At 33.3% G+C, this 119,861-nt stretch overlaps 5 protein-coding genes across 8 annotated transcripts; 2 read left to right on the forward strand and 3 right to left on the reverse strand.

Moving 5' to 3' along the window:
• The first annotated feature begins 4,146 nt into the window (after window positions 1–4,146).
• On the forward strand, window positions 4,147–24,910 carry LOC125075042 (sphingolipid delta(4)-desaturase DES1). The gene is made up of 7 exons (XM_047686597.1): window positions 4,147–4,416; window positions 15,338–15,514; window positions 19,685–19,824; window positions 20,223–20,436; window positions 21,233–21,298; window positions 22,151–22,296; window positions 24,619–24,910. Exons 1-7 carry the CDS (start codon window positions 4,335–4,337, stop codon window positions 24,757–24,759), a joined length of 966 nt encoding a protein of 321 aa, XP_047542553.1. The 5' UTR covers window positions 4,147–4,334; the 3' UTR covers window positions 24,760–24,910.
• A 4,181-nt stretch (window positions 24,911–29,091) lies between these two features.
• On the reverse strand, window positions 29,092–35,594 carry LOC125075048. Its single transcript, XM_047686602.1, has 6 exons — window positions 35,320–35,594; window positions 35,111–35,243; window positions 34,682–34,811; window positions 33,887–33,981; window positions 31,671–31,907; window positions 29,092–31,334 (listed from the first exon to the last, which is right to left on the reverse strand). The coding sequence occupies exons 1-6, from the start codon at window positions 35,385–35,387 to the stop codon at window positions 31,239–31,241; spliced, it is 759 nt and encodes a 252-aa protein (XP_047542558.1). The 5' UTR covers window positions 35,388–35,594; the 3' UTR covers window positions 29,092–31,238.
• A 939-nt stretch (window positions 35,595–36,533) lies between these two features.
• LOC125075013 lies at window positions 36,534–40,303 on the reverse strand. Its single transcript, XM_047686554.1, has 5 exons — window positions 40,114–40,303; window positions 39,310–39,495; window positions 38,542–38,673; window positions 37,596–37,892; window positions 36,534–36,925 (listed from the first exon to the last, which is right to left on the reverse strand). Exons 1-5 carry the CDS (start codon window positions 40,229–40,231, stop codon window positions 36,588–36,590), a joined length of 1,071 nt encoding a protein of 356 aa, XP_047542510.1. The 5' UTR covers window positions 40,232–40,303; the 3' UTR covers window positions 36,534–36,587.
• A 398-nt stretch (window positions 40,304–40,701) lies between these two features.
• Window positions 40,702–83,900, forward strand: LOC125074991 (protein diaphanous). 4 transcript variants are annotated; one of them, XM_047686509.1, is made up of 27 exons: window positions 40,702–40,823; window positions 43,834–43,897; window positions 65,921–66,094; window positions 67,021–67,122; window positions 68,258–68,454; window positions 68,670–68,835; window positions 69,201–69,341; window positions 69,704–69,812; window positions 70,230–70,344; window positions 71,050–71,178; window positions 71,681–71,811; window positions 71,972–72,141; window positions 72,309–72,363; window positions 73,488–73,526; window positions 74,221–74,378; window positions 74,628–74,756; window positions 75,502–75,602; window positions 76,030–76,207; window positions 76,868–77,044; window positions 77,522–77,674; window positions 78,198–78,316; window positions 79,098–79,233; window positions 79,606–79,770; window positions 79,911–80,068; window positions 80,233–80,312; window positions 83,182–83,260; window positions 83,638–83,900. In XM_047686509.1, exons 2-27 carry the CDS (start codon window positions 43,835–43,837, stop codon window positions 83,657–83,659), a joined length of 3,246 nt encoding a protein of 1,081 aa, XP_047542465.1. In that variant the 5' UTR covers window positions 40,702–40,823; window position 43,834; the 3' UTR covers window positions 83,660–83,900. The 4 variants fall into 4 exon arrangements, with proteins under 4 accessions (XP_047542465.1, XP_047542466.1, XP_047542468.1 ...); XM_047686510.1 differs by lacking the exons at window positions 40,702–40,823; window positions 43,834–43,897 and adding an exon at window positions 49,679–49,846; XM_047686512.1 differs by lacking the exons at window positions 40,702–40,823; window positions 43,834–43,897 and adding an exon at window positions 55,682–55,818.
• A 14,142-nt stretch (window positions 83,901–98,042) lies between these two features.
• LOC125075025 (transcription factor SUM-1) lies at window positions 98,043–118,209 on the reverse strand. Its single transcript, XM_047686572.1, has 4 exons — window positions 117,919–118,209; window positions 104,924–105,052; window positions 98,678–98,777; window positions 98,043–98,168 (listed from the first exon to the last, which is right to left on the reverse strand). Exons 1-4 carry the CDS (start codon window positions 118,159–118,161, stop codon window positions 98,092–98,094), a joined length of 549 nt encoding a protein of 182 aa, XP_047542528.1. The 5' UTR covers window positions 118,162–118,209; the 3' UTR covers window positions 98,043–98,091.
• Between the last annotated feature and the right edge of the window lie 1,652 nt (window positions 118,210–119,861).

Consider the following 119,861-nt stretch of genomic DNA (forward strand, 5'->3'; position numbering starts at 1 on the left):
CCAACCTCCCTCATCCCCTTACCACTTTTCCATCTAATCCTCTTTTTTCCACTCTTAAAGCTCTTATTTATAATCCCCCTATATAACAAACCTTGGTCTTATAAAAGGTTCCCCTGATACTAGTGTCCAATTTCGAAGAATGTTTCATCAAAATTGGCCAAATCACCTCCCTATATATACTGATGCCTCTAAACTCTCACTGACCGGCTACGTTGGCGCAGCTTGTTGGATACCTAAATATAAAGTAGCCCTTTTATTTAAATGCCCCCCTGAAACCTCTATATTTCCGGTGAGGCCATTGCTTTACTGGAAGCTATTATGTATGCCCAGTCACACAACATACAACAATCACTTATCTTATGTGACTCATTAAGCTGTCTGTTGGCCATTAAAGAAAATCCTTTTAGTAGCCAATTCAGACTTTCTATCGTTTTTAAGATCAGAGAGGCCCTGTTGTCCTGTCACCAACAAGGTCTTCAAGTTTTGCTGGTCTGGATTCCAAGTCACTCGGGTATTATTGGAAATGAGACGGCTGACTCGTATGCTAAGATTGCTATCCAATCTGGTTCATCTGAGCATTTTGTCAATTCCTCTCGAAACTTGCTCACTCTTGCGAAAGCACAAATGGATAAATGCTGGAATACTTTTTGGATTTCATCAAAATCTGACAACCTGAAATTCCGAGGCGACCTTGGTTTTCATTTCACAGGCACGCTGACCGTTGGGTCACTTCCACTATCCGTCGGTTACGCCTCGGCCATTCATGCACACCTACCCACCTAGCAAAGTTGTCTTTGCTTTAGTTCGAGATCACTCGCTGTGTGAATGTGGCCTAGACGAAGATTCCGCTACCCATATACTGTTTCTTTGTCCTGAGCTTCTTAATCCCATTTACGACATTCTCCCTCCTAAAGTCCCACGTCCTATAAATGTTGAATGTGTAAATGTAATAAAATTAAGTTGTGAATAGTCCAATTGAGTGATATATCTTATTACTTATATCTAGTTTAGAGTACTAACAATTATTTTTAATTTACCTTATTATTAAACCTTAATGTTTGTGTTGTTCTAGGTTAAGAATTAATAAGCAAATTGTTACTACTAAGCTAGTCTCCAAAATTTAATTGAGTTTGTTATCGCGACCATAACGATCAATCTCTTTCGTGTCTTCTCCATCCTACGTGACATTGGCGAAATAATCTGTGCCCTGTCGGCACAACTATATAAGAATTAAATTTAAAGTTGTATTAAATAACCATTAACCTAATAGTTATGATTAGATTAGATTAAGATTTTATATTAAAGGCTAATACGGTACAAATTCTTTAAATTTAACTTGGTAACTGTTTTACTTGCCTTTAATGTAAGTTGTCATTTGTTTGTATTAATTTTAAGTGGAAACTTGATTGATTTATGTTTTTCGTATATATATTTTTACTGTTAAGTGTAATTATAATTGTTTACCAAATATATATATATATATTACATTAAAGTTCGGCACTTCGCTATATGTATATGGTAGAAAGGCGTGTGGGGCTAGTATCGAAATTCGATCTTAACTAAAAGACGCATATCCCAACTGTCTATTACTTAGACACTGGAGTCCGATACCGAACTCAATAAAACAAAATTTGCTTCAAAAACTAGTATAATATATTCTTGTAATCTAGTACAGTTTGTATCGTTGCTAATAAGATGGCTTATAAGTAAGTGAAAAAAAACAAGAGAAGGAAAACAACACACTTGCTTTGACACATTCTTTTTTTATAAAAATGTTGTAAAAAAAGGTTGATTATATAGAAACTAATGCTATTTAAAATTAAATCAATGATCTGTATTATATATACATCTAAATTAGTAGTCGTAGGCGCGAGCACCAACTAATACCTTAACTAATATTCATTGATAAATATAATTTATTGATAAAATTTTAGTTTTTATAGGTTGATAATCTATTTGCCTATAATTGTTAAGCCATTAAGTAGTCACTATCAAAAAAAAAGCCACACCGCTGAAACGAATTTGAAGAAATTTTGGTATGAAGCGAGATTGAACCCCAAGCCCTAAAACGCGAACGAAGACGCGGGCGACAGGACGTCACGAGTGAATAATATCAAACATTATATTGGTTACATTTTTTTATTCAAAGAGACTTATGAAACAATATACTGCATACTGTTAAAGCTTTTCATAATTATATTGTATTACACAACGACTACTTTTATGTTGTGTCTTTTAATTGTTACTTGTGTCCAGCCCCGGCTTCGTGTGCGTGCAAGTTACTGATGAAGAAAATGAGAACAGCACAAGAAAATATAAATAAGTCATAAGTGAGAAAAATGAATTACTCCTATCTTAAATTATTTGATTCGTAATTTTATTGTACTCATAGTCTAAGGAATAAAGAATCAAATATTCGTTATGGTAAACGTCAAGGTCAAATTTTGTTGGGTGCTCGTAATTCAGAATCGGTATTATCTTTTGAATTATATTGTGTAAAAGATAAATTAATCTATATCAAAAGTTCAAGATTACTAACATATTTATCTGAATAAGGATTAATAGTGGATTATTATTTTATAGTTTTTTTTTACTAAATTGTAACAGATAAGTAAGTTATAAGTGTACTTTAAGAGATAGACACATGCTATCACGGACTTTTACCCACATCGTTTTCTGATTCATCGTTGTTGATCTCCTAAGATTTAGTAAGCGTTAGCAATAGTCGCAAGTTAAAACAACGATATTCATCCAGATTCATTTATTAACACTATTTTCAAATTTATTTTACCCACTAATCCGTGTTTAACAATACGGGATGTATTACCCTAATCTGGCCTATAATTCTAATTATTTTAAAAATAATTAGTATTATAACAAAACACTGCCGCCGCGTTCGATTTCTTGACATTCTTTTTCTTACCGGCCCGTATCAGACATTCGACCAGTGTTAATCGTGAAAAATTAAAATATTACATTACAATATTATAAAAATAGTCAATCGACGTATTATTAATTAAACTATTCTAATAAATTATAGTTATATAATGTATAAAAATATAAATCTAACAGTATACGATAGCAGTTTTAGACAACAATCTCATTTCGGGAATTTTGAAAGCCGTATCCATAATTCGTCGAATTGTATAAAAAAAGAAAGTGATGATACAGAGATCATAGATAGATTTTACAGGAAGTCACACTCTTTTTAAGATATAATCTGATTCATTTATCGCCAAGTTTTACGTTTTATAGGGCAACTATAATTTTACATTGTTTTCCATCAGTTGACCTAATAACATTTTCCCAATGTGGCAATAGATGATTGCTTTACAGCATTTGGGACGTTAAACATTTTTGTATCAGATAGATAGGGCCAAATCTACCATATGGCTTTTTGGGTTTCAACCCAGGGCTCCGGGGATCAAGGAGCCCCGAGCTAAGTCAAGTCAAAGTCAAAAATAGACGATAATACGAAAGAATTACCTTATTTTCTTAAATTAAACAGATCGTACGGTTTGCAGCCCTGCGAATCGTCCAATTAATCAAACCCATTAAATTCATTTAATTCAAGTCTACGTTCAGATATGTCTTAGGTGGGTTTGGGCTAATGCCCAGGTCCCCTAAGTAGGTAAGGCTGTTGGCCCTAATGGCCTCTACAGCATCACCGGACGGGATAGGCGAGTTAAAATACTCAAACCTGGATATTGAGTTTTACAGATTATTTTTGCCATAAGATTACATATCCTTGCCGATTAGAAAACAATGCTTAGGGCGGAAACTGCAACGGTAAATATTAAATCGTTGAAGCTGATCAAATCGCCGTTTCTAATTTTAAAAACATTTGTAAAAGAAACAAAATAAAAGTAACCGCTTGTCTACTATTTTCACTGACAAAAGGAAGACTGTTTTATATTTCGCCTCGATATATTATACTGCTCGCATTCTTGCCAAAATTCCACGTACTCATAGTTTATTCAGTAGCTATTTTCGTTTTTTATATATTTATACAATTCTCGATGTAAATAATTATTTGGCGTAAAATTTATAATGATTTAAAAGTTCTGAACGATATCCGTCACGCTGACAATGTCACATGTTGATTATGACAATATCTGATAACGCTTTAATACTGTCTACTTTTCGGGCTACTGTATCGTGTTTGTCACAATTGAAAATTTGAACCGGTCGGTCGTGAATATATATTGCTCTTCGTAATTGAAAAGGGCGTATCGCTATATTTTGTTTAGACGCGGTAATTTCATCTAACAAATTGACCGTGCAGTGATTTATTGCAACAAGCTATACATATAGTGAACAGTTTTGTGCTAAAAATGGGTGCAAAGGTGTCCAGAACTGATTTTGAGTGGGTTCACACCGAAGAACCACATGCCACTCGCCGGAAGATCATCCTAGGTATAGCATTACGTCATTTATAAATATTTAAATTAGTTGTGTGATCACATTTTGAGGTAACTAGTGGCAAAATATAATCATTTCACATTCGATGTACCAAGATATAATTTAGTCTTTAGACTAACTGTTTCTTCTATCCATGGACGATTTCTATCTAAGTAACGGATTTTAGGCATACAAAATATTATATTTGCCGGTTTTTTTAATACACATAATATATAGAAAACTGTTAGCTATGTTTTGTGACTTTGATGGCGTCAATATTGTTTTGTGAAATAGGGTTTAAAAAAATGGTTGTTTTCTTTGCATTATTTTAAATAAAGTATATTACTTTGGTTAGTTTTAATTGAATTATGATTAAGTCAAAAAGTAACTTTGTCTTTATTTATTTTTTTCTATATTTACGAAAGTTGTGTTTTTGACTTCTGTATGGATATTGGATAAACTACACTTTTTTTTTTCATTAGCTATCTGTTAGCTTAAGATATAATTCAATTTTTCAAAACCTAATAATAATAATCTAATAATTTTATAAATCTAAACAATTCAAATTTATGTTTTTTTACCTTTTAAATATATATTTCAATTACATATAGAGTAAATTTATAACAATTTTTTCCTAATTTATGCTTACATGTAAAACTTTTAGTCTTAATTACTGTTTAACCTCTTGGGTTTTTAATGGAATATTCTACTAGCCATTAGGTATATAGAAATCATTAGTGATTTGAATCTATTAAAAGTACTTTTATTATAAGCAGGAGAATTTATAAAACGCCCCAACCCTAAAATCTTATTTATATATTTTCATGTCATATACATCATTGTAAACATTGTATTACATTGTATTTTTCAAAGAAAAAAAAACAGAGATATGCCTTTGCCTATATAGTGATAAATATAAAAAAAAAACAACATTTCACTCAATTCATTAAATGTGTCACTCTTATCAAACACCTGAAAGATAATAATATTAAATAACTTATTCAAACATGGAATGTTGTGATTAGAAATTATTACTTATACTAAAATTTTAACAACATGTATTTTTCAGTTTTATTGAATGTTTTATCAGGTCTTTTGTAAGCTTACCATTCGGCAAGCTGAAAGATAACTGAAAAGGAAACTAAATGAAGTCATAGATAATTTTGTTATACCTCATTTATTAACACTTTATGCACCATTAGTAAATACTATACATAATGCAAAAAAACATTTAAAAATATAGATACTGAGTATACATGGCACTAATAGACAACCATAAAAAGAACAAACTAATAGTTAACTTAATATAGGAATTACTTATACATTACATATTTTATATAAACAAAAAATTGTGTTAGAACAATAATCATAACTCTAAGAAATGTCTTCCAACCAAGAGTGTAAATAAAACGAATACTAAATAATACGAAGCTGTTTAACACAGTATATAAATACATAGATAACTATATGAAACACCAGTTCAGTGTTCAGTTGTTTAGCTGTGAAAGAGCAACAGATAGACAGTAAGACAGAGTTACTTTAGCATTAAAGTAAGTCACTTGTTCTGATGGCATAATGATGATTTGAAATGTGTCAGTCATAGTATATTATGACTAAACCATATTACCATTATATAGGAAATATATTCTTCTTACTTTATCTCTGATACATTCTCAGACCTTCTTCTCTTTCACACACAATCTATCTCTTACTATTAAAAATATTTGTTTTTCCCTGGCTGTATACAGCAAGCTATAGCCATCATAACTAACTTGTCTTTTAAAATAATATCAAATTCATCTCATAATATAGATAATTAATTATAATATATTATTTATCTGACTATAAATTATAATTGTTATGAATTATTTATTAATCATTATTTATTTATTTAAATATTAGTTAGAAACATAATGGACTGTAGAATCTTCATGATAACTTTTTTTTGAAGTTTTTATAATAGATTTTCTTGAAGGAAGGATGTAAAGCCTTTGGTCTTTGGTGATATATTTATTGTGCAGTTAGCTATTTTATCATCCTTTAAGATTGACAGCTGTGATCCGAATCACTCGGACCAAAATATCACAATTTTCATAGTGAAGAAATCCCCTAGAGAATTTCCATACAATATGTATTGTACTAAAATGTCTCCTATTGGGATAATTAATAATTCAATAAGATTAATCATCCAACTGTCCTCATCTGGCTTTACTTGAAACACAGTTTCAAATTAACTTGGTGGTTCGTATAAGCCTGTCTTGGTAGGTACTACCTTCTAATATTCTACCGCCAAACAGCAATGCTTAGTATTGTTGTGTTCGGGTTTGAAGGGTGAATGATGTGTAACTATAGGTACGGGGGACATAACATCTTAGCTCCCAAGGTTGGTGGTGTAACACATATCAGCAATGTCAAGTTGAATATCAAAATCATCATGTAGCTTTCAATTTAACCATTTGTTTACATATATATAAATGTTGGTATTTGGCAGGTATGTTCTGGTCTTGTTCAGAATTTTTTCTCTTTAAGGTTTGCTATTTGTGCACTATTTCGTGAATAATCTCCCTATCTTCACTGTTGTCGCTGTAAAATACGAAGTTTTTCGAATGACCATATTGCAACTAACCAACAATTTTCTTGCGGTAATATTTATATTTGTATGTTTATATTCAAAATAAACTTTTAATGTAAAGCCTTTTCTACCCATGGGGAGCCGGGAGTCGGGACGGATAGCTTGTCTTGTTAGATTAATAATGATTTACTCAACATAATAAAGCCCACTATGATATAACACCTATCTACATGTGATGGTTTCCTCGTGTTTTTCCCCATTGATTAGGTATGAGATAGAATACATAAGGTGAGATGGTCCAGTGGTTAAAACGCGTGCATCTTAACCGATGATAGCGGTCTCGAACCCAAGCAAGGTCCACTGAATTTATTACTTTACAATACTGCTTCACTGACAGACGATATTTTTTTGTATGACAAATGTAGGTGGATGTCCAAATGAGCCACTGTTTGGCGGTAGAGTATCTGTTTAATGGGTGGTACCTACCCAGATGGGTTTGCACAAAGCCCTACCACTATGAAAATATAAGATTCGATTTTGTGCATTCGCATGTAAACGAGTTTGTTGTTTTTATACTGTAATGTAAAAACTTCTCTCTCACTGATTTAATGTTACAAATAGTATCATTACAAGTCACGTACTGTAATGCTGAGTTTTCTCACACACTTATTGTAATGTTCGATTCTGAACTGTTATAATATAGGCAAATGTAACCAGAGGTACCGCTCTTAAATGTAAATTGAAAACCGAATTATTAAAAAAAAAACAACAATATACTGCGTTCTGTTTTACGATATACAGCCAAGATTACTTAATAATCGAATCTAAATAAAATTTGAATTAAGATTAACAACATTATTTTATAAGGCAACTCTAGGTATCGATCGCTAGAAAATAATAATTTGTGTATGTATATCTGTACGCTAAATAGTTTTATGACATAATTTATTATGCCTTTTTTCCTCATGACGCGTATGTTTATGTAGTTTCAAGAGAAAACTTTCCGGAGAGATTACCGCAAAGTCAAGGACGATTATAACTTCAGAAGTCTCTGTATGTTTGTTCATCTGTTCTCGCATATATCTTAAATTATTTATCATTATTTGACATAAATAAATAAATAAATATATCATTCGAAGCATCTTCATAGCCAATTAAAATTAATATTAAATTAAATATGGCGTAAGGGCAAAATAATTGTTCCGTGTTTGGGATTTCAAATGAAAAGGCTTAATCGCTATAGTTATAAAGTTTATAAACGGTATAAATGAATAACTATGAATAACACTATTAGTAAGCGAATGAATCGTCGTTTCTAAACGCAATTTACACGCACACGCACGGATTGAATTTCTTGAATATACTGATTGAAACGAAAACGACTGTTGAAATTCATAATTTGTTATTTAAAATTCGGCGCGTGTTCGCATAGTAACACTAGCATTTATTTCTTCAGTCACTAACTGAGTCATAATGTAATTGATGACTGAGTACGTAGTTGTGTATCGTTGGTCTAGATATAAGGCCTTAGATCGCGAGTCCGTGAGATTCTTGTCTCAGAAGAAGCCACAGATACTCTGTGACTACCATTCACTGACTGGTTTATTTAGACTGACATTTTACAGAAGGCATGTGAAATCGTTGGTACATCTCTTGAACTCGTCTGAACTTGTCGGATTTGCGTCTCATCGTATCGTGAGAGTGAAGGTAGCCCTATCATTTTGTACTAAAATACATCCCGCGCAGATAGTTAGTCTTTTGAACGACCGGCGCGGCGTTGACACTATCGTCAGAAGGACGTATACTTCGTACAATCTCAATTGAATGAAGGGGCTAATTCTACTGATAGATTGTCAGTTATCGCAACGGAATAAAACGCAATCGTTTCCGTTTAGACGTTTTTCTAATCTATTGACACAACAATGTAGTCGCGGTTCGATTGATGTTTATACGGAATAGGATCAGGAACGTATCGTAGCCTTTATTGATTAGTAGAATTTAACCCCAGTATTTTACATATGTTTGTTAATTAAAGCGTCAATTGTGTCAATAGTGTAATGGTAAGGGCCGCCTAGAGATGTAAAAATTCGCCGGTTCGATCCTGACCCTTGGCTCGTCCCCGGTTACCCTTCCAATTAGGCATTAAGCTAAATAAAAATATTAATAATTAAAATGGGGAATTGCTACTATCTTTTTTTATTATTTTCCAAGCAGTTTTCAACCATAATTTTCCTAGGTTGTTATATTATATTTTAATGGTAAGAGGAGTCAAAATAAACAAACCTATACATGTTCCATGAGATTTGCTAATAGCTCAGCTATATTGTGCACAACAAACAGTCCATGTTTGATATATATCTTTGTTTAGAATACAACACTATTCCACAGTTAAAAATACTTATTTTTGCGAATACCAAGTTATTTAAATGTCAAGGTTAAAGTTTTTTATACATTCAAACGACTTTAGATTAAACAGATTAATTATTGAATGAATACAAGAACAGATAACATAGTAAATTTTTCTTAAACTATCAGGATCAGGTATGATGTCTTGAAGATTTACTTCTGCAAGACATTATAAACAGTCTAAATTTAATTTTAATTTTTGCTACAACATATTATATTTATACATTTTATATTTTGGTTATTCAACATATTATTGTGGTCTAAATTTGCTGCCCCTTTATAACTATATATATATATTTGGTTAATAAGGCAATGTAACGAATCCAAATATTCGTCTCTAACTGCAAATAACATCTTTGTTCATTTGTAGTTGAACGCTTGGACCTTGGAGTAGTTGCAAGAACCTTCATTAAAAGTATAACACCACCCCTTATTTCCTCCATTGGTGACAGAACTGGATCATTATAGGTCCACAGGATCTTGTCACCATTCCACGCGGTCATGATTTGTTCAAATCTATTTTTAAATTAAGACCTTAATGTTTATAACGCGTTTATATTGAGTTCAGATTTTGACTGTGACTTTCGAAAGCCTATTGATGGCGAAACCACAGTGACTCATTTGATATACGAATTTTGAATTTGTTTAAAACAAAGATTGAGTTCGATTAATCGATAAACTATCGGATCACTAACATTAAGCAGCTGACTCATATATCTAAGTTGATATAAATTTAAGGTTGTTTGTAAACTGAACACTTGAGTTCCAGTCGATTTTCCACATCATAAATATAGATACGTTACACTGCCTTATTAATTATCAAAAATCTACTACCGTTTCGGAAATGATCACCACGGACGTGAGAAGAACCGGCAAAAGAATTTAACTATTATTGGTTTCTCTACTATAAAAAAATAATTCATCAAACTGTATAAATAAACACGTACAACTAATTGTTTAGAGCGGTTTTGCTTGCGTTTTAGGATTTGGTCGTGAGGTATTAGTCATAAAAAGTAACCTGTGTCCCTCCTATGGAGTTCATACCTAATTTGGTCAAATTCGGCTTAGTGATTTCGTCGTGAGAAGCAACAGACAGATAGACTAGCAGTTCGTTTCGCATTTAAAATATTAGTATAGATTTTCACACTGACAATTCACTTATGACGGGTAGTCATATAGGAGTAGTACGAAATAAAATAAAAAAATAAAAAAAACAAAAAAACTAATGGCCGATGAATATTTATCACGACAGATTAAAAATATTTTACAATTGTAATAAAACGTTTACGCAAGAAGTCTCTACCAACGATAAATGAAAATCCGTGATGTTTTAATAAGAACCTTCTTGTATACTATATAAGTCATATTTTGGTTTGTACCTGCTACTATGTTTTTTTTCTTTTAACTTCTGTTATTTGTGAAATTCTTTGCTTTACAGTATGAAATAAGAAACTGTACTGTGTTTAACCATCAAGTATTTGGTTTTTGATAAGAGTTACTTAGATAACGCATACGGGTTGAAAGAAAATACTCATTTGAATCATACATTATACAGATTGCATTATATTTGAAAATAGTAAACTTATCTTAAGATTTTTTTAATATGCAAAGGAAACCTAAATGTCCTTTAATCCTAAGGAAACGTCCGGGTTATGTGAGAATTTTACCCACTAAAATCCGCCCCTTGCGAAGGTCGTTGGCAACGGATTGCATTACCTCCAGTGAGGCTGCTCCGCGCGAGTAGGGCTGATCCTTCATATAGAAGAGCAAATACTGGCATCCCGTAAGCATTCGCAGAAGCTTGCCACAGGGGAGACATTGATCTCGACTCTCCTACACTAGATCATCAGTGGAAGCACGGGGCTATCACGGCTGCCGGCTTCTTTAACTCCACTCGGTCGTCTCTTTCTAAACTACGAAGTTTCAGCCGAGCAAAGAGGCTAGATTCCGCTTACTTTTTGGAGGCAGATTATGGCATGGGGTCGCACGGTCTAGTCCGTTATCCTAGTAGAAGCAGGAGCCGCCCTATGGCATTTGCATTTTGCACCATGAGGAATTGACTGCAATCCACCCCAGACTTCGTAACTAAAGTGAATAAATACATACGTCCAAATTTCAAGTGATACATGCTGATTCCTTGATTGTTCCTTCATCACCTAGTATCATTCAATTTATAGTTTTAATTCATAATTATTTGTGCAATACGAACTCAGTGACGCTTGCCCAAATTTCAACCTGCGACCTTCGTTTAAAACCTCCGTTTTCTATTTATTTTGTCATCTCGAGAACCGATATGGCACAACAATTAGACAGGTGTTCCAATCTTATCGTTGATTGTGCGTTCAAATCCGAGCAAGCACTACTGGTTTCATATGCTTGTTTTGAGTTTTTAATTCATCTCATGCTTGACCGAATCATCTAGCAATTATGATGAAAAAACATCACGCGACACATGGGATGAAAATCTACTACGCGTATCCGCCAACTTTCGTTGGAGCAGCGCGTTGGAATAATTCCAAATCATCTCTTCAAAAGACTAGATTCAGGCAATTTTGACATTTATCTGTTTAAGCTATCACCTATAAATGTTGGTCAGGGACTGATTAGTTTATTAATCCTCTGTCTTCTTCTCTCGAACGTGAAATCAATGATGGCAGAAAGAGAGCAATAATTGTTTACCTAAGCACCAGCCCAACAACGTTATTAAGACCGTACTACGAATGTAACGATCTATGGTTAACTAAATGACTTAAATTAACGCCAGTACTCGAATGAGTGGCGCAAATGGAAACGATTAGCAAGTTTGAGACGCGTGGGAATGCCGAATTAATTGCAAATGTATTATTCTCTTTAAATAGAAGTTTCCTTGGTAATAGGGCTGGTTACACTGGTTTACTCACCCTTAAACCAGAACACAACAGGGCTTGGCTCATTACATGTGCTTGTTCAAAGAACTACCACCAAGTAATTTATTGCTATTTAATTTAAGTGAATTTTAATATATCTATATAATATTATAAATCCAAAAGTATATCTGTCTGTTTGTTACGCTTTCACGGCTAAACCCCTGAACCGAATTTGGTGAAATTTTGATTGAAGTAAGCTTGAACCCCAAATTATATGGGATACTTAAAATCTACGACCCAGTCTTAACGCAAGGGCTTAGCTACGGGCGAAATATTATCATGGCACATTTATTTATTTAAAACCTACCCAATCAAATACTAAATGATAAAAAATGTTAGTATTCGTTGCCTTTCTAGCAGATTAAATAACTAATATATAAAAGCGAAATAAACAACATTTTATATCGAATAGACGCGATATCATCGAATAATCTGGAATAATCAACGATTTTTAATATTTAGGTTTCGTGAAAAAATGGCGTTTCGAATGTTGACGAAGCTGTAATGGAATCTGAAATTGTTGAGGATCATGAATGATGATCGATGAACGATTAAGAAGACTAATGATATTTCTTAATCCTGATACGTTTTATTATTAATTTATATTATTATCCAGAGTTTATACTTTTATGTTGAGCTTGTAAAGCCTTACCACAAAGTAAGAACGTCGACGAAACTGTTATCGGAATTTTGGAAGTAAAATTAAAGTGGATATAAGTAGTTAAATGGAGTATTGTATTATAAATAAAATATTATTTAAGAACTGTTAGTTGTGTACAATATAGGTGAGCTATTAGTATATTGCATGGAATACGTAAATCTAAGGATTTTTTATCTATATTCCTTCTTCTATTGGAATAGGCTATATGTAAATTAGTAGAAAAGAGTAACTATTGACTGGTAGGTGGCAGCGTTACATTTAAAGCCATATCAGGCATATTGAGACGATTCAAAAGGGCTTTTATGAGTACTACTCGAATAAAGAATATATTGATTTTGACCAGAATTCATGCCCTCTGATCGTGCCTATTCCAATGGAAGTAGGAAAAAAGATAAACAAACCTTAGATTTACGTATTTCATGCGATTGGTAATAACTCAGCTATGTTGTGTACTACTAAGAGTTTGTGATTAATATATCTTTATTTTTAATACAAAACTATTATGTTTAACTACTTATTTCGACGTTAATTTTACTTGCAAAATACCGATAACAGTTTCGTCGACGTTCAAAATGCTTTTTTGCGCGGATCCATAGTGAATATCATAGATTAATCAAGCTCTCGACCAATGATATCGCGTCAAATTGCTGTCAAATGTTGCTTAATTGGCTTTTCTCCTCTTATGGTTGGTATAGAGTATACGTGACTTTTAATTGATAATGATATAGCAACACTAAATCCTTGAACTCGTTCATACTTTCACCGTTTGATAAAGGTATTAGTGTCTTCCGCACCGATTAACTTATCCCTTTATCAAATAATATTTTTTTTTTCGATATGATATCGAAAACGTGAGTATATTACGTGACCGATATATGAATATGTGCCCGTAAACACACAGCTTATCTTTAGTTAAAAACTATGACTAACACATAAAAACTACATGATCGAACAAAAAAGAAACGGATGTTGGAATTATATGTTTTTCTCTGATAAACCCCCCGTTCCCCATTTACTTGGTAATAGGGCTTTGTGCTAGCTTGTCAGGGTACGTACCACCCACTCAGCAGATATTCTACAACAGCATTACTCAGTATTTTTGTGTTCCGGTTTGAAGGACGAGTCAGCCAGTGTAACTACAGCCAGAAGGGACATAACATCTTAGTTCCCAAAGTTGATGGTGCATTGGTGATGTAATCAAGGTTAATATTTCTTACAGCGCCATTGTCTATGGGCGGTGGTGACCACTTATATAACACACAAATCGTTACCCCTATTTTACCCCTCAAAAGGATAAACGAATAAAAGTAGCCTATGTTTTACTCCGGGACTCGTTTGAGTCCCAATAGCAAATTTCATCTAAATTGAATTAGCGGCTTAAGCGTGAAGCGTAAGGTAACAGACAGAACTACTTTCCCATTTATAATATTAGTATAGTTACTTATCGGTTCTTCTCGATAGAATCTACTCTCCGAACCGGTGGTTTCTTTAAATTTAATTCAACAGTGTAACATGACGATTCAAAAGTCCTTTTTGATTTTGATTGTTGACGTATTCATAAATTACCAAGAATTTGCAATCTGAGGTCACTGCATACGTATCGGTCTTATACCTAAGGCGGTCTAATAGTTTCACATCAAGATATTGAAGACAATGGTCCAAAGTCTATTTAACAAATTTAAACAAAACACATTTAGCTTTCATTAATATCAATTTATAATGAAATGTATGTATGATGTTCTTGTGTTTAAATTATATGTGTACGTGTGTGTTTCCTCGTTGTGTAATGAATCGGAATACGTAATGTGATTACGATTTCGTTTTGCTAAACCTTTTTTCTAATCGCATTTACGATTTTTTCTCCCATCTGAAGCTTATGTTGGACTCATTGACGTCGAGTGCGAAAGAGTACCTACTAAAACACCAATAGTAATTACTCCAAATGTTCACGGGCCTTGGTAGGAGATTTCCAGTGTGCAGATACCCTCACTAGAATGTTGCTTATCCCGTTATTTGTTAACTACATGGCCGTAACAAAATTTTGTTCATCCAACACATTAAATTATATCATTTATCTAAACCGTTGGCTGTATGATATGGAGGTCAGATTCATATCCTGGATAGAGTCAGTGCCAGTAAAGCTTATCAACTTTTATTGGTTTCTTTGTCACGAAACTTCTAGTTTAGGAGGAGTAAGGACAGTTGGTCCGTTCGTTTGCCTTGCCCGATGTCTGATGTCTGCTGGTTGTCCGGATTGCCGTCCTGTCGGACTACAAGTGTGAGAGAATAGAAAATGTATCTCTTTTTTTCCGTCCAAACTTGTGCACAATACTTCTTGTGCAATCAATTTTAACCCAGCTCTTACTTTATTGTACCATTTTCTTTTTACAGAAAAATACCCGGAAATCAAGAAGCTCTACGGCTACGACCCCATGTTTAAATGGGTGGTCACTGGCATGGTGCTGACCCAGTTCGCCATGATGCCGATTGTCCAGTACATGAACTGGCCGATGCTGCTGATCGTCGCGTACTGCTTTGGGGGTGTTATTAACCACTCCCTCATGTTAGGTAAGATTTGTTTTACATATATTTACTAGTTTTTCGTCCGGACTTCTCACGGGTCAAATTCATTCAAAGTCATTCCTATCAACAAAGGTATGTAAAGTTTTTGAGATCTCGTTATGTGTCAGTGGTCAACCAAGTAGCACCATGCTACAGTAATGTTTAAAATGTCAAGAAAAAATGACGTGATTAGTAATATGCTCCTCTAATGTGGTTTGGTTACGTGTAGGGGATTTTCATCAGACACCTATACAGGTTCACTCACGATATATTTCTTTATTTTGCTATTTATGACTGCGTGTCGATAGATCGCCAATGCCTCTGAAATTCTGTATTTTTGAAATGAAATTCCCTTTTGTGGCAAATTAAAAGAAATGTTATTGCAAATATCATCTATACTGATATTATAAAGTTAAAGATTTTGGTCTGACGGATAAATCTCTAAATGTTGTAAAGCAGTTCGATTTGAAAAGTATTTTCTGTTCGATAGTCTGTTTATTGAAAAAGGTATAGACTATAATATCACGCTGCGACGGGGGCTTAGAGCAGCTAGGATATCTATCAGATTATAAAACAAAAGGCAGAAGGACCGTAAGACGCATTAAAAGCAAAAAAAAAAAAACAAATCAAACCGAATGCAAATTCACGGTCATGTGTATAATAAAGTAATTATAAAAAGCCGCATCGTTTCGCACTACCGGGAAATTGTATTCGCTTTTGTTATTTAATGTTCAGTACGCTCCATCTGCCTTTTCTTCTATAAAATCTGAGGTACGTTATAATTATACCAGAAGATTTTAATAAATAGTATCATTATTGAGCTGAGCTCATGCTGAGCAGAGATTTACCCGCTTTACTATTTAGGCGACAAGCGTCAAATTCATCTTGAATGTTCTTTTTTTAAATGTGCCTTTTATTTGATCGAATAGGGCACAGATTATTTCACCAATGTCACGTGGGATGGAGAGGATACGAAGGAGTTTGAACGGTACGGTCGAGATCACAGGCTTAATTTAATTTTGAAGGCATAACATACTCCTTGTTAACACAAAGCATCCTGTATATTTCTCGTGTGTGTAATTAATTAATTAAAAGTTTGACATTTAAAGACATTGGACGATTCGACAAAAAAGTCAAATCGTACCGATATTAATACCAATCCTGATGTGGAGGGTGACTTGTTCCTTAAGTTCTGATTTCCGCAATTGTTTGTTATCGGAGTAATTTATTTACTTAATTACAGTTTTATTTTTGTGTCCAACAATTAATATACTTTTAACTTTATTTATATCGATCTTGTTTTTTAAAAAAAAAAGGGTTTCCTGATCTTTTTACTCTAAATATTATATTTACACAGACGTGTTGACCTCGGCTTCACAAGGGTACAATTATTGGTCTATATACAACTTTCATAAATACTTTCATAAACAAACATAAAATGAAAAATTCTTGTTTTTATACCATCTAGGAAATATTTATATGTCGCTCTGTTTATTGATGAAAGCCGCATTAAAATCCGTTGCGTAGTTTACGGGCTCGTCTCAGTGTGAACCTCCGAAAAATCACTGACTTTCGCGATTTTTTTTTATATTTTGTTATAAACTAATGAATGTATAGGAAAGTCGCTATCGGCTATATATGGAGCGTTTTTTTAAATTTGGCAAAATGGTTTGACGCGGCGTGGTTTAAACAAAAAGTATCGAATTTGGTCCATATATTTTGGAGTTTTTCGTAAAAAAAATAGGAACATTTAAAAATAAAAAGCTTCCAAAGCGCGATAAAGAATGAAATTAAAAAAAATCTCTCCAAATTGTAACTAGATATCTTCGAAACTCCTTCGAGAATAGAAACCGTTTTGAGAAACACAATTCTGAGAAAAACGCGTTTAGAGATTGAAGTTGGAAAATTTTAGATAAATCGTTTACTTACGATCAATCGGCGATGCCAGGACCATACAATAACCTTTCTGCTTCCTCGAACTGCTCATTTTCGGCTAAAATTTCGATTCGACGGGCTGTCCTGGCTTCTTTGATGTCCAGAGAGCTTCGGCGTTCTGCAATTTCGATGCACTCCTTTTTCTATTTTGCAGCGAAGTCTGCGGCTATCGGCCCTTTGGTGCATTTCATTGTCTCTAGGATTATTAAAATTGGATCGAACGTTTCGTTGAACTTACAGGCTGCACAATAAGTCGCGTTTGCTTCCTACAGAATATGTTTGGGAGCGAGTTGCCACACGCAATGGTTGAAACTCTTATTGTTATTTTGAGTGTTTGCGCCCGTAAATTTCTTACAAATCGCTGGTGATCAAATATTCGTACACTGGCTTCAAAACCGATCAAAAGTCATCGAGCGCTGGTGGATGATATTTTTTTCTGAAATCCATTAGCGCCGGCTTTGTGCTATTCGTACCACAAATCTCTTCCCGAAGGACAATAGTGATGCTGGGGATTCTCATCAGTTGAGCTTTTGTGGTGAAACGTCGCCCATTCGATCGATCTCTTTAAAGATCTAAGCGTACAGAGGGCGGGAAGCGACTTTATTTTATATAGATATAGATAAGCGAGAAAATGTGCCAATAACGAAACGAGATATCGTAGAATATATTTTCGGGACAGTATAATACTAACTGCTAGTACAGCAGTCAGTATCACATCAGTAAAGGAGAGCGGCTAAAAAACTTGTATGTGTTGTTTTTACAAAATCCTTTTGTAAGCCCGTCTGGTTAGGTACCACTCATCATAAATTCTAACGCCAAGCAGCAATTTATTGTTGTGTTTTGGTTTGATGTGTGAACCAGTGTATATACAGTGTATAAGGATCGTAACATTTTAGTTCCCAAGGTTGCTGGCGCATTGGTTATGTAAAATTTCATACAGCACTAATATCAATGCTCAGTGGTGACCATTTATCATCAGGTGACCAATTTGCCAGTCCGCCCATTGGTACCATAAAAAAACAATTTTATTTTTATTATACATGCGTTTATTTAAGTAAAACATCACGAAATAAAATCGAATTAATAAAATGTTACCTAGGATTATTAATAGTTGTGATAAAGCTCTTAATCCTTTTAAACGTGGGCAAAGTGTCCTCTGCAGTATGGAAAATTTTCTTGATCTTATCATCTCCTTAAACTAAACTCAAAGCTGAAGGGGATATCGATTATTTACACATTACAAATCGTATATCTGATAATAATAGTTCTCAAGTGGACGATACAAGTGTATTATTTGAAGTGCACCATATCAGATAAAGCGAAACGTGCGTTAATGATTCTATCACTTCATCGAGTGATTATTGACGATCAATGGATTTCATAGAATAATTTTATTTATATTATAGGATCTGATGTTTGTTGATTCATGTGAAATAAATAAACAAACGCCACATAAATAAGTTAGTTGTAGTAAGATCTGGTAGGAATCTTAGAGCGGTTCCACACCGCGAGCATTTGCTTATATTGTGACAGCTTAGATCCTAGCATCTACATAACTGAGTGAGACTCAAATTACACGTTTCCCCAAAAGAATTGTGGAGTGTGTAGGACTGTCCACTAAAAACAGCGGTACTATATCCGTCTCTCTGAGGAGTGGCATAGTATCGCTTGTGCATATTATGCCATTGTTGGCAATCCACTTCTAGTGCTGTCTCTGGAGTACAAAGACCCGTTGACGCTTACGGCGGGGGAAAACTTTATAATATGGCAGTGACAAAAAAGCACCGTTAGACAACTTGCACGTGCAAGATAAAATTCTGCCACATGTGAATCCACCAACTCGTATTGAAACGGCGTAGCAGACTAAGCTTCAAGACTTGTTCTTAAGTGGAGAGATTTCGAAGACCTTTTCTCTTTGACCATTTAGGATACACCGTGCGTAACGTTCTCCGTTCCTCGCAGAAAATTGACGATTTGAAGCAATATGAATATTAATTGTTTATATTTATTAAACATTTATGACAAACAAACCTACGATCGACTTCATACAATATTCTATAATAGATATATATGTGTGTATTTTAGACGTTCTAGTATTTTGTTTTGTGTTTAAATGAAAATTATTCTCTATTATTTGTGAATAACTAGATATATATGACAATTATTAAATCACAATATTATAATAATGTTAACAATTGTATTATGATGCGTAAATTCTTAATTTCATTTATTTTCTTTCAGCTATTCACGAAATAGCCCACAATCTAGCCTTCGGGCACAATCGTCCACTCCACAACCGGCTATTTGGGTTCTTCGCTAATTTGCCAATCGGTATACCAATTTCAATTAGCTTCAGGAAGTACCACTTGGAACATCATAAGGTAAGTTTGATAATAATTGTATTATTTGCGACTTTATTTATAATTTTCTAAGAGTTGCATTGAAAATACGATTCACGGCTTACCTCGTTTATATATGAATTAAAAAGTCATTAATGGTACACGTATAATTAAGTATACTGTCATAAAAATTAGACGGTTTTGCCTCTTAAAGTCACATTGCAATGTAAGAAACAATAAAGGAGCTAAAACTTGAACCTTGCAGTACCCCTTGTAGAGTATGCGATGAGTGTGTTAAAGACTTGCACTAACTAACCAGACGTTAGCGCAAATAATAGCCATTAGATGCTCACGTTCGCACCTACTTTTTACTGCCTTATAACTGTAGATTAAAAACATAAAACGAAAATGCCATTAAAATATTTTATAACTTTTTCAAGTACCAAGGCGATGAAGTTATAGATGTTGATCTACCAACATTGGTGGAAGCGAAGTTATTTTGTACAACGGGTGGAAAACTTTTGTGGATAATAATGCAGCCATTTTTCTACACAATCCGTCCGTTGGTGGTGAGACCCAAACCGCCACACCCACTGGAGCTCGTTAATCTCATTATACAGTTGTTCTTCGATGCGATCGTTGTCACAATGTTTGGTGAGTTTTTTTGCTATTTTTGCCTGTTAATGATGATTTTGTCCTTTTGGCTGATTCGGTCAGAGCGGGTCCTTGAGTCAATCCATAAGGGAGACCAGCCAGCCAATATTTTAGTGAACAAATGTATACACAATCACTGGTACCTCAGCCGCATTGTTCGATAGGAGGGCAAATCCGACGTGAATTGTGATCGTCCCCACGTGGGGTAAGATTCATAGACTTCGGCACCCTATCTAGACCAAAGAGCCTGTTAATATTTAGATATATATGCCACTGTGAAATTTTAAGTACCGTTAGATTATAATCTATCTCGCGAGATTGTTAACTATCGAAATATTGTATACCGTACCACACTACTTACAATTTAGCGAATTATTTTACGGTAGTTTATAATCTATCGAAGTAAAGTTCAGTTAAATTATATAAACTCTAACCTAACCAAAATATATATAATAATAATAACTATCTAAATTATATATGTTTCATTGTAAGTTGAATAACCGTTCACAATCTTTCGACAGTTTACAATTTCCTAAAACCCGTCCTTCTAAAAAATTCCTTTTGATTTAAAAACGAAATTATAATTTGAAAATCGAACAAAAGGTATTAAAGTAACGTTTAAAATTGTCGATTAAACATTATTTCCTTTAAAAATTATCGATACAGTATTTGCAATGTACTTAAAAAATAAAAGTTATATATACATATATCAAAAACTACTTGATTTAATATAACACATCTGTCACCTGTCACCTGTCACACAGATAAAAAATATATGTATATTTATTTTTTCCAGGTTGGAAAGTACTTGGATACCTGATAATTGGCTCATTGATGTCAATGGGAGTCCACCCTGTTGCAGGTAAATCATAAAAAAATTTTACTCGTAATTTATTTGTCTGAGGGAATATTATAATACCTAACTTTATATTAAATATTATAAATCAAAATATACTCTATTCTAGTAGGCTTTTACAAGCAGTTTTGAATCATCATTTAACAAACTATTTAAAGTAAAGCTACCACCGATTCGGAATGTAGATTCTACCGAGAAGAACCGGCAAGAAACTCAGTAGTTACTCTTTTTCAACATCTAAGCTCATAATTTATAATAATAGACTATATATATATATAGAATAGCCTAAAGTAATCTGTCTCGGTTTTCCTTAATTTAGATTTATCGAGACGTTTTTTGTTTTGTGTTTTCTAAATTCAAAATCTACTAAACAAACATACATTCAACTTGTATCAGAAGGTACAGCACGTTTCAGAGATTTTTTTTATTAATTTTTGGCAGATAACGTTTGTCGATGGTTTAGCTTGCAGTCAAGTAACTCAGGATAACATAACTCTTATAAATATTACAAGTTGCAATTTATTAACACCTCTGAGAAATTTGTATTCACATTATGTACTCACACTTACATTAAATACGCGTTATATACCACACTAATAGTGTGAGACTAAAACACGCTTGCTTACACTTTTTTTTAATTATTAAACATCAATATTTATTAATACTACAAGTTCGAATAATTATATCTTATTACTAACATTGAAAATTAAAATAAAGTTAGTCGAATTACTATTTTAAGTCATTATCGCTAAACACAAAAACATTGTGACGTCACACGTGCTTAAATTATAAGTATAAGCTTATTTTTGATTTGATCTTAAATTCCTTGTAATGTATATTTTAACCATCATCCAACAGGTCACTTCATATCAGAACACTACATGTTCCGTAAGGGTTTTGAAACGTATTCATATTACGGACCCCTAAATTGGATAACCTTCAACGTTGGCTACCACAACGAGCACCATGACTTCCCAGCGGTCCCCGGTAGTAGGCTACCTGAGGTATGTATCATATCAAAATTTAAAAATCAACAGCGTATCCGTTTACATGACCCCTAGCGTTGTCAAAGTCATGGGTTCAATAGCCCCCAGTAGTTTCAGGGTTAATCGATTCGTTTGAAGTCCATTCCACGAAACGAGCTCCCAAAGGTAATACGTGCGCTCATTGGTTAATCCGCGTGACCTTCACTTGTCAAATCATTTCTTAGGATGGTGTTACACGATTCGTCCGCTAATCTTTAGCCGCGAGCTTGGACCAATTAAGTTCGAGTATTTTGTTCCCTAGAAGTTCGCCTGGAGAATAATAATATCGACAAAATTTAATTTCTGGTTATATACGAAAACGCTAACAGCTTGTCATTTTTTTTTATGGCATTGGTTGGCGGACGAGCATATGGGCCACCTGATGGCAAGTGGTCACCACCGCCCATAGACAAAGGCGCTGTAAGAAACATGTCTCTTGTGCCTGTGATTACACTGGCTCACTCACCCTTCAAACCGGAACACAACAATACAGAGTACTGCTGTTTGGCGGTAGAATATCTGATGAATAATGAATAGTGGGTGGTACTTACCCAGACGGGCTTGCACAGAGCCCTACCATCTACATATTGATCAACTTATGATTCTCGCGTGCTTTCCGTTATCACAGACCACTCACCCTTATCACTATTAAAACGTATTTATTATAGATGATTATTTCCAACGACCTTGTATGACGCGTATTTATATCTATTGATATAAATACGCGTTGTTAAACACCTGGTCTTCGTAGAACGGTTTAATTTTATTATTGCATATGTATGATATTTAAATCTACTATCTAGATAATCTGTTCTCGCAGTACCTTATAAGTTTTTAAGACTTTAAATTGACGGTTTCTGAAATTATTTTTAATTAAAACTATAGTAAACTAATAGTTATGAAATACAATAATTAATATAGCTATTTGTGAGTGTTATGATTTTTTCTTTTTATTATTATTGTATATGGCAATGATGTATGTACTATTCGCCCCACGCACACATAAGGGACAGAAAGCGACGACGAGGAAGGGCAATGACGGCATAAAAAATATTATGATTTTTTCTATTAGGAAGTTTGTGGTGTTACAAACTGAGCTCGGAATGTATTTTGTCAGAGGTGTAACTGGCAAATAGAAAAACGTTTCGTTACAATGTGTCTTAGTGTGCGTGAGACCATAAGGGTAAACATTTCAAAAAATTAAATTATATTACATGATTAACCTTATTCTTAAGTTTGACGTGGAGTGACAATCCTTCGAGAATGAAAAGACTAGGCATTGGTGAATTTTGCATTTGGTGTGGTTCCAATGTGTAAACGGAGTTTTATCAGTATAACTGTCATTGCCTATGTCATACGAATCTTATCTGTCAAATAATATAATTAAGATCGTAAAATATTTGTCACGTGACATTGGCGAAATAATATGTACCATCTTGGCACAAATAAAAGTCAAAATAAAAAATAAAATCTCGATTGATTTGCTTTACTTAGCATTTCCTCAATTGAATTGTTGGTTTTTTTCATTAAGTGACGGGTTATTCTTGAAAATAAAAAAACAGTCGTAGAACGTAGAGTAGATGTGATATTTTATTTTTAAGGTTGGCATGTCGCATGTTCATTTCGTTTAGTTTTAAATCACAGCGATTAATAGATTTTACTTAATTAAATCGTTCATTTTTCAATGTTGCCAACCTAAAAATATATGAAAAAATATATCTTGTCTGAAATTGAGTTTGATTATTTGTTACCTTTTGTGTATTAACAACTTAACCGATTAGGGTTACATTCAAGGACATATGTAGGTATCTACCACCTACCTTCCAAATGGGTGCCGCGAACGGTAACTAATAACACATATATTGCACTCTTTGTAAAACATCGAAAGAACTCAAAATTTTGATGAAACGTCTCAATTCTAAAGCGTTAAATTAAATAATAATAATAAACGCGAATACCTTTATTTTCTTTACTAGAACTTAAAGGTTATATGTTTGAGACAATACGTGTGATTTCAATTATGTCTTACGGTGTTTAGTTACAATTTAAAAAACATGGTATTTACACTAAAAAAATATAATATCAATAACCAAAAGTTAGTGATTTTGATTCCAGTCAGTATTTAACTAAGAGTATGATATATAGTTATCAGTAAATTTTAAGTAATAACCCAAGTACTTACCCCGTTGCTGGGACAAATAACTATCTAGACCAGACCTGTCTCCAGTTACTCAAACCAGTCAAGAGAACATACAACAGTTCTGATATTTATTGTAACTAAAAAATTGTTATTCTTTCAAGGTAAAAAGAATTGCTTCCGAGTTTTACGATGATCTACCGCAACATCACAGCTGGTCCTCAGTCATATACGATTTTATAATGGATCCAGACATCGGTCCATACGCTAGAATCAAACGCAAGCACTATGGCCTTAAAAGTTAAATTTAATACATGAAATGTCACTCAGAATGGCAGCGGATTTATTATTTATTTATCATTTCAACAAGTTTATTATAATTATAAGATTTGTTAGTTACAGATTTAGTTTTAATATAAATGGACATCGGCTTTTATTCTTATATAGTTATATCATAAACAAAAATAAAAAAAAATGTGGCTGTATACAAAATGATTCTGAGTCTATTCTATTTTTTTTTTATTTCATTCATTTTTAAATAAATTTAAATAGCTAGTTTTAATAACTAGCAAGTTATTTTGTTTAAAATTGTACATAATTATAGTGAATATCTATCATAAAATTTCTCATCAATATATTTCTGTAACATTATTTTTTTTATTAAATAAATATACAATGACATTTTATCTTTGAATAATTAACAGTCTGTGACGTGTTCAGAGACATACTTATTAGAATTTATATAATTATAGGAAGGTATTCCTTTTATCTATATAAGCATAACAGTGAATTTCACTGGCATTACATACATTGACAGACAGAAATGTAGACTTTAATCCATAGATAAAGTAAAGTATTTTTTAATAAATAAATTACACATGAAATGAAGCATAGAGATCTTTGATCTATGTTTTTAACAAATTGTTGGAAAATGTGACATATATTTCTTAATATTCCTTATTGTGGTGGTGACCACTGACCTCAGAATCAGCTTGCTGATTGGCCAGTCTACCTTTCTGGTATAAATAAATATACAAGATAAAATGTCATTGTTAATTAAAGTGAAATTATCGAATAAAGATATTTAGTTTTATTTTATTATAGATTATGCATTTAATGCAGGAGTGATACTTGAGATATTATTAAAAACTGAATAAATATTATTAAATATAATACTGACCATGCATGTTTGTACATGCATACATGTACATGTAACAGCACTCGGGTTATGTTAACTTTTAGTTAATGCCTTTAGTTAATAATATAATATTAAAAGTATCAGGAAAATGTAGGAAAAAAACTATATTTTATACTTGTATATTTTTATAAAAAAATATTAGTCTTAACATGTTTATGCTTTTTAAATTTCGCTTCTGCATTTATAATAAATAGTCAGTCATGCGTTATAATGCTTGTAAGTTTTTTTTTTTTTGTAAACAATTGTCAAGTGTGACTCTCGATGTACCTAGTGTGCGTTGATGTTAGAAATCTGAAGTGTAATTATGAACTGTACAGGGATTTAATGCGATCAGATTAAGGGCTAAGGAACGCATAATTCACAAGTAAAAATAATATGTTTATATATGATTAAATTGTTTAACTATGTCATGTATGTTGGGGTAGGATATTTTTATCTAACGATATCTTATAAAGAGTCAAATTATAGCTGATATTATTTTTACCTGTAAATATTTGTACTGTCGAGGTGACGTATCTGATACAGAAGATACGATAATTTGACAGTTTGGCATTGAATTTTGGCATACTTCAAAATGGCGTCGCAGATTATGTCCAGAATTTAATTATATCAATTTTAATGTGTATAATTAATCATCCCCTAAAAAGGTTCTACCCCAACATATATAATCTCTAGGGGTTACTTGTATTTTTTTTTTATATTGTCACTGGTTTGGTTTGTCTTGTGTTGATATTTATTACTCTATACAATATTTTTGAGTTTCGCGCGATTTTAACTAAGCGCTATCTTTAAAAAAAAATATACTATTTAATTAAAAAAAAAACCGTAAAGTACAGATTATTATTTTTATATATATTAATGCTTTAATTATTTAAAAAAAATTTAAATATATGTGTATATTAAAAACTACTTCTACTGTATGTAAAATAAAGTGTACTCATTCATTCATTTTCAACCTATCAGTTTAATTTTTTTTTAAAAAGTGAAAAAGTATTATTATATATCGACGATTAAATTAGTATTGTTTTTAAGTTTTAATCGTCTGTAATTTAAAGAGATCTGATTTTGTATAATCTGTACTGTATGGTGTTTACACAAGGCAAGGTAAATACAGGATGTATTATAGTAATGTACAAAGCTGTTTTTATGTGTATAAATCTATAATATTGTATTAAACGTTCATTGAATATATTTTGTTTTTTTTTTTCAACAACGAATTTTCTCCTTGCAACTCCTTCCAAATCAGTATGATACGGTAGATATTTATTTTTATAAAACATTAAAACTTTGTTACTATTAATGCAATCAGGAATTAAAAAACGATTTAAAAATACAATTTGAATCAGGTATTATTTTAATTCTCTCATTTTCTTTTATTAGGCAACCGTTCTTTGCCATTATCAGCGGCTTCATTCTGAAAAAGACTGAGACGCAGTTATTGTAAAGACTGCTTCGATGCGGGAACAATACGTTTATTTAAATTTTATTTTCTTTCTATGAATGTAATAATTTTACTTTATTTGATATATGTATGTTTATAACTATAGGTTTGGTTATTTAAGAGTAATAAAAGTTATTATTATTATAGCCCTTTTTTCTCGTAGAAGAACCCTCAGAAAGGTAAAAGGCCTCTGGGGAGGCTGTGCTCCGCTCTGTGGAGCTCGCCTCGGGAGCGAAAGATCACGCTCCCTCGCACACCTTGCTAGTGCTCATGTCACACGAGACTATACCATTTTCCTCTCTTCTCAAATTATAATTATAAACCTATATCCATAATACCTACTCTTAACAAAATCCTTGAAAAAATCTTTTGTATTAAAGTTTAGTCTATTTTGACACAAAAATATTTCTACGTGAAAGAATTTAATTTCGGAATACTATATATAATATTTTTTAAGTTTGATTGGAGGTGCATTTGAACCTCGATATGTGCATCATTAGACCTGATCAGGTAGCTTTCTCACTACGGTATTAAAGACACGCATTTCTCTCGTGGCTGACCAATCGAATTCAAATCTAAGTATTGGAGTCTCACAAGGATCTATTCTTGGGCAAATTGTTTCCTCATTTATATAAATGATCTATTTTGGATGATACGCATAAGAAAACGCTATTTGACTGATTCTATGAATTTTAAATTAAATCAAAATTTTTATTCAAGTAGTCTCATAAAAGCACTTATGAATCGTCATGTTGAATTAAACGTAAACCACCGGTTCACAGTAAATTCTACCAAGAAGAACCAGCAACAATCTCAGTAGGTACTGCATTTGACCATTTTAATTATAGAGTATGTCAAAATATACATTTAAATGCCTTATAGAAATTAATAAAAACTAAGTCTACACTTTTTTTTACAATTAATTATTGTGTTGAGTAATAATAATAATAATTTATTGCTTCAGATAGGTCGTACATTACAGAGTAACTCTTAAGAAAACATACATATTTTTATGAGATACAAATTATTCATACTGGACACATTTTTTCTAATTTACCACTCTTTTTCATTGACGACCGTATCGCAATTGGTTGCAAGCTCAGCTATGTGCTGTGCTATGCCTAGCGCTGATTTTCAGCTTGCCTCTTCTATATTATGTTGATTTAGTTAAAAGCGCCGCACCGTTTCGTAGCATATTAAAGTATAACGAAAATGATAAAACAAAAGATACAAAAAAACAAAAACTGATATAAAAGCAAGTAAAAGAGAAACCGGTGACATAATTATAGAACACAAAAAGAAGTAAATAAGCAATTTCTCCAGATCAATAACTACATTTTAAAGCTGAACATTAATAGAACGATATAGTAATATGCCTTACTTATCAATGTTTTTATGACATAAGCTATATTTTAAACAAAATTGATGTCAATCATATTCTTTTTCCTTACTGCACGACTATCAGTCAAAAAATATTAGATTCAATATATAAACATTAATCTAATTAAGGGTCAAATAAAACAATCAAAGAGAGTGTATAAAATTTATTACTATGGACGGTTTATTCTAAGTCATGCTTACGAGTTAAGTTTCAGATCTGTGGCCTGGTACTAAAAGGGCCTAAGTAAATATTATTTTAAAAATCATTTAAAAATCAATTAATTTATTTGTGCTGAAACAACATCACAATACTAACAATATTACTCAAAAAGACTTATATTTATTTATTAGAAAACAACAAACATCTGTTTATATTCTCATTACCAAAAGGGTAATTTATATTGGACCTTTTAGCACAGACACGGGGAGATCTTTATTAATAAGGTCATATATTTTGTACAAATGATTTGTAAAAAGACACTATTAGTTATAGTTAAAACATTTTATACAATATAACTTATATTTAAAATACTATGTGAAACATCATTTATTTAATTGCAAAAACTTAATTTAAATCTATAAAAATTATATCTTTATAGTTATTATATATTTAAATGTGACAAAAGTAATTTTTTTAATACACACAATAAATCAATACATTGTTAAATGTGGTGTGTTTCGTTCTATTTACAGTCAAATATATTTAAAATAACAAAAACTCAAAATTTTACCTTTACGAAAATACTTTACAAATATATTTTTTTTTAAGTATATAAATCAAATTTTAACTTTTGATATACGAGGTTGCATTGCGATTTCCGCGTATCGATTTCGTAAACATTTAAAAAAAAAAAATTTATTAAGATATATAAAAATCAGCCAAAGGCTTAGTCAATACTGTTATTTAGTATTCTGATGTAAATAAAATAAAAAGTATACCAATACATCTAACTGTTAAAAAAAAAACAATTAACAAATAGGGAATTCAATAAAATCTTGGTTGACTTATATTTTATTCAAAGATTTTTGACATTCTCTAATTTTGCCCACTCTTTAGTTCGACTTCTACACTGTGTTATATTTAAATGGGTCTGCACGTATATATATATATATCTGCTATGGTTTAAAACCTTAACTCAATTTATCATGAAAACATATACTTAGAAAAATACATAAATAAAAAGTACAGATTTTTGATATGGCAACATTCATACAATTAAAATGTCATCAAAGAACACAGTTAATACATTTCAAATATTCGATATAAATGCTATAAGGCACTATAAATTAGGTTTAATCCTAAAAAAATCTTAAAAAAAGTGCAGAGATTTCATTTAGAACTTTGTTAAATTCACATACTTATATAATTACAATATAATCAGTACGAGAAACAATTATGACAGGACTGTAAGCTGAGAACAATTTATTATAACTAAAATCTAGAATTTATATAGCTGTTAAATGTGCTACAATCGATAGAAAACATTTTTTTTTAATTAATATCTCAGTGAAGAATGATGAAACAAAGGTATGTATCACCCAGAGCATATTATGTACGCAAATTCGACATTACAATTGGTGGAAATATCAGTTTACTTCATGCCATCATCAAGTACAATTTTCATTCATCATTCAGTGCAACATAATATACTTATGATATAAACTTCTATTACAATAGCATCGATCACAATATATGGACGGACAAGTAACATTAAATATTCGTTTAGTAGACAAACTAATTAAAACAATATATATATTTATTAAAAATACTCTATGAAAGATATAAAATTTCGCGACATATTACTATTAAAGTCAAAATCAAAATATAAGCTTATTAATAAACAGAGCCTATAACGATGGGGAAAAATATTTTCGAAATTTAAGTGTATTGACACTTTTAAGTCGTAACAAATGTCAATAAGGTGTCATTAGCTTTCAAAACAAATCCAAACCATTCATGAATCAAACTGTTTAGGAGGACGTATACACATTTAGAAAATGTATACGTATAATATACATATGATATAAGCAAATAAAAATGTCATTTTATATTTAAGGCTATTGTGTGTTGTGAAAATATTTTAATTTAAAATATACGACTTAAAATGCTAATTCTGGAGTACAGAATTCCCTAACCTAAAGTAATTTAAGACAGGACTTAGGACGGGAACACATAAATGCCACGATGCACTAAAATCACTTAGAATAAACAATAGTCCATTCCAACGGCAGGAGGGGTAAAGATAAAATAACTTTGACCTTGAATTGACGTGTCATCATTGGTCGAGATCTAAATAATCTATGGTACTCAATATCGTGAAAAAATGGCGTTTAGAATGTCAGCAAAGTTATTGAAACTTTGGAATCAAATTAAAGTGGATATAAGTAATTAAGGCATTGATGTACATTTTTTTTTGTCAGTACCTAACGCTATACTGGCAATGATTGTAATACAGAAAAATGTTTATTAAATACCTACCTACAAAAATTTAACAAAGGTGGATGAATTCAATTGTTTAATCGTTAACCAATTAAAATATTTCAATTGCATAGTATTGAGCTCTTTAAACTATTAAAGCATTAACTTACATTTCGTTATTGAAGATGATCACCAACAGTTGTTGCTCGCAGGTGGTAGGTGGTAGTTGGTAGGTGGTCATATTTATAATTAGCACTGATCACTGCACTATTTAAAACTGAATGTTTATTCACACGGGTGTCTCGAGGCTTGTGTCAGCGAGAGGTACCACCTCGTCACTGACGGGTCATATCTGTGACGCCGGCATGGTGGAGACAGTGGAGTGCGGCGTGGTGGGACGAGATCCAGCGAGCGAGGCGTTCAGTGATGCCATTGTACCCATCTATAAATTAATGAAAATTTGGTCATATAGAATTTTTAATATTTTAACGATAATTTAAAAGTACATTTTAATCTGTTGATGTTTGTATAATAAATTGTTTAATGATTTTACTAAATTCCAATGGAAAAGGACCCTCTGAAAACTAATGCTGTGTCGACTCAGCTATACTGAGCTGGCTCCTTTCTAACAAAATTAAATATAAAACTCTCTTTTTATACAACATTTTGCTACAACAAGTTTACCTTTAATCTAACCTATCCAGACGGGCTTGTAATAAGCTCTAGCACAAAGTAGTACAACAATTAAATTCAAAGAAAACTTCTATTAATAACATACCCTTAAATGTGCCAAGTCCTCCAATTTTGTCAAATCGGCCAACTCCAAGTACAAACTGTACACCAACAGCCAACCATAGACGCCGACCACAGAGAACACAATCCAGAACAGGCACATCATTATATTATAAGCGAATATCATATCGTTGACTATTGAAGCGAATATGAATGCCACGGTGCGGAAAAGTATGAAAACGCCGAATGTGTAGAGCCATGGAACAATACGCTTTTCGTATTCCTGAAAAAAAAAAAGAACCAGTATGTTATGACATTTATTATTTATATATAAAAATTTAAACACAGACCATATTGGCGTTACTTATAAACTAGGTTTAACTTTAAATGAGACTTATATATTTCCCTCCTTCAGTGATAATTTTATTAAGACTTAAGCCATATATGTTGCCTAAGTTTATGCTTGTTTAGTTTCTTTTATTATTATTATTATTAATTTAAGAGTGTATTACTTTTTATTGTAATTCAATAGTGCTGTAAATACCTGTAGTGGTGTATCACACTGCATTTGTCCGTGTACTTTTGATTGAATTGTTTTTGTGATATGCCGATGGTGTTTCAAATAAATAAATTAATAATAGATTTTACATTCATAAGAATAAGACAGCAATGTCCAACTAATGTCTTCTTTAACAACATTCATAGATACATGGATATAAAATTTGAATGTCACCTCCATACCTATATTGACTTTGTAAGAGATATACCTAATTCTCAATAATGATGACACTAATATATAAAATCAAAAATACCATTTTACTGGGAACTATTTAGTGTTTTACAAATATTACGCCAGAATGGCTAAACAGATCTGAATTAAATTTGGCACAGTGATAGATTATAGCCTGGAATAATATAAGTTACGACCATTAACTTTATAGATATTATTTAATATTCTATCTGGTAAATATAATAACTACTATAGTAGTAAGTTTATGACTTCAATTATTCAAGATATTTTTATAAATGGAATAGAAACGCTCCACATCTACTTAGCTAAGTATAGTGACAATATGTAACAGCCCTTAATCTTGAATGATGACCGCTGTGGAACTGGATATGCAAATGTGAGTGATTATAAATGTCCAACTGAGCAATGTGATGAGCTACAAACAAAAATATAAGCTATATAACCTACCTTGTTCTTGGCTGTTCGAACTAACTACAGGATGACAGCATTAACAAAATAAGAATAATGAATAGTGTTAAATTTAAAATATCAATTTAATCAATTACTTCAGTTCCAAATAACTGCTAAATCGTAACATTGGCAGGGTCGTTAGTGTTAGCAATAGCGTTTTTAATAAAAGTGTAGCAAAGCATTATGAGTCGAAACAAATTGCAATCAAAATAAAAGATGTTTTTCATTAATACATATTCAAAACAAAAAATGAACTAAAATTGATCCTTGAGGAACACCCATTCGTAATATCGGATAATGTTAATAGTTAATTGTTGTTTAATTTCACAATGGACATATATCTGGACAAGACTTACAATAAATTATTATATAATATTAATGATTTAAGACTAAAAAAGTATTTGAAAAAAAATTTGAATCATAATAAGTCAAAAATCAATAAAACTTAAAATATCTATTAAAGTATGCACCTGGTAACATTTAACAAATAGAAGAGAAACTCAGTAATTACTCTTTTCTGACAATTAAAAACTATTTATTAACACATATTCTTATTTTTTTTTATAGATGTGATTTAAATTTATGAATTGACAAAGGTATAATAAAATCTGAATATAGAATATACAAACATGTTATAAACATATAATAAGTGATATAATACCTTGGATTAGCAAACTCAAAACTACATTTAAATATTTCTTAATAAAGGTATTTAATGAAATTCTTAAGTTACTTGTGTAACAAGTGCAGTGTAGTGTAAAAGACATTTTGGGGTATTGCCAACTATGTAATTGCAGACCGACTTCCCACTGTTTTCACCCACAGACGACCCAACATAGGTAATAACTATTGAACACCATAACAATGTTAAATACGACTAGTGATCTGATTGAGACATTAAATAAGTACATTTTCCTTTAGCCTTCTGATACTCCGACTAATAATACCAGTATAAAAGTCAATTTACTGAGATTAACTAAATTTCAAGAAAAAACAAGCTCTAAATTAAATAAAGTGTGTAATGTAAGTTGTATTAGTATAAATATTGAATAAAGTTTTACCTTTCTCAATGCTACTATCAATATGATGCTCGTTACTAGAACTGCTATAGATCCAATCCAAGAAAAGAGCGAGAAGACAATGAGGACATTACGAACTGTAAAAGAAATAAAAAAAATCTATGGTATGTAACTTTATCTACATATATGTATATGAAGGTACAGTAGAACACCGATTAATCGAATCAGTCCAAAGCGTAACATAAAAAATTAAAACCAAGTATTATTTTAACCAAGTTGTAACAAGTTGGAACTCACTGGAGTCCAGATATATTTCAATTGTTATGGTTGTGGAACCGTGTTTGTTAAGCTTGCTAGTCTATGCCCGATTATCCGAATTTTCGACTATCCAAGTCCACCTCGGTCCCAATTAATTCGGATTATCGGTATTCTACTGCACTAATGTATTTGCTATATACAATTGGAGTTAGGACTTTGAGCAAGCTCATTTGTTAGGTACTACCCACTCATCTTATATTTAACACTAAAGAGCATTACTTAGTACTTTTGTTTTGGTTTAATGTATGATAGAGCTACAGGCACAAGGGACATAACATCTTAGTTCCCGAGGATGTAGGCACATTAGCAAAGTAAAGGATGCTTAATGTTTATTACTGATGCAATGTCTATAGGTGGTGATGACCACTGTAAGGTAACCTAATTACCACTCTATCTCACCTGAAATTGCTTACCAGAACCCAAATTAGCTTAAGTTATATATATATATATATGTTAAAACATTTGCTATGAGATATGAAAGGCCATATGAGAACTTCTACATAGTATAAAACTATTTACCTGGTGCACTGCCAACATAGACAAATTGAAAGCTCATCACATAGTGACCAGAATGAGATGACCCAGGGGTTGCCAGCATCATACAGTACAGATCAAAGATACTCTGGGTGAATGTGAAGATGGCTATAAACTGGAAAAAGACATTGTTTTACATTATTGATTATAAATTCACAAGTGTTATATATAATTTACAATTTTTTGGATGATAGAAATATGCTGAACTTGGCAGTATTGCTTTATAAATATTTATTATTTATAAAATTAATTAATTAAAGAAAAAAGTTCAAATTTTCCTATTTTATTTAACAGGCAGACAAGTTAATATCTTTGCCCATTTAAATAAGTAGACACATTTTTAATACTAAAAAAAATTACAAAACTAGCTAAAGTTCCTATTTGTTACATACTAAGAATTAAGATACAACTTACTACGGAAATACTGGCTGTTAGCAATGATCCCCTCTGCAGGTCCAGTACAAACGCATCATGTAGTATTGGTTTTTGATACCACGGTACTCTTAATGATCTAACTGATTTTGACGACCGTAAGTTCGTTGACGATCTAAAAATACATGCAGTTTAAGATTGGTATAGTGTTTGTTGACAAATAATCTCGTATAAACTTTTAGATAACTTACTTTCCAGTGTAATGAGAATACACTGAAGGGGTAGAACGATATGTTGAAGGCGTTTTTCGTCCGTACATGTTTGTTTCAATACTCAAAACGGTTGACGCCCAAAAGTAACTACAACTTTCAACTTCGAATAAGAAATTTAAAATATGTTTTGATTACATCACAGCATTTCACTAATGATATCGTGATATTGTTGTTAGTTACATATATTGATTCATTTATAAATGTAGTTTATATTTAAAATTCCATCCTTTTTAAATATTACTAGCCACACCTGCGGATTGTTTAGTATTTATGATTTGTCAAAATTACAACACAGATTACAAATGACGATACAAAGAGTGACGGTTAAAAATATTTATAATCGATTTTGTTTTTCATATTTCGTTACAAAATTAAATGTTTTCTACTCATAAAAAATATTTCTATAAATTATATGTATATAAATATAACATTTTTACGTAATTCGCTGTATTTATAAAAATATATATCGTATTGTATATTTTTGATTTACTTTATTGAATACAAGTAACACATTTAAACAAAATAAATTCTTATACAACAACCTTAATTTTATAAAAATAAATATAACATTAACTATCATATGAATATTTTTGTCACCACCACCCATAGCCATTGGCGCTGTTAAAAATATTAACCATCCTTTACTTCGCCAATGCGCCACCAACGTTGGGAACTAAGATGTTATGTCCCTTGTGGTTACACTGGCCCGCTCACCCTTCAAGCTAGTACACAACAATCCCAAGTATTGCTGCTTGACGACATAATATCTGATAAGTGGGTGGTACCTACCTGGTGGTACGGGTTTGCTCAAAGCTCTACCATCAAGTGCCATATACGCCAAGAACGCAGGACATATTATAGTGCACAATTGTGTGCGCAAACACAGGTACACGATCGGGAAGAGTTCAGGCGCAGGACCAACATTAGACAAAACATCAAAGAGCAAACTTAAAACTTTCGCTTACTAATTGTATGAGTAAGAGACCTGGAGAAGTTCTTCTCCCCCCAAATGCATGTAAAAGGGAATGAATTGGTTTCCACTTCTTTACTGAGAAAAAATCAAGTAATGCTTTCTTCTACTTTGGAATAGCAAATTCCTCATCAATCAAATCAAATCAAATCGAATGGAAAATCTTAAAGAAATTCTGCGTCTGACCAACAAAAATCTTATTGTAAAAAATAAAACTAGCAAATCATGACAATACACTTTATTCTAAATTATCTCTATCGGCAAACAATTTTTATGTTCAAATATTATTAGTAACGTAAATAGAGCCACACTGCCACAAACATTTGGGACATTTCAACGAACTAAGCTTCTCATCTTGCAAATCCTTCCAACCATCAAACGACTGGCTCTTTTTATTTCGATCTAGTAATTTCCATGCGTTATCAATATCCTCTTTTTTTCCATGTCTATTGTGAATGTATTTCGTTAGTTTTTCAATTTTTTCAGCTGCTTCGATGTTCGAATTATCTTGATTTGCTGATTCGTTAACGGATACTGAATTTCCAATTTCATTTCCGTTTCCAAACGAACATTCCAAAGAGTCTGCCTCGAAAGATGGTGTAAAGTTGGTCGCAGCTGTAAATATTTTCTGTTTATCAACTCTTATGCACCTAAAATGCAATAAAATGCTTATATTTGTGAATAATAATTCGAACAATTTCTTGTCGAATCTGTAGAATCTGTAATTTGTGTAAATTGTACGAACTGATTTCAGCGATCAACTATGGTTCTATTTTTTGGAGTTTCAAAATATCATCACTTCAGAGGAAAGTTAATAAAACATTTGTATCAAAGCAATTAGGCGTAAATGCTGTACTGAGGTATATTACGTAGTTATTATGCTAATCCTTAAAGGGACAAGTTTACATTGATAATTGTTCATGTTGAGAAATACCCCATTTATTGTATATCGTCGTTTGACATTCAGAAGCGCGAATGAGAAAATATTGCATTTTTTTTCTTCTTTTATCGCGATAGTATTTATCTAAATAATAAATAAGAAAAAAAATGCAATATTTTCACATTCGCGCTTCTGAATGCCACACGACGATATGATTAATTGTTTGGTAACTCACTTCGTGCTTTAGTACGGATTCGTTGCATCCTACAACAGAACTTTCTACGGGACGACGTTATGAAAAAAAGCTTTTATCTGTATTTTTGACATTGAGTGGACCAGTAGTTTAAGATGATAATCATATTTTGTACTCGTATCTTTTTATCGAAAATATAGAAAGCAACTTACATTTCCGAGGCTCATTGGGTTGACACCATTCTTGAGGTCCTGTTCCACATCTACAAAACGGTGGCTGCTGGCCTTGTGTCATGAAAATGAAAGGTGCCGACTCTTTATTCCCAGCCATGAAATCCCTCATGTTTTCGGCGAACTGGGTATTATTCTGCCATTGTTCAAAGCAGGTCTTAAAGAACTCCGATGGATTATCTTGATTACGGTTAAGAACGTTGCGATGGAAGCATTCCTCGCAAAACACCTGTCCGTAGTAAATCTTCAAGTTGGATGTCGGAACTTTGTGGCAAAAATCTAGATAAAATTAAGAGCGATCATAAAATAAACTTTATTATTAGTAATGACAGATATATGGAACCTATGAATCTGATTACATTAGCAGCCTGTAAATTTCCCAATGTTGGGCTAAGGCCTCCTCTCCTTTGAGAAGGTTCAGAGCAAATTCCACCACGCTGCACCAATGCGGGTTGGCGGAATACACATGTGGCAGAATTTCGTTAAAATTAGACACATGCATGTTTCCTCACGATGTTTTCCTTCACCGCCGAGCACGAGATGAATTATAAACACAAATTATAAGCACATAAAAATTCAGTGGTGCCTGCCTTGCCTGGGTTTGAACCCGAAATTTTAACCAAACAAACGAATTTTGTCAAACACTTTTTACAAAGTTCAAACACCCGTCGCTTAAGAATTTCCCGATTAACACGAAAATAATTAAAAATAAAACTTAATCATGTGAAAACTTATTGATCTTGCCCAAACTAAAACCCGCTATATTTGACTGCGGTCTTATTCGAAAAAATATACTATAAAAATGGTATGGTATGGTAAAAGGTTGGCGGAGAATTTCAATTTCGAATTTTATCTAACAATTTCACGCAGAAACATGTATACTTTGGTCAAAGTCAACTATTAAAGTGCTTTCCCCGATTAAACTTACAGCATTTGGCGCATTGACTGTGGAAACTGTCGTTACCGATGGTAACTTTTTCACTTTCGTCCACAGATTGCAAACAACGAGCGCAAATAAAACGCTTCGGGGGGTTCTCTGATGGTTTTTCAGGAACGTCATCTAAAAGCATGGAAATTACTGCATTTTTTGTATACTTCATTTCTTAGTATTAATCTATCTACTAATATCTTGTAAACCAGTGCGAACCAACTAAGTTGCAATTTTATACACATTTTTTTATGTCATTGGTTGGCGGACAAGCATATGGGCCACCTGATGGTAAGAGGTCACCACCGCCCATAGACAAGGGCGCTGTAAGAAATATTAACCATTCCTTACATCACCTATGCGCCACCAGCCCACCAACCTTGGGAACTAAGATATGTTATGTCCCTTGTGCCTGTTACACTGGCTCACTCGCCCTTCTAACCGGAACAACAATAAAGAATACTGTTATTTGGCGGTAGAATATCTTTGGTACAAACACCCATATTGTATTGTAGTGTAGTGCATTGTCATTTGTAGTACAGTTTTCGAATAAAAAAAGTTATTTTTTACTTTATCTCAAGATTCTTACAAGTTGATACGAGTATTTATTAGGTCAAGATAAGTACGTAGACATGTTACAACATTCGAGAACAGATTTCAATGTTTCATCTTATTAAATACGCCTATTGTGAAGTTTTTTTTATATACCTTTTTTAATAATAACTAAAACTATAACACATTATTTCAGATACTTAGGCCCTGGTTTACCTTCATTCCCTTTGTTTTCACTTCCTGAAGTTCGAGATCCCATCGTCGAGTGCATCCACCAGCTGTTTGAAGACACACGAGAACTGTCGCCTTTAAATCGCGACATCACGTGACTTTTAAAACAGTCGTTACAGAACACGTGACCGTAGAACATTTTCAAGGACGATGGAATGGTACGACAAACACCTATAAAGTTTTGTTTTCAAATAAATACTAAATAAAAAATATTAGAAATAAGTTTTAATGTGTTTCTTTTAAAAAGGTTTGTAATATGGTATTTCAACTGAATTTAGCAAAATTTTAAACAGCTTCAGTCTATAAATACGGAAGAAAAATTTATCTCCTCGTATATTATTACAAAACTAATCTACTTTATTGTCTTTACAATCAACATTAATTATATTTAGGCTACAATTGAGTCGTACTTTAAATTTTAAAATGTTAAAAGTTCCCAAAATGTTGTTCGAAAACATAGCACACAGACAATCAGGTGAGGGTAACGGAGAATTTTCCTTTTTTTTTTTGAGTCGGTTTATGATTATCTCAAGATAAGCTTATTTAAATATTTGACGAATTGGTTTAAAACTAGTATAATATTTAGATAAGCTTTTACAACTTAGCGTAATTAATACGAAATAATAGATAATAATGTATAATTCAATTGATTTTAAAACTTCGTGTTTACAGATAAAAACTCAATTTTTTTAAAATGACTTAATATCTAGATTTTAAAATCATAAATATTTTTATTTTTTATTACGGATTTTTTAAAACTATTTTTTTTTAAAGTAAAATGTAACTTACAGCACATGCTACAGATTCTATGAAAATTTTGACCATCAACATCAACTTTATCTTCTGAATTTATAGGTAGAAAACATCTTGCACAAAAACATTTTTTGGTTTCCTGATTGTTATCCATTTTAAAAATTTATAATAAAAAAATTATACTTATAATATGTGAATCAGCAAATGGTTTCCATTGTTGGTTTAAGTCAAATGAAAAAGAACATAAAAAGAATTTGAAAAATAACAAAAGAATGCTCATTGCTTGTTTTTCGAATAAAGAATATTTAATACAGTAAAGAGTTTTCACTTCTTTATATTAGTAGAATTAAATAACAGAAATCAAGAAAATTATACGTTATTTTAGTATTTTTTTAAATATTATTTTATGTCAATGAAAATATATTTTGATATTAAAATGTATTTTAACTTGTGTTAACTATGGGTCTACTAATGTCTGATATTAAATATTATTATAATAAATACAATAGCTACCCTCACAAACATAATATTTTGTCAGTTTGACGTCAATACTAACAAATAACATCACTATAAAATACGAATACGATGTATGACGCTTGACGAATCGTGTCGTAGGGAACAATGTATGACATCACTAGTTCATGCTTATGTGTGTTATCCGACCGTTGTTTGTGTTATCTATCATGTTTTTATCAAAAAGTGATGTTTGTGAAGTTGTTTGAAATTAAATCAGCCTCTATTTAGTGGTAAAGTACATAAATTATCTAGTCTTTATCTGCTGATATGATAAAATCTTCGTATCAGAAAGTTTGTTTAGGTTATAACAGAGATTGTACTAAGGCGACTATGAAGTCGTGTTTTTAGGTTTTTATGATAGAAAACACAGCGTTACTACACGGGCGAGGCCGTTAGATGATAATAGACCCGCATATTTTTCAACACAGCTACTTTTTTTTGCTAAAACATAGTACATTTTACGATATATAACTTATAGTTCTGACATTATTATATATAAAGTTTTAACTGTTCGTTTTGGGTTCGACCTCGATAAATGTGTACATTTGGCGGGACATAGCCTTCGGTTGCGTCAATTGAACATTATTGCAACGTTTTATTACAAAACTTTATTTATTGATGCTATATAAATTTAATAAATAAACATTTCAAAATTAAAACTATTCATGTTATCATAATTTATTGTTATAAGGTATTATTTGTAATCGAACTACTTATCTGTAAATTTATTATAATTAAAATTACAGATCTGAATTTATAAAACTGACAAAATATTTTCATAGATACTTAATTTTTATTATAAATTAATAGAAAAACTTAGTGAGCTAACAATACAACTAAATTAAATTCTTATAATTCAAGAGCTTAAATAAACAATACATATTACGAATAAAACTACCTATATATAATAAATCCTTAACTAAAACTGTAGCAAACTTTAAAGAGATTAATTAGTATGAAAATCGTTGAGATACGTTGAAAACTGATTATTGACTAATCACGTCTTAAACTTCAACTTCACGAACATAGTGTATCGTATATATAATATGATGTCGGCTGTAATGATTTCAGTAGAAAGTAAAGATATATTTGTGATTTTGCATAAAGTTAATGTTCCATACTTATAGGGATTATGAAATGGATACATGTGTTATTCACATGGTAGTATTAAGCCTATTTTCCTCTAAATGAGGATAAATTAATTAAACAAATTTATAATTCTAATGTTTTAATCTTTAATCTATCTATAGTATGTAACTACTGTATACATGCAGCTTTTTTTAATATATTAATTAAGTTAATTAAATAATTAAATTTAATTTTAATAGCTTAAGTTCGTGATCCGGTTTGTAGGTTGAGTGTGCCAGTGTAACTACAGGCTCAAGAGACTGAACATCTTAGGTTCTAAAGTTACTGGTGTGTGATAAGGGATGTCATTTTTATAGTGCCAATGTCTGTGGGTGGTGCTGATGAATTACCAGATAGCTCATTTGCTTAATATAGCTGCTAATAAACTCACTAGTAAAAAAAAAATATGGATGGATTCAATTTTAATTCTTAATCACCTATCAATGCAGAAAGACATCCACTATCAAAAGTTATGTATTATATATGTACATTTTCAGGGATTCATTTACATTAGATATAACCGTAAAGGTGAATTAAAAGTAAAAAATAGCATGTAAAAGTTTCTTGCTATACATTGTTATACATTGTTTTTCATCAGCTTTCCTGCTGAAGAGAAACTTTGGAGTTTATCCATAATTAGAGAAGTTTAATTCAACACATACAGCTCCCCTACAATACACCTAAACTGTTAAGCTCACAATGTATATACTAACACAAATTAAACACTGGAGAATGATTGTGAAATAGATTTTTGTTCTATGAGAAAGTCGACATATTTCGATTTATAGACCAAAATCGAGTATGCTTGTATGATTCAGTTATTTATTTATTTTAGAAGGACAACTGACAATAGACAGAATATCATAAAAAAATTACATTTCGAAATTATCTTGGCAAATGCTATATACACAGCTATGCAACCATGCACTTATGACATTACACAATAAATTAACGAAATAATAGACTTTTATTAATCACATATATGAACATATTGGAAATTGTAAAATGATTTGGTAACAACATTGAGTATTATGTATATAAATTAGACATATTAAACAATCACAAATGAAAATTCATATATAATATATATTTAAACTATTGTATAATAAATATTAATTAATAAAAACAAACAGGTACATCAATAAATTTGTTCAATATAATATAAAATGGATAAATCCTTTACAGTGTTTTGATTTGGCTTTACCTTAAAAGAAGTGTATAGTTTTATGTTATATATACTTCTCTTTTATCAGAAAGCTATTTATTTATTTATTTATTTGGGAAACAAACATTTATAATTACACTTAATAGTGAAAAACATAAATCAATCAAGTTTACACTTTAAATAAATTCAAACAAATGACAACTTACATTAAAAATAAAACAGAAAGTACAAAAAGCAAGTAAAACAGTTACAGTTTAGTAATATGACGTAAACTAAATTTAAATTCACTAATTTTTGAGTTAAATATATCTAATTATTTACAATGTATGTTATAATTTTTAACTGCATGTAACAAGAACATATTCTTTGAATAGTCACACTTACAAAGGGGTACAAAAAAGAAAGTTTGGTTACTCACGTTAAGGCTCTCTTAGAACCAACAGCTACAATCAACAATCAATCAGCTATCTCGGTCCATTTTGAACATTGACTTTTTAAATTGCTCCATTGATCTAGAAGAACTAGGTTGTTATCTCATAGGATTATGAGAGTTAAATAAAGTACAACTATATTTTCGTACATGCAATATATTGTTAAGATTATATATTATATAAACATAATATTTTCTGCTACAATACAATACTGAGTACTGTTGTTCGGCAGTAGGATATCCGAAGAGTGGGTGGTACCTACCCAGACGGGCTTGCACAAAGTCCTACCACCAAGAGAATTAGACGTAGATCTATTTAAGATTATAAATACTAGTCGTCGGCCGCGGCCTCGCTCGCGTTTTAGGGGTCGGCAGGTGTTACGCATAAAATGTAGCCCATGTACTTCCTCGGGGTTAAAGTTTGCTTTATAATTCTCATCAAATTCGTTTCAGCAACAGACAGACAGAGTTACTTTCGCATTTATAATATTAGTATAGATTGTATGCCTTGTTACAGAATGGTGCATCTGAATGTCAACAAGGAAAAAATGTCCCGCCATGAGAAAGCAAAAAGCGGCTTTGTAAGTACAACTTAATTAAATATAGGGAAGTAAAAGCTTCTAAATACTCCACCGTTGGGTTAAGACGTCCTCTTTTTGAGAGGAAGAACATGTGTTTCCTCACTGTTTTATTCCTTCAAACTTGAATATGAATGATTTATATAAATTAAGCACATGAAAATTTAGACGCGTGCACGACTTTGAACCCGCATTCGGTTAAGATTCGTGCTTTAACCACTGTGTTAACTCATCATCATCGATACGAGAAATGAATCTAGAAAATCGTTTATAATTTACGTTATTGTTAATAATTGATTAATTAATGAATCTTTTATTTTATGAATTATTAGAAGCCATTTTTGAATTATTGATATATAAACAATACTAAATTAATGTTTAAGAAGTTTTAATAATAGAAGTCGTGATGGCCCAGTGGTGAGAACATGTGAATCTTAATCGATGATTGTGGGTTCAATTGGCAGGCAGAACTGAATTGAATGTAATCACCAACCTTTATTGGAGCAGCGTGATCGAACACGCCAAACCTTCTCCTAATAAAATATTTTTTAATTAAAACATCTCACCTTACATTCAAATTGCTTAAGAATAAAATCGTATTCGTCACAAAATAATAATATTAACGTTTGAAATTCGAATCCATTTTTTTTTTCAGACGAACTCTGTTATTGTCCGTGTAAATTATTCGTAATACTAATAAACGCTTTGTGTACATACGATATCTATGTTATCTGTGAATTCAGTCAGTTTTCAGGTGTATATCGCTGCGTGTACACGTACCATAACTTTTCTTTTTTTTTTTAAAGTTGTGTTATTTGAAAGAATTATTATCGGGTTTTGTGTGTCGTTAAAAATCGATTACGATTTGAAATTGGAATGTCGTGAGTGAATAGTGTTTGTGATTTAAATAATGTCAATTAGATTTTTCAAATAACATTGATGTGTTTAGCACTGTAACAGTGTGCGTGCGTGATATTTTAATGAAAAATGTTATCGTGGTATAAACCGTCGAATTTAAAAATGCTATTTTTAGATAGTATATCGTTTTTTTTTTTCATAAAGTGATCTCAATTCGTATACATATAATTGAAGAAAAAATATTTGTATTAAATAATTATTCAATAGAAAGGTTTTAAATGTGGATCAAAAACTTAGATCTATATAAAAAGTTAGAATATTTTTGAATGTTTATCAAGTGAATTCTTTTGAATGTTTTGACATGAAATTGATACCATTACATTCAGAATGTTTCAGAGAAGGCTTTTGCCTTATTGGTTAATATTAAAAAAAAAACTAAGATTTAGTTAATGTCAATGTTCGTTTATTTATATCTCCTAGTGTTCGCCCATTGGTCGAAATTCGATATTTAAAAACTATATATTTTATTTATTCGTTATTACATAAACTATGTGGCATCATTGATGATGTTTTTTGACAACTGTTTTTATATTCAAAATGGTGTAATATTTAGACGTAGCTTAAGCAACGTAATTGGATTAGTATTAATTAAATAAAATGGTATCGTGGATTTGATATCACTTAACCTAAATAACATAGTTATTACACCTTTTTTTTTAATTCAACGTAGGTAAAGGAACTCTAATCGATATGGATTTGTGAATGGAATACTCGTGTCTAAACCGCTTCAAACCGGACACAAGTAACAAACGCAATTCCTTTATATAACGTATAGTTTTTGTTTGTTTAATTTACTTTGGTAGAAGGCTCTGTGTAAGCCTTTAACCAAGCTATTAGGCAAGGTTTTAAAATTTAATTGAGCTAGTACTAAGTTCATAATATAACGTCTTAGTAACCCAGACTGGCTGCACGTTGGTGATGTAAGGGATGATCTATTTATACCAGCGCTAGTGTTGCCAGTTTGTCAGTCTGTCTTTCTATATCCTATATATAGATATAATAGAAATGATAGTTTTTGAGCTACGAATTACAATTATTGTCTCCTATCGAGTCTATTATGTTTGGATGTCCCAGTTGTACGGGAAGTAAAATTTATTTTTGGTTAAAAAAAGATGACGTCAGAGTCACGTATCAGGTGCAATTTCGACCCACTCAAACTCAACCAAAAATGACATCAAAGTCCAAGCGTTTAGGAGTAGTTCAGTGTTATACACATTACAAATGTCCAGAAGAATATCTAAATATATATAGTATACTACTATCTATGTATGTATAATAAATCGAATAAATCAAACTCGCTGTCTGCCTCAGTCTGTATCTCCTTTTATCTTCTACGCAACGGATTTTGATGTTTTCACTAATAGAAAGAACGATAAACGAAGAAGTTTATTACAAAACAGCTGAACTAAAGCGTTGTCTTTTTCAAAAAACTATTTTCGAGGCTAAGGGTGGGTAAACCTTAGGAGTAACACCGAAAATTTTGATATTGTAATCTAATTTTGATTTATTAGTAAATTTTACTCATACGAAGCCGGGTCGGTTCTCTAGTCACATATAAATATCTTAAACGAACGTTGAAGTTAGATCTGATAAGTCATCCTCAGTAGATAATTGTTTTACAAACAAAGACAGGATTGCGTAATCTATACAAACAGACTGACATATTTGTAAACATTCTCCTACTATACACACGAGACGGCATATTTAGAGAGTTCCGTTGATGATGATGTCCTGACAGCTATCTGTCTCGGCGTCGAATCTCAAAGGAGCCAACTACGCAGAACATATTAAAATGCAAAACCAAATCTAATCCTTCATTCTTCCTTTATTTACTTGGTGGTAGCGCTTTGTGCAAGCCCGTCTGGGTAGGTACCACCTAACAGGAGATATTGTACCGCCAAACAGCAGTATTTAGTATTGTTCTGTTCCAGTTTGAAGATTGAGCGAGCCAGGGTAACTACAGGCACAAGGGACATAACATCTTAGTTCCAAAGGTTGGTGGCGCATTCGTAATGTAAGGATATCTTACAGCACCATTGCCTATGGGGTGGTGACCACTTACCATCAGGTGGCCCGTTAGCTCGTCCGCCAACCTATATTAAAAAAAAAAACAATATCTAAGAAGCATTACACTTATTGATTATCAAATTGAACACTGCCATCGATTCTGAAAAGAAAATACCCTGACTTGAACTGATTAAAGTAACTCTGGGTGGCAAAAGAAACATCGTGGCCTTATATCAACCACTAGATCAAACGAGGCAGATCAGCGAGAGAGTTATATTATCAAAACATTATGATATTCACGGTTGTCACGTCATAGTCTAAATTTAAAATGGCTGCAAAGCGAAAAATATGGAGGTTATATTTCGATTTTTTCGATTCGGTTACAAAAAATTTAATGTTCTTTTCCATCATAGCTGACTTCAGTCTTGGTAGTCAGTAATGAATAAATCAGTTTTTTACCACCCATTCTTAGTTCAAGGCAGAAAAACAATAATTAATGCTAACTTAAATTTTTAGGCAGTCATACTTTTAATTTTGAATATTCTAGAATATTCTCTAGCCCACACTATACTCGCTCAGATTCAGCAACACTTGAAGAGAGCCATTAAAATAAATAATGAAAGGTTCCATTTATGAATGCCGTCATTCTTCGCCATCTCCATTCTACAAACATCTAGAATATTCTCTCGGACCCTCCCTACAATTGGCCTTTTCCAAGCATTGTCTAGCACTTGACGACCATTAATTTAGATAAGCCGTCTTGCAGTTACTTATGAACTGTGCTTCTTCCTTGAAGGTACTAATACAAGTTAAACTTGTAATTAAGGAATTGGAAGCAACCACAACTAACTAATTTTTCTAATTATAATCGTGCAGTGTGACGGAGGCACATATTATGAAATAGAAATGTCATTTTCGAAATTCGAATACAAACATTTTATTTAACATCGTTAACCATCATAATCCTTGTTACTGGTGGAGTTTTTTTCTGGTTAGGTACCATTCTCTTACTAGCTGTTCTACCATTTAACATCAATGTATTGTTTTTGTGGCGGTTTTAAAGTGAGTGAGTCATTGTTATTACAGATACAAGGTACATATCAACTTAGATTTCATATCTTAGGGTGGCATTGTAGGGTTTATATTTAGTGCGAACCCGACCAGACCCGTCGGTCTGGTAGCTAGTAAAATAATAATAAACACGTTTGAATCGACGTATTATTTTTATAAAATTCAATCAAATGTAAACCTACAGCCGGAAAGTAGATTCCACCGAGAAGAACCGTCAACAAACTCAGTAGTTAACGGCCTAACGCCTCCAATCGCCCGGCAGTGGGTAATTTACAGACTGCTAGTGTTTTCTGGTTCTCAGGAGTAATCGAAGTCGGATCGAAATAGAATCGGGAACGCAACATTATCGTTATAAGTTAGAACTGCCCTTTAGTGATATATAATTATCGCCCATATGTCAAATTAGATTATATATTAGAAGTCAACTTATAGCTTATTCTATAAAAAAAACTCGTGAGTCATATTAAAGAATGCAAGTATGTTATATATTTAATACAAGATAATAAGTCTCTTTATATCTTTGATAATATATTTGTTATCGTTCGGATAAAACGTTACATATATGTATGTATCTTTTGTTATATACATAGTATATCTTTCTTATGGTTTATTTTAAGAAGGTCGATTAAATGGGTCACCTTTTATGTGAGCCATATATAATCTCTGTCACTGCAAGAAGTAAGATTGGTACACTTACCTACCATATGGATCACCTAAACATTGGATAATATTTAAAAAATAATGATATTAATAATAAATCATGAATTATGTAGACTGACCAATTATGATAAGTAGTCAGCTCCGCGTGTTCGACTTTGGCACTTTAAAGAAATATTAACGACCCCGTACATCGTCCATCCGCCACGAAACTTGGGAACTAAGATGCTTAATTCCTCGTCTGTAGTTACACTGGCTCACTGACAAAACCTAGCTTAAAATGATGAATGGGTTATCAATTAAATTCCATCAATTAACTGAAGTGAAATAATAACCCTAACACTAATTTTAATTTTGTGTCCGTTCATATAAAATGTTTAATGAAGCATACTGTATGATGAAGCTATTAAGGCAATTACTATAGCTTAAATTTTTTTTATAATAATAGGACCTTATGAAAGTATTGCATTTTCTCTGACAAATCGCACACAAATACTAAAAATGAATAATTTTCAAAGTAATTTAATGCGGCAATCGTATGTGGGATTCAACAAGGTTCAATTCTAGGGCCTCTGTTTTTTCTAATATACATTAATGAAATATTACTACCGATGACACATACTTATTTTACGATAGTAGGGAATACATTTATAATTAAGAATCAATTAACACTCTTCTGAAAACTGTCCAAAACGATTTGAATGTCTTAAACAAATTGCTTCAATATAATTAACATACTGTGATATTTTTAGCTAAAACAAACCTGTACCGTCCAATGATGAAATTAAAGACATGCTTTTAACGTTATAAAAGCATGTCTTTTAAAATATTTAGCATTGATCTTAAGATGAAGATCAGCGAGGAAAATTCCGCTTAGAGTCAGTAATATTATTTACAGCACTGTACATATCTTATACAAATACAAATATAGGGTAACACATATAAGGTATAGTAATAAATTGGAATTTGCAAAAACTAGAACAAAGATTAAAAACGATATTCCGAAGGAGCAGTACGTATATGAACGAAATACTATCTAAAGATCAGATCAAGTTATGATATCTATGTTTCTTAACCTTAAGTTAAACTATGGTCTTTTTTTTTGGATGTAGAAGTGTTTAAAACTAAATCTGAGGAGATGACTCGTTATTCGTAAAAGTAAAGTGAGGATGATGTGATGCAGTAAAGTGAAGTGAATAGATGTTAATTTAATTCGACGAGTGAAGTTTGATTATCGTCGAAATGTATAACAGTGTGCCGAGATTGAAACGCAGGGAGACATGGAAACGTCGTAGTGGTGTAAGTATATTGTGATAACTTTATGCAATAAACTAGTGGATGTCACACTGCTGGGCAAATGACCCGACGTGACCGGAAGGTTTCGAAAGTTGCGCCTACCTCCATTATTCATAAAAAAAAAACGTAATTTACGGCTGCAGTCCCAAATTTATGGTTAGTAAAATACATATATAAATATATATATATATATATGTGCTAATAAAAAAAAAATTATGAGGTGTGAGTTGCTTGCTACTTAGAAATAGTTTTATTACCAACGCGAAAAGCTATATAGTAGCAATAAAATAAATAAAAATGGTGATACTATGCACGCTATCTTTTACTTTGTAGTCGATAAAATATGTATATACATTTTAAAACTATATGTCTAAGGGGTTTTTGTTTCAAGTTCTCGTTTGCGTATTTATGGGGGAGAGGAGGGGGTGACAGTTTCACAGGCATGTTTAATTTTAATTAGGATTATAAATAGTTTTGATTAGTTTTTAATAACTGTACAAATATTCTCATTGCATTGCATTGGCTAAAAGCTCTACTATGTTATGCTCTACAAACAAATAGTTCTTTATTAAAAACTAGCTGAACCTGCGGCTTTACCCGTGCGAAATGTATACAAACTTATATAACTTTGCATTGAGGGGTGGATTAATAAAAAGTAGCCTTCGTCGTGCCCGGGACTCTTAACTACCTCCGTAACAAATTTCATCTAAATCGGTTTAGCGGCTTAATCGTGAAGAAGCAACAGACAGAGTTGCTTTTGTATATATAATATAAGTATAGATTAGTATTGATATATCTTTGAATGCAACACTATTCGAATCGACTACTCATATCAAATTTAATTTTACTTAAAAGTTTCGATAAAAACTTCGCGGTTATTCCAAACGTTGTTACTTCAAGAGTCCATTCTAAATAACTAGAGCTCTCGAGATGGCGTTGGCAATATTCCCTATTGCCGTAATTTTTGCATTGTTTAATGTTTATGAAGAATGATTCAAAACTCTGAAGCGTTGGTTAGACATGGTTACCAACCTAAGTTGAACTACTCTGTTCTTAAGTACAATAACAGCCACAATTTTTTTTTAATAATTTGCCTGAATACTTGTCTATTTTAAGGCATAGAGCTTAATCAACCAATCAGCTCCAATATTTGTGGATGCACACGAGGATTTTCATTCGACACATGCCTGTTTCCTTAATTATATATATTTAAACATCTTATCTTCGGCTGTGATTCAACTGTTGTATTGGTGGGTCATCTGGGCTTAGGTATTACATATATATGTATGTTTCATCCTATATATATCACCTACGCGATAATGAAAATTATTTTGTATAAGCTAGATGACATCATTATGAGTTGAAGGTCAAATTATTGATGCATTTTTATTAATACCTAGTAGCTTGCGTTGAATTATTGTTCTTCAATATTTCGTCTATAATGTTCTGATACGTCCAGTGGCATGGTTAGTGGTGTTAGGGCTCCGGTGAAAATCATAAATGGAAATATCAGCACGTTGTTCTCACTTTCTATGGTATAAACTGATATCAGCCTTTAAACTGACTCAACAATAATTGTGAATTATGACATCATTGTAAATTTTGTTATTTGAAATTAGTAGCGAGTTACTTTCTAATTCTTCTCGTTGGAGGTGAGACCTACCCGAACGTCCTACCACCAAGAAATACGCAAACGTACGGAATATGACTTAAAGCAAGCACTAATATCACTATAGTCTATTACAACCATGAGAGAAGAAAAGCCAAATAAACAAAATTTGACAGCAAATTGACGCGATATCATATGTATGTCGAGAGCTTGATTTGAACGTCGACGAAACTGTTATCGGAAGTTTGGAAGTAAAATTAAAGTGTAAATAAGTGGTTAAGTGTAAGTAATAGTGTTGTATTATAAATAAAGATAAATTAATTATAAACTCTTAGTAGTGCACAGTATAGCTGAGTTATGAGCAAATCGCACGGATATCTAGAGATATCCGGAACGAATAGACAGACAGACAAAAATTGAAAGAAATGTTATTTTGGTATATGTACCGCGTATTACAAACAGACACTCCAATTTTATTATATGTATAGGTGATTAGTATTACTTGCGATTTTTTTTAAATCATATTGTTCGAAGGAAATCCAGTCGGTTAGGAAATATGAATCATAACGAAAAAATGCGGGTTCCAAACCGGACGAACACCACCACGAATTTTCATGTGTTTATTATTAATCATGTGCTCGGCGTCGTAGCTTATCGTGAGCACCTGCACGTGTTCGATGAAAACCCCCATATGTGCTGAATTGCACAGCGAACGGGTTATTACCAGTCTGGTAATTTAGTTTTCTAATGATTTAGTCGTATATTATATGGTTAGAGTTAGACTTTTGTTATGTCCACGAGCGATGTCGTCGGCTAAAGCTTGTCTCTTTTCAAAGGTCAGTCACTTTGTAGGGCAAACGACATTCCTAGATCTATCTAAGGTCAGCTATCTATCTATTATAATTGTCGTTATATTCTGCTTTCGTATTATTTACTGTATAAATAGTATCAGCTGTGTTTCACTTTAAGACTATATACTAGTACTCCTATTTTTTTCATGAAACTTATATAGTTATGTTCCAATCATAAAAGACAAAGCCATGAACAACATTTGACGTCGATTCTACGCGATTTCATTGGTCGAGAGAGTTGAATAATGTATGATATACATTCTGGATTTTCTGAAAAATATGGCGAAACTGTTATCAGAACTTTAGAAGTAAAATTTAAGTACTAACTAACTATTAGAAAATCGCATAGAATACGTAAATATAAGGTATGTTTATCTTCATTCCTTGGAATAGACTATATGTACCACAATAGCTCAAGGAATCAGAAAGCAAAGCTTGACGCTCAATCTTCGAAGGGGGTTTACCGTTATTGAGACTTAATCGTGTTACTTGAAACCGATTTTTATTGAAACTGTTAGTCATTAATTACACCCCATTGAAAAGTTATTGTAATGAATTGGAAGGGATGTGATGAAAGTTCAATTTTTTTTTGGTTCACCTTACGTTTACTTGTTGGTAGTGCTTTGTGCAAACCCGTCTGGGTGGATACGACCCACTCATCAAATATTCTACCGCCAAACAACAGTAATCAATATTGTGTTTCGGTTTTAAGGGTGAGTGAGCTAGTTTAACTACAGGCACAAGGGACATAACATCTAAGTTCCCAAGATTGCTGGCGCATTGGCGATGTATGGTTAATATTTCTTACAGCGTTTGTTTATTGGCATTGTCTATGGGCAGTGGTGACCACTTGCGATCAGGTGGTCCATATGCGCAAACGCCTACCTATGATAAAATATACGTTTCGTTGTCTATAGTAAGGTTTTGTGCATTTCTGAGAGGAACATCTCTGTTTGTGCATGTTTGTTGATTAGTTACTATCTGATCGTTAATCTTGAGGACAGGTAATGTTGTCGACTTGATCACAATCAGATTCAACACATTGCTTATTATAATAACTCGCCGATTTGTTAAGTTACGCCTGCGTAAAACAGTACTGCTCCGCCACAGCTTATCTTAGAGATGTTTTTCCAAATTGAGCTGATGTGGCCTGATCTTAGCGCATCCGAACAAACAAACACTCTTCAGCTTTATGTATCAGCATAATTTCGACAAAGTTGGCGAAAGTTGTCCAGGAAAGGCCTGCATTACAGTACGTAATGCAGGCGTTTGAGCCCTTTACGGACACTCTTTATACCTACTTTTTTAAGTTCAACAGCAACCTGGTGAAAGGTCAGATGCAAGACTTTACCAATTCTTACACTGTTATCGAGAATCTCCATTAGAGAGAGAAAATCAGATTTTAGAAGACAAGAGAAATTACGTAAGGCTTGGTTAAATATCGCACGACCGTGTGAGATTGGTCTTATTTAAAAAAAAAAATGCTCATGATGACGTAACCGCCATAACGTCTGCTTACTCATGCGCATGGTCAATAGCGAGACGAGGTCGATTGGGTTTTTATTGCGTAGGTTAAATCACCTGTGTATTGTGACATTATATATTAATTGATTCAAAAGGTAGTTTAAAAATAAATAAAGGTTTTTAATTTATATGGAATTAGGGAATATATTTTTAGGCTGTATGGTCATTGCCTACCCGAATAGGATAAATGAACCAAATTATAATTATGTTTAAATTTGGAATTAATTTGTAAAGCAATCACGGATTCAATTGAACGGAATCGGATCACAATAAATAATAATTTGAGAGATAGATTATAGTAATTTTTTTTATATATAAATGACGTATCTTCAATTAGAAAAAGAGGAGTAGCTATGCCCCATTATAAGGAATTACTAGTATTCCTATGTACGCCTCCAATAAAGCTTAAAGCTTCTGCTAGGAGTGGGGACGACAATAGTCAAGGGGCTGACACCTTGGGCTGTTATCGTTCCCACTTGATTCTGAGATCGGACCAAAGACTTTATACAGGGTTATTGGTTTTTCCCGCTAGGAGGTGATAGGGGTGACTATTTGCGATAATTCTAACCCTCATGTGCATGATGTAAAAGTGAACCATTGTTGAGTTATCTCGTTTTTTTAGCTTTTTTTTTTAAATAAGTCAAAAATGCAACTTCAAAAATTTATTTTAAAAAAAAGTGATAGGTGATACCTCCTAAAGGGAATACGTCGAATTACCAATAACCCTAAATGTCTCAAAGTGTGACCCCTATTGTGCTATTGACGGGGTTGCACAAAGCTCTACCACCATGTCATGAATGTACATTATTGTAAAAAATCCCGAAGGGAGTCGATAAAACTATTTCAAAAACTAGGTCTAATAAGCACAGACGCTACACGTGAAAGTCTTCTAGAAATATTCAGCATGTTTTGTAAAAAAAAAACAAACATTTAAATTGACCAGTAGGAGATTTAACCTAAAATTGATCTCCAAATGGGTCATCAATTAGTGTGAGAAAGGGACGGACGATATATATCACCCCTGTGTCAAAAAGAGACATGTATACCTCCGTTCTTGGATGGAAATGCGGGAGGTTATGTCATTACCGTGATCAATTTATTGTGCTCCGGCGCCGGTGCACTATCTATAGTCGTTACAAGTAAATGAGTAATTAGTTTATTATGTTTTAACATATGAGATGGAATACTTTTATACTGTACTCGCCCCGGCTTCACTCGCCTGGAATTCATTTTAAATTTATTAATAAAGATAATGCTGTGATGTAAAATAAATTATAAATATAGCGCTTAGGAATAATGTAAATTTACCCGAGAATATTTTTTTTAGAATTGAAGTATTATTTCCGAAGATTGTCCCCTACAGACAAACAAACAAATTTTACGTTAATTTTATGGGGTAAACGCGTGACGCGTGACAGGAATATCGGATATCCGAAATAATAATAGTCTATTCGAAACCGAATCCTAAGAATTGTTTATTATAGTTTTAATCTTGCATACTATACTCTTAAAGAGAGTATTTAAATTTGTTTTTTAAGTGGACTTGTTTTTCTATGAATGTAATGCCCAAAAATAGCTTACAAAAAAGTCGAACCGAAACTACCCTAAACAAATCGGAGAATCCAAAATAATTACGTATGCGTAAACGTATCTGAATCCTGTAAAATGTTATTCATAGACCGTATCCAGTTCCATAACATCTCTGATATATAAACGAATGTAATTTAAATATAAGTATATAGAAATTTAGATTCACTTGTATAGAAATTCAGTCCTGTACTATGAATAAGCGACGTTTAATCAACGGAGTCGCATACTAATTTAACATAGCATGTGCAGTGTTCGTCAGTAATTCGTAATTGTTAGACGTGTCTTCGTGTGCAGTGACGTCACTAACTCTTGTTTTCATTGGCGGTGAATTAAAAGTGATGATCGAATCGAAGTTCGATTTGAATGTTTCATAAATGGATGCAATGTGGGATATGTTCACGGTGAGTTTTTTTTTTAATCGTCGAGTTCTCGCAAGAACGTATTAATTGCAAGAAATTAATAATTACCTACGTTAATTCTTATTTATTATTAATTTACATAATTATCTGTTGTAACTCGGTAGGTAAATGTTATTGTTCCAAAATAAGTGTACCCCAACCTGTCTTAGCGGTAGGGCTTTTCGCATCTGGGTAGCTATCATCCATCAGATATTATACTGCAAAATAGTAATTGGCCAATTTGCCCGATTACCTATTTCATTCACAAAAAGAACTGTCTGTCTGTCTGTACTTAGTTCATAAAAAATGTATAATTGTAAAGAAGTATTACAAACTCGATGAAAACTCAGCTTTGCTCTGGTAAAATAAATAAAACTAAACAAAAGTAAAAGTCCGGAGTCACGGGTGTGATCACCTCCTCAGAAAGTACGTAAAACCGATGGCATATAAGCTCTACGATTACACGCACATACTTGTGCACTGCCTGCACATTCTGTGTAGTCGGCTGGTCGCCTTTGAGATTGGTGGCTATGATTAAATCGGTGAAGACGACATCACCATCACATACAAATTATATCCACTTTAATTTTACGTCCAAAGTTCCATTATCAATATTCAAAATTCAATTTATTCTTAAACCATAATGAATATCATAGATTATTCAAGCTCTCGATCTCGCGTCAATTCTAGGTCAAGTGTTGTTTATTTTGCTTTAATCTTGTGTTCGGAGAAGATTAGATGTCAATCGACTTTAGATGTCGAATTAAGTTTGACTTTTTCTTTTCAGCAAAGTTTACCAACGTAATTGATGAACGAACAATGTATGTTATGTACAACAAAATAACTTTAAACACTTTGGAGCCCGTCCAATAAGAAACGTCGATGACGTAAATTATTTCATTGTATAGACAGATTGACGTAACGATTATCGATGGAGTCATTATATTTAACTAAATGTGTTTGCAAATAGGCTACTTAAACAGGCTCAGCACTTTACCTCTTAAAAGAGTTTACACCGTTACTTTTCCAACCATAATATCTTAAATGTTACCTATAATATTATTGTCGTGCAGGTCTACGATAGATCCGATTGAAACGTATCCACATTTAAAGATCGTTCAAAAAGATTTTTTTTTTAGTCGACAATATATAACCGCAAAATTCGTAATCGAGCTATTCCGATATTATATCCATAAAATCAACGACATGACAGTTCAAAGGGCGACCATGTTTGAAGTTTACGGGTGCGTTCAGAAAGTGCGTTCCAAATAATAATTTTGTTTAAGGGTACGGTAAACTCTATGGAAACTTATTATCATAGATCAACGTTTATGAAAAAGTTATATGCTATCTGAAAAGTAAAGGATAAACTGTATTCGTTTAACTTTATTTATTTTACCTGAGTGAAGCTGGATTGTCATCTACGATAATATTAGGCGTTTATCCCATTTTCCAACCTTATTTAATCCTTTTGGGTGGGATGTTTATTGACATAATCCTTATTAATAACGAAATAGTTAGTGAAGGTTTCCCTAGTTTTACAAAATTGTGCCCTATTGCGTAGTATTTTTATTTCGGTTTCTATAGTCTATATAATAATAAAAAAAAAAACAAATCGATTGAAAAAATATATTACGTGCAATGACTAACAAAAAAAAAACCAAACAGTCGAATAAGACAAACTTTTTTCATTGCTGTCGACTACAATGCTTAAAATGTTTTCAGTACACCTAAAAGTAAACGTCTTAGGCATTTTTTTTGGCGTTTGTTTTTCAATGAAATGAAATAATTACTTTGTTACTGGAATTTGAACTATAAAAACGTAGGATTGTTATTTTGTGAATTATTCGCCAGAGCGCGTTTAGTTTTACCATATATATTTTTACGAGAACAGGAAATTTACGCTTGTCAAGTCAATAGTGTAAAAGCGAGTGAAACTGCGAAACTTAGCTATGTTTGTACGTAGTATAAGTATGTAATGGAAGTAGGAAGAAAGATAAACAAACCTTAGATTTACGTATTTCATGCGATTTGCTAATAACTCAGCTATATTGTGCACTATTAAAACTTTATTTATAGTATACAACATTATTATTACACTTAACTACTTTTTTCCACTTTAATTTTAATTCCGAAATTCCGGTAACAGATTCGTCGACGTTCAAAACGTTTTTTTTTTTTTTTCGAAAAACCATATTGAATATCGTAGATTAATCATGCTCTCGACCAATTATATCGCGTCAATTCGCTGTCAAATGTTGTTTATTTGGCTTTTCTCATCTTATGGTTGGAATAGAGTGTTCTACCAATATAACTGTCTGTTACGCCTTCACGGACAATTGAACCGAATTTGATGAAATTTGATAAGCACGCTTTAATCCCAAGGAAGGTCATAGGATACTTTTTCATACCTAGCACTTGACGGCAAACAACTAAAACGCGAGCGAAACTACTGGTCTATTATATAAAACCTCCGAAACGCGATGTATCTTCTGGTATAAGTTGTATGTATCTTCGGTTAAATTATTTCATTTACAAAACTGTCACTTCGTTTAACAGCATAGATAAAGTTAATGTATTTCGTAAACTGTTATTTTTTTCCATATAATTTTTATAACGTTAACGCGAAACGTGACTATTTCGCGTTACTACCATTAACGAGTTCTAATCTATATTTATTCATACTTGGAACACAGACTGGTATATACATATACCCTAATACACGCCACCACATCTTTATGGGCACCAACGCCCATTGACAATGGTACTGTGATAAATATAAACCATTCCTCACATCGCCGAAACGCCACCAATTTTTGGAGATAATATGCTGTCTCTTGTGCCTGTAGTTGGAGTAGTTCCTTTCAAAACAGAACACAACAATACTAAGTACTTGTTTAAAATAGTAATAATAATAATATTCTTTATTCCATGCAAAAATATGATACAATAATAACATAATTAATTTTTATATTACAAGTTCATTGATAAAATAAATTATAAATTTATAGATTTAAAATTAAATGTAAAATTAATTTGTGAGTGCCACATATTGATAGATTTCATTTAACAATACAATAAATGTGCCTCATAATAAATGTAATAAATTTTTAAATTAATAGTTGTAGTACTGCTGTTTAGCGGTAGTTATCTGATGAGTGGGTGATACCTATTCAGGCGGGCTCGCCTGCCAACAAATCCAATATACCAATAGTAGCCACTATACCAATGGTAGGAATTAAGATAAACAAACCTCAGATTTACATATTCTGCTACATTATCCAATAAAAAACTTATGCCGTTCTACAAATAAGAACTCACTTCGTTTCTCACACGTGAAGTGTTGAAAGTCGACTTACGGTGATAAGATTTTTTGAACCTTTAAATGTTATAGTTGTTTAAGTCAATGTTGTCTATCACTTTTTGACATTTCATGATCGCGTCCTGCAGAGAGTCTTGACTTTGATCTTACAGAATACTTCTACAGTTCTCGCAAAAATTTAAAACGACATTAATCGAAAAAATTGTATACGAATCCATAATGAGACCAGAATGAGTTATTTTAGATCTCGACCAATGACGTAACGTCAATTCAAGGTCAAAGTTGTTTGTTTATCCAACTCCTCCTGCCATTGGAATGGACTGTACTCACTCATTAACACGTCAGTCCTATGAACACGTGTTTCTTATGTGTTAATAATTATCTATTATTATAAATGTAAATGTAACTCTGTCTGTCGGTCTGTCTGACTGTTGCTCTTTCAAGGTCTTTTTGCTATAAGTTAAAACATAGGCTACTTTTTTACTAACGAGTCTATATATATTGACAAGAAAGGCTGAGGAAATCTGCTTTATAATAATGTTTTGTGCTGGATACTCGAGCGGTCTTTACCGTCGTCAATTCTACCAGCACTTTCCCCATTGGTGACGTCAAATACTCCATAACTTCTTTACGAATAGCCCGACTATTGAATGATAAAACGATTATTTAAATCGGCTAGTGGTTTCGGTGATTAGCACGTTTTTAAATCAAATCAAAATATACTTTATTCAAGTAGGCTTTTACAAGCACTTTTGAATCGTCATTTAACAAACTATTTAAAGTAAAGCTACCACCGGTTCGGAATGTAGATTCTACCGAGAAGAACCGGCAGGAAACTCAGTAGTTACTCTTTTTCAACGTCTAAAAATACAGTCATGTTAGTTAAATACAATTATATATATATATGTTATGTCTACTGCCTGGAAGTCAACTAGCATTATATCCATGATTTTTTATCATAAAATAATAAGATTACTGTTCACCTTTCTCAATAAACGGGCTATCTAAAAAATATGATTGAACTTGAATCTATATATATATATAATATCATCATAATATATTTACTGATGACGATTTCAAGGTCATTGACATTGACCCAAATGGTGCCGTATGACGGGTATAGATTTTTAATGAAATAATTTCGATGAAAATGAAAATCATCAAAAATATATATATATATTCAATGATATACGAATTTATATATATATATATATGTATATATATAAATTCCATAGATTTTGATCAAATAAAAACCAGTTACGTTATCCATGGAATAATCCCTATAAAAAATGATTGTTTTGGTATCTTGCAAATATCCTTAAACATTACGATAGACAGTTTTTTTTGTAAACATAGCTAGACACTTTATATTTATAACGTAAAGATTGTATATCATAACGATTTTCATTTTCATCGAAATTATTTCATTAAAAATCTATACCCGTCATACGGCACCATTTGGGTCAATGTCAATGACCTTGAAATCGTCATCAGTAAATATACGGCATGTGTAAATATTCAACGACATTCAAGTATAATTGAATCTTGTGACAAGCATATAAAGGTCATATTCGTATATCATTGAATATCCTTGCAAATTTTCCTTATAGTTTATAAATTGATTAATAAACCTTATGTGATTGGAATAAAGATTAAATTTGCGTAGTGTTATGTTTTATTGGTGAATTGGTAATTTTGTATGACTTTCCTTGGACTAGTGGTGACAATGGTATTGATAGGTTCCTACATACAACTAAAATAGAATAAAATAAAAATTTGATACCTATAGCGATATATATAAAGTGTATTTTAGATTGTATTTGGAATTGATCACTTGCTTATGTCAAGGATGGCCCAGTAGTTAGAACATGTGATTTAACCGAAGGTTACGGATTCAAAACTGGGTAAGCTTCACTGGGTTTTTAAGTTGCTCAAAAATAGTTAAATACATTTCGTGTTCGGTGCTACAACTACGTGATATTTACAATGAAACGAAATATTTAAAAAATATATAACTCTTTTTTTTGAGCGCGGATGAATAATTGTATACACAAATTAAGCGCATGAAAATTCAGTTGTACTTGTCCCAAATTAAACTGGGCTGTCGCGGGACCCGGTGAAAGATGTGAAGCTTGTAAATTTTTTTTTTATTATATACTAGCTTCGCCCGCTTTAAACATTCCTGATCCTCGTGGGACATTTACATTACATTAACAGTCTGTAAATTTCCCACTGCTGGGCTTCTCTCCCTTTGAGGAGAAGGTTTGGAGCATATTCCACCAATGCGGGTTAGTGGAATACACATGTGGCAGAATTTCGTTTCCCCACGATATTTTCCTTCACCGCAGAGCTCGAGATGCATTATAAACACAAATTAAGCACATGAAAATTCAGTGGTGCTTGCCACATTACCTTTAAGACGCATGCATCTTAACCGATGATTTCGGGTTCAAACCCAGGCTAGCACTACTGATTTTTCATGTGCTTAATTTGTCTTCGTGGGCCTTGCGTAAGGTTATACAGCCTAATAATTGTATTGCGCGGCTTCGATCTCGTTTAAAAAAAGTATTTCTATTTCTTCCCTTGGGGTTCTGGCTTGCTTCATAACAAATTTTATCAAATTCGGTTCAGTGTTTTGGCCGTGAAAGTGTTACAGATAGACAGAGTTACTTTTGCTTTTATTATATTAGTATGGATAAACTTTCTCAATAATTGGGTTATATAAATTTAAAAATATTTTTTTCAAATTTGACGGATAGTTCCAGAGGTCTATTATACAGCATTGTTTAACTAATCAACCCTTAAACAATAATTATATAAGTAGATTTATAGCAAAAACCGTATTAAGAGTAGTATATCATTTTATACGACCCTTATTTTCGGCGATTCTGTAATGTAACGCTAATCGTGTATGGCGAGAGATATGCTTTAGCAAGCTACGTATGTTCATGTAGTTAGATATTTCGAATTTGGAACGTATTCTTTGTTTTTAAACTCTCAATAAAGATTGGTTGACTTGTTTTCATTCTCCTACTCTTGTTAACGGTAATTCGATGCGTTTAGAGAACAATTAACTACCGTGCCTTTAGCTGACGGTAGGGTACGGTAAATCAGCAATACAAAGTATGTACAGATCGCGATAAATGGGTGGTGTCTATCCAGACAAAAAATATCGTCGTATTTTAAAGCCTTGATTTTTTTAATTTATCGGTGAGTATAAAATTAATTTTTTTGTCTCCCAATGTCAACGAAGCTCTAAACTTCACAGAAGGCACTCATAACACGCGCTTATTCTGAGCTCTTAAGTGGGCTCTAATTTTGGTTCCAACTTGCCGTTCCCAAGACCATAAACCGAAACACTTCGAGAAAACTGTACTCTTACTAAACTGACTTCTATCCCGCTGATTCGAGATGAACCATAAAAGGACAAAAGCCAAATAAAAGATTTGTCATCAAATTGGGGCGATATCATTGGTCGACATCTTGAATTGTCTATGATATTCATTATGGATTTGCGACAAAATGACGTTTTGTAACGACGATTATTGGATTTAAGTATTTAAGTGTTATATTGTTGTATTATAAACCAGCTGTTGCCCGCGGCTTTGCTCACGTAGAAGTTGAATATATTTACAAAATATTACGTTGATTTAATTTTCTCTTTGTATACCACATTGATGTGTATTTCACCTCCTTAGGGGTAGAATTGCCAAGATTCCTTCCTTAGTAAGTGTCTACTCAATTAAACAATCTTACTCACGAAATGTCATGGCCCTAACTTTAACAGTTTAAGCTCGGCGATGATACAGATAAATCAGTCAGTCAGGACATGTTATGTTATAAGTAATAGATAAAGATACCTCAAATTATTAGTATTGTAAAAATAGCAGTGCTATTAGCAAATTTTAATACGTAAATTTACGGTTCGTTTATTATTAAGCTATACGTGTATTCGTCCCGCTTCTCTTACGACATCAGCCTTATATTTGTGAAACTAATGACTCACCCGGCACAACGTAGTCTCCCTACTGCCAACTTAACATCAATAGCGAATGTTTAAAAATAATGCATACTCAAAATAATAATGATGTTATAGAATATATAATTAGTATTGCGATGATCTCGTGTTCAGTATGACATCAGCTTTAGTAACAATTGTCCGATTGTCGTGATGCGTTGATTGATCTCGTAAACAATGGATACGATCAAAGTTGTCGGTGATTATGTTAGGGAGAGATCTCCGTTTTCGGTATGTATTTTTTTTTTTTGTGAAATAATGTAATCGAAAATATACTTTATTCGTGTTGTTTTGCGAGCGCTTTTGGATCGTTTTGAACTGAGAGACGGTTTTACTATCGAGAAGAACCGACTGGAAGTTCATCAATCAAAGATTATACATGTAATTATCTTTGCTTGGTGTTAGGGCTGTGTGCAAGCCCGTCTGAGTGGGTTCTTCAAATTCAAACTCAAATTCCTTTATTCAATATAGAAGCATTACGCTTACTTATTGATAGTCAAATTAAACTCTACCGCCGGTTCGGAAAAGGAAACACCCTGACCTGAGAAGAACCGGCGAAAGAAACTCAGCGGTTTTTTTTTTTTTGGTCAATCTAAACCATTCCCTGTTCAAAATGTTCAACCCACTCGTCTGATATTATTCCGCTCAGTAATGCTAAGTATTGTTCTGTTCCGGTTTTATGAGTGAATGTGCCAGTGACAAGGGACATGACATCTTAGTTCTCGTCGTTGGGAGCGCATTGGCGATGTAAGGAATGGTTAAAATTTATGGGCAGTGGTGACCACTTACTATCAGGTTACCCATTTGACCGTCTCGACTTCGTATGGGTGGAATTAGAAAATAATATGTTTAAAAACTGTTTAATTGATTAAATTTTGATTTTAAGGTCATCGAAGACTTTTTGGTTAGGCCAAAGGAGCAAATCATATCGGAGCAGAGAGATAACCTCTAAAGTTAATCTTCGAAAAAAATTGAATTCGATACGCGTTAGAAAATAAATATATATATTTTTTAGGTTTTATTCTATTTTTTTACTATAAAGAATCTGGTACACGATCGCAGCGCTACCAATCAAAACCTGTCTAAGCGTCACCGTCCAAAGATCCATTCAAGCCATTCAGCCGTTTAGGAAGATTTTTGTCACTAAACAATTATAATAATAGCTGCTTCCTTAAAAATTAATGGCATAAACCTTCAGAGCGTGATTTATGTTAAGAAACAGTTTAAAAGACAAAATAATAAGTTGATAGTAAATATAATTAAATAAAAAAACTGATTTTGACTGTAACGTGTTCCTTCGCTTGAATCCTCGATATCCTGTTTAGACTTATCATAAAAATGTATTGTTATCGAAAATTAATTAGTTAAATTCAACTCCTTAGAATAATGGGATGCGACTCGTAAGTCCGCTTGTAAGATTTCACACACACAAACAAACGTTGCAAGTTAAATAATAGTTTGAAGACCTCCATGGTCGAGTAGTGTGTACACCGGTTTTCATGGGTACGCCACTCCGAGGTGACGGGTACGATTCCTGGCCGAGTCGATGTAGAAAAAGTTCATTAGTTTTCTATGCTGGTCTGGGTGTTTGTGGTACCGTCGTTACTACTGATTTTCCATAACACAAGTGCTTTATCTACTTACATTGGGATCAGAGTAATGTGTGTGATGTTGTACAATATTTATTTATTATTTATTATATTACATGTGTTTATTATTAAAAATACCAACTTAAAAGGGACAATGATATCACGGCATTCCTTCCTTCTGTCGTAACGTATTCAATTTATTCAGAGACCATGATAAAAGTTATTATATACGACGTAGAATCTATTTATTAAACTAGCAGCCCGACCCGACTTTGTTCGGATGTTGTATTAGTTTTATTCACTTACCGATCTCATTTTTCTTAATGAGATCAAATTATAATATAGCTATGGCCTCTTATTTTTATATTTTGTTTATGATATCGGTAGGCGGACGAGCAAATGGGCCACCTAATGGTAAGTGGTCACCACAGCCCATAGACAATGGCGTTGTAAGAAATATTAACCATTCCTTACATCATCAATGCGCCACCAACCTTGGGAACCAAGATGTTACGTCCCTTGTGCCGGTAGTTACACTAACTCACTCACCCTTCAAACCGGAACACAACAATACTGAGTACTGCTGTTTGGCGGTAGAATATCTGATGAGTGGGTGGTACCTACCCAGATGGACTTGCACAGAGCCCTACCACCAAGTAGGGTCTTATTATGTATTACTAATATTCCTATTTACGAGGTGTAAATTAAGTTTAAAGCTTGTTTTAGGAGTGGGTACGACAATAGGCCAGGTGATCTGGAACGATCCTGTCACTTTACATTGCTAGGCGGCTCTTAAACCATTGCACTAATGTCGCTTCATATCTCATGAGCGATCACTAGTAATACTTACTTCTAATATAAAATTTGTACTCACTGAGATTAACTGCGTTAGTTGTATGAAGCTGCAGGTCTGAAGTTACTGATTCAAATTATGGGTCTGGCTGATGAAAAAATATTTGATATAAAGAAGCAGCTACATGCTCTTGTCGTAACTAGACGCGAGCATCGTTGGAGTTGACATGGCTGTATTACAAAGTGTATTCGTTTTTAAGAGGAACATGAAAAAATTTTTAGCCATGTTTATCAGATATGCATTTATATATAATTTATTTTTATGGAACAAAGAACGCAAATGTCTGAGAAGAATAGTGCTTAAATTTATTATTTATTCTCCAGCTGGACACATGGTTCGGGCGGCCCAAGAAGGCGGGCGCGGGGCTCGAGCGCGGCTACGACACAGTGCCGAGGGCGGAGCCCCGCGCGGAGGACGACGAGCCCGCCGCGGAGTACACCAACAAGATAGACGCGTTGGACGACGACCAGCTCGAGCGAAGATTTGAGGAGATGCTCGTGAGTATTAGGATTTAATACTCACTTTAGGAGATCCTGTCATTGATACGTCGAGATGTTACCTTGACTGAGTGTTATTGTTTTCTGATATTTCTGTGCCTGTTGACATAAAATATTCTTGGTTCAAGATATCATCTCACCGGATTGAATTACACCGATAAGAACCGGCTATAAATTCAGTAGTAACTCTGGTTTTCCAATGAAATATTCGGTTATGTGATATATAATGAAAATAACGGTTGTGAATTCCATGTTTAAGTTTTGTTTCTAATACATTGTATTGCATATAAAGTCATATCTTTTAATGATTTCGCATATTGCACGGATCATGGTGAGAAGTATTAGTGAGTTTTTAAAAGTGATAACTTCTTATGGGGGGGATAAACCGCTACGTTACGTAACGCGTTACGGCGTCAGTCTTCCCTATCTCTTACGCATGTTCAAATTAGACTAGTTTAAGATATCACTTCCGTCGGGCGTCCCGAGGCGCACACTTATATGTTTTATTTTTATTATTTATGTAGGCGAAGGGGCCAATGGCCTACTTGATGGTCAGTCAGTAGTCACCACTGTCGAGAGACATCCTTCCTTTTACGGCAACTTTGTTTGGCTATGGGCTCGTCTTTCTGGACGCGATAAACTTAAACTACGGAATGGATTTTGTTACGGTTATAACCAATGAAAGGAATCAGGAGGAAGGCTCAGTTGTATAGTTCTTGTTTTGCGTATATTAGATGAAGTTTAACTTTGACGATATGGGAAAAATCATGCCGATAGCGAGAGCCGTGTAAACCAATATATGTAGACCCTGATATTATCAGTGTGGAGCTTGGACGGGTTACGAGCTAGGGACGGTAGCTAAGCTTAACATAAGATTATAATTAATTAATTGGTAAAGTTAATGTAATATTAATTAATTATTTCAGACTGATATGAATATCGGTGAAAAGAAAAAGGAACCGTTAAGAAAATACTCAAGGGATCAAAAGAAGAAAATGCTGGTGGCGTACAAATTTGTCAACGCACAGGTTTGTATCAATTTGAAAAGCTTTAAGTATGATTAAAATTAGAGTCTGTTTCAACGGCAGGAGGTGTAAGATAAATAAACAACTTTGACCTCGAACTGACATGTCATTGGTCGAGATCTAAAATAATTTATTGTATTAATTATGGAGTCGTGAGAAAATGTCGTTTCGTTGTTATCGGAATTTTAGGAAGTAAAATTGAAGTGGATTTAAGTAGGTATGTGAAACAGTTTTGTGTTATAAATAAATATATATCATTCAAGAACTGTTTGTAGTGCATTATATAGCAGAGTTAAATGCAAATCCCATGGACTATGTGAGCATTAGGTTTGTGTATCTTTACTCGTCCTTCCATTGAATATAGTGCAGTGTTGTCTTATGTGAGTAGCTTTATGGTTTCCTGTGTGGGTAACACTCACACATATGTTATATATTATTTACAATGTTCATTTCAATGGACAGAGTTAGTCATTCACCATCAAGTGTTATACTTATAGATCTATACATATAGATATACTCGTGATGGCGCCCTCCAAGTTAAATTAATGTCAGTATGCATTAGTGTGAGTGTGCGTGAGACGACTTAGTGTAGAGACAACAAAAAAAATTCAAATTATATTATATTTTTTAAGTTTATTTTTGATAAAAACTAAATAATTTAATGTGATAGGGCGTCTCTGTAAGCGGATATATCTATACTCGTCTGCTGTGTCGTCAAGTTAAATATATATAATTCCTATGCCTCTAAGAGATTTGTAAAATTTTTATTGTAAATATATTTGGAGAGATCGGAGGGAGTTGTCTTTATATGTTGAAGAAAAACATCTGTTTTTTTTTAAAAAAAGGTGGGGGACTGGTATTTGGCTACAACGCCCATATACATTTGCACTGTCAGAAATATTAACCATTCCTTACATTGTCACTGCGCCACCAACCTTCGTAAATAAGATGTTATGTCTCTTGTGCCTGTAGTTACACTGGATGGCTCACCATTCACACTGAAACACTGATTATTGTTTGACGGTTTATTGTTGGTATAGCACAAAGTCCTACTGGTGGTAGGGTATCTATATCATATATATATTATATGGTAGTAATGATATGAATAAAAAAATGATATATTATCAATTATTTTCAGGAAGGTCGATCGAAATTCGAAAAACCATCTGATTATGTGTCATACCTAAATCAACCTGAACTGTCGGTGGGTAAACTGCATAGTTGCTTGGAGAACCTCAGGATAGCATTGACGAACAATCCCTTGTCCTGGATCGAGGAGTTCGGCACGAAGGGCATCGAGAGTCTCCTGACCACGCTCAATGTCTGCTATACCAAGTAAGTATCATTTCGATTTGATGATTATTATTATTATTATTAGCATTATAATGTTGATATTACGTTTACATGCTATCAGTGGCAGTGGATTTTATCGGTAAGAATTAAAGGATTAAATAGCATTGACACCGATTGAACGAGAATTTTAAAAAAATGTTATTTTTTTGTCAAAGATCTTAAATATTCATCCAAATATTCGATGTTTTTTTTTTCAGTGATTCCCGTTATGATCGCGTCCAGTATGAATGTATTCGGTGTCTCTCAGCGATTCTCAACAACACAGTCGGTATCCGTGCGGTTTTTGAGTGTAGAGAAGCGCTTCCGGTCCTGGCTAGGAGTCTGGATGCTAGGAAACCTCATTGTGCTTTGGAAGCATCTAAGGTTACTACGAATATTATATTTATTTTGCTATCGATATTAACCTTACAAAGAGCTAATATTTATTTGTATTTATGCAAGAGATAATCTCCGGAACTAAGGCTGCTATTCTAAATTTTTTTTACTGGTAGAAAGATACATTAGGGTACTACTTACGAAGCAAGGGCGGGTTGCTAGTATAATATAAAGAAACAGCCTGTGAATAAACATCTGTGATAATGCAATTAGTGTCCGGATTTGAACAAGCTATCTTCTTCAGAGTTACGCGCTCTTATCACTCGGCCATTTCAACTAATCGACACCAAAATGTCATAGATATTCCTGTTGTTTTCTATTTATATTAAAGAATGTTTTAACAATAATTTCAGGTACTCGCTGCGATATGTCTCATACCGAACGGTCACGAGAAAGTTCTAGAAGCGATCACGATGGCGGGCGAATCGAGCCGGAAGCCGAGGTTATTGCCAATCATCGAGGGCTTGGTCGCTAAGGCACCCGAGAGCTTGAAGGTGAAGATTGTTATTCTATGTTGAGGTTTAAATTTAATTATAAAAAGCTTAGAAAGTAATAACAATTTTGCCTTCGATACGTATTTATTTATTTGCAGTCAAATCTAAGATGATCAGTGTGATATATCAAGTGTTGTTATTAAATAAAGATAAAACATATACATATTATATACAACATATTATATATATTATAAATTACAAAAAAAATATATATCCGGCTCGAAGGACCAGAAATTAGTTAAATATTACATGAAGGTTCTTAAAGTACATGTTATGATATATATCTACTTCAAATCTTATTATATATCTCTAAAAGCAGTCTTAATGTCCATATCATTAAACTCAATATTGCTTGTCATCAGAACGGTTGCATGCAACTTATGAACGCGATCATCACTGAACCAGAGGAGTTAGAATTCAGGATGCATTTGCGGAGCGAGTTTATGAGAACTGGACTCTATGATCTGATAGGTAAGGTTCACTTTTGTTTATTTATACATGACACTGTTCTTCGATTTTAGATACATAGACGGAAGTAGGCTTGAGTATATTCTGTATTATGACTATTCATATGCCTTATTTGTCTTTACGATTTATTTCGTGTTTAATGGTTAAGGAAATTATCGTGAGCAAACATGCATGTCTGCAACACACCAACTCGCATTGTTGGTGAAGTGTGGAATTTGCCGCACAATTTTTTGACATTCAATAATTATTTGTGTTCGAGGATCTCATACAAATTGACTAGTATCAGATTTATGTCTTTTGTGGCATGATGGTACAGAAGCCACCACAAACTTTGCCCAAGGGGAGAACGATTTATATACACTCGCATGGCTGTCACCACAAACGTTCGACGACAGGTAACGTGTCAGTGTGTGTTCGCAGACGAGCTCCGCGCGGGCGCCGAGGAGGGCGGCGGGCGGCTCATACAGATGAACGTGTTCGACACGCACGCCGCGGCCGACCAGGAGGAGTTCCTGGCCAAGTTCGATGACGTCAGGTATGTCGCTCGATATATACATAAGCTAGTTTTACAACAGCCTCTTGTTGACGAGATAACGAATAAATATTAATGGAAAATACAGACGAAATTAAGATTACAGGATTTAAAACCTAATACCGGTTTCAACAAAAGATACACACTAAGGCTTAATAGCATAAATGTCTCTAAAGCATAATTTAAAAGTACGTTCCTTCAATAACAGAAAACCACAGCTTGCATATCAAAGTTAGACTAAGTAAAATATTATAAAAACCAATTAAAAGCATGGTATACTCTGTATTATATCATAATTAACCAATGAGAGCAGAGATAGTTCAGACACGGGACCGATCGTTGCGCTAGCTGAGCGAGCGAGTGCTAGGAAAATTCTTGTATGTGGAATGTCGATGAAAAATATATTGCGAAAAATATAGTCTATACTTTCCTAGACTAGAGTATATACCTCGGGGTTCTATACTGTATAGATCCCCGAGTTATCAATACTCTAGTCTAGTACATAAATAACATGCTTACCAAGGAATTGTGAATTTATTTAGAGAAACATTAAGTAGCTTTTATTGGTCCAACCTTGGATAGGAATTTCGAAGTATTTTCATTTTAATCAAACTTGGGGAAACCAGTATGTCGTCGCACTGTAAAGAAAGCTTTTGAGTTATATTTATAATATTTTTTTTTTGTAATTGAGTTTATTATTGGTTTCAGAGTGGACTTCCATGACGTGAACGAATGTTTCGAGCTGGTTAAGAATTTAGTGGTAGAGACGCCAGCAGAACCCTATCTGCTGTCGATACTACAACACTTGTTATTTATAAGGGATGACGAATTGATAAGGTTCGTGGAATTATATGATATAGTTGTTTTTACGCATATTGTATGTTCCAATGGCACAAGGAGTAAGGATATGCAAACCTTAGATTATTAAATTTCATGCGATTTCTCAAATAGTTCTGCTCTATTATGCACTATAAACAGTTTTTCATTGAGAAATCCTTATTATTTTTTTAATACAACACTATTATATTTAATTATTTATATCCACTTTAATGTTAATTCCAATGATCCAAATTGATAAAAATTTACGTACAGTGAAACACCATGGCTTCATGAATCTATAACGAATGCCACAGGTTTTTTAGATCTCGACCAATGGTGACGTGCCAATTCAAGGTCAAAGTTGTTTATTATTCAGTACTCCTGCTGTTGGAAGTGACTATAACTGCATTTCCAGTACCGTCGTTCATTGATTAATATGATTATAATTTAGACTGAGGGAGACAAATATATATACATTTATGTAAGTTAGAAAGTGTTGTACAGTGTGTTTTTTTTTCAGGCCAGCATATTACAAACTTATAGAGGAATGTATAACACAAATCGTGCTGCACAAGAACGGCTACGACCCAGACTTTAGGCATACGCAACGGTTCAATATAGACGTCCAACCCCTCATCGACGGACTGATCGGTTAGTACCTCCCGTAGTTTCATTATAATAAAGTATTTTCATCATCACTCAAAGTCACCGAAAACGCAACCGTGCTGTGTTATTAAATAGCACGGTACACGAGTTCGGCCCGTCTCGATGCTGTATGCTACATGCTATGTGTCATATGCTACTGCGACAGAGAAGTCCCGCGCGGAGGAGGAGCGCCGAGTGGAGGAGCTGAAGGGCAAGCTGGAGGCCGCCATCGCGGCGCGCCAGGAGGCCGAGGCGCGCGCCGCGTCGCTGGAGGAGCGCCTGCGCCACGCGCCCGCCGCCGCGCTCGCGCACGCCAACATCGCCGCCATCGCCAAGGTTACAAGTTTGTCGTGTCGACTGTACCGCTCTAAGGGTTGCGCTATGTTATCTGACATTTTAAATCAAAATCCTCGTAGTTGATGTAGATAATGTTATATTATACAGTATTTCATAGTAATATATGATGCAGTAATTATAAAAATACTTTTATCTTTTCATTTTAGGCGATCGGCAGCCCCGGAGGACCGCCCCCGCCACCGCCCCCTCCTATGCCGGGAGGTAAGATCATTGATCGTTATATTTTAATTTCATAATCACATAAACTCTTCGCATGTACACTATGAATATTTACTTATATGCAATAATGTGCATGTTTTAAACACATTTATATAATAAGCACAATATTTTCGAACTACGTTTCTTTTGACGGTTCAATTATCATTGATATTTCATATTAAGGAAAACTATAATGTGGTTGAAAGTTTGAGATAAAGGCATGAGTCGTGAGCACAATATTGACCTGCGCTGTAGGACACTTGTAGTCTCTTTGGAGGAGTGGAGGAGGAGGCGTCGAGGCTGCACGCGATTGGTCCGTCAGGCGATGCTTGTCGCCTATTGGACTGTGACTTGTCATTCGATTACTGTGCACTTGCGTGCGATTTAAGGGCCTACGTTTGTTATTTAGTTTTAGTTTTTGTTAGCGACACGTTGCAAAATTATTATTACATTGGATTATTAGCATACGGATAATACTATATAGATAATTGTAAATTTATATTAAATAAGACATTAACATCTAATACATGTGATTTTTCTCAAGTACAACAAATTGTTTCTGCAATTTCTTCTCTAAGGAATTAAGGTTTATAATGTTCAAATATCAAAATATCAATTTCTATTGATATATGCAAAAGTAACAAGCTTTAGAACCGCTATCCTGTAATGTTATATTTTTGAATTTACACTCGTATACGTAGGACACGGCGATTTTGTTCTATTTAGAGCTTTTCAGTATAACTGTATCAAAGTAAAATTTCAAACACCACTATTCAATATTTTGTGTCAGTTTCTATCAATATAATTAGTAAAACGGTACTTAATCAATTATGTTAAAAGTGTACAAAAGCGGACGCGGTACTCACCCTATAACTGCCCATTTGTGCTCACGACTCACGCCAACTATTATACTGGTGGTGGATACACGTTAATGTAGGATTTCATCCAGTACACGCAGGTTTCCTCAAAATATTTTTGAACATCACCAATATTGATATGAATTAAAAATTACATGAAACTTGATCTTTGTCTTCTCAGTTTATAATAAAACAGCTTATTATTAAGTGTTTATATAAAGCTTGCTTGTTTATACTCTGTATCTAACAATGAATATATACGCCCTGCAGGGCCCGCCCCGCCGCCGCCGCCGCCCATGCCAGGCTCAGGTAACCAAAGAACCCAATACTTCTTAGTGTAATGATTCACAGGATTTTATTTTAAATAAGAAGGCGTATCTTGTGGTCACCACTGTACACTATATAATATTGACACTGTAAAAAATATTTGTCTGTCCTTGCACCGTTAAAACACTGACTAGGTTAAAAACTAAGATGTTTGCATGGTGTAATTACACTGACTCACTAAATTCTTAAATAGGAACGCAGCAATGAATATTCGTGTGTGAATAATAGTATTCGTGGGTCTCCACACGAAGGGCCTATCAATGATTCGTGTTTTGATTGCAGACTCCCTGATTAGAGCTAATTCCATTACTCTAATACAGATTGGGTTGGTGTTTTTTGTGGACACAGATTATCAATGTTTGTAGATCAACGATAATGTAGACGTTTTTGAACCCATTGTTGGTTATGTAGGGGATGGTGAATATTTCTCACAGTTCCAAAGTGTACGAGATCATTTATAATGATGTGGCATATTTGCCAGTCTGGTCACCTGTGTTCAATAAAAAAAAAAACTACCACTGGTTACCATTCCGATTACATCAATTATATTTAAGATATACAGTACATTTATTTAGCTTTAAATATTATATCCGAAAGTTACTAGCATTGTCAATTGAATGTCACCATTTACTATCAGCAGTTCATCAGATCTGATCTCTTATTATGGTTTTTCTAGGTATGGGTCCACCTCCCCCGCCGCCTCCCCCGTTTCCGGGCGCCGCGGGTGCGCCGCCGCCGCCCCCGATGCCCGGTGGGGCGCCTCCACCGCCACCGATGATGGGGGGCCCTCGGCCACCACCGCCGCCTGGCATGGGGCCCATGATGCCAAGAATGGTAAACTATTAATTCTAGTAACGATTCGATATTTGGATAACGCATGTTTAGGTTTTTTATTTACCATATAAAAAAAAGTCATTAACAGATAAGGCTTAATGTCTGTGGCCTGTAATGGCCACTTACCATCAGGTGGTCTATTTGTCAGTTCACCTAGCTAATAAAATAAACTAATCACCCAGTTAACAACAGTTATAGGTCATCCATATATTTAAGTTAGAATAATGAATGTTTTTGGTTCTTCCCCAGCCTCAACCAGATATCTTACCTCATGGACTGAAACCTAAAAAGAAGTACGAGGTTGAAGGGCCTCTGAAACGTGCCAATTGGAAGACGATCGTCCCACAGAAGATGTCCGAAAAAGCTTTCTGGGTTAACGTATGTATATCAATTAATTATTCTAACCACCTCGAGAACAGGAAGGTCAGTCCTGATTTGGGTTTGGTATTTGCAGCGGTTTTATTTGGGTGGGAATCTATTGTAACCTGTCCCAGTTCACACACGATGCAAAGTGTCATCAAAAGTCTCATCAGTATCTCCGGAGTCTTTCGTGCCTTAGAAAGCACGTGAAGTCTTTGGTCCTATAGTTCCGTTAATGTCGGATTTGGCGTCAAAATGATTGGATTGTGTGTGTGTGTGGGGTAAGTGCACCTGTGCTTGAGCACACACTTGTGAACTAAAATATATCCTGCGATGGTTAGTCTCCTCGAATCGGTAAGTAAGACACCATACAATTCTATGGTACGACTTAAAATAACGGCAGTTTAATGGATTCACTGCTGGGCAAATTCATACACTGCCTTTTTAGAAGGTTCAGAGTTTACTTCACGACGTTGTTCGAATACTGGTAGGTGGATATTCGTGGCACTCATTCGCTATATACAGGTTACCTCTCGATGTTTTCCTTCACCGCCGAGCAAGAGTTAATAATAAATTATTTATTAATACAACATTATTAATGGTGATTCAATGGTACTCGATATATTAGAAAAGTTTACGAATATATCAACCAGTAGAATATCTGGTTTTTTTTTAATGCGTATTATGTTTTCCTGTCCCCTTAATTATTATTGTTTTAATTAATATAAGGATAATATTAACTATATAAATAAATTGGTTCAAGGTACAAGAAGATAAGCTCGCATCGCCGGATATTCTCAGCGGTTTGGCGCTGAAGTTCTCTAGTAAACCAGTCGCTAAGAAGAATGAGGATTCCGTCGACAAGTGAGTCCTATTAACATAAATAACTATCTACCCGCTCCGGCTTCACTCGGGTGCAATCGATTAATAAAGAAAATATAAAAATATAATTTATAATAGCCCTAAGATATATCCCATAGCAATCTGGAATAATGTAACTTTTTACCAATGATTGTTTTTATAATTGGTACATTCGATTCGGGGATTACACCCAAAATACTAAAAAAATGTATTTCTTCTTAATATTAGAAACGAAAAATAGATAATAACACAATAACATTAAATAAATCCGATTTTAAAATATATAATACGATATAAGACTTACTAAAGTCGATATGCATATCACGATCGTAATCTGCGGTGAGTTTCGAGTGAATTCTCTCAGAATAGCTCTCCTGACATCGAAGCAAGTATTATTTAATTAATTCGAATATTTTTTTCTCATTCCCAGAGTCCACACGTTGAAAAAAGTAAAAGACCTAAAGGTTCTAGACAGCAAAGCGGCGCAGAATCTGTCCATTCTACTCGGGGGTTCCCTGAAGCACATGTCGTACGAGCACATACGGACGTGCGTGCTGCGCTGCGACACCACCGTGCTCACCGCTGACGTGCTCGACCTGCTCATACAGGTGGGACTCGTGTAGTCTGTTCCGATGGCAGGAGGACTAACGTTATTGCTATCCGAAATATTAAACATTCCACACCTTGCCATTGCGTCAGCAAGCTTGGGAGCTAAAATTATATGTCCCTTGTGCCTGTAGTTACACTGTTGTACTTTTAATCAGATAACAACATTACTAAGTACTGCTGCTTGGAATAATTGATGAGTGGATGATACCTAGGTGGCTAACATCCACTCATCATAACACCAACCCACCGAAACTATTCCAACCATAAGAGAAAAAAAGCCAAATAACCAATATCTGATATCAAATTGAAACGATATTATTGATCGAGAGCTTAATTAATCTATGATATTCACTATGGAATTGCTAAAATAATTCGTTTTGAACGTCGACGAAACTGTTATCGGAACTTTGGAAGTAAATTAAAGTGGCTATAAATTGTTAAGTGTAGAAGTGATGCATTATAAATAAAGATTTATTAATCATAAACTCTTCGTAGTGCACAATATAGCTGAGTTATTAGCAAATCGCATAGAATACTAATCTAAAGTTTGTTTATCTTTATTCCTACTTCGATTTGAACTACACAAAACCCAACCACCATGGTAGTATCTAATGTAGTTAGTGGTACGATGTCGATGTTTAAAAGCATTTTGTTTCCAGTACCTCCCCCCAGCGGATCAGCTCAAGAAACTCGCGGATTTGAAATGTAAAAGCGAGGAACTAACGGAGGCGGAGCTGTTCTCAGCGACGGTAGCGGACATCAAGAGGCTGGTCCCGAGGTTGAGGAGTTTGGCCTTCAGAGAACATTACAGCGAAATCATATCTGAGCTAAAACCTGTGAGTATATCGGTGTCAGTTTAACATATATTTACGTGTAATAATAATTAATTATTATGACAGCCGAGATGGCCTAGTGGTTAGAACGCCTGCATCTTGACTGATGATTTCGAGTTCAAACCTAGGCAGACACCACTGAATTTTCATGTGCTTAATTTGTGTTTATTATTCATCTCGTGCTCGGCGGTGAAGGAAAACATCGCGAGGAAACCTGCATGTGTCTAATTTCAACGAAATTCTGCCACATGTGTATTCCACCAACCCGCATTGGAGCAGCGTGGTGGAATATGCTCCAAACCTTCTCCTCAAAGGGAGAGGGGGCCTTAGCCCAGCAGTGGGAAATTTACAGGCTGCTAATGTAAAATTAATTATTAAACGAATTTACCTGTAATTGTATCATAATTATACGAAGTGCTTCGTCCGAAAATATTTATAACAGACCTCCCCCCCCAAATAATAATGATGATGTGTTTGCAGGACATCGTTTCCGGCACTGCGGCGTGTGAGGAAGTGAAGTCGAGCGGTAAATTCGCGAAGATTCTAGAATTGTTACTGCTATTAGGAAACTATATGAACACTGGGTCGAATAACGCTGGCGCTTACGGCTTTGAAATAAGTTTTCTTACTAAGGTAATTATTATGTTCATTGTGTTATATTATTATAGTGTTTTGGTTATAGAAAGTAGCCCATGTTCTTTCTTTGGTATTCAAGCTTGCGTTTTACCAAATTTCTACTTCTTTTTCTACTACTTTCTTCTTTTCTAAACCAACGAACCGATCAGTGGTTTTAGCCGCGAAAGTGTAACAGACAGGCAGGCAATACTGCATGCATCTTGTGTCTATATATACTAATATTATAAACAGGAGTTTTTTATTATTCCATTAGAATGTTTCATTGTCCAGAATAAACTGAACTCCACGTGGGGAAAGTCGCAGGTCAGCTTATTTAAAAAAAAAAAAGAGCATTTAGAGCTATCAATTGTTCCACTTGTATATAAACTCTTAATATAACCGAATTGTATTATTATTCATTTATCGGCATTAACATTAGAGTCTGTTCTTATTTAACACAAGAGAGCAGGACACCAAATAATGCGTGCTTTGTCACACTTACGGGTCTTATGTGAGTGTATTCATTTTTTTCTATTTACAGTTAACGTCAACAAAAGATCTGGAGAACAAGCAGACGTTGCTACATTATTTAGTTGATACGATAGAAAGTAAATTCCCTGATGTGCTGAGCTTCGCTGAGGAAATGCCTCACATAGATCGGTAAGAGTTCCTTCATGAAAAATTTAAATTAATTGCATAATTCGTGCTGATTGGCTAGTCTCTATGGGTATGGTTACTTAAGCTAAAATCAAGGTTAAGTGAATATCATTATTGGTAGTGTCTATGTCAGTGATTCCCAAAGTGGTGGTTTTTTTTTTCATCAGTTTGAAAAAATCACTAATAAATTCATAGATTTTAATTGCTGAAATACTCGTACGGTTACTGAGGATAGAATTAAAAGCACCAATATAAAACAAATTTAAATTTATTTCATATTTTAGTGTTTCTCTCAAAATATGGTTACGGATACATGCCAATAGATAGTCCACGAGAAAAATAAGTTTGGGAAGTACTGGTCTATGTCTTCATTCACATTATCCGATGGGACGGCAATGTATCACAAATATAACGAGTTTAGAGGGTCACTGTAACTTTCCAAACTTTGAGTTATTAATATAAACTTCTGTCAGAAAATTCAATAACTTTTTCCAGTGTCTAATTGAGATATTTGTATCAAGACTGCCGGGTTTCTTAAGAGGATAAAAGACTTTTGTCCAGCAGTGAGAGTGTGTGGAATTCACGAGTCGTTACTAATAAAACAGACCCATCAAAAGAAAAAAAATACTAATATTCGAGATCTTCGCCTTTCTCATTCTTTGTACGTTCACGGTAATGTCTGAAAATTCAAGGCAAATGCGAATAATACGTGTGTAAAGTTATAACTCATTCAGAAAATCAGGGAACAATCAATCTTGATACTTAAAACTATATTTTCCCACAGGGCAGCTCGTGTCTCAATGGAGAATCTCCAGAAGGCTCTGAAGAAGATGGACAACGACATACGAGCCCTCGAAACGGATTTGAACAACAGCCGGGTGCCGCAGACACCGGACGACCTCTTCAATGAAACTATGAGCGTATCCTTTTAAATCGGCATCTTGGTCTTCCAATTGTAGGGCTTCGTACAGGCCTACCTGGGTTTATCAACATGTAATATGTAGTATATTATTTTGTAGTACAATTTGGTCATTAAGGGGTATTACGTATATTAATGCTTGTTAATGGCAGGATGGGTAAAGTTCAACAAACTTGATGTACAAATTCTATGCGATTAGCTGCGTTATGTTGTGTATTTCAAGCAGCTCTTGATTTACAAATCAACACTATTGGATTTAACTTAGACGACGTTTGAAACGCAAGATTTTCATCACGTGTCCTTTTCTTTAAAGATTGCGTACTTTTAACAATGTTTTTCTTTTATTATTATTATTTCCTTAAAGAGATATCAGAATTTCGCAAAAGAGGCCCGCGAGCAGTGCGACGTCCTACACTCCATGTTCAAGAAGATGGAGGCGCTGTACGGTGAACTAGCGGAGTACTACGTGTTCGATCCTCACAAATACACTTTAGAAGAATTTTTCTCAGATATCAAGACGTTCAAGGACTCCTTTGCGGTACTTGGGATATATATTTTTTTCATTTGAATAGTAAATTTTATTCACCAGTCGCCAGGTGTCAGGCCCAAAAAAGCCTATGGCCTCTCTCGGAGCTCCAGCTTCCTCCAAACCAAATGTCATTGAATCACTCGGCGCAGACGGCGCACCAGGACAACGTGGTGGCGCGCGAGAGCGAGGAGCGCGCGCGGCGGGCGCGGGCGGCGCGCGCGGCGGCCGAGCGCGAGCGCCGCGACCGCCAGCACCGCTACAAGCAGTTCGTCGACATGGAGCAGGCGCAGGACGGCGTCATGGACAGGTACCGCCGCCGTCTGCCTCACCGCCGCCGGCGACACCGTGCACGGTTGCATTCCCGTGACTCGGTTTGGATTTCCGCCGAACCGAGTTCTGAGAGTGCCATTCACCATGCCATTATTGATCGAGCATCTCACTTGATATTAATGATATGCTTCGTTATTTCAGTTTAATGGAAGCCCTACAGAGCGGATCGGCGTTCAGTCGAGAGCGGCCTAGGAAAAAGGCAAATCCGAGAGTAGCGGGAGGTAAGATTACACGCGAGTGTATTATCAAATAATATAACATTTTTGACTATTATCGACCAAACGTGTCTGTGTCGTGTATTTATCACAAGGATAGATTTCACGAATACTTTTTTTGCTGACGCTGTTGATTATCTATGTTAATAATTACCAAGCTATTATGAACACAATATACTGGAAATTGACGTATTTTTTTGAATTACATAGCATCGATGTCATAATGTTTAATAAAAAAGGGAGTATATAATGTACATAATATTCATAAAGATTTGAAGATTGTGTCTTCACGTACGTTCGGTAACATCGTGTTGACCGTACTCTCAACATATATGTTTAATTTAATTTGATTTGATTACTTTCTTATTTTGTTATGAGGACATATTTATATGGTCGTTTAATTTATGACAAAAATATGTACAATTTTATTAAAGTCAATTCCATTATGTAGTGAATACGTTTGACTACCAACTTAAATCGAAAAATAAGTTTCTTACTTTTGTTGACGGTACTTCGAATTAGTGACAAAATAATGTCTTTAAAATTTAAAATGTTAACTTCACGTAGTTATAAGGATCATTTTTGCACGCACATCATTTAGAGGATTGTGAGGATGAAAAAGGATTGGTGCAAGTAATTTTGCACCGTATAGCAGGTATGGGACACGTTTTGCACTGCTTTATTGTGTTTTATAGTGTAACGTACATGATTCTATATATAAGATATAGTCAATTCCAACCACAAGAGGACAAAAGCAAAATAAACAAAATTTTATATTAAATTGATACGACATTATTGGTCGTGAACTAGAGTAATCTAAGCTGTTCACTATGGATTTGCGAAAAAAAATCGTTTTGTACGTCGACTAAAACTGCTATCGGAACTTTAAAACTAGAATTACAGTTGATATAATTAGTTTTGTGGATTAGTCTTCTATTACAAAAAGAGATATATTTATCAAGAACTGTTAGTAGTGGACAATAAGCTATGACGTACTCAGTTTTAGTTGGCTATGGATGTTTAGAAATATCTTAATTTATTTTACAATAAAGTTTCGGGAAAATTAAGTCATATTTATACAAACGTACTGGTTCTGTAAATAGTTTGTTTCACGAACCTTTGAAAATTGAACAATGCAACAAACTGACTTTTCATTTTATACAATATCAGTTAACGAACAAAATACTTGGTGCTACGTTAGAAAATGGATACAATATCGATTTATATTACACACTCGAACATTTGCAATGTAAAAAACACAACGAGTTGAGTGTGTTCTGTTTAATAATCTTTTATAAAACGACGTTTGACACATGAATAGTTTATGAAACATTTTTTGTGTCAAATGGTCATATTTGTGATACGTTTTTTTGTCAAACTATAGAGAACTTAAAATTGATTTAGCATTTATTAATAGTTAAATTTAATTATCCAGTGGCGACACCCATCCGCTATGGCCGGAACCGCGTCAGGCGAACGTCCTCACCAAAATTAGAAAACTATAGACAAGTTGATATTATTATTATTATTGTAGCTTTCGATGGTACTAACATGTTGATATAAAATGTGATTTTTGTATATTCGAAACAATGTTCGCTATTATCGGTCTAGAATTGACCAAAGTTCAAGCAGCATCGTGATCTTTTCTTCCATTCTCGGTTTTGAGTAAAGCCAGATATGTGAGCTGATTTATCCTTTTATAGATCAAAGAAAGGTCAAATATCTTCTCAGTAATCGAGCATGTGTTTTATGTAGATCTTAGATCTATCCCCAGGATAAGTTTCACGATTTCTGTCTTAATATCAGAGGATATTTGTGGTAGTCTGTAAATGTTCCAAATCTGCCCAGTAGAACTCTTTTTCTGAATGTGGATCTTTTAACGAGAACGTTCTGAGCACTGATTGGTAGGGCTTTGTTCAAACATCAAAAATTCTATCGTCAAACATACAAACTTAGCATTGTTTTGTTCCGGTTTGGATGATAGAAACAGTGTAACTAAATGCACAAGGGAAGTAATATATTAGATCCCAAGGTTGAAGGTGCATTGGTGACTTAAAGAATAGTTATGACCATCAGGTGACCCATCTGCCCGTCCGTCTACCTATAATATAAAAAAAGCTTATTTTATGATTCTCCACTTTGATTAGTAGTTGTATATGTGGTAGAATATCTACTGACTCCAACAAAACATACCCATGATGTTGTTCCTTCACCGTTAATGTAAGATGAATTTAAGACATAATTAAGCTATATGTTACTGGATATGAGCCGTGGATCGTGTTGATCGTGGTTCTAAACTGAAGGACCTCCCCAGAATCATATCCTGGTCGGCAGTCAAGCATAACATCAACAGTCAATAACGTCTGAACTTTCCCCTTAAGTGTAGACAAGTCCTCAGCACAGCAGTGATACATTGTCCCCCCTATTTCTATAAGACTACCTCACTTATCCTCTGCCATAAACAGCGTTGTCCTTGAAAAATGGATTAACAGTAAATAATTGATTGAATGACTATTTATACTGTTGATAATAAATATAACTCTTCTTTCTCTTTCTCTCCTACACTCTGTCTCTCTCTAACTTAAGGCAGGTAAGCTTTAGATAGATAACTGTAGTTTTTTTGATGTTGTCTCGTTCGTAACGTTTTTATATAATAATAAAATAGTTAATTATTTCATAAGTTAATTCAATAATTTTGACGAGATTTGCAACTGTCTCACAGATAATACAGAATAATAACAATTTATGCTTTTTTTTTTAAAAATATATTTTAATAATAATTGGTAATTGAAAGCAGGCTTTTAAACTGTGATTAATTTAAATATCGACATTAAAGTAGACTGTTGTTATAAAATGATGTAAATTCTATTTTCAGCTGAACGAAGAGCACAGCTGAATAGATCTCGGTCGAGATCCGCGCTGACGGGTCCGCTGACGACTCGGGAGTTAACGAAGTAAGTTACATCTTGTTTGATACTATTTTCAATATTGATGTGTTTAGATAGCTTTTTAAATCATCTGGCTTTAAATATTCTCAGTACGAATCTCTCTAGGATATATTGGGTCCGTAACTGCACCCCCCCCTCCTCCCCGCTTCCCCTCTAAATTGCAAATTATGAAAGAGTCCAATGACTTAGGTCCAATATATCAAAGTTTAATATATATTCCCAAGATAGAAAATATGTCATTGGTAATTTATTTTTATGCTTTGTCTCCGTCTTTCAAATGTCAAATCACTTATGTCAGAAAAGGAGAGAACTTTTTACTTACGATCATGTCCGATTTAAAGTATTTTTTTTAAATAAATGTTTTTTTTTTTTTTTTGTTTCAGTGAGTTGCTGAGTAACGCGTGATAGCTTTAACAGTGATACTAGTACTATAATATATAGTTTATAAGATGTTATATATGAACGAACATAAATCGGCCTATTTCATGTAAAAATAATTATCTGAGGGCGTTTTTATACGAAGTTTTATTACATGTCTTTGAAATATAGTTAAGTACACGCTAATTAAAATAATTACCGGTGTTTTGAAAGGAATGACACTTTGAAGTTACAGTTTGGGGAATAACCGATACAACGCACCCCGCCCCCCCTTCCCTTTATAATTTCTCTGTATTTTTTAATAGTGCTTTTCTTATGAAACGAGAGCACTCATCAAACATATAATAACTCCAATTATTACTTTCTATATAAATAAATAAATATATGTAATTTTTTTTTCTGCGTCACTCATGTGAAAACTACTTAATTTATCGGTATTAGACAATTGGCGTCGAATCGTCCGTAGGCCATTTTTTTTCAGTTTTAATGAATGTCTATCGAAACAGGTGTATAACACCAAGTATTCTATGACTTTTCAATCAAGGAACTGTCTAACGTCAAATGAGTTTTGAATCGGATTAAAAGGTCTTAAGTGTAGCGCGTTTAAGGATAATCAATTTTAATAACGTTAGTATAGAAGCGAATATCATTGTCACTGTGATTTCTTTTATGTCCTCTCCGTGTCCACGTCTGTATCTTGACATTGATATATAGAATAGTCTTCTAGCGATCACCTATGTTCACATATAATGAAAAATCGACGCAGAATCGTCCGTACATAATTATAGACTAAACATTTTTGGAATAACGTTGATTCTGACCCCCCCCCCCCCCCTTTTCATTTAATTGCCAGAGAAGCGACCGGTTAAGTGCTAGTATATTAATTAATACTACTATATTAATTAATATAAATTATAAATCATATGTAAAGGGTTATATTGATACACGTAACATTTGTGATATGTTAGATATGTTATGTGATAGGATATTCTCCGTACTTATGTGTTATTATACGTTCTCAATTCGATTCCGATCCGACTTCGAATACCGCACATAAATTAAACTCGACTCAATCGTAACGGAAGATTAAATCTACTTATTTATACGTCACGATACGTTCTAGAATATCTTCCGATCCAACTTTGGCTGTATCACAACTGGATCGTTGCGTCTGTGCAATAGTGAAGACCCAGCTTCGAATAAACGGGACATCTAATAACTTGTTACAATCGTCCATCATCTTCCGTTTTTCAACCCAGATTCACAAATCCCATGTAAAATTCAAAAATAAACTTTTTCTACTTTTATTTATAAAAAAAAATCCAACCAAAAAGTATCCATTACATTTATATAACTCTGTCATTGAATATAACTCAATATTTAATGATTATTTACTTAAAAATATATTTTACTTAAAATAATTTATAGTCTTACAATAATTTGGCTGAACAGCAACGACTACTTTTAAATTTCGATTGCGATAAACAGTCGAACCGTTAGAAGAAATGGGGCTTTATACACTGTTCAAGTTAGCTTGATCTTTTTGACAGACAGGCTAGTGATGGGAAACAGAAAACATAACATATATATCAGTCGATGGAACGATGGAATGCGTAATTCAAATTAGAATTCAATATACTTTTTTACCTTATTTTTCTAAAAAGAGTTATATCAGCTAAAGAGATCCCAACTACTAGCCAATAAAACCCCAATTAAAAGGAACCCCGTTCGTTACAATAACTTAACAATGATCTTTAATAATGATTTTTTGTTATCGATATTTGTAACAGTTACTGCCCGTTATTCGCGTCTCTACCGTCCGACCGATGTAACATTGCACAATCGTCTATTATTTTCAGTGTTTCTATTTAAATTTTACTTTGAAGCAATTAAAAGTCTTAAAATTTTCTGATAACGCTCGAATCTTTAGAGACTTTTGTATTATACATTTTAAAATATTTTTACAATTTTTAAAATCTATTATATTAAGAAAATAATATGTTCGTCATTGCAAAGTTATGTCGATCAGAAAAAATTACATCTGTCAAAAAGATCGAGCTATCTTGTACAGGGTATAATTTATATGACATAATTTTTTGTAAATTAAATAAAAAAAAAAAAACTTTATTCAAGTACGCTCATAAAAGCACTTTTGAATCGTCGTGTTACAGAGTCGAATTAAATGTAAAGCTAACCTACCCTACCAGTGAATTATTTATGAACTCGTTGATAGTTAAGTGTTATGACATTACTCAACACAGAACATATATTCGATACTACTTTGATACTGATCGTTTAATTGATTAAATAATTATTTGAAATTAAATATCGTCTTCCATTAAAAATTATCTTACAAGTACTTTTTTTCATTATAATGATTTAATAGACTTCGTATTTAAACACCCTGTATAAAAAAAAACTCCGTCTTTTATTAATAGCAATTGTATAGAAAAGCTTATTTGTCCATAGAGCAATTTTTGCTTTTTTTTATATTAAAAATGTACTTTTACAATGTAATTAATTAAATCTATTTATTAATAAATTCAAATATCCCACAACAGTACTTATAATAACGATCATAGATATAATTATTCAGTTTAATGAAATTCCGTTTTATCTCCTCATCTCACAGTTGTAATGTTGCGTCTACCCTCACCGGTAGTACTCGTCTGTAAGGCAAAAATCCAAGTTTTGATTTTGTTTAAAGTTCTGCCTCACTGTATGTCAAACATTTGCGTGTGATTTTGCCTGCAAACAAACAAAGTCAGTCGTTCGAACACTGTAATGCTTGCTTCTTTTCGCACTAATGTAATGTTACAAAGTGTATCATTACAAGTTACACTTAAGTAATGGTAGAATATGAACCGTTACAATACAGACTAATTCTTCAGTTGAGGTTCGCATGTTGGTTCAGTCTTGATGACAATACATTTTTAGGGTAAGCATAACCAGATTCTACCACGATTGGCAACAGACGAAGCAACTGCTCAAAAGTTATATCATTCACACGAATTTTTGTATACGAATACTTGATTTTTAAAAGGCACAATAATATTTCAGTCATTTGAAATGTCAAAATCTCACCAACAGATTATAAATATAATTTATAATCGAAGTTATTATATTTCTAATTCATTATTTTAAAAAGTATAACGATTTTTTTTTTGTAATTGTTATATTATAATTAAATTCATTTATTCGAATTTATAAAAAAAATATAACATATCGATTGGAAGCTAATGCTGTTTTAGTAAAATTTCGAGCATCTTTTGTTTCCCTCTAATGTATGAAATTGTGCAACGCAAGAAAGAGACGAAACATTTTTTGAACGTCTCGTTTAATAAAGACTGTTACGCTTAAATTATAACTGTTCGTTGATTTCTCACACGCACAACGATGCTGAGGCCACACAAGGCGCGATATCGCGAATCGTATGTGGACTGCCAATATGTTCTAAGCTCAAAATAGTAAATTTATCGTCTTAAACATAGTATTTTAAATATATATGTATTTTAATTTAGTTTCTTGTATTTGCAGACAAATTGTTAATTCACTTACGGTTATTTTTTAATAAGTTTTTAAATGATTTGTATAAATATGTAAGTTGATTCGAATAATTGTGAACAAGATTAAAATTATGATGTACATACTATAAAAAATATTTTAATTAATTTGTATTTCTTTTATTAATTCTGATACGAATTGTATAACATATCAACTTAAATAAATAATGACTTGTACTTAATTTATGTCGCCTTGTGTGAACTCAGCTCAAGTTTGATTATATTTGTATAGACAATAGCTTAAAGGAGTGTATTCAACGAAGCCTTGTAATATAACAAATAATATTAGAACCGTGAATATGTCAAACTTATCTAAATAATAGTTAAATATTCGAGTATTCGTCAACGCATAACGAGTTACGCGTTTTTTTTTTTGGTTATTTTGCTAATTTCTATTTGTTACGTTATACGAATAATCGCAAGTGTGTACGCTCCTTAATGTTTAGTTTCACATTCTCACAGATAATAAACTTTAATGTATAGTCGTAATTCTGTTTATCGTAAGTCTTTTTTTTATATATTTGATTTGTAGCTTATACGATATACATACCTATATTAATGTAAATATATTTTTGTAAAATGTTACATATTTAATTCATTACAATGTTTTTTAAATTTTCGATTGTTTTTTTATTTTATCAACATGTTTTTGTAGTAATTAGGGGGGGGGGATATTTTATTTTCTCTGTTCATTGACAATTTCCTATAACCTTATGGTTATAGGAAAACGAATAATAACGAATAAAAATAAATAGCAACGAATAATCGTTGTTGCAAGTTTCATGAAAACTATAATTAATATAATAACTTTTTTTATTATTTTCTACTGTTATTTCCATAAAAAAAAAACAAATCGTATGGAGCTTTTTTCTTTTTTCATACCTTAAAATGGTGTCAGTCGACACTTCTGTCCTTTTTTTAAAACACTGTTTAATAAATGGAAATAAACTTTCTTTATTTACATAAGACTAAACACGAATACATTAAAGATGTTAAATTGAGTATATTTCAATAAAATATGTTCAACATATATATTAGAATTTGTATTGTTTTGCTGTCGGTACTCGTAGTCTTCTCACGCACACTAAGACATCTTGTGAACATGGTTATCACTCATACTAATACACACCGATAAATAAACGTGTAGGGTCGCGCCATCATGAATAAATAGATTTATAAGCACCTACTCTGCTAGTTAGCGTATACATACCAATAGCAGTCAGATATAATTTCTTGATTTTTCTTATATTTGAATGCTTAAAAGCTTTAAACTGGATGAAAAATGCGAACATAACTATGATCAACCTTATACAACATGAGGATTTATGGATCTTGAATTTATGGACTAAGCCCGCCAACTAAGTCCACCATTATAATAAGAATTAGAAAAATAAATCATTTAAAATAGGGACCATATGACATATTTAAATTGGTATTTTATGCAGTAGTTTTCTCTTAGTGACATTTTTTTCATTATGTCGGTAGGCGGACGAGCAAATGAGCCACCTGACGGTGGTGATCACTGCCCATAGACAATGGCGCTGTAAGAAATATTAACCATTCCTTACATCACCAATGCGCCATTAACCGTAGGAACTAAGATGTTATGTCAATTGTGCCTGTAGTTACACTGGCTCACTCACTCTTCAAACCGGAACCCAACAATACTGAGTATTACTGTTTGGCGGTAGAATATCTGATGAGTGGGTGGTACCTACCCAGACGGGTTTGCACAAAACCCTACTACAAAGTAAATTTAAAATTAATCGACTTGATATATAATAATCTCATAGTTTAATATAACGTAAAATTGACCTACTTTAGCCGCTTCTTCCACGATACGTCACAGAAAGTAAATTCTTTATTTTTTTTATAAATTATAGTCAACAGTCATACTGCGAAAGTGCTCTTAATTATATAATTTTTAACAGTTATATTTTATCGTGTATCAAAAATTAATGTAATATATACCTATATTCGTTTTAATTAAAATTAGAACTAAAAAATAAAATACAAAGATTAACTATTCGACATTATTCACAATTAAGATAAGTAATGAAAAAAATTATCAATTTCCAAAATTTAAATCAATTACAGATAATAATTTTGAACTACAAGCTACGTTTGTAACTTTCTACGACTTTTTTTTATTTTGGCTTTTATTTCTGCCAAGAGGGCACAGATTATTTCTTAAAATGTCTTTCTACGACTTAAAACAAATTTTAAAGTTTTGACATTTAATAAAAATTAAACTTAAGTCAAATAAAAAAAAAACCTTACGTCAAACGAAGCAGGAATTACAAATCCGTGGCAGTTTCTAAGTTACATCCTAATAAATTAAATACAAGTTCAATACTCACTCCGTTTTACAGTTTCAAATATATTATAATGTTTCAAAATTAAATTAATTAGACAAATCTAACCATAGCGGTTCGAGCTCACATAAATCCTAACATCCACCTGAGGCATTAGACATAAATAAACTTACACCGAATAAATCAAAACCGATTCACGCTCCGATGATATTTGGCAGCGACATGAAATAGGAGGGATTAAACTTAAATTATAAATAAATCGTGATATTATCCAAATATATCAGACTGCGGGCTAAATGCGGCGTTGCTCGCTTATTTTTCTTGCAATCTATTCAGAAATATGTAATATTAGTTTCACTTTTGGAATGTATAATAGTTTATATTTATTTTTATTATTATTAGTATAATTTAGTAAATTTTGTTTTCAATGGTTATTTGTCATAAACTTTAAAATACAAAAAGTTTCATCAAATTCGAAAAGTGATGCTGGAAATAATTTGTTTACCTACAGTTAAATTTTAGTAGTTTAGTTTAATAGCTTTAGGACTATTAGTTCAATTTTCACTGTCTATGGTAGTTTTGGGAGACTCAGGACGCTATGACATCTAATCATTCTCTGCTATTTAATCTTTTTACTAAGCGGATATACAAGATGGCGGCAATCAAATACTTAATAAAAACAATACATAAAAAAACAACAATTCATTTATAATGATGACGTCACGATAAATTATAGAACTACTGAATTATACTAATACACTCTTTTTTGACTCACCATGAAAGAAATCCGTCTAATTCTCACCGGAAAGAAATCAGACGCACAATAAACGGCTTTAGAATCTCTCCGAGATCAGTTGCAAAGGAGTGTTAATGCCATTATCCGGATGCCGAGCTTTGGATGACAATTATTTAAGTGAATATATAACGTATAGTTAACTATGGAATTAATTATACCTAAATAAAATCGAATCAAAATATACTTTATTCAAGTAGGCTTTTACAAGCACTTTAGAATCGTCATTTGTCAAATTATATTAAGTGAAGCTACCGCCGGTTCGGAATGTAGATTTCACCGAGAAGAACCGGCAAGAAACTCAGGAATTACTCTTGGTCTTTTCAACATTTAAAATACAAAGTTATGTTACTTAAATACAATCATATATGTATTAAATACATCCTGGAAGTCAACAAGTATTAGCTCAACGAATTAAATTTATGAATGTACCGAAAAACGTAACAAATAGATTAAAAATTTAAATATTGCTTTAAAATTATATTTAGCATAAGGTTCGACTTAAGCCTTAGAACTGTCAGACGATTTTTAATGCTCGGTAAACCTACCGTGTTGTCTGAATAAATCGAAAACCTTACCATTATCATTACCAAATACCTAGGCTTGAATACCCAACATAAGTTGCACAATTGTAGTGCTATTATTTAAGAAATAACTTTGTATCTCCAGAGCTGTCTCAAGTTGTGCTGGGGCCCTAGGCACCCAAGAATTTGGGGTCCAATTGCTATATATTTTTTGGTTTAATTTGGTAAATTGTTGGTTCTTCGGGGCCCTCTCAGGATGAGGGCCCTGGGCACGTGCCCCATGTGCCCTTTGGTAATGCGTATCTCACTCGTTAAATATTGACATCTGACTTACAGTTTGACTCACATATTTTGTATTTTTTTTTAAATAGAAGCCTAAAGCTTTACAATATTTGCCAAAAATGACTTTTCAGTAACGAATGACACAAAATGAGAATGGCTGACAAGCAGAGGAGAAATATGTGCAGCGCGATTCTGTAAGAATTAACTTCACATCTCACTCATGAATTGTTGAAAACCGTCTCTTGGTGATACGCCATTTTGATATGTGTATCCTATAAATTTTGTAATTATTCTAGTCAATGTCGTAAGTATATCACATTCTGACATTCAAGCTCGTGTTCTGCGGTGAGTTTCGAGTTTCCTGTTACAGAATAGTCTCTCACATTAATTATATACTTATTATTGCTGTCTTCCGGTTTAAAGGTCGGTTAGTCAGTTCAACTGCAACAAATTAAGGAATGGTTAATATTTTTATGCGGTGGTGATCACATAACATCATCTCTCTACCTATTTGAAAAAAACATAACCTCCAACCATCCTTTTTAATAGAAGAAAAGGTCTTTGCTTAACTTTGAATATGTTCACAAAATAATTATAAGTGTAATTTTTAATTAAATTTAAACTTTTTTTCCGCCAATTTGCGTAGTCCTTGGAATTCATCACATCGTAACAATTTAAGGCGTCGCTAACCACGGAATCTAAGAAACAGTACGTTTCTGTAATTACACTATCATACCTTGCAAACTGGAACTCAACAATACGGAGTATTGCTGGTTTTTTTTTAAATAATAGAAAGGCGTACGAGCAAATGGACTCTTGATGTTTAGAGGTACCTTCTTCCATAGAACACTACCTTCCATAGAAATTGGAGCTGTAAGAAATATTGACCATTCCTTACATCATCAGTGCGCTACCGACCTTGGTAACTAAGATGTTATGTCCCTCGTGCCTGTAGTTAGACTGGCTCACTCATCCTTCAAACCGCAACACAAAAATACTAAGTAGTACTGTGAGGGGCGAATACCTGTTGAGTGGGTAGTACCCACCCAGCAGACACAAAGCTCTACCACCAAGTAAAGTATAATGTTTGGTTGTAGAATAGGTGTCCTAGACGGGTTTGTGCAATGTTTTACTACGTAAAGTTTATTCCAAAATGCATGTTGAATGTACGATAGATTCCTCACAATGTATTCCTTCAATGATAACTGAGATAATTATACAAATAAAACGCCAGCAAATTCAATGGTGGCACGTGTACTCGTTTCTAGTATACACATAGAATGGATGTAAAAGATATATCATAATACTAAAATCATAATAACTTACGAAACTATATTTAATTCCTGCCAAATATACCATACGAGGATGTAACAAGTATAATTAGTAAATATTATATGTATACATTGAATTGGGAAGGAATGGGCGTGTGAATGTCCGACGCGGACTTGCCAAGCTCCGCCCCCCTCCGAACACGCCGCTACATTCAGTTACGAGATTAAAACATCAATTAACTGCTATCGTGACATGACTTTTCTGTCTTTAATATAAATCGTTGTTTATTATCTATTGGCATAATATTTGATTAAATTTCTATAACAATAATTTGGGTTTTTTGTGATGCGTAACTGAAATTAATACTAAACTAATATATACTCTGTACCAATAATAAGAGGAGAAAAGCTAAATAAACAATATTTGACAGCAAATTGACGCAATATCATTGGTGGAGAGCTTGATTAATCTATGATATTCATTTTATTTTTATTTATTTTATTTTACTTTATTAGGGAAACAAACAGTACAAGTCATTCTTAAAGCTATAACATAAAAATTAGCACATATACCAAATAATGTTTCCACTTATAACTAAAAACATAATATGTGCAGAACAAAATTAATTATAATATCTAATATAATAATAATAAGAAAAAACAAACCTATGAAAGAAGGGCAAACTTAAAATAAACAAATAAAAGATCTAGGCTTTATGGTTCTAACACAAATTTCCTGAAGTTAGCAACTGATTCTGTAAATATATCATTACTGGAAAATTTTGTGTTACATTCATTACAGACTCTATATATAAAAGAATTTCGTGCTTAATTTGACTTTGAACAAACTAAACAAAGCCTTATTTCGTGTTCGTATATTAGGACACCTGAATTTGCGAAAAAACGCATGAAATACTTAAACTTCTAAGGTTGGTTTATTAATGGCTAGGCATTGAACCAGTGGCGTAGCTAGGTGGGTAAAGGCCTCGGTTCATAGAAAAAGAATCGGGCCCTCGCCCCCTCTTTAACGTATATTGGCATTCAAAATTATGGATAGTAATACGAAGGGGATACAGGATACAGTGAGTTGAACATATCATTAGTAAGTTAAATCCATACTTCATCTCTATTCAAAGCTCTTTTCATAGCTTAGGTTAGAGGGCCCCCAGAGCTCAGGGGCCCTGGTGCACTGCACCACCTGGCCCTACGATAGCTACGCCACTGCATCGAACTTATACAAGCGTGTTTAAGAGCGTTTAAGGAAGAGGTTTTATTCTATTGACGTGACAAGAGTGATATTTACGATTCGTGTATTTAATATAACGTAGAAATGATATCATTTGATATTATTTATTAATTTTTACAAATTGTACTGTGTTAATAATTATTATTAGGTAGATATGTCTATTTAAAACTACAGTATGTTCAAGAAATTATACGTTTTGGATACGTATCGTGGTAATGTCTACGTCGCGTAATTATGAGATTATGATTGACTTGTTACGTCGCGAATTATTGCTGCTAGCGTTCTTGCCACCATTCCACGCGATCAGGATTTGCACAGTAACTATTTTTAATTCATATTTGTATATATTAAAGGACTGAACGTTTATAATTCTTATGTTAATAAATTTATTTTTTTAGTGTTATGAATAACGCATAGATACAACGATAATACTATTCGTAAATATTTTATAAAACGATTTGTTTATTGGTTTTTGTAGCCGCTGTTTAATCTTTTAATATTACGCCACACAGAGCGCCAGTTTTGTTAACATATGATTACTTAATTGCAGTCGAATCGACATTTTTTAATTGTTGCTATTTAGCCGTTTTCCCATTTTACTTACGCAACGATCCAGTTGCGGTTCCAAGACCGGATTTAAGGGAGGGAACCGGGGCAACTGCTCTGGACTTCTACAAGATAGGGGCCATAAAAGAGGTTCCGACGACTTAAGAATTTTAATATAATATATGTTTAGATATCTGGATATAGTCAAAATTTGAATAATATTACTAATTACTGATTTAAATGACACTGAGATAAAGAGTAATAATTTTTTTACTGATAACAATGAAATTGTTCGAATTAATTTGTAACATAATAATTAGGGGACTCCACTCCTCTGTTGCCCAGGGCCTTCAGACCTCTAAATTCGGTCCTTTGCGGTTCGGCTGCAGTTAAATCGAAATACAATCGGGATCGTATCGTAACCTATATAAATAAGTAGAACCTTCAGTTAATAAGCTAAAAAATAGAGCAGCTTAATTAAGCTCAAAAATAGAGACCAACTGTTGACTACTAAGAACACGCACACTAGTAAAGTTTGACGTGTGGCGAGTATCAAGTGTAGCTGTCACGCACACCAAGATAACAAAGTTGACTCGTTCATTTTAGATCTTTTGAAGTGCGATACTCTATTTAAATATATGAATAATTTAAGGAGGTATATTAAATTCCCAAACATAATAAATAAAAAGTGACAATCGATTTAAAGACATTCTATTATTTTATTTTTTTTGACAACCGCGCCTTTGTCTCTTTATTTAATTTAAGAGGGGCAAAATTAGCAGGACAGGCAGGACAACGTTTTTCTTATATTCGGTAATATAATACAATAATAATATTTATATGATTATTTCTTAATATTTTTGGATTTCTCATTTATATTCAATAATATATTTTATTTTCCAGTCTAATAATTCGATTTATTATCATTTCGTTAAAAAAAAATACAATGATATCAGAGTTCCATATAAATAAATAAATTGGAGTGAATAAATAAAGCAGGCTATAACAATAATAATGGTTTTAACAAAAATCACTTTTCTGTATGTGATCAATGATTTTACAATTAATAAACAATTTTAATAACTAAACTCTCAATTAAAACAGATAAAAAGCGCAAGAGCGGACGCCATTGTTGTATTCGCGCGTTCCGACTGATTCGTTTAGTTCGAATCCTTCCGTTATACAATTCAAATTACATAAAAATGAAATGAATTAAAATAAATGCATTTATAACTTTGACGACCTCCGTGGTCGAGTAGTGTGTACACCGGTTTTCATAGGTACGCCACTCTGAGGTCCCGGGTTTGATTCCCGGCCGAGTCGATGTAGAAAAAGTTCATTAGTTTTCTATGTTGTCTTAGGTCTGGGTGTCTGTGGTACCGTCGTTACTTCTGATTTCCATAACACAAGTGCTTTAGCTACTTACATTGGGATCAGAGTAATGTATGTGATGTTGTCCAATATTTATTTATTTATTTATAACTTTAACTTTATAACAATATCTCGATTTAATATGTAATTTAATCATACACTAGGAAATTAGTCCAGTCATATTATATACAAAAAAAGGCCGATAAATGCAAATGAACCGAGATGGCTGATTTAAAAGAAGAAAAGCTTGAAATTGTCGACCTAGATTTCCTATGTGCGTTCGCCGCCATCTTGGAAAAAGGGGTTGAATTTCGTTTTTTTGGGATAACTCAGCTGTGGGTTATACGAGTATATTATGGGATACTTTTTTGTTGTTTAATTTACCCTCTAAAATATAGTTCCTATATATTTTAACCTACCGATGATAGTTATTGCCTCTCTTCAACATATAATGTGCATTTCCAAATGACTCGATTAAATGTTATTAATAAAAGTATTCAATGAATACAAATGATTAGTTATAAATTAAAAGGTTATTTATCAATTAAAATAAAATTAAGTAATGAGTTATTTAACTCAATTATAATAACAAATCAATGATATGGTATTTTTTAATATTGTCAGATAACCAATTTACAGTTTAAGCATTTTTTTATTTATGACTGAAGATCGAGTGTATGACCAGTTCCGTGTATGACCTGCCCGTCTATGCACAACAAGCGCCCGGGTATTTCTTGTTATATTTACTAGCTACCCGTTCTGGCTTTACACGGGCACAATAAGGGTCTATATACCTACAACTTTTAGATTCAAGATTTTGATCTTTTTCTGTTTGCAGAAAGAGGAACAATCTGGTTTTTTTTCGGCTGGGAAAGTTCAAATTCTCCTCTTTTCTCCACAAAAATATGCATGTATTTTACACATTATACAACTTACTCTTGAATTATTAGGTTTATTGATGAAACGGTTTTCATTAATAAACAAAAAAATAAAAATTCGTTGCGTAGTTTAAAAGTTCTAAGGGTACAGACGGCGGGAAGCGGTTTTGTTATGTACACAATTATAAAATGACAAAAAACACCGAAGGTTTTCTTTTGCCAGTTATTCTCCGGTCAGAATATCTCCTTATTCGAAGCAGTGGTAGTGTTTGATTTTACAATAATTAGGTAATACTTCTATTGAATAAAGGATTTTTGATTGGATTTGCCGTAAAACTTATACAAGAAAATGCAATGTCTATCGGAGTAGGCATTATCATTTTAAACCGAAAAGCGCTTCGCAGTTTAACCGTCTTTAAATTTAGACTATTAATGTGACAAGATCTTGTTTTATATAAATAAAATTATCCAAAACTCACGTCGTCGGGATTATGGGTTTACTGGAAATTCCTAACTCGGTCCCGAGTTGAAGTGACGGCTTACTATTGCTAAGTATTGATTTATCCAGATATATCCGGAATGGTTAATTCTGTCTCAAATTATATTAATAGCTTATTTACTGATTCCCTCGTTGGTCTGGCGGCTAGTTATACCTGTAGACGATGTCCTGGTTTTGAATGGGTAGCTGTTCGAAACATAGAAATTGGTAGTGCATTACTGTGTTTAAGAAAATAAGAAGAGCAATCCTCTTGTTTTCTTAGTTCGGATAATTTCTGGTAGATCCTTTTGCTACACCAAGTTATTTTTATCTCTCATTCTCTCTCTCTTTGAAATCTCAGAAATTATGACACCTACAAACTTGAAATTCGGCAGGTAGGTTCCTTATAGTTTCTTATATAGTATAGTATATGTCCACTTAGAACGGATTCTAAGAAACTTCACCCCTAAGGGAGTAAAACGGGGATTGGAAGTTTATAAACTATATAAAGAAATGTGTATTATGTATCATGTATGTAATATAGGTTCAAAAGGGATACCAAAATACTGTGCATCATTATTTCAAATGGATTATAAATATTAATTAAGTTTACAATAATATTTAATATCTCTTGGTCTTTGGAGTTGTGGTGCAAAAAGCTTAATCAAAAGTATAACACCTCGCCTATTGCCTCTACTGGTGACGGGAGGGCTGGTTCGTTTCTGGCCCAGAGGATCGGAATTGCGATTCAACGGGGAAATGTTACTAGCATTCTTGCCACTATTCCACGCGCTCAAGATTTATACAGGAACTATTTTCCAATCATATTTGTATATATTTAAGCACTTATTGTTATACACCAGGTACATTATTTTTTATGAAAAGATTTAGTAATAACTTCTTTCTTATACTCTCGTAAACTTGTTACCTAATATAAGAAATATAAAGGGGGGTTTTTTTAAAATAAATACTTTTTTTTGTAAAATATTATATTTAAGATAACTGTCAAACGACTTTAAATTGTTAATTTGAAAATAGAATGTCAGAATGCCTTTAGAACGCTCGAGTACATTAATTTGTGTTTTTTTTTTTGGTTTTAAGAATAAAATGACACTGTAATGTTTAAATAAATATATATTATTGAGCACCGATTTATACTTATACAATATTACACTATATTTATTAACAAATGTCACGGATCCTTAGCGAGAGCTTGTACGATGCACCTTAATCGCGCCAAACTGTTCAGCCCACACGTGGTTGATTCGCCTGATGGACAAAAAGAAAAAATATTTTAACTCAATATTAAATTATATTTGGGCATTCTTTTAATATTAAGAAAAAAAAATCACTTCTTTTTAGTCGTTTATTGTTTAAGTTTTTAAACGTCTCAAAATTTCAATAGTTGGAAAAAAATAGTCAAAGGTAACGAAACGTTCAGCCTAGGTCATTTCAAATAATAAATAATAATGTTGAGTGCCTGGAAGAGATCGCTATGTAGCGATAAGGCCTCCAAAATTGTACGCCTGTTTTATTTAGGCTGTACCCAGGTTGTATTTATTTATTTTCTCTTTATGGTGTACAATAAAGTATAAAGTAAATAATTATTGTACGTTGAAATAAAAAAAAAATGCTACATTTCTCACTGGTTCTCAGATCTAAGGTTCTAATTTAAAGAAAAGATTATCTTTTTACTTTGCCCCTCCCATTAATGTGTAGGGTACAACATTTAATATTAAGAATGTCAATTAGTTTTTTATATCAATATTTAAACTCACCATTAAGGAATGGCTTCTCTCTGTCCGTTTTCGAGTCCTTTACCTCACTCTGAGTCTTCGTGACTGGTTCCACGTAGCCTTTACAGCTGTCTGACTCCAACTGTAGAAGAATATTATACAATTTAGCTTAAATTATAAAACACACACACACACGGTCGAATACTGCAACGTCAAATAAATATTTAAGTCTAACTTAACTGTTTGAGACGCCGCATATTAAAACTTAAAGCATCACTCAAATTGGATGGTGTCTCAAATAAATAATTTATTGTATGTTATTATTATATGATATGATATTATGTTTATATATCTCATCTCGTAGCTGATTTTACTACATTTATGGCTAAACGAGATCGCCCCGTGGTCAGAACGCGTGCATCTCTAGCACCACTGAATTTTTATGTGCTTCATTTGTGTTTATAATTCGTCTCGTGCTCGGCGCGGTGGTGAAGGAAAACATCGCGAGGGAACCTGCATGTGTCTAATTTCAACGAAATTCCGCCAACCCGCATCGGAGCAACGCGGTAGAATATGCTCCAAACCTTCTCCTCAAAGGGAGCAGCAGTGGGAAATTTACAGGCTGTTAATGTTAAAATGTTATGGCTAGGTCCGTACAGTGTTATTGGCCAATTTTGAGGTGCGCTGAGAACTAAAGTCACCTGCTTGCCGTGCTGCATACACTTACTACTGTGCTTTAGGCATCGTTAGATTCGGTCGTAGATCACAATTACGCTTGCTACGAAAAAGAACGATCGACCACGATTTCTACGGTCAAAAACGCCCTTCCAGCCCAGTCCGATCCTTGTCGAATATTAAAGGGCGCCGATACATTTCCGTTGCACGTAGATGGTTAACGCCTGTCCTGTTTACGGGCGAAAACCAAGTAAATGAAGCGTGTAGTATATTAGTTCGGCGGAGAAGTTTCATTGTCATCTGTTTGCACGAAATTTTCCACATTTTATTTATTTAAAGTTATTCAATATGACTACTATTTGTAGGAGTGTGTTTTCTTTCAGGTTTCATAAACATTTATTTCTGGATATTATCTGGAGAAAAGTTCATGCAATTATTGACGGCAAGTCATATCGGTTTGTAATAATAAGTAGGTACTTGATAAACTATTAATATTATTAAATTGTTATTTCACTTTCTTAAATGTAACGGTAATATGGCGGCAATTATTGAATATGACCAAGGAACATAAAGGCTTTTGGGAACGACCCTAGTTGATGAGATGTCTATGGGAGCAATACGAATGGTGACTGTACGCCAATGACGTTTCAATTCTAAGTATTTATATTTGCTGAGCATTTATTTAACTAACATAACTGTATTTTTAGATGTTGAAAAAGAGTAACTACTGAGTTTCTTGCCGGTTCCTCTCGGTAGAATCTACATTCTACAGAGTATGTCAGTGAACAATTATTTTTTTAAATATCCTGCCTAGAAGTCAACAAATACTAAGTCCATGTTTTATTATCTTTAATATAATCTTGTATTGAGTAATATGCCTTATTTATCAATGTTTGATTTGAGCTTTAATTTTTTTAATAGAAAAAGTTATAAATAGTTATCTATTTCTTTAAGGAGTTTTGATAATTTTCTTTCATAACGTTGATTTTATATCTTACAAAACATAATGTATACTAATATTATGAATATGGAAGTGTCTCTGTCTGTCTGTTGCTCTTCCACGAGCAAATTACTGAACCGAATTTGATGAAATTTGGTATGAAACAAGATTGAACTTCAAGGAAGGATATAGGCTATTTATGCCTAACGCCTGACAATCATCCCCTAAAACGCAAGTGGAGCCGCGAACGACAACTAGTATCATAACTTATATTAGTTTCATCACTACTCGGTTTAGTTGGACGTGAATTTTAAAACGCCTGGTCACCACATCTTATATTTATTAACAGCGAAATGGTTCCGCAGGTATTTTTCTAGCTCAGAAATTGAGATCCTGGCATAGAAACATTTTATTATGGCATTGCTTGGCGGACAAGCATATGGGTCACATGGTAAGTGGTCACCACCACCCATAGTCAAAGGCGCTGTAAGAAATATTAACCATTCCTGACATCACCCATGCGCCACCAACCTTTCGAACTAAGATGTTATGTCCCTTGTGCCTGTGATTACACTGACTCACTCATCCTTCTAACCGGAACACAAAAATACAGAGTACTAGTAGAATATCTGACCTTTTAAAAACCTAATAGAATTATCATTCGAGATACAAATTTAACAAAGTAAACTAAGGCTCGGTTAAAATTAACCGCATAATTAGGCAAAGGAACTTCTCGATATAAATGAAACGATGAACTGTCGTTTATTTCTAGTACTCGAAATCTACCTTAGATTAGGTTCTAGAAATGGCATCAAGTTGAATTTCTGACCATGAAACATGTCCGTTCACCGGCTTAATATATAATTGACTTCAAAACATTCAGTTATATGTTTTTTTTATTCAGGTATGTTTCACGATGATCCAATTTCAATTAGAAGAAATAATATACTCTAAGAGCAAAAAAATTACTGATGAACGCATGAATCTTATTTTTAGCATATTTTTTGGAGTCGTTTCTTTTTTTAATTCAAATTTTATATAATTTATTTTGTGTTTAAGTGTTTGAAACATGAATACTATAAAATATTTAAATATTGTATTTGTTCAGGGGTTCTTATGAGCCTACTAGAGTAATAATATTTAAGATTTATTTTCCTTCTCGGTGGTGCACAACAAAATCGTATTCCAGTTAGAATAAATGAATATTTACAGAAGATTGTGGTTACAAATCCAAAACACTATTAAATATTCATTTGCTTAATTTATGTTTGTTTGTTAAGTAACTTAGTGAGAACCTCCATCTTAAAAAAAATCTGACATATGGATATTCTATCCACCAACCCGAATTGTCGTAGTTGAATCCTTAGCCCAACAGTGGGAATTGCTTAGGCTGTAACGTTACATCATTTTAATTATAGTCACTCTGTTTCATCATTCTAATTGTAATTACTCTGTACGACATTGTTGTTAGCCGCAATGACAGATGGCATTTCTGAACCACCATCTGCTCTATGACATCAGATGTGTATCAAAACGTGCTCGGACAGGTCGACGGTGCGTGACGAACGCGCAGACGGACATGCAACATATATGCTGACTGATATATTACGTGTAAAATGCACCAATGTGTCAAATGCGTTCATATTAATTGCTCAAATATCTATCTATAGGACATTTCAATTTAGTTCGTGACAAAAACTGACATACATATACGTATACGTAACCCTGGTTTCAGTGATGTTATTTCGTAAGAACGCACTTCGTATCGCTCGTGAAATGTGTAAAGTTTAACCTGTAGTCTCGTCCAATCACAAATAGTAAAGCAAAGTATACATATAATAAAAATAAATTGTTTATTCAAAATTAGTTGACAAATGTAATAGACACATTTTGTCAAGGTAGCAAGCGAGGGTACAGCTGGGTTTTTTAGTGCATAGTCCGGTGTACTATAGCCCACTAGGCGTCCCATGCAGAAAGTCCCACATAAGGTGTGGTAAGCGCGTAATGCCGTTTCAAACAAGATTCATGTTTGCATTGGCAACTTGCAAAAAGCCATATCAACTTATAAAATGCACAGACAGACACTCCGTTTATATTTATATGAACATCATCATCATCATCCTCCTGCCCTTATCCCAATTTACTTGGAGTCGGCGCAGCATGTCTTCTTCCAAACTTTCCTATCTGACGTCATCTCACAGGTAACATTCTTTCCAGCCATATCATCTTTCACACAATCCATCCATCGTTTCTTGGGTCGTCTCCTACCTCTATATCCATCCACATTCATAGTCAAAACCTTTCTCACAACATGGTCCTCATTCCTCCGCATAACACGCCCATACCAAGACAGCCGGTTTCCAGATAGCTTCTCGGTTATCGGTGCCACTTTCAAACTTCCTCTTATGTACTCATTCCTTACTCTATCCATTCGCGTAACACCACACATTCCTCTCGACATTCTCATCTCCGCAACATACAGTTATCTTTCATTAATCTTTAAATTTATATGAACATAGTGTATAGTTATAGTTACTTAAAAGTTTTTCTTTATTTATTGATGTAAATATAGATTATTATGTCTTAAAAATAAAGATAAAAATGAAGATAAAGATACGAATGACACTGGATTATTTTGTAGGTTTGGTGATCGTCCTATTTTGATGTTAGCTTTCGAATAATTCCTAACCGTCTGAAGTCGGCACGTCAGTTATAAAAGACGAATTGTAAGACGTGATTAATTTAAATTACAATGGGACGCAATTTGCCTTGACATTTTTCCATGTTTATTCTATGTTTAAGAATATTTTAGTTATTGTTTCCCAGTGAAATTAAAAATATTTTAATAAGCCATTGTTAAACGTACAAGAGACAACATCTCAGTGGCTTTGTACAAGCCCGTCTGAATAGGTACCAGCCACTCATCAGATATTTTAGCGCCAAACAGTAGAAATCAGTATAATTGTTGTGTTCCAGTTGGAAGGGAGAGTGGACCAGTATATAGACCAGTTCTATGGGCACAAGGGACATAGCATTAGTTCCCAAGATGGCGTATTGAGACATAAAGACACTAAATTTTAACAAAAATGTATACTAGCATCAGAAAAACATATGATTCGATTATTACAAAGACTCGTGTGCCATCGAAATCCGCCACAGAGTATATTTTTTCATAAAATACAGTTTAAAAATTATGTAAATAGTATGTATAAAATATTTCAAACAACAATTCCCGCGCAATTTGTCACCACAGATAATGTTAAATATAGTCTGCATCTAAAGGAAAAGGCGCATGTCATGATGTTAAATTGCCATTAATACGCGTCGCCGATTATTTATCTGTGCGCGCGCAGGAAATAGAATACACGGAATAAATTGTATAGGTTTATTATAATTGGATGGGAGACGGTTTTGTGTCGGGTGTGTTTTATATTATTTTTGTCATGTTTAATATGCTTTTAATATATCATTAATATATTTTTTTGTAGCTATGTAGAAGGGGAAATATTGTTGCAAGATTTTATTTTTTTTCAGTCAGTTAGTAGCGTGTGAATTTTCAAGCCAGTAACTACATATTTTATTAAGCTGCAATGCATCTTTGTGCAGACCATCTAGGTATGTAACCTCATCATTACCGCGACTATTTGTATTGACGTTTAATGGTTTGAAGGGTTAGTGTCGTAATTACAGGTACAAGGGACCTAACAGTTTTGATTCCTTAGATTGCCAGTGCTGTTAAATATTTTATATTTTTTACAGTGCCGTTGACCGTATAGGGGAAGGAAACTCACCATTAAATGACTAATTTGTTTGTTTGCCTAATTTCAACTAATAAAAAAAAAAAACATTCAAAATGGCCACTGAATTAAATTGTTCCTATAAGTAATATCTTTTAACTAATAAAGAAGAATAAAGATGTTGATTTGTTTATTTTTTTTGCTGCTGCGTTCTTCTTTGAGTAATTGAACTTAGAATAGAACTTTACTTTTGTTATATTATATTATTTTAATCAGTGTACACATTGTTGAAGAACTAAATAAATAAATAAATAAATTTATAATGATATGTTCCCAATTCTGTTCCGAAACAACTTCGACGTTACTTCACATTATGATAATATCTGAATACTAATATATTACGTTTGTGCAGGTCTACATTAGACCTATCCGCAATTATAGACTGTTAAATATATATAGCATACGACATTTTGATATTAAATTTTTAAAATTCAATGACATGACAGTTCAACGGGCGGCCATGTTTGACGTTTACGGGTGCGTTCAGAAAGAGTGTTCCAAATAATAATTTCGTGCCGGGCTACGGTAGAATCGATGGAAACTTTTAAACAATAAATTATAGATCAACGTTTATGAAAAAGTGATATGAAACGTATAGGATAAACCGTAGTTGTTTAGTTTTATTTACTTTTCCCGAGCGAAGCCGAGTTTTTATCAAATAGTATAATAATTTCGTATCATAAAATATCTATACTAATATTATTAATGCGAAAATAACTGTCTGTCTGTTGCGCTTTCACAGCCGGAACACAGAATTGAATTTATTAAAATTTAATATAAAGCAAGCTTGAACTCCAGGGTTAAACAATTTACGACCAACCCCTAAAACATTTATATATAAGTACAGATATCCAGATCAACTGATAAGGAACTCACGGCAGCTGCTCTTAATGCCGCTTGTAATCTTTCAATGTGTTGTATGGCCGCTCGAAGTATTTCTAGTTTCGGTAGTCGCCCGCTGCCCGCTCGGGCGCGTATCCGGAGTTCTTCAAATGCTGCGTTCACCTGGAAAAAATAATATATATTATATATATTTTAAAACTGCCTGAAAATTTCCCACTGCTGCACTAAGGCCTCTTCTCCCTTTGAGGAGAAGTTAAGAAGCATATTCCAACACGCTGCTCGAATGAGTGTTGGTGAATTCACATGTGGCAAATTTTCGTTGAACTTACACATGCAGGTTTCCTCACGATATTTTCCTTCAATTGTCGAGCACGAGATGAATCATAAACACAAATTGAGCACATGAACATTTAGTGGTCATATATGCCCATATGTGTGCTGTAAATATTTGCGTGATTCTTATAGATTTTACTTTTAATAATTATTTAATTTAAAACGAACTCCGCCACTATAGACCGACGACAAGGACAAGCGTCCCACCTGATGCTAAGTGTTCACCATCGCCCATGGACATTGGGAACTAAGACGTCATGTCTCTTGTGCTAGTTACTGGCTCACTCACTCTTCAAACCGCAAATGCAATATTGAGCATTGCTGCTTGGTGGTAGACTATTTGACAATTGGTTGATACCTAACCACCTGATGATGGGCTTACGCAAGGCCCTACCACCAAGTACCGTATATTAAGTATGATGAAGATGGTTGAATAGTTAAGAGGTAAAAGCGTTACAAACAAACACGCTTTCAAATTTATAATATTAGTATAAAAGAGTTTTTAGTTGTATATAAATATTGAATACATGTAATCTATGTATTTATTATTGCGAACCCGGTAAGGTCTTATTTAAGTTAATAAATTAATAATTAATCTTTTAATAAATAATATTAATGGATGCTTAAAAACTTTACAGTTCTGTGAACGTCGTCATTGAGCGAAAGTATAAAAAATCAGACCGACCGTCTTAAAATTAGTTCAGACTTATTAGTTCCGAGTCGTTTAAAACAAGCGACATAATTCAGAGATCAAATAAAAATTGTTTTGACAACTATAAAAACTGAATACACGGACAGACGTTTTATTATAGACATATTTATGTGGACGAGAATGAGCGAAGATGGCCCAGTGGCTAGAATTACTTACCGAAGATCGCTGGTTGAAACCTGGGTCAGCACCAGTGAGTAATTATGATTTATTTAATAACCTCAGAATTACTGAAACTGACTTAACTAACTATACTCTTGCAACTGGGCTAAGAACTCCTCTCTTTTTGAAAATATTTTGGGCTTAATCCACGCTGCTCCTGCAGCATGTCTGCACTTTTCTAAGATGAAAAATTGGGAACTGTGATCTTATGTTCCTTGCGCTTCAAGTTGACTCACCCTTCATATTAAACGCAACAATACCGAGTATTACTGTTTGGCGATAGAATAAAGGGGGGTCTCTACCGGACGGACTTGCACAGAGCATCACCAATTATATCTATTCTCTCTGTTTTTCTCCTTCACCACCAAACACGTGGTGACAATAAAGATGTGAAGGAAATGGAAAGTTAGTGGTACCCACCCGGGTTTAAATCTACTTCAGTCTGCGTTAGTTGAATAGCAGCGACTGTCCAAATCAAGACCACGTGGCATGGTAAAAATAATGATAATTATGCAATATCTCATGGAGTGAAATTGGGTGTAATAAAACGAGAATGTATGTTTAAAAAAATATGTTACGTAACTATTCCGAGATCCATGTTTTTCTGAAAACTGAACGTTGATATTATTCGGAATGATTTTCGTATATTATCGTTGCTCGTTCACGTCAGAATTTTCCGCTGAAGATCTAGCATTAAGATTGTTTTCTAATAATTTAATTGTTTCAACCCATAATGCCGAGCCCGAACGCGAACATCTTAACCGATGATTTCGGATACAAACCCAGGCAAGCACCACTGAATTTTTCATGTGCTTAATTTGTGTGTATAATTCATCTCGTGCTCGGCGGTGAAAGAAAACATCGCGAGGAAACCACCAACTCGCATTGGATCAACGTGGTGGAATATGCTCCAAACTTTCGCCTCAAAGGGAGAGGAGGTCTTAGCCCAGCAGTAGAAAATTTACAGGTTGTTAATGTAACCCATAATTATGTATCTTCCCATCATGATCGTTTGAGTATAATATGTGTCACTAATATTCAAACGCTACTAATAAATCTATCTCAACTGTCATATAAAAATAACTTGCTTAATCATGCCAATTCCAGGATTTTAGTCCGAGTGGCAAAATATAATTGTGTTGATAGCCTATTTATTGAGAAAGCCTATTAACTGTACATCAAGCTTAAACCTACTGAGTGTAGCAGTATTGTTAACGCAATTGAAATAACGGGGTGCAACTGGTATAATCTTTGGTCCTTTTTTGTTTTACGTCTTTTCAACACGCTTTTATTAGCTTGACCTGTATGAATGTATGATATTGGTAGGCGGACTTGCAAATGTGCCACCGGCCACAGACATTATCGCTGTAAGAAATAGTAACCATTCCTTACATAGCCAATGTCCCAGTTTGGGAACTAAGATGTTATGTCCCTTGTGCTTGTAGTCACACTGATTTAGTAACTCTTCACAACAATACTGAATACTATTGTTTATAATATCTACATGATGAGTGGGTGGTACCTACTCAGACGGACTTGCACGAAGCCCTAACAAAGTGAATGGTTGTCCTAGTATCCAAGAAATACCAGAAAAACTAAATAAATGCCAAAGAAAACCGTTGTCATAGGTTGTCTATACACCGTCCAAATATCGGTTAATCTTTTTCTAATGGGTTTTTTTGTTTCGTTTTCATTATTTCTCGCAGTCGTTACAATTTTTACATTTCGTAAATTTAATCGTTAAAACTATAAAATACATTACATAACATAAATCCACCCCAATCAATAAATTATTCGACGTTAACCGGACAGATTTATGGGGAACTATCATAATATTTAATGGCATTTACGAAAAGACACGACATTGGTATAAATAAAAATAAATGTTTCGCTTCGAGGGGCGTGCGTGTGTATTTTTACGAGTACCTATGATGTATTAAGATGTCAGCCGTATATTCGTGTTTTTATTGTTTAAACTATTTTCGATTTCAAATGTCGCATATTAATTAATTTGTATTTTTTTTGTCCCATTTGAAAACTGTTGAAACATTTGGCCCTTGGACAAGTAGCGCAAAAAGCTTCATTAAAAGTATAACACCTCGCCTTATTGCCTCCACTGGTGACTGGAGGGCTGGTTCGTTTTTAGCCCAGAGGATCGGAATTGCGATTCAACGGGGAAATGCTGCTAGCATTCTTGCCACCATTCCACGCGGTCATGATTTATACAGTAACTTATTTTAATTCATATTTGTATATTTAAGAACTTAATGTTAATAATTCTTATGTAAATATATATATATATATATATATATTTTATTAATTTGTTTTTTGATATTAATATTGTTTGTAATTTTGGTTAATATTTTGGTTTAAGTGATCTTGGGTTTAACCAAGATGATGCAAGTTATACGTCTTCCGGGTCGAAGAATTTATCTACTCCCCTGTTGTGAGCGTCGCTGGGGCCAGGGGATCTCAGTACGTCGGGTTTTCTTCTACGTTTTGCAGGCCCATATAGGTATGCTGATAGTCGGAGAGTCATGATGGTTAAGCGATTCTGCGACGTCCCACAAAGAGACGGCGGGTCTATTTTTGTGTGAATATTCCGTTGCTCTCATCACCAGAGAGACACATACACACATATTTTTATGTCTTATTGTAATTCAAAGGGTATTAAATAAATGTAATTGTATAATTATCATTATTGAGTTCTTATCTTGTTTAATTACTACTTACAGTAAGTATATACCTACTGATTATTACTGAAGAGTCCTCTAAGGGCCTTCCGGTGTACTGTCAATTATAAACTAATCAAAGACAATGAGATTTATACATAGACAAATTTAGTTTTACTAATATGACACACTCCTAAATTTTGGTCATTATTTTATATATTTTTTAATAAATTAAACATTCAGTAGATCTGCAAAATGTTATTTGTAAAATGACCTTTTATACAACATGTTCATACATGTTCCCGCTTTACATGGGTGATTTTTTTTTATAAAGAAAATTTTATTATTTAAATATAATTTATACCCTATAACAATCAGAAAAAATGTCACATTCTACCAATTAAAAATTTGGAATTAGATCATTATATCCGCAGATTACTCCCAACATACAAACAAACAAATTTTTCCTCTTTAAAATTTTAGTATCGGAGGTATTTACCACACGAGAAAAAACATTTAAAAAATATATATTTACATTTAATTATAAACACACAACTCGTTTCCAACAAAGCTGGTTAACATTAAGTATCCGTCTAATGGCAACACTGCATTAGAGCACTTTGAATCTCTTCAAAATGCCCCAACACTCTGGGGACACCTTCATCCGGATTGATATTAGCTAAATATAGTTGACTATTTAAATTGTTGTTAAGTTAAAACACTTATTTCCACAGAAATAGATTTTGTCATTTCATTATTCGAAAACATTTTCAGAGTTTATTGTTTACTAGTTAAACCTGCGGCTTTATACGCACGAAATTTATAAAGCTTTTTTTTATTTTATATGGCTTACTTGATGGAAAGTGACTACCACCGCCCATGGAAATCTGCAACACCGGGTTGCAGGTGCGTTGCCGCCCTTTAAACAATGAGTGCGCTCTTTTCTTGAAAATTCCCAAGTCGTATCGGTTCGGAATAACCGCCAGAAACCGAGAGACAGAAAATGTCTTAAAAATCACGCTGTTGTGGATTTTTGGACATCTAGGTGGTGCGGGTGATTAACGCACACTAGTGCGTTTACTTAGTGACATAACATGAAGTTACGCTCGTATCAATTGTAGCTTCCACGCACACTTATATAATAAAATTCGCCCGTTTATTGTGGTTCTTTTGTAATGTGATATATAAATATTCTAGGGTCATATAACTTATATGTTAATAGCGTAAGCTAATTTTAGTCCCAGTGATTGTGGGACGATCGCTGCTCATATAACCACATATAACCGAATTTTTGGTTATGGTCTCATTTTGAAGAGCTCCAGTCGTAGATATGCAGAAAAAAGATTCTTGATGGCAATTTAATAAATTGTTACAATTTAGCAAGGAATTAATTTTAGAGATCGGAAAATAGTTAGTGCCCGTTCAGAGAGCGTTGCTACGGCTGTATACGGCAAAAGGCGACTTTATTTTAAAATATTTATACAGAACTGTATCTCTAGATAGTATAAAACAAAGACGCTTCCTTTTTTAAGCTACGCTACGGATTTTAATGCAGTTTTCATCAACAAACAATGTGATTTAAGGGGAATGTTTATATGTATAATACACGCATATTATAGTGGATAAAAGCCGAGAATTTCAACTTTCTTAGCCGGAAAAAGCAATAATATATTTTTATGGTCGTTCTTTTATCTAAAAATTGTATATACATCCTTTTTGTATCCTTATTGTATATGTAATATATACAATAAAAATTACGTATCCTCTATTCTACACTACTACAAAATAAAGTTTTGTGTTTTGTTACAAGTATCTCCGACCGACCTACCAGACGGGCTTGCACAAAACCCAACAACCACGAAGTAAAAACACAATACAGATTATAAATTTTTGTTCTATCAGTGTACGCCATTTAAAAATATATTCATTATCTGTTGAAGGGCTAACTGTGAGCTGTCACTCCGCCTAATAGCAGTTTAAACGGTCGCTGTCACGTGAAAGGGAGCTGTCACGTCAAATTACATTCGGAACTAGCTTATTAACCGACAGAGCATTTAAGTAGGATAATGCTTTTGCCAAGCAATATCCGATTAATTTTCTATTGAATATTTAATTGTAAATTCGTGAACGTGTCGTATATTTAAAGAATATATGACAATTCGATGGTGTTTTTAAAAATGTACCAATCCACGAAATTACTAAAATTTTTTTTTTTAAGAGGAAGTAGATTTAAAATAGGAAACTAATTATATTATTAAAAAAATAAATGAAATGTCTTTAATATATTACGCATAACATTATAGTTATAGACACACATACCCATAGCCTCCGATGGAAGGAACAAATATAAACAAAGCTTAGATACACGTATTCCATGCGATTTGCTTATAACTCAGCTATATTGTGCACTACTAGGAATTCATGATTAATATATCTTTATTTATAATGCAACACTTTTACACTTAACTACTTATATCATATTAAACTTAGTAATGCGGGAAGAAATATAAACAATTCCTTAAGTCCCCAAAGTGCCACCAAACTTGGGTACTAAGTTGTTAAGTCCTTTGTGTCTGTAGTTATACTGGGTTTCACTACTTTTAAACCGAAAAAAAACCATACTGAGCAATGGTGTTTGGCGGTTGAATATATGGAACCTACCTAGAAGCTGCAACCTGAACCTGCAAGCCTGTTGCACAAACTCTGACACCATGTGAGTTACTTCAAATTCATATCTAACTATATTTATTGAAATACATTTTTAGTACTATTAAATTGTGAATCGTTTATTAGGGTCCCGTTTTATACTTCGGGTACGGAATCTTCATAAACTTTTAATATAGATCCTTGTGTAACAGTGCAAAGCCAGAACGGCAGTTTATAATTAAAACAAAATAATAAACACTATCAGAACACAACAATACTGGGTACTGCTGTTTGGCGGTAGAATATCCGATGAGTGGGTGGCACCTACCCAGATGGGCTTGCACAAAGCCCTACCGCTTATAAAATAAAATGTTTTAATAATAAAGTTTCTAAACGACTATAAATAAAATGTCGACCGAAAAACAACGCCCAAATCTAATCCCACGATAGGGTTAATGCTGATTTGACAATTTATTTGTACACACTAATCCCGGCACGCGGGATCGGCCACGTACCGGAATTTCCCATAATCCCGTAATCCCGGGGACGTGATGCGACAACTTATTTATAAGTTTCTATAAACGTCTGAGACGATTTGAGAATTAAACGCGCGTTTAAATTTTATTGGAGCTTCTTCTATTATAATATTTTACAAAAAAAATTATACGTGAGGCGTTCTTCTTCGGCGTAATAAAAAAATATTCTTTAATTGCCTAGAAACAATGAATAGACATGCGCGCGCATTATAAAAAAAATACTCTTATCATTTGTACATAACGCACCAAATTAATGCGTTATTTAAATTTAGAAAATCTAAATAGTTGGGAAGAATAAAAATTTCTCTGCCCCTTATACTGGCTATTTTCTTTATGAAATACGCGGCAAACTGACAAGCCACTCATCCGATGTAAAGTTACCTCAACAGTAAGTTGCTTACAGGAGCGTGCGTGCAGGCTCTTTTCGTGACGGTTTCGAAATCATATCGGTTCGGAAATATCGCCGGCGAAAGTTGGTTCTACAGAGTGTCTGTGCGAGCCAGAAAATTTCTTAAAAATCACAATGTAATGGATTTCCCGAAGTGGTTACGAGTTGAGTGATTGCAAATCTGTCTGCTTCTTAGTTATATTTTAGACCAACGTGTGATGGAACCCATTGCAAATTTAACACCCTACCGTATTGGATAAGTTTATATTTTTTTTGCACCACGGTAATGTTTAGAATTAATCAATTTAAAATTGACATTAATAACTTATATTTGATGGTATTCAGTTATTTTAAAGTATCATGTCTTATGGTATATTTCTTTGGAATAAGCCTTCCAACAGATAAATCAGGATATTAATGGAATGTAATTTCGAATCTGAATATGGATACGGATATATGAATAATATTGTACCGGTTTCAGAAACGGTTACGGATACGAAAATATTTCGGATTAACCAATTGTTTCGAATAACTTTAGTTACTAATATAATATTAAATTATTTAGAAATTGTAATAGAGCATAATAATATAACATTATGGTAATAAATATTTACGTTATCCGTAGGCTTTATTATTTGGAATTACTAACTTATTTTTAAAAGGATTTGGTTACGGTTTACGGTTACGGATTACGGTTGGGGATAGATTTTTATTCGGATATCCGATAGTTTCGATTACGTTTAGGGAGCTATATACCATTACATCTCTGTTATAAATTTTATATTCGTTCTAAAATAGAGCATTTCGAGTTGTTTTCTTTACGAATTTTTGAACCGAATACAATCTGAACTTTATCGCGATTTAACGGAATACTGCTGATAGCATGCTTGCTTCCGTTCCACGCGGTCATGATTTATAAAGTAACTATTTTTAATTTTCATATGTATGGTTAAGATCCTACCGTCATAATGTTAATAATTCTTATGTATATATATTTAACATTAATTTATATAATTATCTAGTTGAGAAATTCAACTTTTCGCTTCGCTTGGTCGAGTAGTGTATACATCGGTTTTCATGGGTACGCCACTCCCAGGTCCCGGGTTCGATTCCCGGCCGAGTCGATGTAGAAAAAGTTCATTAGTTTTCTATGTTGTCTTGGGTCTGGGTGTTTGTGGTACCGTCGTTACTTCTGATTTCCATAACACAAGTGCTTTAGCTGCTTACATTGGGATCAGAGTAACGTATGTGATGTTGTCCAATATTTATCAACAGTATTTATTTATTTATTATTTATCTAAATTTTGTAACGTAAACTTAATCATGACTATTATAAAACGTCATTTTGAAAAACCTTTTTATCTTCCCTATAATTGTATCAAAAACTCAGTTAATACTATTATAATGGTATTCAATTTGAGCTTCACAAATAAAAAGATTACAAGCTGAAATGTGATATATTATTAGAATAAAATATATTCCATGTCGCTTCTGGATAAATTAACTTCCTAATGTTGAAAATATTATCAAAATCGGTTCAGTAGTTCTAGAGTTCCGATCATTAACAAACACATTTTTTCTTTATAGAAGTTTAGGATGGAAATTAAAAAAATGTTTAGCAGGTAGATTCCTTATAGGGTATAAATATCCGCTACGAACGGATTTTACGAAACGCCACCCTTAATGGGGTAAAACAGGGATTAGAAGTTTTTATGAAAATCCTATGTTTTTGAAGAAAGATACTTGAAATTTTAAATGTATGCTCTGTAGATGGTGTGGAGGTGCACTAATAATGTATCTTTAGAAAATAACCGCAAAGGTTGTTTGTCACAGCTAGTTTACAAAAAAAAAAATATCAGAAATATCTTTGTACAAGTGAAAACATTTTTAGAATTAGATCATTATTTCCGAATTAACCCTTACATACAAACAAATTTTACCTCTGTTGATCTTTTTGACAGATGTAATTTTTTCTGATCGACATAACTTTGCAATGACGGATATATTATTATCTTAATTTATTGATTTTAAAAATTGTAAAATTATTTAAAAAAGTACATATACTAAAGTCCTTAAATATTCAAACGTTAAAATTTTAAAGCTTTTTATTGCTTCAAAGTAAAATTTAAATAAAAAAACTGAAAATAATAGACGCTTATATAATGTTACATCGGTCGGACGGTATGGACGCGAATGACAGGCAGTAACTGTTACAAATATCCATTACAAAAAATGATTATTAAAGTAATTGCTACGAACGGGAGTTCGTTTTCCTTTTGGTTGGGGTCCCTTTAGCTGGTATAGCTCTTTTTAGAAAAATAAGGTAAAAAATAATAATTTAATTCTAATTTGAATTACGCATTCCATCGTTCCATCGACTGTTATATATGTTATATTTTCTGTTTCCCATCACTAGCCCGTCTGTCAAAAAGATTAAACTAACTTGAACAGGGTATAGTGTAATTATAGGCACAAGGAATACTGTATATAACATATAATAAACAATCCACGGCTGTCACATAAACAATTAACCTAAATGAGAACAGTAATACTATTTTGTGTGTGTGTAAGTTGTGGGAACAAAACGTGGTGACAAAAACTCGTGAATTCGTGATTTGTGAATATAAAGAATTCGAACTTCGATGAAGAAAATATCATCGAAAATAGCGCGAACACAAGAGTCCATTACGATTTTTTTTTAAAGAATAATATTAAATTTTAACAAAAAAGAAACCGACTACACATTATACTCAGAGATAATAAATTTTAAATAAAACATGATCCCCAAACAAGGTACATATTAAATATCTAGATTATTTTTCATCCTTAGATTCCAAATTTAAATTTGACAGAATAGGAAGTATACCGAAAATAAAATAGGGATTTTGCAAATCGCTTCATAAATGACGGAGTCCTTTTTTTAAGTTGTTGAAACATATCGTACATCCTAACGTTTGTATAGCCTATTCCAATGGAAGTAGGAAAAAAGATAAACAAAGCTTAGATTTTTGTATTTCATGCGATTTGCTTATAACTCAGCTATATTGTGCACTATTAAGAGTTTATGATTAATATACCTTTATTTATAATACAACACTATTACACTTAAACACTTTTCACTTTAATTATACTCCCAAAATTCAGATAACAGTTTCTTCGACGTTGAAAACGCCATTTTTTCACAAATCCACAGTGAATATCATAGATTAATCAAGCTCTCGACCAATGATATCGCATCAATTTGCTGTCAAATGTTGTCTATTTGGCTTTTTCCTCTTATGGTCGGAACAGAGCATAGCGCATTTGTAGAGGAAGGAATGTCTCATACTTTTTTCAGTTCTCGTGTCTATTAGTTAGTATGGAGACAAAGATTAAAACCTCGCACTAATATCCTACGTTGACAAGTGGGTACTCTCAAACATTATCGAAATATGTCTTCGAACCTCAAATTCCTATTTACTTGTATTAAATACTGCCATATGACCAATATTTATATTGCTTTATACTTGGATCAATAAACCGATCTAAAACTTAACAATACGGGGACTACCCAAGAGTTTCTGCGCTGACAAACTTGAAATGGTGATCCATGAAGCCATGAAGTCAGTCAAGTCATGGAGCTGACTTAATACCATCCAGACCAACCAAGCTATCTCAAATCCAACTAAGATCAAACGACAACAACACAAGACGAAAACTGACACAAGATAGAGGATAAACGAAAATTGTTCTGAAGTTTTGATTGTGATGCAAGCAAATCATACGACCAAACTCCAAATAACAAATTACACACCAATGGCAAATGTGTGTTTAGAGGAGTGTGTGGATATTAGATGCAGATATATCCGAACCTATTTTTTCTTGACAATCAATAAGTGGGTGTAATACTTCTATATTGAATAAAGATTTTTAACTTTTGGCAGTAAGCTCCCACTTAATTGCAAGCAAATGTTTTGTAAGATATTAGTTTTATTTGATCTATATTCATTTGACGACCTCCGTGGTCGAGTGTGTACACCGGTTTTCATGGGTACGAGGTTTCACTCCGAGGTCCCGGGTTCGATTCCCGGCCGAGTCGATGTAGAAAAATTTCAATAGTTTTCTATATTGTCTTGGATCTGGGTGTTTGTGGTACCGTCGTTACTTCTGATTTTCCATAACACAAGTGCTTTAGCTACTTACATTGGGATCAGAGTAATGTATGTGATGTTATATATCGTGTGGAATGCCAGATTTTGTTCTTGATACATTTGTATTCTGTAACTTTATATACCAAATCATACTACATTCTGTGTTGGTAAGTAATGTTTATATGGTTAACGTTATGTTAATGGTAAAATTATTTATCAACCCAGACTACCTCTAGCCGGATGGAATATATTCCGAACCCTGTTAGGACGAAAACGGCCTTTTGGTATCCAATGGGACTTCAGCGGTAACTCGAATTAAAGAATCGATAATATTCATAATACCTTTGAAATTTACTTTCAAATGTAGGAACTACAAGACATACCTTTTAGTTTAGGTTATGGAAAAAAAATCTCATAAATATTACTTCAGAAAATTTACCTGATAGTAAATGATCACTAATGTCCATTCACATTGGCGCCGTGAGAAATATTAACCATTTCTTACAAAAAGGACCAGCAACCTTGGCAACTAAGATGTTATGTCCCTTGTGCCTGTAGTCACAGAATAGAATTATTAGAATATGTGATGAGAGGTTACCAACGCATAGATGCTTGCACAAAGCCCTACCACCAAATAATTCATAATATTATTTGGTACAATTTTGACAAAACAAGTGTTAAAATATACATTTAAAGCTAGCTTACGATAAATTTGCATTCGGTACAGAGAGCGTTTTTGGGCAATGGTATACGCATATATAATAAGATACCAGAAAATATAATCAATTTATTAAGAATAAATTAACCAATAAATCTTTTTTATGAAAATAATACTTTTCAGAGAAAAAGTTTGGATTTAGGCTCTGATTCTCTAACAGGATTGATTCAACAGTAATAGTGAATTACATAAATCTGTTTATTTGAAAAGAGCAACTATGCGAGTTTCTTGCAGTTTCTACTCGATAGACGCTGCTTAACGGTGGTAGAATTTAAAGATTAACGATGCCAAAACGCTTTATAGTAAATTTGACTTGAATAAAATACATTTGGTTTGATATGCGGCTGTTTCTATTCATATACAATTGTATATAATTAATTTGACGAAAAAAAATAAGACCCGCTGTGTTTTTTTCGCCGGTTCTTCTCAGGTCAGGGTGTTCCTTTTTCCGAACCGGTGGTGGTGTTTAATTTGACCATCAATAAGAAAGTGTAATAATATTGAATAAAGGAATTTGAGTTTGAGTTTGATTTAGACGTAACGTATAACATTCTTAAGTTACATCGTCTTAACACGCGTTCAATTAAATAAAATCATGAAAATATTAAAAAGGTGAGTATAAATAACATAAGCAGCTATAACTTAACTTCAAACGTTACTAATACTTCAGTCTTACCAAATATTATGTGATATTCAAACAAGAGAACCGGTTTAAACTGTCATATAGAACCTACTTTTCGTAACCTCCGTCGTTCGCGTAGCGTCGCCGCTTTCCGCCGATCAACAGCCGCTGTTTTTCGCTTGCAAGCCTTACAAGCCCACACCAAACACCTCCGACTCGGTCCCAGCACGTGCTGGATGTGATCTTCCTCTTTCAACTCGACACTCTGACTATTAATCGATTCTTTATCACAACAATCATTTTTATTCGCCACTTTTTCGTAGTTATAATTGTCGTATATAGAACTGTAACTCATTTTGACACTGACAGTTTTTTTTTTTAAATTTCCCGCGCGCCGCGCATCGCGACACACGACGGACTGAATTCAGAGGGTGAATCTTAAGTCGAGATTTACAAAATATGTTCGCTATTAATAAACTGTCTAGCTGTGTGCGAGTACGTCGTTGAGAGATGCCAATTTATTAGTGTTTGGATTGAAATTGATGCGGGCAATATTTTTCCTTTGAATTTGTTGCGTTGAAAGCTTCGGGATATTTTATCGTGTCTCGTTTTCGAGTTCGATTTTTAACGTCACTTTTACGTTTTTTTATTTTTTTTATTGTAGTGTTGATTTATAACTATATTTTTGTAGATATATTTGGAAACTTATTCAATTCCTGGAATAAAGATGTAATATTGACCCATTAAATGAGCTCGACTATACCAAGTTTCAGTTCTCGGAACCAACTTTATGAAAGTTCCCGCTCAGTCACGAGGATTTGACAACTTTTTTTTTTTTGTATTTTCGCTTCTTACATTTTCAGACACAGCTTATATTTAACGCATGTTGATTTTCTTAAATATCTGAACGTTACTATTGCTCTATACAATATTCATAGACAATATTACATACTATAATCTGTCTTATTATGATGGTATCAAAATTCTAGCAACCTAAATTGACCGGTTAAAATTTAGTCACGAGTTCCTGATATAGAAACAAAAGCGGACACTAAATCTGACAATCTGCATTATTTATATGCCAGTCACAAGTAATTGCAAGCCAGTTTGAGTGCGAATATAAGGTACACCTAATTAAAGATACTCGTGTTAGCGTCGAATCATAACTGAAGATTAGACGAAATTATTTTATATACATTTGCATGTTGGCTCGTCAAAACTGAGCAAAAAAAAAGGAATTTTGTCGACAAATAGGAAAATAGGAATTCTTGATTTCAGAGCACAAAATTAACTTTTTAAAACTAAATTTATAAACTAAACTATTTAACAGTAGACGTGTTAACCGATTTGGAGACGATTCATGAATGATACAAAACTCGATACAATTTCGGGCTCATCCGTTTCAGGTTAGCCTGAATTAAATATAATTCTTAGTAATACTTACGAAGGGTAGCCGTAACTAGGTGCTGAACTGTTTTATTCATTTCTTATTTAATATATTTAAATTAATATCTATGCCTGTAAAAAATTAAATGAATACTTAAGTATGAAAATAATCTGAATAAAAATGAATCTGAATCACGCTATCGTTTGGTTCACCCCAATATATATAGGGTCTCGACCATCAAAATAACACTTAAAACGTTGTGTTTAGTATGTAGTCGTAACAAGTGTCAACCAGAACAAGCACTATAAAAACGAAGATGGTTTTCGAATCGTGAGTAGATACCAGTGTTGCAGAACTATCTATGCTGGTGTGGGTACAGTGTTGTCATCTAACAATATAGTAAATTTTCTGCTAGGAATGAGCAATTTTATTTATTTAATAAAATTGTATCAAGACTTTATCCACTTTGAGTAAAATTCAAACTGCAAAAAATGGGGATTTCCTCGCTGCCTATATATGCACAATGTCATGATCGACGAACTGGTTAGGACGTGATATTGTAACGCACAAACTCACTTTTGAATTTATTATAATAGTTTGTTGTTTTACATAAATGAACGTCTCAGAGTCTAACTTTAATCCGGCCAACTCAGATTTCGTAGTAGGTA

This window comes from Vanessa atalanta, chromosome 29 (genome assembly GCF_905147765.1).
Source record: "Vanessa atalanta chromosome 29, ilVanAtal1.2, whole genome shotgun sequence".
In the NCBI taxonomy this organism is placed as follows: Eukaryota; Metazoa; Arthropoda; class Insecta; order Lepidoptera; family Nymphalidae; genus Vanessa; species Vanessa atalanta.

Bases quoted from the DNA above. Each gene is read 5' to 3' on its own strand.
- LOC125075042 (XM_047686597.1), top strand. From the start codon at position 4,335: ATGGGTGCAAAGGTGTCCAGAACTGATTTTGAGTGGGTTCACACCGAA. The intron at 20,437-21,232 runs GTGAGTTTTTTT...TATTTTTTCCAG, and splicing joins GATCGTTGTCACAATGTTTG to GTTGGAAAGTACTTGGATAC. The intron at 22,297-24,618 runs GTATGTATCATA...TATTCTTTCAAG, and splicing joins CCGGTAGTAGGCTACCTGAG to GTAAAAAGAATTGCTTCCGA.
- LOC125075048 (XM_047686602.1), bottom strand. From the start codon at position 35,387: ATGTACGGACGAAAAACGCCTTCAACATATCGTTCTACCCCTTCAGTG. The intron at 34,812-35,110 runs GTAAGTTGTATC...GTCTTTTTCCAG, and splicing joins TAACAGCCAGTATTTCCGTA to TTTATAGCCATCTTCACATT. The intron at 31,335-31,670 runs GTATGTTATTAA...ATTAATTTATAG, and splicing joins AGGACTTGGCACATTTAAGG to ATGGGTACAATGGCATCACT.
- LOC125075013 (XM_047686554.1), bottom strand. From the start codon at position 40,231: ATGGATAACAATCAGGAAACCAAAAAATGTTTTTGTGCAAGATGTTTT. The intron at 39,496-40,113 runs GTAAGTTACATT...AAAACTTTATAG, and splicing joins TAGAATCTGTAGCATGTGCT to GTGTTTGTCGTACCATTCCA. The intron at 37,893-38,541 runs GTAAGTTTAATC...AATTTTATCTAG, and splicing joins CAGTCAATGCGCCAAATGCT to ATTTTTGCCACAAAGTTCCG.
- LOC125074991 (XM_047686509.1), top strand. From the start codon at position 43,835: ATGGTGCATCTGAATGTCAACAAGGAAAAAATGTCCCGCCATGAGAAA. The intron at 75,603-76,029 runs GTGAGTCCTATT...TCTCATTCCCAG, and splicing joins AATGAGGATTCCGTCGACAA to AGTCCACACGTTGAAAAAAG. The intron at 76,208-76,867 runs GTGGGACTCGTG...TTTTGTTTCCAG, and splicing joins TGCTCGACCTGCTCATACAG to TACCTCCCCCCAGCGGATCA.
- LOC125075025 (XM_047686572.1), bottom strand. From the start codon at position 118,161: ATGAGTTACAGTTCTATATACGACAATTATAACTACGAAAAAGTGGCG. The intron at 105,053-117,918 runs GTAGGTTCTATA...TATTTTTTCCAG, and splicing joins AACGACGGAGGTTACGAAAA to GTGAACGCAGCATTTGAAGA. The intron at 98,778-104,923 runs GTGAGTTCCTTA...ATTCTTCTACAG, and splicing joins CGGCATTAAGAGCAGCTGCC to TTGGAGTCAGACAGCTGTAA.